Source organism: Aotus nancymaae, unplaced genomic scaffold (genome assembly GCF_030222135.1).
Source record: "Aotus nancymaae isolate 86718 unplaced genomic scaffold, 86718_ANA_hifiasm-v0.15.2.pri h1tg000059l, whole genome shotgun sequence".
Taxonomy (NCBI): Eukaryota; Metazoa; Chordata; class Mammalia; order Primates; family Aotidae; genus Aotus; species Aotus nancymaae.
Window position 1 is genome coordinate 10,783,902 of NW_026988473.1, and position 101,548 is coordinate 10,885,449.

A 101,548-nucleotide genomic window follows, 5' to 3' on the forward strand; every position below is an offset into this window, starting at 1 on the left:
GCTCCGCAAGTAGCTGGGACCACAGGTGCATGCAACCAGACCTGGCTAATTTTTGAATTTTTAGTAGAGACAGGGTTTTGCCATGTTGCCCAGGCTGGTCTCGAACTCCTGGGTTCAAGCAGTCCGCCAGCCTCTGCCTCCCAGAGTTCTGGGATTACAGGTATGAGCCACTGTGCTTGGCCTCAAATTCTGTTTTTTGAATCAAGCAATTGAGTTTTTAATTTGAAGACTTTTGAGAAAACTAATGACAGTGAGCATGCTTTGTCCAAGTTTTTACTGGAAAGTTCAGGTTCAAGGTGGGGATAGGCAAAGTAACCTATGGTCGTGGCGGGGGCTCAGATCAAAGCAAGCACAATTCCTGCCCAGGGGAGGAGGGACCTCACCTTTACTGAGCTCAGCCTCCATGTACAGGGTGCTGAAATAGGAACTCTGGTCATTCTCTGGCTTACACATAAACCATTTTAAGAGGAAAATGTTACAATCATTTTGAAAATGAAGAAAACCTAATTTAAGTATATTTACTTAAGGTCACTTAGCTGGTCTGTTAGTCACAGTGTTGGAATTCAAAGCTGGATTGAGTTTGTGACCTCTACAATCCAGTGCTCTGGGAGAAACTCTGGGTTGGAAGGCAGCTGATAATTATTTTCCTCCTAGATTATATCACATCATACATAAATGCACATTTCCATTTCCAGAGCTAATTAATGTCGATAGCACTATTTCTTTTAAGGCTCTACCTGAAGAAAGGAGCATCCCTGAAATTTAGCCTGCAGGCTCCTTGATTGATCAAGGCCCTCGTGGCTACAAAGTTGGCTCTGATGTCAGGGATGATTTTCTAGCCTGGTTCTTGGGAAGGCCACTTAAGTATTCAAGTCGTTTGCCTGATACCCATTGGCTGGATTCGATATTTAGTTGCAGCAAAGGTTTTTTTCTGGCAAGCTAAGGAATCACTGCAGTAGACCCCTGACATTTGTGAGAGCTGCATCCTGTAATCTTAAATACTACCATGGCATACAGTTTCCTGCATTAGGGACAATCAAATGTAGATGAAACATTTAATCCCTCACTGAATCCTTTATTATTTTTATTTATTATGTTTTTAAGATGGAGGTCTCACTATATTGCCCAGGCTCGTCTTGAACTCCTGGGCTTAAGGGATCCTCTCACCTTGGCCTCCCAAAGTGCTGGGATTACAAGTGTGAGCCTCCGTTCCCAGCCCCTCATTGAGTCCTTTAATGCGACGTGATAAGCTGGGGAAATTGTGACTCAGCAAAATCATAAATTATTACATTTGTCAGAGACCTCTGAATTTGCACAACAATGTTAAACCGATACATTTCAAGAATCTACTTTCAGCAAGATAATTGAGAACCAACCTACAGTATTGTCCTAAAAGTAGGTATAGAAAATATTTGGAATTTATTCATTAGAGTTGTATATTTTGTGCAACTCTTGAGAGAGTTATCAAAATTGAGAACTTGCTTCTAAAAGTTTATAAAACTTATGGTGCACTTTGGGAGGCTGAGGTGGGTGGATCACTTGAGGTCAGGAATTCAAGACCAACCTGGCCAACATGGTGAAAACCCGTCTCTACTAAAAATACAAAAAATTAGCTGGGCATCGTGGCTCATGCCTGTAATCCCAGCTACTCAGGAGGCTGAGCAGGAGAATTGCCTGAACCCAGGAGGCAGAGGTTGTGGTGAGCCAAGATCGCGCCATTGCACTCCAGCCTGGGTAACAAGAATGAAACTCCGCCTCAAAAAAAAAAAAAAAAAAAAAAAAAAGCCACGTAGCTCCTGCCTGCAATCCTAACATTTTGAGAGATCAAGGCAAGAGGATCCCTGGAGTCCAGGAGTTCGAGATCAGCCCGGGTAACATGGTGAGACCGTGGTCTCTGTTTATATTTGGAGTGGGGCGGGGGGGAGCCTGTTTTTTTTTTTTAGATGTAGTCTTGCTCTGTCACCCAGGCTCCCAGGCTGGAGTGCAGTGGTGCTATCTAGGCTCACTGCAATCTGCCCCTTTCTGGTTCAAGCAATTAACCTGCCTCACCCTCCTGAGTAGCTGGGACTACAGGCATGTGCCAACATCACCATGTCTGGCTAATTTCTTAATTTTTAGTAAACACGGGTTTCACCATGTTGGCTAGGCTGGTCTTGAACTCCTGACCTCAGGTGATCAGCCCACCTCAGCCTCCCAACATGCTGGGCCAAGAGCCTGGGTTTTTGTTTTCAACTAGAGAGCTAGTGAAACATTCTTAAGCAGGGTAGAAAATGGTTGAAGAGGGGCCAGGCACAGTGGCTCATGCCTGTAATCCCAGCACTTTGGGAGGCCTAGGCTGGTTGATCACCTGAGGTCAGGAGTTCCACCAGCCTGGCCAACATGGCAAAACCCCGTCTCTACTAAAAATACAAAATTTAGCTGGGCATGGTGGCTCGCGCCTGTAGTCCCAGCTACTGGGGAGGCTGAGGTAGGAAAATCGCTTGAACCCAGGAGCCAGAGGTTGTGGTAAGCTGAGATCATGCCACTCCAGCCTAGTGACAGAGAAAGACTCTGTCTCAAAAAAAAAAAAAAAAAAAAATTAGCCGAGCATGGTGGTGGGCGCCTGTATTCCCAGCTACTTGGGAGGCTGGGGCAAGAGAATTGCTTGAACCCAGGAGGCAGAGTTTGCAGTGAGCGGAGATTGCGCCATTGCACTCCAGCCCATGCTACAGAGAAAGAACCGGTTTCAAAATCAAAACAAAAAAGAGATTGGAGAGGATATGAAGATGAGAAATGGAGGGATTCCAGAAATGATGAAATAGAATGAAAGCATTTCATGGCTTTCCCATAAATGGAGAGCAGAGGGAAGAAGGAATTCTTAGTTTTCTGACTTAGGAAACTTAGATGGAAGGGGGTGGTAACATAAGCAAGTTTAGAAGGAAAGATAGGTTCATTTTTGATATTTTTTAGAGACAGGGTCTCACTCGGTTGCCTAGGTTGGAGTGTAGTGGCATGTTCATGGCTCGCTACAGCCTCCAACTTCCGAGTTCAAGCAGTCCTCCTGCCTCAGCCTCTCTAGTAGCTGGAGGTACAGGTGTGGACTACTACGCCCAGCTAATTTTTATTTTTTTTTAGACGGAGTTTCACTCTTGTTGCCCAGGCTGGTGTGCAATGGCGCAATCTCGGCTCACTGCAACTGCTGCCTTCTGGGTTCAAGCAATTCTCCTGCCTCAGCCTCCTGAGTAGCTGGGATTACAGGCATGCACCACAACACCCAGCTAATTTTGTATTTTTAGTAGAGATGGGGTTTCTCCATGTTGGTCAGGCTGGTCTTGAACTCCTGACCTCAGATGACCAGCCCTAATTTTTTTATTTTTTGTAGAAACAGGGTCTCACCATGTTGCCCCGGATGGTCTCTAGCTCCTGGCCTCAAGCAAATTCTCCCATCTCGGCCTTCCAAAATGCCGGGATTACAGGTGTGAGCCACTGTGCCCAGCAGGTTCATTTTTAGACATGCATTATGGGAGGTGCCTGTTCAGAGGCCATAAGCAATTTTTTAAAATGGGTCTTAACATGTGACAGTGGTATTTTTGTGAGAACTGAGGAATGAGAGTGAGAGAGCTTGCCGTAAAATCAACTGGTCAACTTTAAAAAAACATATAATACCTTGACCCCAAGTGCAGAGATTGTAATTCAGTTACGGGCTAGGGCAATTTTAGACAGTCACACACACACACACACACACACACACACACACACACGGGCTGGGCACGGTGGCTCACACCTATAATTCCAGCACTTTGGGAGGCCAAGGTGGGCAGATCAAGGGATCACCTAAGGTCAGGAATTTGAGATCAGCCTGGCCAACATGGTGAAACCCTGTCTCTACTAAAAATACAAAAATTAGCCGGGCGTAGTGTCAGGCGCCTGCAATCCCAGCTACTAGAGAGGGTGAGGCAAGAGAATTGCTTGAACCCAGGAGGCGGAGGTTGCAGTGAACTGAGATTCTGCCACTGCACTTCAGCCTGGGCAACAGAGCAAGACTCTGCCTCAAAAAAAAAAAAAAAAAAAAAAGAGAGAAAAGAAAAGAAAAAAGAAACCCACAACTGACTTGAGCATAGACAAGTAAGTGACCCAAGAACATAGGCAACTAAGTGACCAGAATAGGACTTAAAGTCACTTTTTGCCATTAATATACCTACCCTATGGCACGCGTATACTATGGTATCAATTTTCCGTAGCTGCATAACTAATTACTATAAACAGTGGCTTAAAACAACACCTGTTCATCCGTTCATGGATCTGCAGATGAGAAGTCCCACATGATGTGACTGGATTCTCTGCTCAGGGTATCACAGGCTGAAATTAAGGAGTTGACCAGCTTGAGTTCTCATCTGGAGGCACTGGGGGAGCATCTGCTTCAAAGCTCATTCTTGATCTTGGCCAACTTAGGTTTCCTGCAGTTGTAGCACTGAAGACCAATTTCCTTGCTGGCTGTCAGCTGAGAACCACCCTCAACTTCTAGAGACTGCCCACGTTTTTGCCACATGGTCCTCTCCATCTTCAAGCTAGCAAGAAAGCATTGCATTAGTCTTCTGTTTTGAGTCTCTGACTCCTTTCTGCAACCAGCTAGAGAAAACCCTCTGCTTTTAAAGGGCTCATGTGATTGGTCAGGCTCATCCAGATAAACAAATATTTGAGTCACCTGTACTACATACTATCACCTAATAACAGGTTATATAAATTAATATGATGGATTTCATAGTCCGAAGGATTATGCATGCAGGGTTTCATGGGGCTGGGAGGGTGTTTTGGGGGCCGTTTTAGAATTTTCCCTACTACAACTACCCAGGGAAGCCAAAAGGGTGAAATTTAAGCTAAACAAATGATAGGCTCTTAAGTCTGAAAAAACTGTAAAGTTACCTAGTTTAGGTGTGGCAGCCACAAACATCTCATTTCAGATGTACTCTTTCCTTAATCTCTCTTGGGAATCACAGTCTGCATTCATCCTCCATTTTAAGTCTATTGTTTATAAATTCTAAACTAAGGTCTATTTTTATTTCTAATTATAATAAGCCCATGCTAGGTCCTTATTTATGAAGCAAGTGAATACAAAGTGTTGAATTATTCCGACAGCCTTATGGAGTTTAAAACATTTTGTTTTCGAGACAGAGTTTTGTTCTTGTTGCCCAGGCTGAAGGGCAATGGCACAATCTCCACTCACTGCAACCTCAGGTGATTCTCCTGCCTCAGACTTCAAGTAGCTGGGATTACAGGCAAGCGCCATCACTCCCTGCTAATTTTGTATTTTTAGTAGACATGGGGTTTCTCCATATTGGTCAGGCTGGTCTCGAACTCCTGACATCAGGTGATCCACCTGCCTTGACCTTCCAAATTGCTGGGATTACAGGCGTGAGCCACCGAGCCTAGCTAAAACATTTTTAAGTGAATAAATGCAAGAGATGGAAATTACGAAATAGGAGGTGGAGGCGGAATAAAATCAGCATATTAGAGATATTATTAAATCACAGCTTGCTTCTTAGAGTTTGAGGGAAGCCTGAGTTAATTCTATTTTTTTGACTATATATATTTAAAAATGAAAAATGCCAAGATGGTATTACAAAAATTGAGATATATTTTTGATACTAGGTTTAGCAAATCCATGCTTTTAACAAATACTGTACAGTGGCTCTATGTTTACCTCATGTGGAGTTAGCATTGAAAGTCGACATTTAGGCTGGGCGCTGTGGCTCATGCCTATAATCCCAGCACTTTGGGAGGCTGAGTCGGGTGGATCACCTGAGGTTCGAAGTTTGAGACCAGCTTGACCAACACAGAGAATCACCGTCTCTACTAAAAATACAAAATTAGCCGGGAGTGGTGGCACATGCCTGTAATCCCAGCTACTTGGGAGGCTGAGGCAGGAGAATCGCTTGAACCTGGGAGGTGGAGGTTGTGGTGAGCCGAGATGGCACCACTGCACTCCAGCCTGGGAAAAAAAGAACGAAACTCCATCTCCAAAAAAAAAAAAAGTCTACATTTGAAGACTTTACAAATGGTCTTCCTTAACTCTTTTACATATCCTGGATTTCAATCTGAAGATATCTACAAAAATCACAATGTTCATATATGTCTACCTTGCAAAATCTGCCTTTGCACAAAAACAACAAATATATTTTAAAAATTTATTGCAGTATTGTGTTAAATAATGAGATACAGAAAAAGGTGAAAAAGTCTATAATTGTCAGTTTGATTACATAGATTATGTTATGACCATACAATCCGATACTGGCGAACGTAGATTAAAAAGCAGATAGCTCTATAAAACTGCTATGAAATAAGTCCATAACATATTTTTCAATGAAAAAAGCAAACTGCAAGGCACTTAAAAAAATGACTGAGAAAAGTGAAGTTATTTATCACTTCTAGTTTGTAAACAAGGGCCTTGCCGTATCACCTTTGTGATATTTGTAAAATGAGTGTCTCTAGCTGAACCCATATGATCATTGTTACCATGGAACAAATACTATTTTCTTTTCTTTTTTTCTTTTTCGACAAAATACTAGAATAACCAGCTTAACTGTTTCCTTATAATTATGTAGAAAAAAAAGAAGAGTTTTTATCAGCCGAAATAGCTCAGTTAGGAGAGCGTTAGACTGAAGATCTAAAGGTCCCTGGTTCGACCCCGGGTTTCGGCAGGGTTTCTGTTTTAGGCGTTAGTCATCACCACATGTGGTTTCTGCAAAGTCAAAGGGGTCAGCACCCTGTGGGATTCTCACTCGCGCTGGGGCAGTTAAGGAAAGACTCAGCGGCACTGTCCTCGCGGAGGGAGGATACTGGGGACGTATGTCCTGGCTTTTAAACTGCCCAGTATGAAGTTATGCTTCTGCCCTGACTTGGGTCCTAGTTTGAGACCAGCTCTCCCGGCACACTGCGCACAGCTCACTTTCTTGAGCCACCCTGTCCCCCAGCACCCTGCCCCTCTTCTTTCGGCTTCCAGGCCGTCGGGGTCAGAGAGGCGGGAGCTCTCAACCTGGGAGGCCTCCGCCTCTGCTTGGTCGTGGGCTCGCCGGGGATGGTGACAGCCTGGGACTCCTCTTGGCCAAAGAAATCCTCCAAAGCGTTAGGAGCACGGGTTTTGTCCAGCTGTTTTAATCATAACAAGACCAGGGTTGGGCGTGATGGCTCACACCTGTAATCTCAGCACTTTGGGAGGCGGAGGTGGACAGATTACTTGAGGTCATGAGTTCGAGACCAGCCTGGTCAACACTGTGAAACCCCGTCTTTAAGAAAGAAAATAACAAGGATCCTAGAACAGCTTTTGGGTGGGGGGCAGGGGACAGGGATTGGAAGCCTTTTCTTGTTTAAGTCTACACTAGGGTTAGGAGACCAAATACTGGATGCCCAATTAGCTTCCTTTCCCTTCCCTTTTTTTTTTTTTTTTTTTTTCCAAATGGAGTCTTGGTCTGTTTCCCTTGTTGCGAGTCCAGTGGCATGATCTCAGCTCACTGTAACCTTTGCCTCCCGGGTTCGAGTGATTTTCCTGCCTCAGCCTCCTGAGTAGCTGGGATTATAGGTGCCTGCCACCATGCCCAACTAATTTTTGTATTTTTAGTAGAGACAGGGTTTCCCCATGTTGACCAGCTAGTCTCGAACTCCTGACCTCAGGCCTCCACCTGCCTCGGCCTCTCTAAGTGTTGGGATTACAGGTGTGAGCCACTGCATCCGGCCAAATTTTGAATTTCAAAGAAACAAAAAATAGTTTTTAGTATAAACATGTCCCAAATATTGCATGAAACATACAAAGTACATATTCGTTGTTTCTGTGAAATTGGATTTAACTGAGCATCCTGTATTTTTATTTGCCAAACTGAAAGTTACTTGTACATCATATACTCTTGTACCTCTGTGCCCCAGCAAAGATATCCAGACACTGTATGCAGGAAGAACTGAATTTCAGAGGACACCATTTGATCTTCAACACCTGGCAGTTTACAAAACGCTTACGTATCCATTGGCTAATTTGTTATTAGCACCAATGGACAAGCTCCTGGCAGAGATCACCAGGAAACACCCCGGGAATCAGCCATCCCACCAGTCCCTAGGCTTCCAGAGTTGTCCACACTGGTCCGTCATGGGGGCAGAGGACAGTGGAACTCCGAGGGTCTGGACTGAATTCCAGTAGAAAGCCTCATTAAGATGATGAGCCAGGCCAGGTGCAGTGGCTCAGGCCTGTAATCCCAGCACTTTGGGAGGCCAAGGAGCACGGATCATGAGATCAGGAGATGGAGACCATCCTGGCCAATATGGTGAAACCCCATCTCTACTAAAAATACAAAAATTAAAAAGAAAAAAAATTAGCTGGGCATGGTGCCCTATGCCTGTAGTCCCAGCTACTCAGGAGGCTGAGGTGGGGGAATTGCTTGAACCTGGGAGGTGGAGGGAGGCGGAGGTTGCAGTGAGCCGAGATCTCGTCACAGAGCAGGTCCAGCCCGGTGACAGAACAAGACCCCATCTCAAAAAAAAAAAAAAAGAAAAAGAAAAAAGATTATGAGCCACCCCACTTAAGGCAAGGCAATGATACAACACTTAGGGAGGGACTTCTTTTTAGCCAGGCTGGACCATGCATGGAGAACCTGACAGCATGCTTCAAAGTGTTACTTACACATAGGTAAGAGTGAAGGATGAGATTGTTACCATTACTCTGAGCAAATGCCAACCACCGTGGGATCAAAAATGGGAGGCATATTCCTAGAAAATGTTGGGCCTAGCCTTTTCCCTAAAAAGGCAAACCTTGTCTAGTTTTCATCCTGAAGTGGAGAAGGGAAGTCCTGGAGAGAAGCATTCGGAATTCAAGCTCAGAGAAGAAGACACAGTATCTCTGGTTGAATTACATTTCCTGCAAGCCTGCACACTCCTACTCACCTTTCAAGGCACAATTCTAATGCCTTTCCCCCCTCACCGTCAGGTGCTGCTCTGCCCTCCTAGTCATTCCTCCAGGTTACCAAAGCTCTTGCATATTTCTCTATTAAAGCATTGATTAAAGGCGATCTCGGCTCACTGCAACGTCTGCCTACTGGGTTCAAGCAATCCTCCCGCCTTAGCCTTTTGAATAGCTGGGACTACAGGCATGCACCACTGCACTCGACTAATTTTTGTGTTTTTTTGGTAGAGACCGGGTTTCACCATGTTGGCCAGGCTAGTCTTGAACTCCTGACCTCAAGTGATTCACCCACCTCGGCCTCCAAAGTGCTGGGATTACAGGAGTGAGCCACTGCCTCCGCCAAGCTGCATTCTCAAAGGTGTAAAGGGTAACAGGATATACCACCCCAAAATATGCCACTCTGGCCTAAGGATTCTTTTGTGCTAAAGGCAATTGGGAAGAAGCTGATTGAAACAAAGCTCCATAGCCTCGCCCTATCTGCCTAAAAGCAGGGTGGGAGACAGGACCAGAGGAATATATTTAACAAGCTTTAGGAACTAGCCTTTATCTACCATTAATTTCCCGTATATTTGCTTTCTTTCCCACAATTTGCTGCCCCTGGAGACTCAAGGTCCTTTTCTTTCTTTCTTCCCCCGACCCTCGCTTTTTTTTTTTTTTTTGAGACGGATTCTCACTGTGTCACCAGGCACCAGGCTGGAATGATGGAGTGCAGTGGCTGATCTCTGCTCACTGCAACCTCCGCCTCCCGGTTCAAGCGATTCTCCTGCCTCAGCCTCCTGAGTAGTTGGGACTACAGGCGCACAGCGCATCACGCTCAGCTATGTATTTTTAGTAGAGATGGAGTTTTACTATGTTGGTCAGGCTTGTCTCGAACTCCTGACCTTGTAATCCACCCGCCACGGCCTTCCAAAGTGCGGGGATTACAGGCATGAGCCACCGCGCCCGGCCTTAAAAAATCCTTTCCCTTTGTGTTGTCACTTCTCCAAAACCATATTGTTCTTTGTTGAAGATGCTGTATAAAATGGAGTTCTCAGCCACAACTTTGGAATTACTCATTCTCTGGGTTTCTCCCATGGTATACATGAAATGTACATGTTAATACACTTCCATTTGTTTTTCTCTTCATTCTGTCTGCTGTTACAGGAGTCCCAGCTGAGAACTCAAAGTGGTAGAGGGAAGATTATTTTTACTTCTCTACAGGCGCTTGAAGGCAACGAGGAGAAAGGAGTTGAAAGGAAGGTGACATTTCAGTTAGCAAAGGGACAGCACGTGAGAGGCCTAGAGGACTGAAAGCTCTTGATGGGATCTGTTATAAGAAAATAGCGGCGTGGGCCCAGCGCGGTGGCTCAATCCTGTATTCCCAGCACTTTGGGAGGCCGAGGCGGGCGGATCAACTGAGGTCAGGAGTTCAAGACCAGCCTGGCCAACGTGGTGAAAACTCGTCTCTATTAAAAATACAAACAAATAGCTGGGCGTGGTGGCGCGCGCCTGTAACGGGAAGGGAGGCTGAGGAAGGAGAAGCGCTTGAACCCGGGAGGCGGAGGTTGCAGTGAGCCGAGATCCCGCCATTGCACTCCAGCCTGGGCGACAGAGCTAAACTTCGTCTCAAAAAAAAGAAAAAAGAAAAAAAAAATAGCGGCGTGTAGCGGGGAGAAGTGGGAGGGGCGGGTCGGCTCCCGAGCGGCGGCGGAGCTGCGCATGCGTGGAGCCCGGGGTCGTGGGGCGGGGTGGGCCCGGGGCGCGCTCCCAGGATCGCCCGCGAGCTGGGGCTCCCACCGGTCGTCTCTTTTCAGCTAATCAGCTTCGCGCTCCTTTTTCTGAGGTGGGCACCTGGGATGGGGGCAAGGAATCATGAAGTGGCGTCTTCTTGGAAGGGGCAGCCGGATGCGCTTTGGTTTCAGGGCCAAGACACGTGTAGCGGTGCAGACAGTTCAATTTGTGGGCGGCTTTTCTCCCCACTGCGCAGTTTTGCAGAACTGAGGGTTCACGTTTGCCAAGCAGTATCTTATATTTAGATGTCTCCTTATATTTAGGAGAGCTTGCTTTATTTAAAATTCTGCATTCAGCTGCCAAAGAACAAGGTAATCACCCTTCCTCCCCATGCCCTACTTCGCCTCCTCCCCGCCCTCGCCCGATTTTGCAGCGGAATTGGATTGGATCACACACAAAGGAGGAGCCCAGGAGCTCGCTCTTCGTTAGACCTATAAGCTCGCGGCATAACGATAACACAGTCTTCATTAATAGAAGCAAAGCCATTTGTGTGAGCCCGGATAGCTCAGTCGGTAGAGCATCAGACTTTTAATCTGAGGGTCCAGGGTTCAAGTCCCTGTTCGGGCGATAGTAGTTATTTTTCAAAAGGAACAAGAACCAATTTTAGGGTCTTGCGTTTGTTAACGTACTGCAAAAGAAGGCAATAAAGTCCTGGATTCTGTAAGCTGCGACCCCAACCGTTTCCCGGAGGATAAGCTCAGGGCCTCTGTGGGCAGAGGCCATTATGCAGAGGTATACTGGAAACTTCCAATCCATCGCTTTGGGGGGCTGAAATAGGCAGATTATTCTGTAGCCAACCCCCGGGCTGCTGTGGCCGCTGTATCCCAACAGCTGATATATAAAAGAATCAGGCCTCCCCCGTAACAATCTCCCTTCACTCCCCTGTGACGGCTCCTGCTGACCCTCCCTCTTGGGTTCCCTCCCACTGAGTGGTTGAGTTCCTGAGGAATACGGCTGGGATCCTGCACCTTCCCAGACTCCTTACTACCTTAGGAAAGAGTTTTCTGTACTATAAAAAAGAAGAGATGATCATCTAGAAAATGAAGCCCCAAACAGAGCCATTCCCCTCTTTAAACCAGGTCAAATCCACCCCTGACTCCCCTCTCAAAAGTGTGATCTTAAGGCAAGAAGAAGTTGAGGTGGAGACAGCAGCTTCTGTTGGTGGGAGAAAAGCGGGTGCAATTATTTTTATTTTTTATTTTATGAATGAGAGGTTCTTATGTTGACCGGACTGGCCTCGAACGCCTAGCCTCTCCTCCTCAAACGCCAGAACAACTGACATGAGCCACCGCAGCTCCCAAGAGGGTGCATATTATGAGAGAGCGTATTCAAGGGACTGAGATGGAAAAAATAAAGGGAAACATCCGGCTCCTGCAGAGGTTTCTAGAAAGTGTAAGGTCACCAAGGTGAACTAATTTACCCTGTGAGGTGAAGGGACTGGTTGCATCCATTGCTTGGCTAATGATGGAGCCTTCGTGGCTTCAGCCCGGCAACAGAAGAAAGTCGGTCTTGATCGCCTCACTGACAGGATGGGGATTTGGGCTGAACGTGTAGGCTGTCCTCCTAGCTGGTGGACTATGGTGCCCAGCCAGTCCTCATTAGCGGGGAAAGGCCAGGATGGAGGTAGCACCCAAGCGTGCGGCAAGGCCTTCACCCTGCCCACAGGAATGCCCCACCGTGGGCCACACAGATCCCAGCGTTACCTACCCCTCTTTAAAGCTCAGCTTCCCCAGGAGAAAGGGAATAATAATAGCTTCCATCTCATAAGCTTGTGATAATTAAATGAGATAACAACGCATGTACCGTGCTTAATAGAGTCAACCTAAAAACAAGCATTCAATACACAGTAGCTATTTTTATTATTGTTTTTATCTTATTTTATTTTTTACTTTATTTTATTTTATTGATTGATTGAGGCAGAGTTTCGCTCTTGTGGCCCAGGCTGGAATACAATGGTGCCATCTCGGCTCACTGCAACCTCCACCTCCTGGGTTCAAGCGATTCTCCTGCCTTAGCCTCCCGAATAGCTGGGATTACAGGTGCCTGCCATCACGCCTGGCTAATTTTTTTGGTATTTTTAGTAAAGACGAGGTTTTCCCATATTGGCCAAGCTGGTCTTGAACTCCTGACCTCAGGTGATCCGCCCGTCTTGGCCTCCCCAAGTGCTGGGATTAGAGGCGTGAGCCACTGCACCCAGCCTGTTTTTATTTTATTTTCCAGTGAAAACCAGAAAACCTGCTAAACAAATTCTAAAAGATCTATAACGCTGTTACCATAATTTTTTTCTTTTTTTTTTTTTGAGACGGAGTCATGCTCTGTTACCCAGGCTGGAGTGCAGTGGCATGATCTCGGCTCACTGCAACCTCTGCTCCCAGGTTCAAGTGATTCTCCTGCCTCAGCCTCCCAAGTAACTGGGACTACAGGTGCGCGCCACCACGCCCAGCTAATTTTTGTATTTTTAGTAGAGATTGGGGGGGTGTTCACCATATTGGCCAGGCTGGTCTCGAACTCCTGACCTCGTGATCTGCCCCAACCCACCCCCCACCCGCCCCGGCCTCCCAAAGTACTGGGATTACAGGCGTGAGCCACCGCACTGGGGATGAAACACCAGATACATATTGTAATAGGAGAAGAACCATAACAAAGAAATATGTGCCCAGTATGCCCATATTCAGGTGACTTGAGCTTATTGGTATGTGCTGGAGGGACAACGATCCTTGCTGCTCCTAGGAAGAGTGGGCTGGGTGGGCGAGGTGAGCTTCTTTCTTGAAAAAAGTAAATCACGAAGCTCAGAAGGCATTCCAGGGAGAGAAACAGGTAAGGACTTGTGTGGCAAACATTCAAATTTTTCTCCTTCTTCCTGAGGGAGTCCCTTCGAAAGTGATCAGTTCCACTTTTGGTGATTTTGAAAAGGGGAACTTCTTTACTACAAACATTTTCTGACTGAGCAAGAACAGACCAGGCTGGGGCGACAGGACAAGGGTGGAGAGCGCTGGGTTCCCGCAGCCTCTCCTTTCCCTCCTCGGGTTCGTTCCCTCTCCAGCCATGGTGTTCAGCCTTTGGTGCTTTGGAGCCTCCCGAATAGTTCTGGATGATTGGTGGCACGTTAGTTACTCATTAAAAAATATGTATATTATTGTATCAATTCAAGGCAGGCGTGGAGGAGGGCGGGGATTGAATGCCACGCTGTAGGTCCCTGCTGCACACGACAGCAGGTTGTTAGAAAGCGGCGGTTCTTACTCTTATTAGGGCCCTGGGAAGAGAGAAAGCATGAGGAAGACAATACACCGTGGCCTGGGACAAGGCAGAACGCGAAACTTTCCGCGCATGAAAAAAATTAATTTTCTCACTTGTTGCTCTCAAAACCTCAGGGCTAAAAATAATACAGTTTGAAATGTGAAATGAAGAACTAAAAGGCTGGAAGTGGGAGGGGAGGAAAAAGGATTTTTTTTTTTTAGACGGAGTTTTGCTCTTTTCGCCCAATGGCACGATCTCGGCTCACTGCAACCCCCGCCTCCCAGGTTCAGGTGATTCTCCTGCCTCAGCCTCCTAAGTAGCTGGAATTACAGGCGCGCGCCACAACGCCCAGCTAATTTTTTTGTAGTTTTAATAGAGACGGGGTTTCCCCGTGTTGGCCAGGCTGGTCTCGAACCCCCTACCTCAGGTGATCCACCCGCCTCAGCCTCCCAAGGTGCTGGCATTTACAGACGTGAGCCACCGCGCCCGGCCTCTTATTTTTTTTTCTTTTCTTTTAAATTTCTCTGACAGGGCGGAACATTCTCGTGTCTTTGCCGAAATAGCTCAGTTGGGAGAGCGTTAGACTGAAGATCTAAAGGTCCTTGGTTCGATCCCGGGTTTCGGCAGGGGGTTTTTTGTTGGTACAATCCCTTGGAATAGACAGAACAGTAGCCCACTTCTTACAAGCCTCTCTGGAGGCTCACCTCCCTCCCCAATCCACTTGCACGTTTGCAACTACGCCATACACACCGAGAGACTGCCGTTCTCCTTGTCTCTTAAGCAGGCACAATCGAATGAAACGATAGTATTTAGTGAGGTGAGGATGCAAAAAGCTTAAGCCTCTCAGAGGAATCAGAAGTCATTAAATGATTTTTTCCCAGTTCCGTAATCACTCTATTTATACTATTGGATGTTAGATGGCAATACTGGGCAGATTTTTTATTGAGATGGCCAACACATCTGTTCTACAGGCTAAACGTCTTGGGTTTGATACCCAGTGTAGTCAGTTCTCTGGGGTTGCACGTTTTTTCATCGGTGACAGATGTGAGGACAGTGTTCAAAAGCATTAGTCTTTACCACTAGAGACACAAGTCAGGGGCCCACCAGAGCGTTAAGAATCTGGTGAAGGACTGTGTCTATCTAGTTGGAGATGTAGAAATCTTGTGTCTTCACGTGTCTTCATTTGCAATATTTCTTGAATCTCAGTTTCCTCACTGTGCTTTTTATAAAAAGTGCCTGAAAACATTCCTCCGTGCAAAAAACTGCACAATTCTTGCCAAGAATATTACTATTGTGACTCTGACAACAGGTGTGTAATGTGTTTATTGATCTGTTTTGAATATAGAATAAATACAATTTAAAAGAAAAAATATCCTAAGACAAAGCAACGTACAAAGGTTGGAAAAGGAAAGCCTGAGGTTGGAAGAGACAGGTTTTTTTGGCACTTTTCTCACCTTGCACTTTTTCCGGCGAAAACCCACTAACAAGTTTTGGCTTTCCTAAAGGAGGGGGCAACCCAAGCGGGTTTTGCCTAACGTTCCTTTTGCTCAGCCTCGTCCAAACCTATTTATATTAGAAACTAAAACGCCATGCGCCCGAACAGGGACTTGAACCCTGGACCCTCAGATTAAAAGTCTGATGCTCTACCGACTGAGCTACCCGGGCTCCTAAAGGAATGCACTCATCTGGTCTACCCACAGTTAAATACGCCACGTGGTCTCATTCTTTCCCTCAGCGATTACAATTTTGAATCTTTTTGCTGATTTCCTGAGAGGCGAACCTGCAAAATTGAGATTGAGCGGGCGTTCAGCAAAATCGAGTCTTCATTTCTCCTTTTCTCCCATCACAGACGATAAATACCCAAAAAAATAACCGCCTGCCTGACCTGCCCCGCGCCCTAAACGGAATTTCCCACGAGGAATCCCCCCAGGTTTAAGACTTCTGAGCGGGCCTCCGGGTAAACAGCAGGATTTCTAATTCCAGTTTTGGTTTTTGAGGAGTCCTAGAGCTTCTTGTAGAAGAAGCAGTGATGAAAAATTAAGTTTCCAATATCGTTTAGACATTTATTGACTGCATACTGCGCTCTCGGAACTAAGCAAGCACTGGGGCCGCAAAGACCTAGTCTCGGCCCTCAGTGGGGCTGGAAGATGCGCAAAACAGAAGCCCCCAGTCACGCGCGTTGCTGGTGGGAGGCCAGCCTTTGCGGACCCGGGAAAACTTGATCGGCACCCGAAGTAAGAACCAAGTTTTCTAGGGGGTTATGATGCCTGAACCGAGCTGTGGATAGCGACTGGCCCCTGAAGACTTGGAAAGAGAATTTCTAGCCAAGGGGACAGCAAAATGGAAAATAACGATGTTTACTAACATTGGGCATCTGACCATTTAGCTGAAGCTTCCACTGAAAGATTTTGATCAGGCAGCTACAGGCTGGATTTTATCTTTTTAGGGAATCTGTTACCTTGGTAGCTGTGTCCCGGACGTACCTAATTAGTCAATTCTATAATTCTCCCTGCTTCTTCATGACTTCTTTGCCGTCCCTATTGAATCCCTTGAAAGAGAGAATTCAGCCCTTGAAAGAGAGAATTCAGCCCTTGAAAGAGAGAATTCAGCCGAGCGCGGTGGCTCACGCCTGTAATCCCAGCACTTTGGGAGGCTGAGGCGGGTGGATCAACTGAGGTAAGGAGTTCCAGATCAGCCTGGTCAACATGGTGAAACCCCGTCTCTACAAAAAATACAAACATTAGCCGAGTGTGGTGGCACACACCTGTAGTCGCAGCTACTCGGGAGGCTGAGGCAGGAGAATAGCCTGTATCCGGGAGGCGGAGGTTGCAGTGCGCCAAGATCCTGCCACTGCACTCCAGCCTCGGCAGCAGAGCTAGAGTCCGTCTCAAAAAAAAAGAGAGAGAGAGAGAGAGAGAGAATCCTGTGAGGTGGAGCCTCACGCCCATTTTCGTTCTCCTTGGGGTTCAGATACAGTCCACTATGTGGGCGAAACGATAAGGTTCTGAATTTTAAATAAGGAGATATATCAAGAAGAGAACAATGGACAGAGATTTAAAAAGAACCATATGGAAAGATGTTAAGAAAAAAAAAACGCAATGTGCCAAACAGTGTATGGCATAATACTTACTTGTGAAGAAATTAAAGGAGTTATGTATGTGAGCGTATATATACATATGTCCTTTAATAACACATATATTTATATATAATTATATATACACATATATAAAATTTTGATCAGGCAGCAGCAGGCTGGATTTTATCTTTTTAGGGAATATATATATATATATATATTTGGTCACCTTGGCTGGAGTGCAATGGTGCGATCTCAGCTCTCTGCAACCTCCACCTCCCCCGTTCAAGCGATTCTCCTGCTTCAGCCTCCTGAGTAGCTGGGATTACAGGCACAAGCCACCATGCCCAGCTTTTATTTATTTATTTATTTATTTATTTATTTTAGTAGAAATGGCGTTTAGCCATATTGGCCAGGCTGGTCTGAAACTCCTGACCTCAGGTGATCTGCCTGCCTCGGCCTCCCAAAGTGCTGGGATTATAGGCGTGAGCCACCGCCCCCAGCCTCATTATTTTCTTTATGTACATCTGTATCCTTGGGTTTCTTTACTTATTATTTTTGCGTGTATGTATTTTTTTTAACTTTCATTTTAAGCCCATGGGTACAAGTGCAGGTTTGTTACATGGGTAAACATGTGTCATGGGGGTTTGTCGGTTGTACAGATTATTTCATCCCCCAAGTATTAAGCCTAGTACCCATTAGTTATTTTTCCTGGCTGTCTTCCTCCTCCCATTCTCCACCCTTCCATGGCCCTATATCATTGGATTTAAAAAGCAAGCACTTAATGCTTTTCCTCTCCTGTGGAAAATGGTAAATAAATAAATAAACAAGCATGTATTACTTTTGCAATAAAACAAATGAAAAAATATGATTCGTTATTAATAAAATATTCCATGCTTCTGGGATGGCATAGGTGGCCCTTCAGATCAAAGCTTTCTTTGAAGCTTTTCTATAAAGAGCCAGCAGAGAAGGGTTAAAGCACACACTTCCTCCTCTGGGGGACTCCCTCCATGCCTCATTATGTTGGAGAGGAGTTGCTGGCATTGAAAAAATTCACAGCTGTGATAGGTATGGTTTTCACAAATGGAGATGTGGATCTCTAGGCATCAGATGGCAAGTCTCAGCTCAAGGAAGAAAACTAAAACCAAGCCCCTGCCTGTGCCTCGTGAGGTCTGTGCCTCATGAGGTCAATCCCAGGGGGTTGTGATCCTTTGACCTGTTTCTCTCCAAACCACCTTCTTCTTTTTTTTTTTTTGACGAGTCTCACTGTGACCCAGTGTTGCCCAGGCTGGAGTGTAGTGGCATGATCTCAGCTCACTGAAACCTCCACCTCCTGCCTCCGCCTCAAGCGATTCTCCTACTCAGCCTCCCAAGTAGCTGGGATTATAGGTGCACGCCATTCCTGGCTAATTTTTGTATTTTTAGTAGAGATGGGGTTTCACCATGCTGGCCAGGCTGGTCTCAAACTCCTGACCTCGTGATCTGCCCGCCTCGGACTCCCAAAGTGCTGGGATTACAGGCATGAGCCACCGTGCCTGGCGAACCTCCACATCTTACAACAGCGCCAGATACACAATGGTTACCGAGTACAGCTTTGAATGAATAAGTGCATGAAGATGCGTTTCCTTTTCTAGGACAGACCAGCTTGATAGGCACCAAACACAGACCAAGTCTCAAACTCTTAGCTGTATCAAGTGTTAATAGTGTGGCAATGGACTGCTTAACACAGGGAAGTGTGCCGGGCGCGGTGGCTCACACCTGTAATCCCGGCACTTTGGGAGGCTGAGGTGGACGAATCCCTTGAGGTCACGAGTTAGAGACAAGCCTGACTATCATGGCGACATCCCCTCTCTACAAAAAATAGAAAATTAGCCGGGCACGGTGGCGCGTGCCTATGTTCCCAGCTACTTGGGAGGCTGAGACAGGAGAATCGCTTGAACCCGGGAGGTGGAGGTTGCAGTGAGTCGAGATCGCGACACTGCACTTCAGCCTCGGCGGCAGAGCAAGACTGTCTCAAAACAAACAAACAAACAACAACATAGGGAGCTGTTTGTATTTCATTTAGCACTCCCTAGTGTTTTTTGTCTGTTTGTTATTTTTGTGTTTTGAAGGTTCTGGCTGATCTTTACAGACAGGATTCAGGAGTTGCCCCAGAGATCCCTGCTTGATCCTTTCCAGACAGGGTTAGGAACTGGGCTCTGAGCCTGTCCTTGCTGCTGTGATTACAGGCGTGAGCCACCGCGCCTGGCGAAGCTCCATTGCTTAAACAACAGTGCCAGGTACTCAGTGGTTACCGAGTACAGCTTTGAATAAATAAGAGCATGAAGTTGCATTTCCTGTTCTAGGACAGACCAGCTTGATAGGCACCAAACACAGCCCACGTGTCAAACTCTTAACTGTATCAAGTGTTAATAGTGTGGCAACGGGCTGCTTAACACAGGGAAGTAGGCCTGGCACGGTGGCCAGTCGCCTTAAGCACCTGTTTAATGAATCTGTTTTTCCTCCTAGAATGTTTCTGCTGTGAGGACACGAACGCTCTGTATATCTGCAATCCCTAGGTCAGTGCCTCACTGAAAACTCTCATAAATTGTCCTCGAATGAAAGAATGGAAAGTTGAATAAGGGTGATTGGTCAGGAAATGCTTTTAGTGAAGGGGGGTCAGAATTAATCCTTGGAAGTTTTAGTTTGGTAGGGAGAGAGGAAGAACATTCTTGTCAAGAAGAATGGTGTTCATAATCAAATGGAATACATTTGTCCTGAAAAAGTTCTATGCTATTCTGTTGGGCTGTCTTGTTTTATTTTCTCTATAGCGCATATCGCTATCTCGAATTCTCCAATTTGTCCACTTGTTTTTATTTATTTATTAATTATTATTGTTATTTATAGAGACAGGGTCTCACTTTCTTGCCCAAGCTGGTTTCAAACCCCTGGCCTCAAGCTGTAAATCCTCCTGCCTTGGCCTCCCAAAGCACTGGGATTGCAGGCATGAGCCACCGCACCTAGCCTGTGTGCTTGTTTTTAAACTGTCTCTTTCTTCTGCCGCTTTGTCACGTAATTGCCACTGGGCAGTGATCCTGATGATAAGGATCTTGTATTTGTTGTTGTTTTTCTTAAAAAAAAATCTGCATAGCCACAACCCGTGTTTAAAACAGTAACTCGGCACATAATAGGATCTCAAGAAGTAACTGTCAACTCAGAGTGAACTTTTTGCAGCACAAGATGCCTCTCGCTCTGTGCTCCCTCACTCCCATGCAGCTGAACTCAGACGTTTTCTTTCTACTTTTCAAACCATAAACTCTGAAGCTGTCGCTATATTTAAGGTGTCTGGCAAAATAATATTAACTAAAGTTATTGTTATCTGGACGCCTAAGATTACAAAATAGATTGCCAAGAATAAGGAAAAAAGGTTTTTGCTTGGAAAGGTAATCACTGTTTACTAGAAGTGGGGTTCAAACCCACGCAGATATGAATACATCGGATCTTAAGTCTAACACCTTAACCACTGGGCCGTTCTGTTAACTAAAAGAACAATGGCTCATTTTAAGGCAACTCGGGTAACACGGCGACTAAAGTTTCAGAACAATTAAAAATTACTTTTATTCCTGATAGAAAAGTGTAATATGGGGAAAAATCTTGGTAACTTTGATCATGTTTCGCTAATTTCTTTATTTTGTCATCAGAAACTGGGGCCACATAAAAGTGAAGGAGAAAAGACTCGATCGAGGAGCGGGATTCCTAGCACCTTCAGGTGAAGGGACATAACCAGGAACTACAATTAACTGCAATTCACATCAGGCTGGAAATTTTAAATGGTAGATATACTTCTTTTCATCTATTTTATCTATTCTCTCCGCCTAACTTTCCGTTTGCCTGCCTTCAAACAAAAAGCGACTCTGGTGGGACTCGAACCCACAACCTTTGAATTCCTCCAACTGTCTAGAAGTCCAATGCGCTATCCATTGCGCCACAGAGCCAGACGTACGCGGTCTCTCCGCACTGAACACATCAGGGGAGACACTTTCTTTCCACGAATGTGGAATCTTAACGTGCTAAGGATGAGCGCGGGTAAGAATTGCGCTGGGAAGTCTGTATTCCTTGTGAAAGTTTCTGTGTGCACGATCGCTGAGCAGTAAATGTTTCGGGCCACGTTGTTAACATGTCTTTATGCAGAATTACTAAATCCAGGCTCATCAACTCTACACGCGGTTCCATAGTGTAGCGGTTATCACGTCTGCTTTACACGCAGAAGGTCCTGGGTTCGAGCCCCAGTGGAACCACAGCGTGATCTACCGTTTTTTTCCCCCTGCTTTAAAAGGTTTGCTGTTAACATTTTGCGAACCCGATCTTGGGTTTTGCTTCAGGAAGCTGGAGACGCGGACGTTTCGACAATGTGTCTGCGCGGTCGTGCTCCTCTGAACACCGGAAAATAAGGAATCCTTTTGAAAATGTTTCCTTGAGCATAGTTGCCAAATGTCAAATATACATAACCATTCCAGGGTGCCAAAATGTCTTTTGGAACAATTATAGAATCCTGGAGGAGCCTGTTGGTCAGGTGAGGTTCCATAGTGTAGCGGTTATCACGTCTGCTTTACACGCAGAAGGTCCTGGGTTCGAGCCCCAGTGGAACCAGGGCGAGTTACTTTCCTTTTTATTAGCCAGGTATTGTGTTTTGCACCAGAAAGCTGGAGACGCACCGGTGTCTCACGGTTTTCTACGGCTTGCTTCCTTCCTGCTGCACTAGCCCGGTTCCTCTTGGCGCCCGCTGCAAAGTCGGCCTCCGAGGCTGCCGCGGTGGTGCGCCTCCCTGGAGGTGCAGACGGCTCTGCCTCTTGGAGGCATCTCACGCCCCTGCGCCTGCGCCTATCCACTGCCTGGCCAGCCGGCTTCTGGGTGCCTGGGTGTTGCTACTTGGCTCAGCTACCTTCTCCTAAGTTTTGCTTGGACCATCTCTTTAAAGTTGCTACCGTCTCTTAAATTTGCTTGGACCATCTCTTAAAAGCCCTACCACCGGAAGGGCGCCCCCTCTTTGCTGATTAACTTCAAGTCCGCTGCCTTCATACTTCATTTAAATTAAAAATACTTTCTGAAAAATTAATTTCATCACAGAATTCAGAATCCCCCATGTATTCCACAGTGACGTTTTTGTCCCATCTTTCAATTGTTACTGGTTTCTTTCTTTCTTTTTTTTTTTTTGATACGGAGTTTCGCTCTTGTTACCCAGGCTGGAGTGCAATGGCGCGATCTCGGCTCACTGCAACCTCCGCCTCCTGGGTTCAAGTAATTCTCCTGCCTCAGCCTCCCGAGTAGCTGAAACTACAGGCACGCGCCACTATGCCCAGCTAATTTTTGTATTTTTAGTAGAGACGGGGTTTCACCTTGTTAACCAGGATGGTCTCGATCTCTTGACCTCGTGATCCACCCTCCTCGGCCTCCCAAAGTGCTGGGATTATAGGCGTGAGCCACCGCGCCCGGCCTTAGCTGTTTCTTTTGTGACCCTTCAGAAATAGTCTATGTATTCACCAGTACACATGTACATTTACTTTATAAGCCACTTCACTCGTTTTGTAGAAAGGTAGCACACATAGGTATTGCTCCCGTATCCTCAACAATATTCTGAAAGTCTTCCCATTTCGTTCATACATCTTCTCTCATCCTTTTACTTCCTGTGTTTGGATATATCACAATTCTTTAGTCTATGCCTTTTGATGAACACTTAAATTGTATCTAGTCTTAGGGACAATGCTGAGTGGATTTCCTTGTTCATTGGTTTTAGGGCAATATGGAGAATAATCACAGCAAAACCTTGAACAGGCACTTACATGTGTAGCTAACTTAATGTTCACAGTGACTCGATTTATCCCGTTTTACAGATGAAGAAGAGGAAGCATAGTGAGATTAAGAAATGGTCCAGGTACACCCCTGGTCAGGAACAGAACATAGTACCAACCCAAGCAAGAAGAATATTGCCTTTGTGTCTTAGAAATTTAATTATTGGCTGGGCATGGTGGCTCACACCTGTAATCCCAGCACTTTGGGAGGCTGAGGTGGGAGGATGGCTTGAGCCCAGGAGTTCGAAACCAACCAGGTCAAAAAAGTGAGACACCCTCTCCAAGGCTGATTCCACCAACCTCCCTGCTCATCCCCACCAACCCCCACATGGCTCCTTTCAGAACAGCTTGTATCAAATTACACTCGCACCAATATGAAAGCCCTTGTTCTTCCTGTCTCTCTCAAATGAAAATAATTGAATTTTGAGTCTTTGCTGAAAATGGTTTATTTTGTGTTTTTTATTGTTTTATTGTGAGTTAGGTTGAATGCTTTTCATGTGCTTAAACGCTTCCTTCCTTCCTGTTTACTTCTTTTGTTCAATTTTCTTTTTTTTTTTATTTTTCTAGTCTAAGGTATTTTGCTATCAATTTTCTTTTCTTTTGTTTTTTTTAGGCAGAGTGTTGCTCTGTCGCTCAAGCTGGAGTGCAGTGGCATGATCTTGGCTCACTGCAACCTCTGCCTCCCGGGTTCAAGCAATTCTCCTGCCTCAGCCTCCGGAGTAGCTGAGACTACAGGCATACATCACCATGCAGGGCTAATTTCTGTATTTTTAGTAGAGATGGGGTTTCATCACATTGGTCAGGCTGGTCTCAAACTCCCGACCTCAGGTGATCCACTCACCTCAGCTTCCCAAATTACTGGGATTACAGGCAATTTTCTAATATATATATATTCTGTTAAATTCTTTTTAAATTGTTTTTTTAGGGGCTCTTTGTAAATTCAGATTTAGGATATATTTTGCAAATGTATCCAAACTTGCCATTTGTCTTTTAACTATATTTTTGACATTCTGTGGGATGCAGAAATTAAAAATTTTTATGAAGTCAATTTCATCTTTTTACCTAGAAAATACTTCCTCACTTTGAGATTATGTTTCAAAAATTATGCTATATTTTCTCCTGATTGTTGTGTAAACATTTTCTAATGTTTCGGCCTTTTGTCAGAGGCCTTGGAAGGAGAGTGACTCCATCTGGAATAAGGGCTGGGTAAAATAGAGCTGAGACCTACTGGGTTGCATTCCCAGGAGGTTAAGGCATTCTAAGTCACAGGATGAGATAGGAGGTTGGTGCAAGATACAGGTCATAACGATCTTTGTGTTAAAACAGGTTGTGGTAAAGAAGCAGGCTGAAACCTACCAAAACCAGGATGGCAAGGAGAGTGACCCCTCTGGTGTCCTCACTGCTCATTATATGCTAATTTTCCTGCATTAACATGTTAAAAGACACTCCCATGAGCGCCAGGACACCTGCGATGGCAATGTCACGAAGTCACTCTACATGGTCTAAAAAGATGAGGAATCCTCAGTTCTGGGAATTGCCCCCCACTTTCCCAGAAAACTCATGAATAATCTACCCCTCATTTAGCATATAATCAGGAAATGACCATAAAAGTGGACAACCAGCAGCCCTAGGGGGCTGCTCTACCTATGGAGTAGTCATTCTTTATTCCTTTTCTTTTTTCTTTTTTTTTTTTTGGAGATGGAGTCTCACTTTGTTGCCCAGGCTGGAGTGCAGTGGTGCAATCTCAACCCACTGCAACCTCCACCTCCTGATTTCAAGCGATTCTCCTGCTTCAGTCTCCCCAGTAGCTGGGACTACAGGTGTGCCACCACATTGGGCTAATTTTTGTATTTTCTTTTCTTTTTTCTTTTTTTGAGACAGAGTCTTGGCTCTGATGCCCAGGCTGGAGTGCAGTGGTGTGATCTCGGCTCACTGCAACTTCCACCTCCTGGGTTCAAGCATTTATCCTGCCTCAGCCTCCCAAGTAGCTGGGATTACAGGTGTCCACCACCATGCCCGGCTGATTTTTGTATTTTTAGTAGAGACGGGGGATTCACCATATTGGCCAGGCTGGTCTTAAACTCCTGACCTTGTGATCTGCCCGCCTTGGCCTCCCAAAGTGCTGGGATTACAGGTGTGAGTCACCGTGCTTGAATTAATTTTTGTATTTTTAATAGTGACGGGTTTCACCATGTTGGCCAGACTGGTCTCGAACTTCTTGACCTCAGGTGATCCACCCACCTTGGCCTCCCAAAGTGCTGGGATTACAGGTGTGAGCCACCATGCCTGGCTTATTCCTTTGCTTTCTTAATAAACTTGCTTTCACTTTATGGACTTGCTCTGAATTCTTTCTTGTGCAAGACCCATGAACCCTCTCTTGGGGTCTGGATGGGGACCCCTTTCTGGTAACGCTTTGATCCATATGAAACTTCTGTAACTGGCATGAGATAGGAAAGATGGACTTCTTTAAATGGATTTTATAAAGCACTCTGGAGAATCTAGGTGTGTATATATAAATTGGTCACCCTGGTAAAATCACAACGATTCCAGAAAATAAGCTGATACTACCTGTAACTTTCCAGAAGTTCTGCTGACCTTGGTTTTCTGCACATGTTCCTTGAGTTCATCAAACTCCCTTTTGCTTTCCTGCGTTCCTTAGGTTGGGTTAGTTCCCTTCTCACAAAGAGCACAGTTTTGGGCAGTGTGGAGTAGACTTCAGAGATTCAACACAGGCAACCCCAGAGCCAAAAAATTGAGGTTCAGTGTTATCTCCTCTTGGTTGTGTGACCTTGGCACAGTACATACCAGCCCGCGCCGTGTGACCTTGGCACAGTACATACCAGCCCGCGCCGTGTGACCTTGGCACAGTATATACCAGACTGCTTTGTGTGACCTTGGGCTAGTTCCTTAACTGCTGTGAGCGAGGTTCCTCCTCTAAAATGGGGACAGTAGTTCACATGATTCTTGAGACGATTTAGACAATTACTATATGTATATATTTTAGATGATCTGTGCATAGTAAGCACAGAGTCAGCGTCATCTACTGTTACTGTATTTATTGGCAGGTAAGTCTGGTTCAATTTGCATAGAATAAAAAGGGCTTTTCCTTGGGGACATTTCTAGAAAATGCTAAGTGCTAAGCATATCAAATCAGTTTGCTCCTTGGCTTGTAAATCATTGTCCTCTGTCTATATCACTTCACATCATCTTCCCTTTATGGGCATCCTGGTATCCAAATTCCCTCTTTTTTTTGAGATGGAGTTTCGCTCTTGTTACCCAGGCTGGAGTGCAATGGCGCAATCTCGGCTCACCGCAACCTGCGCCTCCTGGGTTCAGGCAATTCTCCTGCCTCAGCCTCCTGAGTAGCTGGGATTACAGGCACGCACCACCATGCCCAGCTAATTTTTGTATTTTTAGTAGAGATGAGGTTTCACCTTGTTGACCAGGATGGTCTCGATCTCTTGACCTCGTGATCCACCCGCCTCGGTCTCCCAAAGTGCTGGGATTACAGGCTTGAGCCACCGTCCCCGGCCCCAAATTCCCTCTTTTTGTAAGTATTAAAATGCACACTCTGAATGAAGAGACCCCCCCAAACAGGCTTTGTGTGGGCAACATGGCCCTCTATTCACCCAGGTGTGGGCGGGCTGAGTCCAAAAAGAGAGTCAGCGGAGGGTGGTGGGATAGGAGTTTTGTAGGTTTGGGTTTGGCAGTGGAAAGTTACAGAAGTTACAGTTTAGGGCGGTTCTTGCAAGCTAGGAGGGGGTCATAGGGTCTGGAGTCACGAGGCTGACCACGGTCGTTTACAAAGTCCAATTGCCTTACCAATTGAAGTGGGAATAAGGAGCAATAGAAGAATGTCTCAAGTTACTTAGGCGCCGCAGGGGTTGATCATTCTTCCCCTTTTCATGGTCTTTCAGTTACTTCAGATTTTCTAATTCCGGGAGGCCATCCAGAGGTGTACGTGCAGATCAACGGGGTCCCCATGGCTCCACTTAGGGTATGGCCTATAGTGCAGCCAGTTCAAAGAAGCTTGCAGAAAAGACACCAAATATATTGGATCTGGGCCTACCCCGATGACCACGCTTTACCTTTACCTTTACCTTAACGTTACCTTTGCTTTAACGTTATCTCTGTAAAGCTCCTGTCTCCAAATAAAGTTATGTTCTAAGGTATCGGGGATTGGGACTTAAAAACATATGAATTTTGGGGGACACAATTTAACCCATAGCCTAAGTTGTTAAAACAGAACATACAATTTTCCCCCAAACATAGGCTCTTTCTGTATTTCCCTTCTTGGTGAATGATATCACCACCTACCCAGTACCCTAGCCAGACGCCAAGCGGCTATGTTTTTTCTCCCGCCATGCAGACGGTCACTGGAGCCTGCAGATGCTTTTGTCTGCAACTGAAACCGCCTTTGCAAAATTATGACTGAGACAGTGAAAGAGGTTCAACTTAACTCCATCTTGCCTCTAACCTCCAAGCTGTCCTTGTTCATTTCTGGGCGCAGCCTGAAAAAACTTTGGGAGGAACTTAGTTTATAGTTTAAAAAAAGTAACAGCCCTTTCCCAGAACAAAGTCCCTTCTTGCCTGGGGACTAGACTACTAACATTAGACACAAGATTAGAAATTAGAGTTTAGGCTGGGTGTGGTGGCTCACGCCTATAATCCCAGCATTTTGGGAAGCCCAGGTGGGTGGATCACGAGGTCAGGAGTTTGAGACCAGGCTGGCCAGCATGGTGAAACCCCACCTACTAAAAATACAAAAATTAGTTGGGCATGGTGGCATGCCTGTAGTCCCAGCTACTCAGGAGGCTGAGGCAGGAGAATCACTTGAAACTGGAGGTGGAAGTTGCAGTGAGCCAAGATTGTGCCACTGCACTCCAGCCTGGGTGACAAAGTGAGACTCTATCTCAAAATAAATAAATAAATAAATGGTTTAGGAGTCAAGTAGCTGGAGGCTGCAAGATTCTGACCCTCCCTAAACTGCTTCTAAGATCAGTGCTTGAGATGTTTTGCAGACTCTACCCTTGATGAATTGGGAAACTGGCCCAACTGATCTTGTGTCCCCCACCCAGGAACTGACTCAGCGAAAGAAGACAGGGACGCACCATAATTTCACCTGGGATCCAACCAATCAGCACTCCCCAACTCACTGCCCCTTCCCCTTTTAAAGACACCAAATTGTCTTTAAAAACTTTGATCCCCTAGTGTTCGGGGAGACTGATTTGGGTAGTAACACTCTGGTCTCCCGCTCAGCCGGCTTTGCGTGAATGACTCTTTCTCTATTGCTATCCCCCCGTCTTGAGAAATTGGCTCTGTCTAGGTAGTGGGTAAGGTGAACGCATTGGGTGGTCACACATCTGCTTCTCCACTTTGCTATTAATTCAGGTTTCTTTCATCTCTGCTCGGAATACCAAGGGTGTTCCTGTCTCCAGTCTTGCACACTCCAGTAATGCTTCACACAGCAACCAGAGTGACTTCTCTAAAGTGTAAATGTCATGTCCCACCTCCTCACCCATGAGAGCCCTCTGAGATTTCATCTCCCTCTCCAGCCTGTCTTTTGCTTCATTTCCTCCCTTCCCTGGTGCCCCAGCCCTTGGCATCTTTCTGGTGTCTTCTGCCCTACCCTCATTATTATCTTTAAAACCGGCAGGATGCAGCAGATCACAAGGTCAGGAGATTGAGACCATCCTGGCTAACACGGTGAAATCCCGTCTCTACTAAAAATACAAAAAATTAACAGGGCTTGGTGGCGTGCTCCTGTAATCCCAGCTACTCCGGATCCTGAGGCAGGAGAATTGCTTGAACCCGGGAGGTAGAGGCTGCAGTGAGCCGAGATAGCACCACTGCTCTCCAGCCTCAGCAACAGAGTAAGACTCCGTCTCAAAACAAAACAAAAAAAACCTAACTGCTCCATGTTCTCAACAGTTTGGGTACAATTTCTTCTGCAATGCTTTCTTGACTTTAGCTGCAGCCTCAGTGGGGCTGCTCACCCCTTCCTTCCAGGCCCATTCAGTTTTGTGGTGTGAAGGCAAGGCGAATGAGGTCAGTGCATCTCGCTATTTATTATTTATATTATTTTAGAGACAGGGTCTTGCTCTGCCACCCAGGCTGGACTACAGTGATGCAATCATGGCCCACTGCAGACTCAAACTCCTGGGCTCAAGCCATCCTCCTGCCTTAGCTTCCCGAGCAGCTGGGACTACAGGGGCACATTCCTTATGCCCGGTTAATTTTTTAATTTTTTAATTTTTTTTTTTTTGAGATGGAGTCTTGCTCTGTCGCCCAGGTTGGAGTGCAATGGTGTGATCTCAGCTCACTGCAACCTCTGCCTCCCAGGTTCAAGCAATTCTCCTGCCTCAGCCTCCTGAGTAGCTGGGATTACAGTCACGAGCCACCATGCCCGGCTAAATTTTGTATTTTTAGTAGAGGCGGGGTTTCACCATGTTGGCCAGGCTGGTCTCGAACTCCCTACCTCAGATGATCTGCCTGCCTCCCAAAGTGCTGGGATTACAGACGTGAGCCACCGCACCTGGCCTAACTTAAAAAAAAATTTTACAGAGACAGGGTCTAGCTATGTTGCCCACCGTGGTCTCAAACTTCTGGGATCAGGCAGTCCTCCTGCCTCAACTTCTCAAAGCGCTGGGATTACAGCCAGGAGCCACCACATTTGCTTTGTTATTTATTTTTACATATTTCCTTCTCCTACTCTCAGGTATTCTTAAAAAAAATAATATCACAATAGAAGACACAGATTGGGCTCAACTTCGAATGTGGTAGAGCAGGATTGGGGTGGGGCAGGGTCAATGGATGGTTACTAACAGGAGACGTCAAGGGCAAAGGGATTCTGGCTACCCTGAATTCACAGGATTCTTGCTGAGGGTGGACCAGGGTGATCAGATATCAAGGGTTGGAGGGATTTTTTGATACATTGTTAGCAGGATACTTAATAAAATTGGACTATCTGTAGGCTGAGGCTGGGACTGAGGCCGAAGTTTAGGCCTAGTGGAGAAGAGGGCTCAGAGAAGCCTGATTGCAGTTTGGTCAAGGACAGAATTTGTCAGTACCCAGCCCACCAGTCTGTTTTTTTTTTTTTTTTTTTTTTTTTTTGAGATGGAGTTTCGCTCTCATTGCCCAGGCTGGAGTGCAATGGTACAATCTTGGCTCACTGCACCTTTGCTTCCCCAGTTCAAGAGATTCTCTGGCCTCAACCTCCCAAGTAGCTGGGATTACAGGCATAAGCCACCACACCCAGATAATTTGTTTTTGTATTTTTAGTAGAGATGGGGTTTCTCCATGTTGGTCAGGCTGGTCTTGAACTCCCGACCTCAGGTGATCCACCCACCTTGGCCTCCCAAAGTGCTGGGATTACAGGAGTGAGCCACTGTGCCCAGCCTGGTTCCCAATCTGTAACTGGCACATGGTTCATGCATATCAAATTAAATGTGTTTCTGAGAAAAAGGCCTTTTTAATTTTAAAAATTTGGTCTTCTGATGAAGTAAATTTAATTTAACCTCTTTTGTAATTGCTTTTTTTTGAGACAGAGTCTCGCTCTGTCACCCAGGCTGGAGTGCAATGGCATGCTCTCTGCTCACCGCAACCTCCACCTCCTGGGTTCAAGCAATTCTCATGCCTCAGCCTCCCAAGTAGCTGACATTACAGGCGTGCGCCACCACGCCCGGCTAATTTTTGTATTTGTAAGTAGAGACAGGGTCTCACCATGTTAGTCAGGTTGCTCTCAAACCCCTGACCTCGTGATCCACCTGCCTCAGCCTCCCAAAGTGCTGGGATTACAGGCGTGAGCCACCACACCCGGCTGTAATTGATTTTTACCCTTCAAAGAAAAACAGATCAGCATTTCCTGAAGTGTGTCTTTGAAGATTTTCCTTCTTTTTTTTTTTTTTTTTTTTGTGAGACAGAGACTTGCTCTATTGCCCAGGCTGGAATGCAGTGGCACAACTTTGGCTCACCGCAACATCCACCTCTTGGGTTCAAGCAATTCTCCTTCCTCAGCCTCCTGAGTAGCTGGAATTACAGGTGCACACCACCACGCCCAGCTAATTTTTTCTATTTTTAGTGGAGACGGGGTTTCACCGTGTTAGCCAGGATGGTCTCGATCTCCTGATATCATGATCCGCCCACCTCGGCCTCCCAAAGTGCTAGGATTGCAGGTGAGAGACCCCTCGCCTGGTGGTCTTTGAAGATTTTCAAACACAGCACACACTTTGCAGGGGAATGTCTGGTTAGAGATCACTATCTTTTAAGCTTCAAAAAGGTAGGGTTTATCATAGAGCAAAATGTGAAACTTGAAACTATTAGATATTTCTTCCAGAAGAACATATAGGAGGAAAGCTTTGTAATCAATGGTTGGGCAAAATTTCTTAAGTGAGACACAGTAAGTATGATCCAGAAACTAAACAAAAAAAAATTAATAAATTTGACCTCATCAAAATTAAAACTTTTGCTACTCTAAAGACATTCTAAAGGAAAAGACAAGTCACAGATTGGAAGAAAAAAATTGCAAAAGACTTATCTGGTAAAAGTCTATTATTCAGACTTTTCTTTCTTTCTTTTTTTTTAAAAAAGCTCTTACGAATGTAATAGTAAGAAAAACAACCAAATAAAAAATGGACACAGCTGGGTGTGGTGGCTCACGCCTGTAATCCCAGCACTTTGGGAGGCTAAGGTGGGCAGATCACCTGAGGTCAGGAGTTCAAGACTAGCCTGGCCAACATGGTGAAACCCCGTCTCTACCAAAAATACAAAAAAATTACCAGGCGTGGTGGTGCTACTTGGGAGGTTGAGGCAGGAGAATTGCTTGAACGCAGGAGGTGGAGGTTGCAGTGAGCCTTCATCGCATCATTGCTCTCCAGGCTTGGTGACAGAGCAAGACTCTGTCTCAAAAAAAAAAAAAAAAAAGCACAAATATGGACATTTCACCAAAGAAAATATACAGATGGCAAATAAGAGAGTAAAAAGATAATTAGCATTATTAAATGTTAGGAAAATGCACATGAAAATTATGATAAAACACCACTACACATTTGTTAGAATAGTTAAAACACAAAAATAAAAGCATAAAACTAGGAATACCAAGTGCCAGCAGGGACAAGGAGCAGCTAGAACCCTCATATGCTGCTTCTCGGAACACAAATGGCACAGTCACCTAAGGAAAGTATTTAGGAGTTTCTATAAAAGTGCAAACACTTACTATATGACCTAAAAATTCCACTTTTAGGTATTTACCCAAGAGAAAGGAAAGTATATGTTTACACAGAGACTTATATGTAAATGTTTATGGCAACTCTGTTTATAATCCTTATTTATTATTTATTTATTTTGAGATGGAGTCTTGTTCTGTCACCCAGGCTGGAGTACAGTAGTGTGATCTCAGCTCACTGCAAGCTCCCTCTCCAGGGTTCAAGCAATTCTCCTGCCTCAGCATCCCGAGTAGCTGGGACTACAGGTGCCTGCCACCACGCCTGACTAATTTTTTTTTCTTTTTTACAAATTTTTTTTTTTTTTTTTTAAAGACAGGGTTTCACCATGTTGGCCAGGCTGGTCTTGAACTCCTGACCTCAGGTGATCCACTCACCTGGGCCTTCCAAAGTGCTGGGATTACAGCTGTGACCCACCACACCTGGGCTCTGTCCATAATCTTTAAAAACTAGAAACAAATCACATGTTGTCAGCTGGTGAATAGCCATACAACAATAAAATAAACAGTATTTCTTTTAAAGTATAAGGATTTCTTTTAAAATAAAAATTTTAAAAATAAGTAAAATAGAATTTCTTTTAAAATAATTTTTTTTTTTATTTTTTGTATTTATTTCTTCATTTACAAATAGAACTATAATGTAGAATCAAAAGACAGTCAAAAAGGAATAGATTTCTAACATAGCAAACAAAATAGATGAATTCCAAAAGCATTATGGAAAGTGAAATAAACTGTATGCATGCTACACGGCCATACAAGCTACATGATATACATGTATATACCAGGCTACATGCTCCATGATTGCACTGATATGATTTTCTAAAAAAGGGACAACTATAGGGACAGAAGACAGATCAATAGTTCCATTCTGGAAGCCTGAGAAGGATTTGACATGATGCCTGTATTGGTCGGGGCTCTCCAGAGAGACACGGAACCCATAAAATATATATATTATAAAGAAAAGGCTGGGCATGGTGGCTCATGCCTGTAATCCCAGCACTTTGGGAGGCCAAGGTGGGCAGATCACCTGAGGTCAGGAGTTCAAGACCAGCCTGGCCAACGTGGTAAAACACTGTCTTTACTGAAAAAATACAAAAATTAGCAGGCTGTGGTGGCAGGTTCCTGTAATCCCAGCTGCTCCGGAGGCTGAGGCAGGAGAATCGCTCGAACCTGGGAGGCGGAGGTTGTGGTGAACAGAGATCGTGCCATTGCACTCCAGCCTGGGTGACAAGAGTGAGACTTCATCTCAAAAAAAAAAAAAGAAAGAAAGAAAAAAGATTTGTTATGAGGGATTAACTTACATAATTATGGAAGTTGAGAAGTCTCAGAGCTGTTGTCTGCAAGCGGCAGGCCCAGGAAAAACAGTTGCCTTGGTCTGTTTGGGCTGATACAACAGAAACACCATGGATTGAGGGACCTATAAACAACAGAAATTTGTTTCTCACAGTTCTGGAGGCCGAGAAGTCCCAGAGTAGGGCACTGGCAGATTCATTGTCTATTGACGGCCTGCTTCCTGGTTCTTAGGTGTTTGTCTTCTCACTGTGTCCTCACGTGGTAGAAGAGGCAAGACAGCTACCCCAGTTTTCTTTTATAGGATCAGTAGTCCCATTTATGAGGGTTCCAACCTCAAGACCTAATCACCTGCCAAAGCCCTCACTTTCAAATACCATCACATTGGGGATTAGGTGTCAATATATGAATACTCAACACTCAACATCCAGTCTATAGCACCAGTGGTGTTCACGACTAAACCTGAAGGCCTGGAAACTAGCAGAGCCAATGGAGGAAGTTCTGGTCTGAGTCTGAAAGCCCCCAAACCAGGAGTGCAGTGTCTGAGGGCAGGAGAAGGTGGATGGCCCAGCTCAAGCAGAGGGTAAATTCTCCCTTCCACCATTTTTTTTTCTTTTTTCTTTTTTTTTTTTTTTTTTGCTATTCAGGCCCTCAGTGGATTGGGTGGTACCCATGACATTGGTGAAAGTAATTGACTTTATTGAGTCCACCAGTTTAATACTAATCTCTTCCAGAAACACTCTCACAGACACAGCCAGAAATATTATTTTACCTGCTATCTGGGTAGCCTTTAGCCTAGCCAAGTGGACACATAAAATTAAACATCATAATGCCTCAAGATCCCACATAGCTGAGGACATTTTGCCTGCATGTAAAGAGGGTAGTGTGGGGAGAAAGTATTTACTTCAAACTGGCATGAGGGGATTTTTTTGCGGTGGTGGAAACATTTTATATCTTCATTTTGGTGACTTTACAGTGACTTTATATATTTGTCAAACCTCATAGAACTATATGTCCCAAAAGAATGAATTTTACTGTATATACAATATTTTTATTTATTCATTTTTTTTTGAGATGGAGTCTCACTCTGTCACCCAGGCTGAAGTGCAGTGGTGTGATCTTGGCTCACTGCAACCTCCACCTCCTGGGTTCAAGCAATTCTCCTGCCTGAGCTTCCTGAGTAGCTGGGATTATAGGCATGTACCACCACGCTCAGCTAATTTTTGTATTTAGCTTAGTAGAGATGGGGTTTCATCATACTGCTCAGGCTGGTCTTGAACTCCTGAACTCAAGTGTTCCACCCACCTTGGCCTCCCAAAGTGCTGGGATTACAGGTGTGAGCCACTGCACCAGCTGTATATAAATTATATCTCAATAAACAAACAAAAATTGAAAAGTTTGATAGCACATTTCAGGCTCTCAGCAACAAAAACATGATAAAAATTAGTAAATATATACATAAATGAGTACTTATTAAAGGAATGATAGAATAAAGTGGGGAGCAGATTCCAGGTTAAGATTAATAATAGTTTAAATGAACATAATTTTGTGAATAATTTTTTTGTCTGTTTTTTCTATTCTTGGGGCATGTTTACAGAATTTAAGCTTGATAATGTATCGTGCTAAGTCACAAAAATATCAAGCCTCGAGATGCCCTCTTCTTAGAGAAGATGCCTCTAACCATTGGGTTTAAAGATGCTGAGAATGGGTAGGCACCATGGTTTACTCCTGTAATCCCAGCATTTTGGGAGACTAAGGCAGGTAGATCACTTGAAGCCAGGAGTTTGCGATCAGCATGGCCAACACGGTGAAACCCCATATCTACTAAAATATAAAAATTAGCCAGGCATGATGGCACATGCTTGTAATCCTAGCTACTTGGGAGGCTGAGGCAGGAGAATTGCTTGGACTCGGGAGGTGGAGGTTGCAGTAAGCCAAGATTGCGCCACTGCACTCCAGCCTGTGTGACAGAGTAAGACTCTGTCTCAAAATGAATGAATGAATAAATAAATAAATAATAAATACATATAAAGATGCTGACAAAACTATTTCTTTTATAATTTTTAAGAAGAGAAACAGGCTGGGTGCGGTGGCTCACACCTGTAATCCCAGAACTTTAGGAGGCCAAGGCGGGCGGATCACGAGGTCAAGAGATTGAGACCATCCTGGCCAACATGGTGAAACCCCGTCTCTACTAAAAAATACAAAAAATTAGCTGGGCGTGGTGGCACACATCTGTAGTTCCAGCTACTCGGGAGGCTGAGCAAGAGAATTGCTTGAACCCAGGGGGTGGAGATAGCAGTAAGCCAAGATTACGCCGCTGCACTATGCCTGGCGCCTGGTGACAGAGCAAGACTCTGTCTCAAAAAAAAAAAAAAAAAAAAAAAAAGAGAAGAGAAACAATGACTTTGACGGACATAAGGAGAAGAAATGCATCCAGGGCAACAGAAACTTTGCATCATTCTTCAAAATGTCATGGGAAATTAGACGTCAGAGAGAGACAAGTAAAACTTGTAAGGCAATTTAGTGGCTTCTGAGCCTAAGTTCAAGCCGAGTGGTGTTTGGAAATAGCTCTAGTCTTCTCATTTATCTTGAGAATCAATGGTGAGCCAGGGTGACAATAGGAAGGGTAGAAAGTGTAAGAAACATCATATACAAAGAAAAGATAAGAGAAGGAGTGAGAAGTATATAGACAGAAGCAAAAGATGAAAGAGAAGGAAAAGAAGGGGGAAAGAAGATGAAGGAGAAGAAGAAAATAGATGCCTTATGGTGAAGGGACTTGCCTGTGATGACTTCAGGTGCCTCTTAATAACTTACCCTGTATTACCAACCTGCCGCTAAGCTTTCGATCTTCAGGTATGATCCCATTTTGACAAGTTGTATGTTAAAAAGAATGTAAAAAATAACTTTTTTTTTTTTTTTGAAAAGGAGTCTCCCTCTGTCGCCTAGGCTGGAGTGCAGTGGCGCCTTCTCGGCTCACTGTAACCTCCACCTCCAGGGTTTAAGCAATTCTCCACCTCAGCCTCCCAAATAGCTGGGATTGCAGTGGGATTACAGGTGTGGGCAACCATGCCTTGCTAGTGTGTATGTGTGTGTCTGTGTGTGTGTGTGTGACAGAGTCTCGCTCTGTCGCCCAGGCTGGGCTACAGTGGCGCGATCTCAACTCACTGCAGCCTCCGTCTCCCGGGTTCAAGCGATTCTTTCTCCTGCCTCAGCCTCCTGAGTAACTGGGATAAGGGGAAGGGGCCACCACGCCTGGCTAATTCTGTGTATTTTTATTAGAGACGGGGTTTCACGGTGTTATCCAGGATGGTCTCAATCTCCTGACCTCATGATCCTCCCGCCTCAGCCTCCTAAAGTACTGGGATTACAGGCGTGAGCCACTGCGCCTGGCCTAATTTTTTGTATTTTTAGTAGAGGCAGGGTTTCACCATCTTGGCCAGGCTGATGTTGAACTCCTGACCTCATGATCCACCCGCCTCGGCCTCCCAAAGTGCTAGGATTACAGGCGTGAGTCACCGCACCTGGCTGAAAGTAACTGTTTAAAACGACTTGGTGCAAATCTTCATTTCATTAGCAAAGTTGCATGTTACTTTTGACTTCAGTTCTTTCTCAAAGGCACCTGGTTTTATGATGTGATTTCCTCAGGCCTAGGGGTTGTTTAAACAGGTGGTGCTGATGACAGTGAATGCCTGAAACCACTTGGTCCTTATGAGCTTCACCGTCTCCTAATTTCTTAGATTTGCAGACTTGCTGGAATATCCTGGTTTATTCAGAGAGGTTCACTGATCTTCAGGATCCAGAATGCAGTTTCTTTCAGTGGCTACCACATGTTCCCCGAGTGTTGATATTAGACATTAAAGGGGCCAGAATAGAGCTTGAAGCATACTGTTTCATAGTAATGGGTCTGAGGATCCTGAAACTGATGGCTAGGGGACTTCACAAAGTCCAAGTCAGAGAGGATATCCTAGCTCAGTGGTTTTCAAAGTTGTTTGACTGAGGCACTGTATGAGTCCATTCTCACACTGCTATAAATACCCGAGACTGGGTCATTTATAAAGGAAAAAGGTTTAATTGGCTTATGCGCCCGGTGAATTGTATAATTTTTCTATGGTACCCTAGACTATCCTATTGCATTAAAACAATGCATATCCAGACCTACCAAAGTGAAATCACATCCCTTGGAACGTTAGGGTCTGCAGTTTGAAAAACATTGACCTTGGAACAGTTCTCCAAGTGTGATACACAGGTTGTTGGCCTCAGAATCACAGACGGGGCAGGGGGTGAGCTGGCTAAAAATGTAGATTCCTGGTATCTAGGACAGAACTATTTAATCTCTTGCAGATGGTGAGAGGATTTTGCATTTTTATTAAACCGCCAGGTGATGTAGCAGATTCCAGGTGATGTAGCAGATTCAATGCCGCAGCAGAAGTTTCCAACTCTGATCTATGGGGCCCTAGAGGACTGCACCAGAAGTACCTCAGGGAAATATTTACAGGGCTGCTCCTCTTGATCTGTGTAAGAGTTCATGCGTCCACCTCTAAGAAACAGATCTGAGGGTTTAGAGGGAGAAAACAAATAGGTTCTGACTTTTTGTCTCCTGAAGTAAAAATCTCAAGTTCCTGAACGTCAGCCAAACGGAAAAACACTGAAAATAAATAGCTCCCTCTAGTGGTGAGGAAACATTACAAAAACATTTTATTCCGTAGACACTGCTTCTGATAAAATCCAGAGAAGGTTCTCTAGAAATTCATCTTCCCAATGTGAGAGATGTCGAACAATTTAGCAAAAATTTAAATGACCCTGTATTAGAATATGCAAGTTAAACTTTTTTTTTAATCAAGCAACAATTGTTTGATAGCAATTGCAATTTTATCAATTCTCATTACCTTGAAACACTTTTTTGTTAGTTTTTTGTTTTTGTTTTTTAGAGGGAGTCTTGCTCTTTCGCCAGGCTGGTGTGCAGTGCTGCGCTATCTCGGCTCACTGCAACCTCTGATTTCTGGGTTCAAGCAATTCTTCTGCCTCAGCCTCCTAGGTAGCTGGGACTACAGGCATGTGCCACCACACCTGGCTAATTTTTGTATTTTTAGTAAGGATGAACCCGTTTCACATGTTGGCCAGGATGGTCTCTTATCTTCTCACTTCGTGATCCACCCGCCTGGGCCTTCCAAAGTGGTGGGATTACAGGCGTGAGCCACTGCACCTGGCTGAGGAACACGTTTTTTATGGCAAGTAGATTTTTATGTATATTACTTATTTCCAAAGTACCGTAGTCTTAGGCCGGGCGCAGTGGCTCACACCTGTAATCTCAGCGCTTTGGGCGGCCGAGGTGGGCGGATCACCTGCGGTCGGGAGTTTGAGACCAGCCTGGCCAACATGGCAAAACCCTATCTCTACTAAAAATACAAAAATTAGCTGTGTGTGGTGGTGGGTGCCTATAATCCCAGCTACTCAAGTGGCTGAGGTGGGAGAATCGCTTCAACCCAGGAGGCGGAAGTTGCAGTGAGCCGAGATCGACCACTGCACTCCAGCCTGGGCAACAGTCTCAAAGAAAAACAAAACAAAACTACCATAGTCTTAGGAAACACAGAGTGAGTGTGTGTCCTGGGATAGCGCCAAAGTAAAAAGTGTATGTCTGTGTGCTTGTATTTTAGAATTAAACATATATTATATATTTTTCTTATATTAAGTAGTATATATGTAAACATACATACATACACAGGACACATACATAACACACATTAGAGATATCTCTCTCTCTCTCTAATATGTGTTTGAAACTGAGTAGTCATTTGTGAATTCTCAATTCATTATTTGTCTCTGAAAAGTAAAGCCTAAACATTAAAATAAACTCAGCAAAAAGTATGAGAAAAGTAAGTTTAATTTTTATGAAAAGCATGACTATTTTTTGAGATGAGGTCTCACTGTATTGCCCAGGCTGGTTTCGAACTCCTGGGTGATGGCCCGCCTCAGCTTCCCAAAGCGCTGGGATTACAGGCATGAGCCACCACGTCCATTCTGAAAGGCATGACTTTTTAACAATAAAAATCATTAACAAGAAAGAAAATATTTGCTGCTGTTGATAATATAAGGAACATACTGGATATAGCTGAACATGTTTCTGTACTGTGGTACAAAAAGAAGTTTGAATGGCACCTGCAGTTTTTTCAGTGGGTAATTAGATACAAAATTCAAGAATGATGTCAGATGCGTAATGAATAGTTTAATTTTAGCAGAAATAAAGCAGTCAAAATAAGCAAATGCAGATTTTTTTTTTCTTTTTCATCCTTTTTTTTTCTGAGATGGAGTCTCACTTTGTCACCCAGGCTGGAGTGCAGTGGGGCAATCATTGGCTCACTGCAAACTCTGCCTCCTGGGCTCAAGAGATTCTCATGCCTCAGCCTCCTGAGTAGTTGAGACTACAGGCACTTGCCACCATGCCCGGCTAATTTTTGTATTTTTAGTAGAGATGAGTTTCACATGTTGGCCAGATTGGTATTGAACTGCTGACTTCGAGTGATCCACCCACCTGGGCCTCTCAAATTGCTGGGATTACAGGTGTGAGCCATCGTGCCCAGTCCTGGAAATACAGGTTCTTAAAAGGTATTTTTTTGGCCAGATGTGGTGGCTCATGCCTGTAATCCCAGCACTTCGGAGGCGGCTCACTTCAGACCAGCCTGGGCAATGTGGTGAAACACCATCTTTACAAAAACATACCAAAATTAGCTGTGGTGATAGTGTGCCTGTAGTCCCAGCTACTTGGGAGACTGAGGTGGGAGGATCGTGTGAGTCCAGGAGGTAGAGGTTGCAGCGAGCTGTGATTGTGCCACTGTACTCCAGCCTGGGTGACAGAGCAAGACCCTGCCTCAAATTAATAATATAATAATAATAATAAAATAAAAAATAAAGAGATACTCTAACTTTAGTAAGGCACCCACGTGTCCAGGATCACACATTAGCAAGCGTGAACTTTGTCAGCAGTGTCTGCCTTGCTTTGACTAGGCCACCGTGCTGAAGCATTCCATGCTCTAATTGGGTCCCTCAGGCTACCTTTGACCCTCTGGGCTTAGATTTGTTTCTCTCAGGACCATTCACTGAAGCTTTTCTGTTCTACATCTCCTTTACTCTGGATGACTCCTGGGGCCTTCCATAAGTCACCTAGACCATGTTAGATTAACCCCTTGAGAGGCATTACCCAAAACAGACTTAGACATGCCCTCACCTCTCAAACTTTTGCGGCCACCATGTTTGCTCAGGTTGCTATGACTTTCTGGAACTATATGATTTGTGAAGTTGTGGCACTGTATGTAGCATGGCCTCTGTGAACTGTGTGTAATTTAATGAATCTTTCAAGAGCAGGAATTTCAGCCAGCACTACCAGAGACACAGTGGGCAGTGCTACGCCTGGTTGGGACAGGCCATGCTTTAAGGCAAGTTTTCCTTGCTTGTGTTTCCTCCTCAGTCACACTGTGCAAAAGGCTCTTTATTTCCCTTACGTGGTTCCAGCCACAGGTACCTCAGGGATTGCCTGGGAGGGAAGACTGGGATGTTACAGGTCAATCAACATTTCCAGTCTAAATTTTAGTTTGTTACCAATTTCAACTATTTGCTTCACAAAGAGCTAGGTTTCTAGAAGACCACCTGGAGTCTTGTTTTCTATTCCCTTATATTAAAGAGGAGATGCTAAAGAACAGGCTAGAAAGAGGAATGAGGAGGAATTTGAAATGGGCTGCTTTCTGATCTTCTAGCTAATCAGTCCCTGGATGATGAAAAGTGTTTTCTTAAGCCTTTGCATCTTGCGGACATGTGAATTAGGCATATTTATTTATTTATTTATTTTTGAGATGGAGTCTAGCTCTGTTGCCCAGGCTGGAGTACAGTGGCATGATCTTGGCTCGCTGCAACCTCCGCCTCTCGGGTTCAAGCAATTCTCCTGCCTCAGCCTCCCAAGTAGCTGGGATTACAGACACCCACCACCATGCCTGGCTAATTTTTGTATTTTTTAATAGAGACAGGGTTTCACCATGTTGACCAGGTTGGTCTTGAACTCCTAACCTCAGGTGATCCGCCCACCTCAGCCTCCCAAAGTGTTGGTATTGCAGGCAGGAGCCACCGTGCCTGGTTGAATTAGGCATATTCTAGAGACGCAGGCAGGATAGGGTTTCTTCCTCCCTGGAGGGCTGGCCAGGAACGAATGACTGTAAAATGACATTGAAATTCTTAGAGGGATCTGAAGCCTTGCAATATGTACTATTTGGTCAGGTGAAAAGGATGACCAAGTGCCTCTCATGACACTACAAGAGAGAAGACATTTTTATAAATGAGCTTGTTTCATACTGTATCAAACCCTAGGTCAGATATTACAGATCTAGCTATGCCTCTGCCGTTAATTAGCTAGAAGATTTTTTTTTTGAGACTGGGTCTTGCTCTGTCACCCAGGCAACAATGGTGCAGTGTCATATATTGGCTCAACACAGCCTTTACCTCCTAGTCTCAAGCTATTCTCCCACCTCAGCCTCTCAAGTAGCTGAGACTACAGGCACAGCCACCACACCTGTCTAATTTAAGATCCTTTTTTTTTTGATAGAGACAACGTCTCACTATGTTGCCCAGGCAGGTCTCAAACTCCTGAACTCAAGTCATCCTCCTGCGGTGGCCTCCCAAAGTGCTGGGATTATTGGCATGAGCCACTGTGCCGGGCAATCTTTAATAAAACATGAAAATTCTCAGCTTTGACAAGCGGAATCCAGAGGCTTCCTTAGAAAAATGGAGCTTGAATCATTTAAGATTAGCAATGGAAAACCAACATTTTTTCATAGAGAGAGGTTGCTGGATTTTATAGCCTTGACTCCTGGTCCCTGGAAGTGATTTTACTAATTATTGTCTGGGCAACATATGATACAGCCATAGCTCTAGAATGGAGAAATAATTTCCTTGCAGGCTCCATTTCTTCACCTGTAAAATGAGGTGTTTGGGTGATAGAAGCTTTAGAGTTTCTTTAGGAGCTAACAATGTAGAGATCTGAAACTCTAAGTTGCCAACAACCTCACGGTGAGAAAACCCTAAAGTAGCCATGGACTCAGGAAAGCCTGATCAGAGGACTCTGCTGTAGGACAAAGACCAAACTTTGGCCTCCAAATGGTCTATTGATTGGAGCCTTCTATTGTGTTAGGAGAAAAATGTTTTTCACTTCTGATTTTCCATTCTGGACTTCATAGCATCTCTCCCTTTCCAGAAGGTCCAAGCCTTTTCTTCAGTCTCCTCATGGCCGACTTCATCTCCTGGTTCCTCAGGGTGTAGATCATGGGGTTCAGGACAGGGATAATGACGGTGAAGGTGATGGAGACTGCTCTGTCCATGGGGAGGGCAGTGAAGGGCCGGGCATAGACATAGATGCAGGGCACGAAATGCAGGGTCACCACAGTGATGTGGGAGGTGCAAGTGGAGATGGCTTTCCTCCTGCCTTCCCCACTGTGGGACCTCAGTATCATCAAGATGACTGTGTAGGATGTGAGGAGAAAGATGAACCACAGAGTAGAGATCAAGTCATTATTGGAAATCATTAGGACCTCAAGAGCAAAGGTGTTGGTGCAGGCAAGTTTGAGGACCTGGGGGACATCACAGTAGAAACCATCAACCATATTAGGTCCACAGAAGGGGAGTGGGAGCAACAGAGAAACCTGCACGATGGAGTGGATAAAGCCCCCCACCCAGGAAGCCATGATGAGGCCTGTGCATCGCCCCCTACTCATGATGGTCACATAGTGCAAGGGCTTGGAGATGGCCATATATCTGTCAAATGCCATCACAGAGAGAGAAAAAATGTCAGTCCCACCGAGGAGGTGAAAGAAAAACATCTGTGTCATGCAACCATTAAAGGAGATGGTCTTTCTCCTTGAAAGAAGGTCTGCTAGCACCTTGGGAGCAGTGACGGAGGAGAAGCAGACGTCCAACACGGAGAGATTGCGGAGCAGGAAGTACATGGGGGTGTGAAGGCGAGACTCACAGGTCACCATGACCATGATGAGGAGGTTTCCCAGCACAGTTGCTGAGTACACCAAAAATAAGAAAAGAAATAAGACCAAGCTCAGCTCTCGGGACTGGGTAAGTCCTTGAAAAAGAAATTCCTTCACCCTGGTGTAATTACCCTGCTCCATGGCTTCATGTTTCTTCTTGTTCTTCAACCACCTGAGGAGAGAGACTTTTGTTATAGAAGGCACATTATTCAAAACAAAAGGACTGTGAGTTGTACGCTTTGGGGTTATTTTTTAAGGGTGATTTCCCTTTTGGGCATAGATGCCTACACTTCAGGGCACTGTCTCCAGTGGATGGTGTTTCTTGAGTTTTCTCAGAGCACACTGAAGAGTGAGCTTCCCACAGTATAATTAGTTAAAGTATATATATGTCAGTGTATTCAGATAATTCTTATTAAAACTTTCACTTTGCAAAATGTTATATATTATATGTTCCTCTTGAAAATTTACTAAATTCTGGCTGGGTGCAGTGGCTCATGCCTATAATCCCAGCACTTTGGGAGGCCAAGGCAAGAGGATTGCTTGAGGCTAGGAGTTCGATACCAGCCTGACCAACATGGTGAACCTCTCTCTCTACTAAAAATACAAAAATTAGCGGGGTGTAGTGGCGTGCAGTCTGTGGTCCCAGCTACCTGGGAGGGACCGTATGAGCCCCTGGAGGTTGAGGTTGCAGTTAGTTGAGATTGCACCACTGCACTCCAGTCTGGGTGACAGAGTGAGGCCCCATCTCAAAAAAAAAAAAAAGTATCAATATTTATTCAATTGTTGACTAATAAGGGATATTAATAATAGGGGAAACTGTGGTGTTGGAGGGGAGAACAGGTGTATGAGAACCCTATACTTTCAGTTTAATTTTTCTGTGAATCTAAAACTGCTTTAAGAAATAAAGCCTGGCATGGTGGCTCACGCCTGTAATCCCAGAACTTTGGGAGGCTGGGGCAGTCAGATTGTCTGAGTTCCAGAGTTTGGGACCAGCTTGGGCAACATGGTGAAACCCTGTCTCTACTAAAATACAAAAAATGAGCTGGGTGTAGTGGCACGTGCCTGTAGTTCCAGTTACTCAGGAGGCTGAGGCACAAAAATTTCTTGAACCCAGAAGGCGGAGGTTGCACTGAGCTGAGATTGTGCCACTGCACTCGAGCCTGGGTGATAGAGTGAGATCTTTATCTCAAAAAAAATTAATTTTTAAAGAGTAGAGAAGTCAAAGGATAAAACATTAGGGTACAATGTTAAGAAACACTCTTTTTAACTTTTATTGCCAAACATCACTTCTGGTAAATCCTAGTTTAACTCCTTCCACTTTTCACTCTGTTCTTGAAAAGAACATTTAAAATAAGTACCACTTTGGGTGCTGACAGGCTTCTGGATGTCTTTTGTGTTTTACAAACTGCTTAAAAAGAAATTGCCTCCAGTAGCTTTTTCATTTTTAAAATCAGCTTTGTTGAGGTACAACTTACATACTGTAAACTGCACATATTAATAAGGTACAACTTGATGAGTTTTGACACACACATACTTACACACACACACACACACACACCTGTGAAACTGACACTACCATTAGGCTATGAGTATCTCCATTATCCCCCAAACCTCATGCTCCTGAGAACTGCAGAACTCTCAGCACATAACAACACTGTCCAAACCCCTGAACTAGACCAAACTCTCACATGGCTTTAGCAGCATAAGGCTGTTTCCTTAGAATGACCCCAGTCCTGCATTAAATGCCTGCCTGAGTAAGTTCAACACTGCCAGGAGAATTTATGGTTTGTTTTACCCAAACTCTGATGATAGGCCCCTGACTTCCTTTTCTTAGAGCATTTACAAAAAAGGGCTTATGATTGTGAGCATGTATCTCTTAGAACTCAGAAATGTCTTTCTTAAGGACCTGAGTGCCATTCCTTTGAAATGGAATCATCAAAAAAGATGGAGACTCTGTCTTCCAATCTCTGTGGGAGGGTGGAATCCTATCTTTGATAATTGCCAGCTGGCAGACACAGCTGGCCTTAACTCATTGACACTGATGAATCTTTTGCAATTTTTCACTTCTATGACCCTACTGAGACCTCACATTCACCCATTCTTCATTCATTCTCCTTCTAAAGTGCTTGAATCACCTCTGCACAAATCACAATGGAGCCCAGCTCATTACTCTACTGTTAGTAGTTACTGAATAAAATCTGTTTTTGCTGCTTTAACTAATGTCCTGCTGTGTGTATCTCTGATGTGTCTCTGTACACCTTCCCTCCATGTTCCGCCCATACTGAGGCCAATGTCTGATCCTGCTGTTAACCACTGAGCTCTCTGAATTTCACTGTAATTTACTGTTGGAGTCACCACCTGTGGGGGTCTGTCCTGCAGACCCTGACTCAGAGACGGATGAATCAAGTACACTGACACACAGATATTATGCTTTGCCAGTTCAACTGAGAGCCCGTTACTGCTTACAGACTCCCTGGAGAGTACTGTAAAGAGACAACAGCTGCTGGCCCTCCCCAGCCAGTGAGACTCACATTTATTTAGTAAAGTTTAATTGACAAAGGCTTGAGTCAACACCACTAGAGGTTGAAGATTAAAGACCAGGTTCTGATGCCCAAAGCAAACACCATTAGTGGGTAATATCCCTGGTTGACCTCCCCTGCCAGCACTCTGAGAGGGCCATCAGGCTTACAGTTTAGTATTTTTTTTTTTTTGAGATGGAGTTTCGCTCTTGTTACCCAGGCTGGAGTGCAATGGCGCGATCTCGGCTCACCGCAACCTCTGCCTCCTGGGTTCAGGCAATTCTCCTGCCTCAGCCTCCTGAGTAGCTGGGATTACAGGCACGCTCCACTATGCCCAGCTAATTTTTTTGTATTTTTAGTAGAGACAGGGTTTCACCATGTTGACCAGGATGGTCTCGATCTATTGACCTCGTGATCCACCCGCCTCGGCCTCCCAAAGTGCTGGGATTACAGGCTTGAGCCACCGCGCCTGGCCTTACAGTTTAGTTTTAAGACCACATGAGTAAACAAGTTAGTTAGGGAAACTACCTACTTTCCTTTGTATTTGTGCCCTAATCTCTCTGGCTCCAGCAAAGAGACTCCGGCTGCCTTCAGCCAAGAAATATAGAAAAAACCCTTAGGCCTTCCAAAAGGGTTTGAGACTATATTCTATAACTTTCTCTAATATTTTTCCCTTAATATTTTTGCCACCATCCTGAGTGAATTCCCTTACTTTATCTCTCATTTTTTCATCAGAGCACAACTTCTACTCAGCTAACTTACCTCCTATGATCTTTCCTTTGAAGTTCAAGCAACACTAAGTGAATTTTCTAGTCTGACTCCCAATTAACTATTAATCTATCAATAACTCAGAGAATGTCATCATTTTCAAACATTTTTAGTTTAAAAAGGCCAGGCATTTTTTTCAGAGTAAATATTTAAAAGTATTTTAAAAAATCAGAACACAAGATAATGCATACAAGTTTTTTTTTCTTTTGTTTTGAACTATAATCAGAAGTAATAGGGTTTACAGAAAAAACACCATCTTGGAGGTCACGAGCTTTGAATGCCAACCTTGCTACCTTCATAGAGCAATGATAGAATCTTTATTTTTTCTTTCTTTTTTTTTTTTTCTTTTTGAGACAGAGTTTTACTCTGTCTCCCAGGCTGGAGTGCAGTGACTGTGATCTCAGCTCACTGCAACCTCCGCCTCCTGGGTTCAAGCAGTTCTCCTGCTTCAGCTTCCTGAGTAGCTGGGATTATAGGCTCATGCCACCACACCTGGAATTTTCTATTTTTAGCAGAGATGAGGTTTCACCATGTTGGTCAGGCTGGTCTTGAACTCCTGACCTTGAGATCTGCCCTCCTTGGCCTCCTAAAGTGCTGAGATTACAGGAGTGAGCTAATGTGCCCAGCCTTCTTTCTTTTTCCTTTTTCTTGCTAGTGAAAGCAAGTGGTGCAATCATTAAAGGCATCTAAACTTTACAGCCTTTCATCAATGAAATGGGAGCATTTGCCGCTTCAAGTCCTTTTGAAAGTAGGTAAGGTGGCCGGGCTCAGTGGCTCATGTCTGTAATCCCAGCTACTTGGGAGGCTGAGGCAGAAGAATCTCCTGAGCCTGGGAGGTGGAGGTTGCAGTGATCTGAGATCACACCATTGCACCACTCCAGCCTGGGTGACAGAGCAAGACTCTGTCTCAAAAAAAAAAAAAAAAAAAGAAAGTAGGTAAAGTCTGCACAGCACATAAACAACACTAAATGGACTCATTTATCTAGGTGACTTCTAGGCCTTTGGAGCCTTACTACTTGTTTTCAATAGTATTGCTTTCAGTTACCTTCTGACTATGATAAGGCTGTGTTCTGCCAGTTGCCTACCAACAGCTAACCTTAATCAGGCTTTGTTTCTTGACATTTAATTTTAAGCTGTTTGTTGGTGGCAAGAAAAACTGCTGAGATCAAAAATTTCCATGAGCCATCTAGGGCAGTGGTTAAGGGGATGGGCTTTGCAACCCAAACTGGGCACTTTTATATCTTGGTTTTGCTACTGTCTAGCTGTTTTATCTTTGGTCAGTTATTCAATGTTTGTATGCTTACTTGTGTGACAATGAAGCTAATAATGTGAGGATTAAATGAGATAAGTTATGTAGCGAGCCTAGAAGTGTACTAAATAGTCTTCAGTAAATATTATCTATTTTTACTGTTTTAGGCTGAATTCTGATTATCTGTACTCATGCTCTTCCCTCAGCCCCAGATGGCCTCATCCAATTATATTTATGCCGGTCCTTATTCAATTTTTATTACTTTGAATTGAAATACTAGCAACAGAACAGGAGCAGTGTCTCACGCCTATAACCCCAGAGCTTTGGGAGGCCGAGGTGGGCGGATCACTTGAGTGAGGAGTTCGAGACCAGCTGGCCAATGTGGTGAAACCCCATCTCTACTAAAAATTAGCCAGGTGTGGTAGTGGGCGCCTATGATCCCACCTTCTTGGGAGCCTGAGGCAGGAGAATCGCTTGAACCCAGGAGGCGGAGGTTTCTGTGAGCCAAGATCATGCCACTGCACTGAAGCCTGGGCGACAGAGTGAAATTCCATTTACAACAACAGAAAAATAGAATACCAGAATCAATGAAGGTAAAATAAAACCCAAAACAAGAAGGATATTGATGACTAAGAGGTTGAGGAGTGTCATCAATTCATGGAGTATTTAAGATTATTCAGTTGTCTGGCTGGGCTGGGTGGCTCACCTGTAATCCCAGCACTTTGGGAGGCCAAGGTAGGCAGATCGCTGTGGCCAGGAGTTCGAGACCAGCCTGGCCAACATGGCAAAACCCTGTCTCTACTAAAAAAGTACAAAAATTAGTCAGACATGGTGAGGCTGAGGCAGGTGAATCGTTTGAACCTGGGAGGCGGAGATTGCAGTGAGCTGAGATCATGTCACTGCACTCCAGCCTGGGCAACAGAGTGAGACTGTCTCCCCCAAAAACAAAAGCCTTAAAGTAAGTGATCAAAGGTTTTAATAGATCTCTTAGAAATAAATTAATGTTGGATATTTCCATATTGTTTACACACATATATGTGTGTGTATATATCCTGTAGTTTGACTATATAACAATCATCTCTATATTACTTCATATTATTTGAATATATGTGTACACATACAATCACATCAATAATCATGTGCAATCAGAAAAATATAGTAAAAATCTTAATAAGCAGATTTCTTTTTCTTTGTCTCTTCAAGATGGTTGGCAGTTAAGGGCTATCTAGTCTACATCTGACTCTAGAACGTATTCACTATGCAGTATCCAAACTGCTTCAGACTTATAAAAAGTCTAGATTATTTGCACGACTCCAGTTGTGTTTCTTATACCTCACATAGGCAGGTTTATAAGCTGTTACTGAAAAGACCAATCCATGTGATAAAAAACAATTCAAGGATCAGGGTTAAACTCAGATCCAGAGCATATTTAAGAACCAAGGGGCCAGGCGCGGTGGCTCACACCTGTAATCCTAGCACTTTGGGAGGCAGAGGTGGGTGGATCACCTGAGATCAGGAGTTCAAGACCAGCCTAGCCATCATAGTGGAACCCCATCTTTTTTTAAAAAAAAAAAGAACTAAGGAATGTGTAATTTATCATACTTAGGGTCATCCAAATGCAGGTGGGGAAGGGGAAACAGCACACCCAAATTGAGCTATTTTTCTGGGCTCTTTGCTTGCTGCAGCTCAGCTCATTTAGCTCTGACAGTAATACTTTGAGGTAAATCCTTTGTTTTACAGATAAAGAAACTGAGGCTAGGAAAAGTAAGTTATTTGGCCAAGAGGTATACAGCTGGTAAGTGGTGGAGCCACGCAGATTGGGATGATTCAGAATTCATGTGGGTTTGATTGGAGATCTGCAGAAGAGCTGAACAGAGGCTCTTAGATTTCCTGCAACCTCTGCTTGTGTTAGGTGCTTGGGACAGTCCAAGGGCACTGAAATGGGTCAGGAAAAATTGAAAATGAGAAGTGTTTGATGTTCCTTGGGCTCCACACATGGAAGATTAATAAATTGGGAAGCAGATTAAACTTGCATGGTAGGGCCGGGTGCAGTGGCTCATACCTGTAATCCCAGCACTTTGGGGGACTGAGGTGGACAGAACACTTGAGATCAGGAGATCAAGACCAGCCTGGCCAACATAGCAAAACACTATCTCTACTAAAAATACAAACATTAGCCAGATGTGGTGGTACATGCCTGTAATCCCAGCTACTTGGGAGGCTGAGGCGGGAGAATCGCTTGAGCCCAGGAGATGGAGGTTGCAGTGAGCTGAGATCAGGGCACTGTACTCCAGTATGGATGACAGAGTGAGACTGTCTCAAAAAAAACCAACCAAACAATAACAATGACAACAATGACAAAGGCTTGCATGGTGGGATGTGTGTGGTTCAGTACCTGCAGGTGAAAGAAAAATATGAGGTGGATCTAAAAGTATTCTATCATTGCTTCTTGTCTTAAAAATGGGACCAACGGAATCCACTCATTATGTGAGATTCCGTAAAGAAGTGAAAGTGATCAAATCACTAATTCAGCTGAAAAATGCCAAAATGGTGCTCTTCCGTGCACGAGATTTATGCACAACTAATGGTAAAGGATAGAGAGTGGAAGGATCAGTGGAACACCTGTGAATGCATGTGTCCGCATCAGAAAAGAAGAAAACAGAGAAGTAGAGTTTATGAGTTTTCTCTTGTTTTTGTGTTCGGCAAGAGAACCCTCAGTGTGTTCCTTAGAAACAAGCCCACATAAATCCATTCTAATAAAACAGGCTTATTGAATGTTACAGAGTCCCCAACCTGGAGAACCCCTCAACTCTATTGTCCACAAAGCATATGTTGCTCCGTTTGTTTGAACAAGTTGACCTTTCTATGCACTTCAAGTCACCTTCCTAATATTGAACAACTATTCTGCTGTGCAGCACTACAATTTTTAGCTTTAATGTATGTCATTCTACACCCATCAAGAGCATCATTAGCATTCAATACATTTCTGAATAATCTACAATAATACTTCAAAATTGTCTGCGCATGGGTGCACCTGCGTAGATACACGTTCAGTCATACAAGCACACACCAAAGAGCTCTAACTTAGCACAATGTTCTCATTTAAAGCCCCTACCTCTAATCCCTACCCAAGAAGCAGAACTGGCCATTTGTTCTGATCTTCGGAGCCATTACTTGTCAAGGACTGTTCTTCTTTACGGCAGACCTGCATCTGAGGTTGGTTGGTTCAGTGTCTTCTCCCCTGCAGGCTCCAAGAATCACTTCTGCGTGGCTCCATCACACTGCCCCACAATGGGCCTGCCATGAGTACCAGTCCTTCAGCCTCAGAGCCAAGGAAAGAATGATCAAAAGGAATATATTTTCAGATGTGGTTTTTGAAGTTGAGTGACCAGACTTTCCTATTGGGATGAAGTTCCATTGGGAGTTATTAAGACGTCAGACATGCACTGGTAGGTATGTGCAACACGCACATTTTGCTTTTGCAATTTTCCTAATGTAGGGGATGAGATAAATCCTGCTTTGTGCTTAGAGCCCCAAGTTTTGTCTAAAGAGGTCACAGGGGACCAACAAGAGTCTATCTCCTTAAGGGGTAGGAACTCAGGGAAAATGGATAGAACTCGTAGTTCTATTTATCCCATCCCCCTTTTTTTCTAGGCAGATGATTTTCTTTTCCTTTTTTTTTTTTTTTTTTTTTGAGACAGAGTCTTTCTCTGTTGCCCAGGCTGGAGTACAGCAGTGAGGTTTGAACTCAGCTCACTACAACCTTTGCCTCCCAGGTTCAAGCAGTTATCCTGCCTCAGCCTTCTGAGTAGCTGGGATTACAGGTGCATGCCACCATGCCTGTCTAATTTTTGTATTTTAGTAGAGACGGGGTTTCACCATGTTGGCCAGGCTGGTCTTGAACTCCTGACCTCAGGTAAGTCCACCCACCTCGGCCTTTCAAAGTGCTGGGATTATAGGTGTGAGCTGCTGAACCTGGCTTGCATGTTGTCCTTTTAATGTAGATAATCAGAGCATCATAAAGTCTAGGAAACACATTTTCTCCCTTGTTTTCCACCAAACTTCTCATGTGAAGAGGAAAAATATACAGACACATGATGTGTTGGTACTATTCATTCACCAAATATTTAATTGTGATATATTGTTTGAATACCCATCATGTTCCAGGCCTGAGGGTTCTGAGGTGCTAAAAGCAAATAATTTCATGTTTTTCCCCTCAAAAACTCTTGATCTCAGCTCATCCCTAATGTAATTTTTGAAAACTCATCTCTGAAAACTGAGGTCGGCCTCCAGCAACAGCCACTAGGGACCTGAAGCCCTCAGTCCAACAACTCATAATCCTGGCCCACAGTTGTGTGGGTAAGCTTGGAAATGGATCCTTCTCTAGTTGAATCTTGAGATGAGATGGTAGCCTGTGAGAGACCCCAAAGCCCACAACCTGGCTAAGCTGTGTCGGATTCAGGACCCACAGAAACTGTGCCAAAAAATATGTTGGTTTTTTTGTTTGTTTTAAACCACAAACTTTTGGGGTAATATATAACGCAGCAGTAGATTCCTCATAGAACACTGAAAGAATCTTCTGTTTTATTGAGCAGGATCTATGTTGAAAACATTTTCTTTCAGACTTGAAAAACAAGCAATGCAACAACAGCAAGAAAACTCTGTAGCCCTCTCGAGTAGTGCTTTGTGACCGGAGTTTCGTGGATGCTTACTTGTGGCTCCCGTGGTGCTGACTCTACTAGCATCTTAGAAACTAAGCCAAAGCAACCGGAATCTTCTTTGAACTTCTTAAAGAAGTCCAGAATTTCAGCATCACTCCTAAACCAGGATTACTCCTATGTCAGCTTGAATACATAGATGCATTTATTTGCTTATGAAAAAATGCTGTGGAAATTTAAAAGAAATCTTCCTTATATTAAAAAAAACCCATAAAAGATGGTAGGGCCAAGTATACATGATCTATGTAGGTTAAGCTAGAATCAGTTTAATATTCAATAGTTCCCTAAGAGGCGGCCTCTATCTGAAGCAAAATACAGATTAATCCAAGTAATTATTTGATGTTATATTGAAAGAGAAGTATATTTATCAGAAATATATAACATCAAATAATTACTTAGATTAATCTGTATTTTGCTTCAGGTAGAGTCATCGAGTCATCTTGATGATGCTGAGCTCACCAAAAGAACTTGGTGTTCGGCTGGGCGCGGTGGCTCACACCTGTAATCCCAGCATTGTGGGAGACTGAAGTGGGCAGATCATGAGGTCAAGAGATCAAGACCATCCTGGCCAACATGGTGAAACCCCATCTCTACTAAAAATACAAAAATTAGCTAGGCGTGGTGGTGTGCATCTTTAGTCCAAGCTACTCGGGAGGCTGAGGCAGGAGAATTGCTTGAACCTGGGAGGCGGAGGTTGCAGTGAACCGAGATCGCGCCACTGCACTCCAGCCTGGCGCCTGGTGACAGAGCAAGACTCTGTCTCAAAAAGACCAAAAAATAAAATAAAATAAAATAAAAAATAAAATCATTTAAAAAAAAGAACTTGGTGTTCTTTGGCTTTCTTTTCTGTGAGTTTTTTTTTTTTTTTTGAAATGGAGTCTTGTTCTATCACCCAAGAGTACAGTGGCATGATCTCAGCTCACTGCAACCTCCTGGGTTCAAGCGATTCTCCTGCCTCAGCCTCTCAAGTAGCTGGAGCTACAGGCACCTGTCACCACACCCAGCTAATTTTTGTATTTTTAGTAGAGGCGGGGTTTTACCATGTTGGCCAGGCTGGTCTCAAACTCCTGACCTCAGGTAATCCACCCCTTGGCCTCCCAAAGTGCTGGGATTATAGGTGTGAGCCATCGCGCCCAGCCCAATTGCTTTTCTTCACTGTGTTTTATCAGATTGTTTTGCATGTATTTTTGATACCTTGTTCCTCACCATAGATTTATGGAGACTCTCACTTGGATATATTGCACACTTCCAATTTCAAATGTCTAAAACTGATCTGATCATTGTTATCTAGAGCTGAACCCTTCCTTTCCTGTAGCAGGCTCTATCACTCTCCTTGTCAAAAGGATTCAGTATCTCTGAATTACTCTGACACTCTCCCCACTTCTTCAATGTAGTCTGAAGCAGCTGCATGGGCAGCTTTTGCTGGGTTGCTGTCATTTGTGGGATCCTACATTTAGGAACATAAACTAAGAATGTGTGGACTTTTGGTCAGTTAAAATTTTTCCCAGTCACAAACGTCTTGCTTTAGGTAAAGCCAACAGGGAGGTAGGAGAAAAGATATCATTACAAAAAGCACTAGAGGGTGAGAGGAACAATGATACCAGAACAGGGATGGAGCCAGGCAGGAAACGGTGATTCGATAGCTGCAGCTGGACTCAGCTGAAGACTGATTTGTGTCTTTATTAGCATTTTAATACTTGGGGAAAGATATCCAATTTTGGAAAAAAATTCAGAATATTTTTGAATAGTGGAAATAGAACACAGGAAAGGTCAATCAGCAAAGAAGAAAACATTCATTTCATTTTTGTTTACCTTTTATTTTAGGTTCGGGGGTACATGTGTAGGCTTGTTAGATGAGTAAATTATGTATCGTTGGGGTTTGGTGTACAAATGATTTTGTCTCCCAGGTAGTGAGCATAGTACCTAATAGGTAATTTTTTGACCCTCGCACTCTTCTCACCCTCCTCCCCTCAAGTAGACCCCAGGGTCTACTGTTCCCATCTTTGTGTCCATGTGTAACTCAATGGTCAGCTCTCACCTACAACTGGGAACATGCCATATTTGATTTTTTGTCCCTGCATTAATTTGCTTAGGATAATGGCTTCCAGCTGCATCCGTGTTGCGTAAAGGACATAAATTCATTTTTAAAAATGGCTGCATAATATTCCACAGTGTATAATGTATCACATTTTCTTCATCTAATCCACCACTGATGGGCACCTAGGCTGATTCCGTGTCTTTGCTATTGCGAACATACAGGTGGGTGCATGTGTCTTTTGGGCAGAATAATTTATTTTCTTTTGGGTATACACCCAGTGATGGATTGCTGTGTCAAATGGTAGTTTTGGAAAACATGCATTGCTGAAGGAGCTTCTGCATTAATAAAACTTGTTTACAAGATCTTGAAAAGTATGGGAATAAGGGAGAGTTGCTTTCTATGAGGACTGGCTTCTTGGCCAATCTTCTTTGGTCACTCAGCCCTAACGTTCTATCTCATTGGACCTGCCTTTCTAGTCTACTGTCATCCTGATCCCAGGGTTTACCTTGTTCATTTCCCTCTTCCTTTCAGCTAAGAAAATCTTTCCCCCATCTGCTTCATTTCAGCTTGGTTCTCTGTGTGCTCTAAGGGTCTAGCTTTTTTTCCAGGAAACTTTTTCTTTTTCTTTTGAGACAAGGTCTCATTCTTTTGCCCACGCTGGAGTACACTGGGGCATTCATGGCTTGCTGTAGCCTTGACTTCGGCTCAAGTGATCCTCCCACCTCAACCTCCTGAGTAGCTAGGACTCCAGGTATGTGCCACCACACACTGTTAACTTTTATATATTTTTTGTAGATATGGGGTTTTGCCAAGTTGCCCAGGCTGGTCTCAAACTCCTGAGCTCAAGCAATCCACCCTCCTCAGCCTCCCAAGGTTCTGGGATTACAGGCATGAGTCACTGCACCCAGCTCTGTAGCAAACATTTTTATGTATTAAGCGAATCCCTTTAGAGACAAAGTCTTAATCTTTGTATTGTAATCCAATTGTGATTTCTTTTTTTAAAATATATTTTATTGCATTTTAGGTTTTAAGGTACATGTGAAGAACATGCCAGATTGTTGCATAGGTACATACATGACAGTGTGGTCTGCTGCCTTCCTCCCCATCACCTGTATCTGGCATTTCTCCCCATGTTATCCCTCCCCAACTCCCCACCCCTCCCCCATTGTCCTCTCTCTAGTTCCCCCCACAGACACCAGTGTGTGATGCTCCCCTCCCTGTGTCCATGTGTTCTCATTGTTTAACACCCACCTATGAGTGAGAACATGTGGTGTTTGATTTTCTGTTCTTGTGTCAGTTTGCTGAGAATGATGATTTCCAGGTTCATCCATGTCCCTACAAAGGACACAAACTCATCGTTTTTTATGGTTGTGTAGTATTCCACGGTGTCTATGTGCCACATTTTCCCTGTCCAGTCTATCACCGATGGGCATTTGGGTTGGTTCAAGTCTTTGCTCTTGTAAACAGTGCTGCTGTGAACATTCATGTGCATGTGTCCTTATAATAGAATGATTTATAATCCTTTGGATATATACCCCAATTTGATTTCTTAACAGTGAGTCTTACGTGTGGAAGAGATCAGTAGAGTTCGTTCTTCATATTTTCTTCTTTCTGGGAGCAGAGGTTGATTTCATTCTCCGGACTCCCTTGCAGTTAGGTGAGGCTATGTGACCAAGGGCTGACCGATGAATGTGTTCAGAAGTGGTTCATACCACTTCCAGGATGATCCCATAAAGACACAGCCCTCCCTTTCCCATAATTTTTAATTCTCTCTCCCTTTCTCCATCTGCTGGATGCACGGACAGGGTTCTGAGGGTCAAGAGAATGTGGAGCCTAAGACAAGCATGTACATGTTCAAGTGAGGTGTCTCATGCCTGTAATTCTAGCACTTGGGGAGGCCGAGGTGGAGAGATCACTTGAGCCCAAGAGTTTGAGACCAGCCTGGGCAACTTAGTGAGACCTCATCTCTGCAAATACTAATAGTAATAAAAAATTAACCAGATATGTAGTCCCAGTCATTCGAGAGGCTGAGGCAAGAGAATTGCTTATTCTTAATTCTCTCTCCCTTTCTCCATCTGCTGATCTGCTGGATGCATGGACAGGATTCTGAGGATCTAGAGAATGTGGAGCCCAAGACGGAAGAATCCTGCATTTCTGAATGACAGTGTGGCACTGTGCCCTCTTTCTGCAGACCAGCATTGGCCTGTGGCATGAGCAGGAAGTAAATTTCTGTTGCGGCTAACTACTTAGACTGTGGCTGCTTTTGTTGCAATGGCTGGCCCTCCTGATTGACAAATGGCATGCCAGCTGCTGTGGCTGAGCTTTGTCATCATGGAGAACACAGTACAGTGAAGTCAATAGATCTCAGCGGAATATCGGCTGGATTGTCAGATAAATCTCCTCGCACCATCCCTGTCTCTTTCACAACAGAGACTGGAAAATTCTCAGGTTCACGATTAAACTATCATGCTTTTTATTACCTTTTCTTTACCTTCTAATAGATTGAGTGGCACAGGTAAAGGAGAGGTGAGATCCCTATGCACAGATACAAGGGGAGATTTGGTTCTGGCTAATCCTGCTGTATAAGGGGGAATCAGTTGCTTCCCATGGGAGAGCTTGGTATCTGCCTTTGCTCAATTTTTTCACAAAATCAAAGGAGCTGTCCACAGCTTCATCAGTGATTCTTCTTTATGAACACTCTTACTAACAGCATTATCTCCTTCTCCTGGGAGGAAATTTTGTCTTTGAAGTGAAGCGGGGATCCTCTCTCCTCAACAGAAATCATGGGTTTGCATTGCTCAGGTGGTCACAAATGAAGTTATTCTTTCCAACTTCTTTTAAAGGTCCACTATCAGTATTCACCCCAAAAGTGTATTACGCCATGACTGCACTGAGTTCACAGTTACACAAATGTACCACATTCTTGCCTCCTTCTCTTCCTTTGCACATGCCAGTTGCTTTTTTTCTTTCCCTTTCTTTCTTTCTTTTCTTTCTTTTCTTTCCTTCCTTCCTTCCTTCCTTCCTTCCTTCCTTCCTTTCTTTCTTTCTTTCTTTCTTTCTTTCTTTCTTTCTTTCTTTCTTTCTTTCTTTCTTTCTTTCTTTTCTTCTCTTTCTCTCTTTCTCTCCCTCCTTCCTTCCTTCCCTCCCTCCCTCCTTCCTTCCCTCCTTCCTTCCCTCCTTCCTTCCTTCCTTCTTCTTTTTTGACAGGGTCTTGGTCTGTCACCCAGGCTGGAGTGCAGTGGAGTGAACACAATTCACTGCAGTCTCAAACTCCTGGGCTCAAGTGATTCTCCTGCCTCCGTCTCTCAAATAGCTGGGACTACAGGTGTGCACCATCATGTCTCGCTAATTTATTATTTTTATTATTGTAGAGATGAGGTTTCACTAAGTTTCCCAGGCTGGTCTTGAACTCTTGGGTTCAAGTTCTCTCTCCACCTCAGCCTTCTAAAGTGTTAGGATTACAGGCACGAGACACCTCATGTGGACATGTACATGTTGTTTTCTTTGCTTGGATTGTTCTTTTCTGATCGTTTTGCCCTTGAAAACTGGCCATTAAATGTCTTTGGAAATTCTCATGTAACATTGTGCCTACTGGTTCCCTAGCACATATATATATATATTATATTATTTTATTTTATTTTATTTTTTGAGGTGGAGTTTCGCTCTTGTTGCCCAGGTTGGAGTGCAGTGGTGAGATCTTGGCTCACCGCAACGTCTGCCTCCTGTATTCAAGTGATTCTCCTGCCTCAGCCTCCCAAGTAGCTGGGATTATAGGCATGCGCCACCATGCCTGGCTATTTTTTATTTTTATTTTTTGTAGTTTTAGTAGAGATGGGGTTTCTCCATGTTGGTCAGGCTGGTCTCAAACTCCCAACCTCAGGTGACCCACCCACCTTGGCCTCCCAAAGTGCTGGAATTACAGGTGTGAGCCACCACACCTGGCTTGTTTATATTTTTAAAAAGGTATTTTGGGTTATGCCTCCAGGAAGGTGACTACATTTAATCTTTTTGCAGCAATCTGAATCCCAGTGCTTTCAGGCATATAATATATGTTCTGTAAAAATCTGTGGAATTAATAACTGAAAGTGAGTAGAGAAAGACTTGAACGAGTCTTGCCTTACAGCAGTATCATCCACGTGGTCCCCAGCATATACTACAGGACCAGCTTCTTTCAGGACTTGATGATGGTCTTAGGTATGTCTTTATTTTGTGCATGAACATGCTCTTTTCCCATTTTGAGAAAGTGAAATTTAATGTCTATCTTTAACTATTGGTACTATCTTACCCTTGTTGAATTAAAACCCTTTCTGACTGTCCTAGCTGTTTCTTTAGTTTCCTCATGGCCGACTTCATTTCCTGATTCCTCAGAGTGTAGATCATAGGATTTAGCAAAGGGGAGATGACAGTGAAGGTGACAGAGATGGCCTTATCTGTGGGGAGGGGAGTGAAGGGCCGGGCGTAGACATAGATGCAGGGCACGAAATGCAGGGTCACCACAGTGATGTGGGAGGTGCAGGTGGAGATGGCTTTCCTCCTGCCCTCCCCAGTGTGAGACCGCAGCACCATCAAGATGATTGTGTAAGATATGAGGAGAAAGAAGAATATAAACCAACTGACTAATCCATTATTTGAAATCATCAGGAGCTCCAGAGCGAAGGTGTCAGTGCAGGCGAGTTTGAGGACCTGGGGGACATCGCAGTAGAAAGTGTCAAGAACATTGGGTCCACAGAAGGGGAGTGGGAGCAACAGGGAAATCTGCACGATGGAGTGGACAAAGCCCCCCACCCAGGAAGCTACGATGAGGCCTGTGCATCTCCCCCTACTCATGATGGTCACATAGTGCAGGGGCTTGGAGATGGCCACGTAGCGGTCAAACGCCATCACAGAGAGAGAAAAAACATCTGCTCCCCCCAGAAGGTGGAAGAAGAACATCTGAGTGACACAGCCACTGAAGGAGATGGTTTTTCTCTCTGACAGAAGATCGATCAGGACCTTAGGAGCTGTGATGGAGGAAAAGCAGATGTCAAGTATAGACAGGTTGCGGAGCAGGAAGTACATGGGCGTGTGAAGGTGAGATTCACAGGTGACTGTAACCATGATGAGGAGGTTTCCCATCAGAGTTGTCATGTACACCAAAAACAGGAAGATAAATAAGACCCAGCTCAGTTCTCGGGACTGAGTAATTCCCAGAAAGATAAATTCTTTCACTCTGGTGTAATTTCCCTGATCCATTGAATCACAGATTCTTTATCAGGTTCATCTGTGGAAGAAATATTAGTGCAGTTAAATCATATTAATACGTCCTGACATCTAGTGTTGTCTTTTAAGTTTTGGTTTAGAATCAGGAGGAAGTCCTTTTTTCTATGCACTCACTGTGTCTGCAAGTCAGTATGCCACCACTGGATGAAAGATTACGCAGGCTTTTGATTCAGTTGTTGAAGGAGACAAGGTTCTCTCACTGCCGCTGCTGAAACAGAGGTTGCAAGTCTGTGAACCTATTCAATTGTACTTTCACTATAAAATCTCACACCTAAAATAATAAATAACAGGAAGAAATGGGAATATATTAAGAATTTCTGTTCATAAAGACATCATTATGAGAATTCAAAGGCAACCTGCAAATGGAGCAAGATATTTACATTTATCTGAGAAACAACTCATGTTCAGAATATGTAAAGAGCCTTTACGAATTAGTAAAAAAACTGGATGACGCAACCTCCAAATGGCAAAAGATTGGAACCAATACTTCACTAAAAGGATATCCAAATGCCTATTCAACTTCACTAGTTATAGTAATAAACCACAATATACACACCAGAATGGCTAAATTGAAAAAGATGAAAACTGAAAAGACGGAAAAGTGGAGGTGAAGATGTGGAACAATTAGCACTCTAATACACCTTCTAGTGCGTGTGCAAAATTGGTCTAACCACTTTGCTATTGGATTATCTCTGCTAAGACTATAAATATAGTTTTATGTATACATAGGAGGATATCTGTGTATCTAGATGTATGATGATATATCTGTATATCCTTACCTATATATCTCCTAAGGACATATTTCTCCTTCTAGGAAATATGTGCATATGTTCATGAATGTCCTAGAATATTCATAGCAGCACTGTTATTTTTTATTTTTATTTTTGAGACAGGATCTCACTCTGTCACCCAGGCTGGAGTGCAGTGGTGAGCTTATAGCTCACTGTGGCCCCAAACTGCTGGACTCAAGTAATCTTCCCACCTCAGCCTCCCTAGTTGCTAGGACTTACAGGTGTCTGTCATCTCACCTAAATAATTTTTTAAATTTTTTAATGCCTGAATAATTTTTATTTATTTTTTTATAGAGTTGGGGTCTCCCTATGTTACCCAGGCTGGTCTGAAACTCCTGGCCTCAGGTGATCTTCCTACTTTGGCCTCTTAAGGTGCTCAGATTACAAGCATGAGCCACCACACCTGACCAGCAGCACTGATTATAATTTCTTTAAACCAGAAAATGACTCAGAAACCCATCAACAGTAGAAAAGATAAGTAAAGTGTGTTACATTCACACAATACTATACAGCAATGAGAATGATTTACACTATACTTAATAATATATGTGAGTCATTCTGAGTCTTACAAACATAATGTCCTAAATAACCCGAGGACCAAAGAGTATGCACCCTTCCATTTTATTCATATGTACAAAACTGAAGGGTGCCTAAGGGAGGCTTCTGGTTGCTGGTAATATTCTGTTTCTTGATCTGGGTGCTTGTTTACAACAGTAGATATATTCTACTGGTGTAAAAATTCATTGAGTTGTACACGTATGTGCATTTTTCTGTATGTTAGCATCTTATAATTCAGTATAAAGTTTTAAATAACAAACATGTAATATTGATCATTTATAACACTTTAATCTCATGTTTAAAGAGTGAATTACATTTAAAGCAAAATTTAATGGACCACTAACTTTTGTAACAGTTACTTTTTTCTTTTTAGACAGAGTCTCACACTGTTGCCAGGGCTGGAGTACAATGACGTCATCTTGGCTCACTGTAACTCCCATCTCCCGGGTTTAAGTGATTCTCCTGCATCAACCTCCTGAGTAGCTGGGATTACAGGTGTCTGCCACTATGCCCAGCTAATTTTTTGTATTTTTTTAGTAGAGATGGGGTTTCACTATGTTGGCCTGGTCTTGAACTCCTGGCCTCATGTGATCCGCCCACCTTGGCCTCCCAAAGTGCTGGGATTACAGGCATGAGCCACTGTGCCTGGCCAACAGCTACTTTTGTAGTTACATGGTTATAGTCTTCACCAGCTATCATCTGAGAGTGACCATTTTGTTGTCGTTTTGAGGTCACACTCCTATTGGCCAGGCTGGAGTGCAATGGCTCAGTCGTGACTCACTGCAACCTCTGCTTCCTGGGCTCAATTGATTCTCCTACCTCAGCATCCCCAGTAGCTGGGACTACAGGTTGTACCATCATCCCTGGCTAATTTTTTGTATTCTTACAAAAAGACTGGGTTTCACTATGCTGCTCAGTCTGGTCTCAAACTCCTGGGCTCAAGTGATACACCTGCCTGGACCTCCCAAAGTGCTGGGATTACAAACATGAGCCACTGTGCCCAACCCAAGAATTGTCTTTTTATTATTCACTCACGTATGGATTTTAGGCGTTCTTAAACTTTTGTGTTATGTACGTGACCCTGGTGTCCATAAGTAGGTCTCTCTCTGATTCTGGCTTTAATTTCTCTCTGTATATTTTTTCCCATTTTACTCTTCTAAACTTAGGGGAAAAAAGTCCTTAAAAGACTATGCTTCCCCCAAGCAACACTCTTCCTTTTACTCACACAGAAAACTAAGAGCTCCTTTTCCCATTCCCTTGGTATTTATTCAGATTCTCTCAATCACGTCTTAAGGTGTTTACGTCAACAACATGGGGTGGCAAGAATAAATGTTCAGAATAATCATCACAAATTTCAAGCCTCCAGAATCCTTGAAGGAAGAGCTCCCTACACTGTACTTAGCAGGGCTGGAAAGTGAAGGAATCATCTAAGAAGGCACCTTTGGTTAATCTGGAATGCAGATGTGTATTTTAATAAGTGACAGTGACCCACTCCAGGAACTTTCTTTTGGATATTGCAATGATCAGTCAATGGTTTTCAAATCTTCTGCTCAGGAAACCACTGTGACAAGCCTAAGAGTGTCCCATATCACCTGCCCTCCATTCCCTTCCCTCTTCCTTTCACATGTTCTTTACTTTTTTCTGTATTTCTTATTTCCTTCCTCTATGTATGATTTCCATAACACTAAGGTGGTCTTTTTGAGGGAAAGATAAGTCAAATATAGATTCTTTCCTTAAGAAGTTTACAGTTAAGATAGAAAGAGTGGGCTGGGCAGGGTTGCCCAGGCCTATAATCCTAGCACTTTGGGAAGCTGAGGCAGGCAGATCATCTGAGGTCAGGAATTCGAGACCAACCTGGGCAACATATCGAAACCTGTCTTTACTAAAAATACAAAAATTAGCTGGGTGTGGTGGTGGGCGCCTGTAATCCCAGCTACTTAGGAGGCTGAGGCAGGAGAATTACTTGAACCTGGGGAAAGAAGGTTGCAGTGAACTGAGATCACATCACTTCACTCCAAACTGGGAAAAAGAGTGAGTAAAACCTCGTATCAAAAAAAAAAGAAAGAAAGAAAGAAAGAGTGTTACAAGCACGTGGAATCAGCAGAAAAGAAGATGAGGCTGGACAAAATCATGGTGGCGACATAGGCGAAAAACAGTGCCGTTTGGGCATAGAATGTTTATTAAACCCATGCTGTCCGGGAACTCTGCTGAACAATATCACTTGCATTTTGGATACAAAAGTGTAGATCACCTGGAACATTTATGCGGTTTGGGTTCTACCATTTCCTAGCTGGTGTGACCTTGGACATGTTACTCAAAAATAGTACTGAACTCATGGGAAATGTATGTGAAGTACACAGGACATGACTTAGAGTCAGTTTTCAACATGCACAGTGATGATTTATCCACAACGTGATTAGACCTACCTCATACACGGGGTGTGTGTAAGGAGTAGGCGAGCTTGAGTGCGTATTTCAGAAACTAAACGCAGCTGAGGAAGTGGATTTTACTAGCAACTACGCAGTCCCGCCAGCCTGGGTGAGTGATTTTTCCCTCTGTACATGGCTGTTCAGTCTGCAGGAGCTCGTGTGAGTGTGGATCATAATGCTTTTGACCCTGTTGTCAAAACTCTCTTCCCAACACTTTAAAGCAAGCAGAAAATGCCATCTCTTCCTGAGAATATTTTTGTTTTTTGCTTAAGGATTTGAGCCAAGGCTTAAGTTCAAAATATCAGAGTATTTGTATACACACATATGTTTATAAACATAAATTAGGCCAGGCGCAGTGGCTCATTCCTATAATCCCAGCGCTTTTGGAGGCCAAGGTGGAGGGATCACTTGAGGTCAGGAGTTCAAGACCAGCCTGGCCAACATGGTAAAACCCTGTCTTTACTAAAAATACAAAAATTAGCTGGGCTTGATGGCATGTGCCTGTAATCTCAGCTATTCTGGAGGCTGAGGCAGGAGAATTGCTTGAACCTGGGAAGTAGAGGTTGGAGTGAGCTGAGATCAAGCTACTGCACTCCAGCCTGGATAACAGAGCAAGACTCCATCCCAAAAAAACAAAATGGAACAAAACAAAAATATAAATTAAATCAGTTAATTTTTGTGTGCAGTTATAAATATAGATATTTGTATTATAAACCTATACAGGAAGAATATAAACCATAATCCTCAAAAAAGAAATCCAGTCACCCAGGCATCAAGCCCCGGGGATTCCATACAGTTTTCAAGGTCTCAGCATTATAGAAATGTGGGCGGAACAACGGAGCACTGCTTTGCTAATTTTCGTTTGCTTTTAGAGAACACTTATGGGGGTGATTCTCATGTGTTATACCAACTGCTTCATTTTATTTTATTATTATTATAATTTTGAGACGGAGTCTGTCTTGCTCTTTTCTCCCAGGCTGGAGCGCAGTGGTGTGATCTCAGCTCACTGCAACCTCTATGTCCCGGGTTCAAACGGTTCTCCTGCCTCAGCCTCCCAAGTAGCTCGGATAACAGGCGCCTGCCATCACACCTGGCTAATTTTGTATTTTTAGTAGAGATGAGGTTTCACCATGTTGGCTAGGCTGGTCTGAAACTCCTGACCTCAGGTGATCTGCCCGCTTCAGCCTCCTAAAGTGCTGGGATTACAGGTGTGATCCACCCGCTTCAGCCTCCTAAAGTGCTGGGATTACAGGTGTGATCCACCTCGCCTGGCCTACAACTGCTTCATTGTATCTGTTCCAGAACCTTTAATATTCATGTGAAATAGATATTATTATCCTGGTTTTATAGATGAGGAAACTGAGACACAGAAAGATTAAGTAACTTGCTTAAGGTCTCACAGCTAGTAGAACTTTGTCTCAAATCAAGATTTGCCTTATTTCAAGGACTCATGCTCTTACCTGCTTCAATGATACTGATTTACCTCCTCTTCCTGATATTGATTAGTTCTTCCCAGAAGATGTTGCAAAAGAAAGAGTTTACAAAATTTTTTAGCAAATCAAGTGAAAGTAGCATGAGTGTAAGGTGGAGCTGTTAGAAGCCTGCATATGGCAAGTGAGAGGTGTGGCTGGGTGTGACTTAGCATGAAAGGATGTCAGAAGTGACTTTGAAAAGTAGAGTATGAAGAATCAGACTTTGCAGTATTTAGAGACATTTTCACAAAGAACCTGCATCAACCATATGGCAGGTTCCAATGGCAAGGTACAGAAATGAGTTGTGAGTAACATTATCTCAAAAGCGAGCTCCGCTTGAAAATAATAGTCTAATGCATTTCTATGGATGTTGTGTGTGTGTGGTGTTTGTGTGTGTGTGTGTGTTTAAAACATGGTCTTGCTCTGTCACCGAGGCTAGAGTGCAGTGGCATAATCATGGCTCACTGCAGCCATGAACTCCTGGTATCAAGCAATCCTTCTGCCTCAGCCTCTCAAAATGCTGAGATTACAGGTGTTAGCCACTGTGTCCGCCCAGATGGTATCTTTTACAGAGTAAGAAGCATACTTTGAAAGTATAGAATTATGCACATTGCATTGAAACATATGCACAATAAAGCGTGGGTGGAGGCTGGGTGCTGTGGCTCAAGCTTATAATCCCAGCATTTTGGGAGGTCAAGGCGGGCAGGTCACTTGAGGTCAGGAGTTCGAGACCAGCTTGGCCAACATGGTGAAACCCTGTCTCTACTAAAACACAAAAATTAGCTGGGCATGGTGCCGCATACCTGTAATCTCAGCTACTCAGGAGGCTCAGGCAAAAGAATCACTTGAACCTGGGAGGTGGAAGTGGCAGTGAGCTGAGACTGCACCACTGCACTCCAGCCTGGGTGACATGGAGACTCCGTCTCAAAAAAAAAAATAGAGTGGGTGGGGAAATGAATAAAGAAATACAATTTAATGTGTCTTTGCAAGGTCAGAATAAAGATAATGAGGATTTCTTTAAAAATCACCCCAAAGGGGACCCTTCTTTGGAAATAAGCTTATCAAGTGTCTTGGACAGAGCCTGCAAACTGAGGGATCCCCCCATATCCTAGGATCCCACTGAGCAAATTTTTCCTCATTCTCTACAGTAAGTTCACTTCCTAGGATGCCCCACATATCATGGTTTTCTCTTTTCCAATTTTGAAAATCCCTTACTCTTGATTGAATCCCTAAAACTTCTGTTAGAAGAATTATTCATATTCAGTGGTACGTGAAGGTACAGATAATCTAGTCATTAAAACATCTTACTCAAAGCCTCCAAAATTTCATGCCCAGCCAAGAGGCAAAACTGCGTATACCAAACTCAGGAACTACTGCCTTTAAAAGCTATTTTTTCAAGGTAGTCATTTTCCTGAGAGCTGGTGATGTCAGCACCTTCTCAACTACCTTTAATAAACTTTGAACCTCAGTAGACCAACAAATAAAATACAGCCACGTCTCCTGAAGCCAACTGACCCTCTTCCTATATATTTTTGCAAGCCATACTTTCCCTCTTTCTAACAGTGAAAAACTGCCTCCTTTCTTTGCCTCTTAAGAGTCTTGGCTTCTACAGGAACATTTACACATTTGCAGCATTTCTCAAAATTCAGCGCGAACAGCTTTTCAGTTTCAGTTCATACGCACTAATGCTAACTACTGATTTAATCTTCAAGTGGGAAATTGATCCTCTTATGATGCCCCAGCTGCATTTTACAAGGAGTAGGTACTGGGGAAATTCTCTATTTAATGTAAAGCCTACCTCAAGGTGAGTGATTTTGTTATTATCTTCTTTCTTCAGATGGGAAAAAGCAACCTCAAGTACTTAGAGTATTCTGACTCTTTTCTGCTTATCACGTTTTTGCCACCTGTATTAGTCTCTCAGCCACAAGCCCAATATAGGAATTAGCAAAGGGAATATTGTTAGGTATGAATGTGGAAGCTGAGTGGCCAATACAATACACTACACTACAACTCAGGAGTTCCTGTGGGAGTCATTAACAGGCCACCAGGTACTCTCCCCTCTCATACGTTCTCTCTCCCTCTTTCTCATTTTTTCTCTGTTCTCTCTCATACATACATGCAGAGGCACCAGTGCACTCAGGACGTACCCTTTCCTCTAGAGGAACCACATGAGACAGTGCATTTTCCCCTTTGGCTCAGGAAGAAAATGTTTTGTTAAACCACACCAATGACTGTGCAGTCTTCCTCTTGACCAAAGTCACTTTGCCTGCAATCAGCTAGGAAATGAAACTTAAATAAATAAAAGAGTAACCATGAAAAATTTAAAGCTCTGTGGCTATTGTCAGAGTAGCTCTCAGAGACTGTATAGGTTTATAGGTGTATTTTCTGTTTATTTTAATTAATTAATTAATTAATTAATTGAGACAGTTTTGCTTTGTTGCTCAGCCTGGAGTGCAATGGTGCGATCTTGGCTCACTACAACCTCTGCCTCCTGGGTTCAAGCGATTCTCCTGCCTCAGCCTCCCAAGTGGCTAGGATTACAGGTATTCGCCACCACATCCAGCTAATTTTGTATTTTTGGTAGAGATGGGGTTTCACCATGTTGGCCAGGCTGGTCTCGAACTCCTGACCTCAGGTGATCCGCCAGCCTCAGTCTCCCAAGTGCTAGGATTACAGGCGTGAGCCACTGTGCCAGGCCTAGTTTTTACCAGTTTTTATTGAAGCACAATCTCAACCTTTGCCTCCCGGGTTCAATAGATTCTCCTGCCTCAGCCTCCTGAGTAGCTGGAAATACAGGTGTCCACCACCACGCCCAGCTAATTTCTTTTGCATTTTTAGTAGAAATGGGGTCTCTACTAAAAATGTTGACCAGGCTGGTCTCAAACACCCGACCTCAGGTGATCTACCCACCTTGGGCCCCCAAAGTGCTGGGATTACTGGCATGAACTACTGCACCTGGCCCAAGCTGACTCTTTAAGCCTTATAAATAAGAAGCTGGACATTTTAACATGATGCTTTGAACTCAATATACATTTTCATGTTTTCTACTCAACGGTTTTTATCTAAAAATGAAGAGTATGGGTCATATAGAAGAGTGTGACGGTCCAATGGGGAACAGAAGGTGTGTTAGGCAGAGCAATAAAGGCGATATTAATAATGACATTTATTTTTCATTGGACATTTATTCTCTGCCAGGTGTTATATATTTCACGTATACCACCTCATTTTGTCCTTTACAACAACTTCATGATATGAATTTTATAACAAGAATCTTTATGTAGGTGAATGATGAACTTTGGAGAGAGAGGTGAAGTAACTTGCTGAAGATCACATAGCTGGTGGATGGCAGAGATAGGATTTGTACCTGGGTCTCTATGACTCTGAAGTTAGAGCTTTAATCCACCACACTTCACTGTTTTCCCAGATAATAATACTAGCCTATACTGCCTCTTCGCAAACACTGGAAGTTTGAAAATATAGACCAGGTAGAGTTTTTTTCTTCTTTAACTCTCCCATTCTCTTTCTTTCCAGTGAAAAGAAATGAATTCTCAATGGTGAGTCCAAGCCAAAACTGACCCTTGTAAGGCTGTAACTGGAAAACCAGTCCTTTGATGGTAGAGATAGATTGCTTCATGTGTGTGGTTCCTGAAGTTCTGCCTTTTTTTTTTTACTCAGAGTTTTGCTCTTGTTGCCCAGGCTGGAGTGCAATGGAGCGATCTCAGCTCACCACAACTTTCACCTCCCAGGTTCAAGTGATGCTCCTGTCCAAGTAGCTTGGACTACAAGCATATGCCACCACGCTTGGCTAATTTTGTATTTTTAGTAGAGGCAGGGTTTCTCCATGTTGGTCAGGCTTGTTTTGAACTCCCTACCTCAAGTAATCCACCCGCCTCAGCCTCCCAAAGTGCTGAGATTACAAGTGTGAGCCACGGTGCCCAGCCTAGAGCGTGCTGCCTTTATTCAAACTTATAATGAAAATGTCTGGCATGTCTAGTTCTGCATTAAGATACATGCCTTTAGGCCATAATGAGAAATCTTCCCAAGCTTCATCAATCTTGATAGGAATCCAGGAGGATAACCATTATGTACCTATGAAGTTCTCAGTAGCTCATGAGCCCACTTTAGTTTAACTCAGCAGAGGCAAATTTCTCAATATGTGATAGGCCATACATATCCACATATATGTACTCCAGAGGCATTGATCATAAGATCCTTCTGGAACAGGATTATATTTGGTGTAGATAGGTCCAACCATGTAATAAATTACATTAATGTAGTAGAAAAACAATGGGGTTGGGTATCTGAAGATGTCTCTGTAATTAATATGAGACCTTGAACACATCACTTTATCTCTCTAGGCTTTTATTTCCTTATCTTCTGAAAAAACTGTAGGACTTAATCTCTTATCTGCCTGCCATATTGCTGTCTTGATTGACGTAAGATTACTTGGTCTTTGGAAAAATATCAGCCAGTTCACTTCTATAACACTAGTTACTTCATGCTGCACAGGAGCCTGGATTATCAGTTATTTACTAACTTAAATAGGAAAACAAATTGTTCATAGTCAGTATAGTTGGTTTGTTGACAATATATTTGAGAATGTAAATGTGAATTCATGGGAAAAATAATATAAGGCGTCTTTGGTGATGAAGAGCTGGATTCATTATCTATTCCCTTTCGGAAGGCACGAGCCTTCTCTTCAGTCTTCTCATGGCTGACTTCATTTCCTGGTTCCTCAGAGTGTAGATCAAAGGGTTCAGCAGAGGGGAGATGACAGTGAAGGTGACAGAGATGGCCTTATCTGTGGGGAGGGCCGTGAAGGGCCGGGCGTAGACATAGATGCAGGGCACGAAATGTAGGGTCACCACAGTGATGTGGGAGGTGCATGTGGAGATGGCTTTCCTCCTGGCCTCTCCTGCCTGAGACCTCAGCATCACTAGGATGACTGTGTAGGACACAAGCAGGAAGATAAACCACAGGGTAGTGACCAGGCCATTGTTTGAAATCATCAGGAGCTCAAGAGCAAAAGTGTCAGTGCAGGCGAGTTTGAGGACCTGGGGGACATCGCAGTAGAAAGTGTCAAGAACATTGGGTCCACAGAAGGGGAGAGGCAGCAGCAGGGAGATCTGCACGATGGAGTGGACAAAGCCCCCCACCCAGGAGGCCGTGATGAGGGCAGTGCATCGTCCCCTACCCATGATGGTCACATAGTGCAGGGGCTTGGAGATGGCCATGTAGCGGTCAAACGCCATTACAGAGAGAGAAAAAATGTCTGCCCCACCAAGGAGGTGGAAGAGAAATATCTGTGTCATGCAGCTTGTATAGGATATGGTCTTTTTGTTTGACAAAAGGTCCAGCAAGACTTTAGGAGCAGTTATGGAGGAGAAGCAGATGTCAAGGATGGCTAGATTGCGGAGCAGGAAGTACATGGGAGTGTGAAGGTGAGACTCACAGGTCACAGTGATCATGATGAGGAGGTTTCCCAGCAGAGTCGTCATGTACACAAGACATAAAAAAAGAAACAAGACCAAGCTTAGGTCCTGGGATTGAGTAAGTCCCAGAAATATAAATTCTTTTACTCTGGTGCCATTTCCCAACTCCATTGAATCATGTTTTCTCTTTCTCGAAGATCTTGGAAAAAAAAGTTATTTCAGAAAGTGTTTACTTCCTCTTAATAGGTTCAAGTATTGGGTCTGAAAACTTGTGAGATATTATCACCACATGAATTGCAATTTCAAGGTTATTCCCAATGCATCTAAAATGACATCTTATTATAGAATCATGCATACACTTATGCAAATTACATTTTTAAAAAATGTATAAAAATGCATAAAAATGATGTTCCAGTTATTCAACATACTAAGGACATTATTCAAGATAAACAGAGGGGGATATTAACTATACAGAAAGAGACTATTGTGGCATAGGGAATATAAACATGGGATTCGTTTGTTGTGTGAGTAAGGCAGTGCTTATTTTGTGTGTCTAGAACACCTCGAATTTTACAGGATTTTGGCTTTTTTTCCCCAGACTGGATGCTCCATTTAAATGGTTCTAAGAACTTCTGTCTGCAAAATGTCCCACCCTCCATTAGATTGAATTGTACGTAAGCAGCATTTAAATCATAAACTTAGTTCCATGAAAAATTAGGAAATTTTTAAGCCATAAAATTCGTCTCTATTGTTCTGTTCTTCTTTAAGGGGACTTCTTTCTTTCTTTCTTTAACCTACTTTAGGTACAGAATAGTGCCTCAGCTATGGAAATAAAAATATTACTCAGAGCTTCTCTTCTGTTGTTTCAATTTCATTCTTAAGAAAGAATTTTTGTTGAGCTACCATTGACATATCACAGACTGCACATATTTGAGTTCACACTTCGATAAGTTTTGACATAGTATATACCCGTGACACCATCTCTGTAGTTAAGAGAGTGAATACATCTGTCACCCAGAAAATGTCCTTATGCCCCTGTGTAACCTGTCCCTTCTACCCTTCCTTCTTCAGGCAACCACAGATCTGCTTGCTGTCATTATGCATTGTTTGTATTTTCTACAATATTCTATAAGTGAAATTCTACTGTATGTGTTTTTCTCTTGTCTGCCTTCTTTCAGCCATGAAATTCATCCACTGTTTTGTGTGTACTGCTATTTTGTTCCTTTTTATTGTATGAATATAGCACCGTTTGCTTATCCATTCACTTGTAGGTGAACACTTGGGTTATTTGTGGCTTTTGAATATTAGCCATAAAGCTGCTATGAACATTCATCTTTGGGTCTTTGTGTGGACATATGTTTTCAATTCTCTTGGGTAAGTAGCTAGGAGTAGAATGGCTGTAACTCTTAATATTCAATAATAAGAGAACAAACAACCAAATTAAGCAACAAGGACAAAAAATTAAAAAAAAATGAAGTCACTAAAAGAAGTTAAAAAAAAAGAAGAGAAAAAAGAACAAATTATTTGAACAGACACTTCAGCAAGAAGACACAGAGATAGATAGGAAATGAGCACAGAAAAAGGTTCAACATCATTTATCAGGGAGGAAATATAAATTAAAACAACAGTGCAATTCAAAAATAGTATAAATTAGAATTACTAAAATGAAAAAGACTGATATATCAAGAGTGGACAAAGATGTAGAGGAATGGAACTCCAGTGGGAATATAAAATGGCATAATCACTTTTGAAAACAGTTTGGCTTTTTTTTTTTTTTTTGAGACAAAGTCTTTTCTTTTTTTCTTTCTTTCTTTCTTTTTTTTTTTGAGACAGAGTTTCGCTCTGTCGCCCAGGCTGGAGTGTGGTGGCACGATCTAGGCTCATTCCAACCTCCGCCTCCCAGGTTCAAGTGATTCTCCCACCTCAGCCTCCCAAGTAGCTGGGGTTACGGCACGCAGCACCATGCCTGGCTAATTTTTGTATTTTAAGTAGAAGTGGGATTCACCATGTTGGGCAGGGTGGTCTTGAACTTCTGATCTCAGGTGATCCACCCACCTTGGCCTCCCAGAGTGTTGGGATTACAGGCATGAGCCACTGCACCTGGCCGGCAGTATTATTTAAACTGTTACACATATACTTACCTTATAATTGTTCTGCTTTTGAATTTCTTTCCTTTTTTTTCTGGTAATTCTTTGAAATGGGGCTTATTTTCTTTCTTCCTAGTTTATCTCCTTTTTCTTTCCATAATCAAAAACAAAAGAAGGGCAAAAGTCCTATTCTTCCCATTTTTTGGATGTGTTCTCCAATGCAAATGAAGATATTTCTCACTTACCTCACTTTGACTTCAAGTTTTCTTTTGTCTCTATGCAGTTTTGTCCAAAATCTATGTAATGGGTAAATCTAAATAACAAGCTGCCAAGAAGTATTCTACCTTCGAGGTAGATGCCTGGTGGACTCTGGCACCACACAGCCTGTTCAAAGCCCAGCTGAGTACTTACTGGCTGAGCTAACACGCACAAGTTGCCTCACCCCGTGACCTCATTCTCTGCATCAGTAATTTGGAGACAATAGCTTCTCCTTCATAAGACTTTCGTGAGGGTTAAATACGTTAATCTATGTGGAGCATCCGTACTTAGAGCATTGCCTAATCTGTAATAAGTGTAATTATATGTGTATTACCTTAAAGACAAATGCAGGTTAATAATTCCCACACACAACTTCTTCAATAAATATATTGCCAATACTTATGGACTTTCTTTTAGAGGAGCTGCATGTTTTCCACATGTGTGTCCTCAACCACTTCGTCAAAACGTTAACTATTTTGAAGGAATTAGGAGATACTTGCCTTCCAGTGACCCAGAGGGTGGTGACAGTGTAGGAGAGTAAAAAGAGCACTTGCTTAGTTTGGCTTCTTCTCTGACATCTTATTAGCAGACCAGAGAAATTGTTCAGTGCAAGGGCTCTGGGATCGAGAGTCATCTGGGTTTAAGTCCTGGCTTTGCCACTGTGTGATTTGGGCAAGTACATGACCCCATTGAGACTCTACTTCTCCATCTGTGGCATGGGGATGATAATAATACCCAGTTCACAGGGAAGTTGTGAGGGTTGAAGAATTAACATGTGTAAACTTCTCAGCATATGGGCTGGTTATCTGTCATGATCAGTGCTGTGCTGGGGAACCCTAACAGTGGAGCCTCATCAGTAAATGAAATGTATTGAACTCAACGGTAGATATCAATCCTGATTAGCTTAAAAAGAGAGGAAATGGTCACTAGGAACATCAACTCAGTATAGTGTCTAGAGATGTTGATGAAAACCAATGTAGTTATTAAAGTCTTCAAGGGGACTCCCATGTAAACACCACACTGTTTACACACAAAGAGGTGGAAGGTAGACCATATCCCAGACCCCATGCCAGGCCTATTGGTCAGAAAGAAATAGGTCTCATGTTCACAAACTGCCTTTGGTAATTTAAAGGAAACATCTGCTACTTTTAATCCATCCAATTATTTAGCAACTATTGATGGAATATGGGAAGAGTTCTAGGTTTTTGGAGAGAAAGGCATATAATCTAGATACAGTGTGAAAAGCATTGAAATCTAATATATGGGAGTGGTGGGGACCATCTCAGGACAGATGAAGAGCTGAGTGTGAGTAGAGGATGATTTCCAACTAAGAGGCTCAGCGAAGCTGTATGGAGGAAGTGGCATTTATGTTTGGGACATATAGGAACAGGAAGAAAGGATCTTCTGGCCTTAGGGGACTATTTAAATATATGAAGGTTGCTTATGAGTGGGAAGTTTGGCTGGAAAGTAAGGGTGCAATCATGACAGCATGGAAAGACAGAGAAAAGAAAATCACTGCTATTGTAAAGTCTCAGAAGACAATACCCCATAATGAAGGCCTCAGAAGCAGCCTCCGAAGTACAAGTTTCTCTCTGACCTCCTCCTGCCATCCTGTGTCAGGTCTCTGGCTCTTCGTTCTTCCCCAAGGTTAGCTGTATAAACTATAATACCTCTTCCCTAAGGCGGATCATGGAAAACAGAACCCTTTTTCTCCAAAGCCAGCCATAAAACCTAACGATATTACTCTAACTTCCCCATTACTTTGCCTTTCTGTGTAAGAGTTGGCCATAAATAAATTCTCAGGTCTACTTTGTTTGATCGTAGGTCATAAGAACTCCATTCCAGAGAGAGAGAGAGCAAGCACTACCTCATACCCAGGAGGAATGAATTGCTGCACAGAGAGGCCAAACAGGATCTAAACAGACAGGCCTCTGGGTTTCCCCATTGTCCATTAGCATTAGATCATACCATTTTTTTAAATTTTAAATTTCAATTTTTATGGAGCACTTCATGAATTTGTGTGCCACCCTTGTAAAGGGGCCATGTTAATCTCCGCTGTATTTTCCCAATTTTGGTATATATGTGCTGCCAAAGCAAGTGATCATACCTTGTTTGGCCAATCGTATTTCGACATGGCTATCCATACTTTGTTGGACCTAAACATAGAACGTTTTCCTTGTATCTTTGGGTCTTCATTCTGAAGCCTCCCATGTCATGTAAAGCTATGATCAAATACATTTGTATTTCTTTTCTCCTAATTGTCTGCCTTTTGCCAGCTGATTTTCAGCGAACTTTCAGAGCGTGAAGGGGAAGTTTTCTCCTGTTGCCTACACTATAAACTTCTTATGTTTGTGTTAGATCTAAAGCAGAGTAGACAGGTGTTTGTTGTCTGAGTCATTAAACTTTTGTGAGTGTTCAAAATATTTTATGTATTACTGTATGTTTAAATTCAGGCTAAGAATTACCTCTGCTGATTTCAGCCTGAGAAGATCCATCTATAGAAATGAAGACTGAGAAAAATCTCTTCTCTGTACCATTCAAGAGGTCTCAGAGGGCAAAAGCTGCCTTTCCCCCAATTCCAAACTGACCTCAATTCTGTTTCTCATTTGACAATGTACTCTTTGTTAGTATTTCTAACTTACGTTGTTACTAAAGGAAGGTTCTCCCCAGAATGAAGCATCTTGTACACATATTACATTATTTATATCCACAGTGTGCTTGTAAATCTTAATAATTACACCTAGATTTCAATTTTTCTTATTCTTATTTTTTCACTCTATGCATAAACATCCAGACACTGGCACACGTGCACACACACACACACACACTTTTATTTTTTACCTAAAATCTGCAACCTTCTTCCAAGAACTCCAACATTTTAAATAATGTTCACATGAACCTTGGGAATCATACAACTTCAGAAAACTCTGCTCAACACCCCTCTGAAGACCAGTTATTTCAATGGTGTCTCTTCTATCTTAATGTGGAGAGGACTTGGGAATAATATTTTCTTGGCTCTTTCACACTGATTCACAGTGTCCCGTCATATTTACCAGTTCCTTAATCCCAGAACTAGTGTGAGAATTATCAGAGGGATTTTAGTTGGATGTGGTTGTGGAAAAATTCTGCTGACGGTGAGGTTGTTTCAGGGGGAATAATTAAGAAGTCACTCAGACACATATGCTTAGGAACACACATTTTGCCTAGAGCCTAAAATTTTCCAGAGGCAACTGAAAAGTGAATCTCCTTATCTTCTGGCTCCAAAAGGAAGAAAGGTTATGTTGAAACATGTCAAGCTCTATTCCTAAGAAAACTCCGAAAGTGCTGTTTTTGGTAATCAGAGGGCGTCTTTCCCATGAGTGCACATGGTGCAGAGAAACTTGGAGCTGACAAGGAGATTGGACTCACTGTCTGGTCTTCCATCCTATTCTATTTCCAAGTCTAACAACTTACACAAAGATAATTGGAAATTGAACCTCTAGTAACAGACAGCACAGGGGCATGAAAGTTTGGGAGATGGCTCATGATTTCTCCAGATCTCCCACTTACTTTATTGACTGGGATCCCCAGTTTGGGAAAAGGTTGAAGCAGGCACAGGATAGAGCAGCATGGTTGGCTGTCTATACTTAAAAAAAATAAAGTCAAATGAAACGAGACACCAAGATGGCCACACAGTGAGAAATGTGATTCTATTCAATAGCTAGCCACATTGACCATCTTTATAATCTACAGCCTTAAGCTTCTAGAAATGGAATATTGGCCATACTGGCTCCCATTGTGTCCCTTGTTTTTGATGACCTTGACAGTACTGAAGAGTCCTCGTCAGGTATTTTATGCAACAGGAGTCCACAACTACCAGGCCATGAACCGTTACCAGCTTTTGCCCTGTTAGAAACCAGGCCACACAGCAGGAGGTGAGTGACAGGCGAACCAGTGAGAGAAGCTTATCTGTATTTACAGCCACTCCTCATTGCTAGCATTACTGCCTGAGTTCCACCTCCTGTCAGATCAGCAGGGGCATTAGATTCTTACAGGAGCGGGAACACTACTGTGAACTGTGCATATGAGGGATCTAGGTTGCATGTTCCTTCTGAGACTCTAATGCCTGATGATCTGTCACTGTCTCCCATCTCCCCCAGATGGGACCATCTAGTTGCAAAAAAAGAGGCTCAGGGCTCCCACTGATTCTACATTATGGTGAGTTGTATAATTATTTCATTATATATTACATGTAATAATAATAGAGATAAAGTGTAACGTATTGAATCATCCCAAAACCATCCCCGCCACCTTTGTCTGTGGAAAAGTTCTCTGCAAAACCAGCCCGTGGTGCCAAAAAGGTTGAGCACCGCTGTTACGCAATGTCCTTCAATTTGGCCTATTCTGGTGATTTTCTCGTGGTTAGACATGGGTTGCAGATGTCTGGGAGAAAGACCGCAGATGCCAAATGCCACTCTCATCACATCATATGAAATGGTATGTGTTAGTCCATTTTTGTGCTCCTGATAAACACATACCAGAGACAGGGTACTTATAAAGGGAAGAAGTTTAATTGACTCACAGTTCCACATGGCCAGGAAAACCTCACAATCATGGCAAAAGGCAAGGGGGAGCAAGTCACATCTTACATGGTGGCAGGGAAGAGAGAATGAGAACCAAGCAAAAGGGGAAACCCCTTATAAAACCATCAGATCTCATGAGACTTATTCACTACCATGAGAACAGTATGGGGGAAGCTGCCCCCATGATTCAAATGTTTCCCATCGGATCCCTCCCATAACACATGGTAATTATGGGAGTTACAGTTCAAGATGAGATTTGGATGAGGACGTAGTTAAACCATATCAGGGTACATGCCATTAACATGATTGATCACTGATGACGTTATTTATAACTCATACTTAGAGAGTTGGGGCTGGGTGTGGTGGCTTGTGCCTGTAGTCCCAGCAATTTGGGAGGCCAAGGCAGGAGGATTGCTTGAGTCCAGGAGTTTAAGACTAGTCTGGGAAACATGGTGAAACCCTGTCTCTACTAAAAATACAACAATTAGTCGGGCATGATGGCACCTGCCAATTGTCCCAGCTACTTGCGGGTCTGAGGTGGGAGGATCGCCTGAGCCTAGGAGGTTGAGGCTACAGTAAGCCAAGATGCAGCAACGCCCTCCAGCCTGGGCAAGAGAGTGAGACCACGTCTCAATTAAAAACAAAACAAAAAAAGACTTGGGAGTCATGCTTCACGTCCTTGAGGGTGGAGAATCTACATACATTATTTGGAATTATTCCGCATGAAAGACTTGTCTATTATCTGCCATTTATTTATTTATTCAGTCATTTATTTATATTAGTATAGGCTCACGGATATTTATTTTATATTTTGAGTTGTAACATGACTACATTATGTATTTTGTTGTTCTGACTTTGGCCATTGGGAACTCTTTTGGTTGGCTCCTGTGATCCTTTGACATACCTCCACTGTTTTCTTTTGTAAACATTTCCTTGTTTTTTGGTGCTAAAAGATGCTCCAGGCTTGTATTGTATATTTCCTGTCCCAGTCCTAAAATCAGTCATTTCTCCAAGAAATACTGGTGCCTTTGTTAAAAAAAATAGTATTTATTAAGTGATTTGAAAATATAAAGAAATAGCATGATAAATGGTACCAACCAAAGAAAACAAAACAAAAACCTGACTTTTTATATTATTGATCATTTCCAGGTACATTTGTTCATGAATATAAAAAGTTAATTTTATTTTAATTAATTTATTTTTGCAGCTTTGATTACATGGATGCTTTCAGGGAAGTGTGAGTCCCTAAGAAAATTCCACAGCTATACTGACTCCTACAATGTAACTAAATGAGGTTAACCTTTGGCATCTGCTGGGAAATACGTTTCTCTTCTTGCAGTCCCATGTGTGCAGGATGAGTCTGAAGTGTGACACGTAAGTACTGGAAGGAGATATTGGATTTGAAGGGATCATGTAGGTGAGAATGAAGGAGCTTTCAATGGCCTGATGACCAAATTGGATGATGGAGTTCTCACAGGATACATAGTAGTCAGGAAACCCATGTCACGTTCATCTGCAAATCCTGCTAACTTGACCTTCAAAGTTTTTCAAACTTCTCACCATGACCACCATTACCATTCTAAGTCATGTCTTCATTCTTTCTCTCATGGGGCTATCATAGTAGGTTCTGAATTAGTTCCTGGTTCTTGTTCTTATCCCTCTTCTGTTCCTCAAAGACTTCCAAATGTGTCCGCCCTACTCAGTGTGAAAGCTAAAAGCTTTGCAACTGCCCACAAAGTTGTGATGACCTGGCCCCATCATCTCTCTGAACTCAACTACAGGTACTTCCTCTCTATCTGCTTTCTCTCACTCAGTCCCAATGGCCTCCTTGCTGTTTCTTGGACCCTGTGGACACATCCCCATCTCAGGGCCTTTGCATATCTGATTTGTGAACTGAGATTTGTATACTGACATACACATTTTGCTAGTTTCTTTCTTTCTTTTTTTTTTTTTGAGAGAAAGAAAGAAAGAGAAAGAAAAAGGGGGAGAGAGAAGAGGTTTCTTGCTCTATTGCCCGGGCTGGAATGCAATCTGAAAATAGGTATTAAAAACCTCTTTTACGCCAATAATTGTGCTTAACAACGGACACAGGAAGGAATAAGGGAAGAAAATAACAAACAGCTAACCAATATTTCATTTAAGTCTGTGAAATGCTATGCAAATGCTGAAGAATGATTTACTTCCAATTTTCCAATTATGTGGTCACTTTCAAAATAGGTGTAATGTGATACTGAGAAAAATGTATGTTCTGTGGACCTGGGGTGGAGAATTCTATAAATATTCACTAAGTTTACTTATTTCAGGTCTAAGTTCAAATCATAGATGTCCCTATTAATTTTCTATGTTGTTGATCCGTCAAATATTAACACTGTGGTGTCAAAATCTCCCGCTATTTTTGTGCGGGAGTCCAGGTCTCTTTATAAGTCATTAAGAACTTGTCTTATGTATCTGGGTACTCCTGTATTGGGTTCATATATATTTATAATCATTAACTCCTGTTGTTGCATTGATCCTTTTACCATTATGTAATGTCCTTCTTTGTTTCTTTTAGTCTTTGTTACTATTAAAGTCTATTTTGTAAGAGACAAAAGTTACAACTCCTGTTTTTTTTTTTTTGCTCTCCATTTAATTGGTGAATCTTCCTCCATCTCTTTGTTTTGAGTCTTTGTATGTCATTGCTTGTGAAATAGATCTGGATACAGCGTACAGATGGGTTTTGACTTTTTATTCAATTTACCTGTCTGTGTCTTTGGTTGGGGCATTTAATCCATTTAAATTTAAAATTAATATTAATATTTGTGAGTTCAATATTGTCATTTAATGCTAGCTGGCTATTTTGCCCATTAGTTGATGTAGATCCTTCATTATAAAGATACTCTTTATGTTTTGGTAAGTTTTTGGGATGACTGATACTGGTTGTTCCTTTCTGTTTGTAGTGCTTCTTTCAGAAGCTCTTGTAAAGCAGGCCTGGTGGTGATGAAATCGCTGAGTGCTTGCTTGTTTGTGAAAATTTTTCTTTTTCCTTCACTTATAAAGCTTAGTTTGGTGGGATATGAGATTCTGGGTTGAAAATTCTTTTCTTTGAGGATATTGAATATTGACCCCCACTCTCTTCTAGTTTGTAGGGTTTCTGCTGAGAGATCTGCTGTGAGTCTGATAGGCTTCCCTTTATGGGTAACCTGACCTTTCTCTCTAGCTGCCCTTAGAATTTTCTCCTTTATTTTAACCCTAGTGAATCTAGTGATTATGTGTCTTGGAGTTGCTCTAGTTGAGAAATATCTTTGTGGTGTTCTCTGGATTAGCTGGAGTTGAGTATTGTCCTGCCTTACTAGATTAGGAAAGTTTTCCTGAATAATATTCTGAAGAATATTTTCCAACTTGGATTCATTCTCTTCATGACATTCAGGCATGCATACCTATCAATCGTAAATTAGGTTTTTTCACATAGTCCCATATTTCTTGGAGACTTTGCTCATTCCTTTTTACTCTTTCTTCTCTAATCTTGTCTTCTCGTTTCATTTCATTAAGTTGGTCTTCGACCTCTGATATCCTTTCTTCTGCTTGATCAATTCGACTGTTAAAACCTGTGCATACTTCATGAAGTTCTCGTATTGTATTCTTCAGTTCCATTAATTCACTTATATTCCTCTCTAAATTGTCTATTCTCGTTAGAATTTTGTCAAACCTTTTTTCAAGGTACTTAGTTTCTTTACATTGGGCTAGAACATGTTCTTTTAGTTCACTAAAGTTCCTTATTATCCACTTTCTGAAGCCTAAATCTGTTAATGGAACACACTTGTTCTCCATCAGGCCTTGTTCTCTTGTTGATGAGGAACTGTGATCACCTGTAGAAGGAGAGGCATTCTGATCTCGGGTATTCTCAGCCTTTTTACGCTGGTTTCTTCCCTTCATTGTGAGTTCATCCACCTGTCGTCTTTGTAATTGCCTACTTTCAAATTAGGTCTCTGAGTGGATGTCCAACTTGTTGATTCCCAGTGCCAAAATCTGAGCAACCCACTGCGCTGGCCAAAACAGCGGCATCAAGATTCGTGGTGCTTTTCTGCCCGGGAATCTCCAGTCTGGCTTCCCTCTTGAGTCCCTTCTTCAATCAGGTAAATGGGTGACTCTGCCTTCCCGGAGCTCCAAACATCGATCAGTCCCATTTATGGAAAGCAGGAAAAAGAACGACAAAAAAAAAAAAAAAAAAAAAAAAAAACACCTCTTAATTGTGACTCTGTTGAACAGAATTGAATTTTAATTAAGCAACATGACGGGAGACACCATGCATTTCCGAGCAATTATGGAGCACCACAGGGGGTGCTGTAAAATCTCAGCCTGAAGACTGAGTGGCTTTAGAAGTTTACCAATTCCCACTGAAACATGGAGCCCAGGATGCCTTGTTGCCAACAGGGAGTGTTATTTGTCAATGAAAATAAGAGAGAACCCTGGCGGCAGGACCAAGAGGGTCACCAGAGGGAAAAGTTGGATTCTTTTGTCTGAATCGAATGATCCAGAGCTTTTTCCGTCTGGAGCTGAGAAAAAGCTCCTGATCCCGATCTACGGGTTTTAATGTTTTATCTGCAGTCAGCTCTACCCATGTCAGCACGAAGACCAGCAGCAACAGCAGAGCAGGGCACATGCCAGGAGAGATGCAAGAGCTGGAAAGCGAAGGCTGGCTGTGGCATAGTCAGTTTGCTAACCTACTCTAAAAGTAACCCCTTCCGCACTTTGCTTCTTACTACACATATATCTAACTGCCTGTTTGCTTGAAAATTCCAAAGGCTGGCCGGGTGTGGTGGCTCACACCCGTAATCCTAGCACTTTGGAAGGCTGAGGAGGTGGATCATCTGAGGTCAGGAGTTCGAGACCAGCCTGGCCAACATGGTGAAACAACGTCTCTACCAAAAATACAGAAAATTAGTTGGGTGTGGTGGCGGGTGCCTGTAATCCCAGCTACTCGGGAGGCCGAGGGAGGAGAATCACTTGAACCCGGGAGGCGGAGTTTGCAGTGAGCCGAGATCGCGCCATTGTGCTCCAGCCTGGGCAAGAAGAGCGAAACTCCATTTCAAAATAAGTAAATCAATAAAGAAAAGAAAAGAAAAGAAAATTCCAAAGACCAATCTTAAAACAATCCAGGCATGAAGCAGAAATGGAGGTTGCAATATTCTCCCTTCTGAGAAGAAATCTGTGTGCAGTTAATCCATAACCCAACCCCTGCCGAGATGGTATCAACCAAGCCTCTGGATGGTCCATTACTCAACAGAGCCATCAGGCTGGGCATGATGGCTCACCCCTGTAATCCTAGCATTTTGGGAGGTGGAGGGGAGGGGTGAATCACTTGAGGTCAGGAGTTCGAGACCAGCCTGGCCAACATGACAAAACCCCGTCTCTATTAAAAATACAAAAAAACTAGGCATGGTGATGGGCACGTCCTATGGGGGATTAGGACGTCAACATATGAATTTTAAGGGTACACAAATGAGCCCCTAACAGAGTGGGTATTTTTACTGGCATTCAGCTTACACAAGCCTAAGAGGAAGATCAGTTATGCCACTTGTGTGCACACACATGCCATTCCACAGCCATCAGAAAGTCATCTAAATTAGATTAATATAGAAACTGTATATAGATTAAGTCATCTAAATTAGATTAATGTAGAAACTGTATATAGATTAAGTTATCTACATTAGATTCATATAGAAACTGTGGGCCAGGCATGGAGGCTCACATCTATAATCCCAGCACTTTGGGAGGCTGAGTCGGGTGGATCACTTGAGGTCAGGAGTTCGAGACCAGCCTGGACAATGTGGTGAAACCCCGTCTCTACTAAATATACAAAAATTAGCTAGGGGTGGTGGCACATGCCTGTAATCCCAGCTGCTCAGGAGGCTGAGGTGAGAGAATTGCTTGAGCCCAGGAGGCAGAGTTTGCAGTGAGCTGAGACTGGATCACTGCACTCCAGCCTGGGCGATAGAGCAAGACTCTGTCTCTGAAAACAAACAAACAAAAAAATTAGGCTGGGCACTGTGTGCCAATAATCCCAGCACTTTGGGAGGCCGAGGTAGGCAGGTCACTTGAGGTCAGGAGTTTGAGATCAGTGTGGCCAATATGGTAAAACACTGTCTCTACTAAAAATACAAAAAAATTAGCCAGGCATGGCGGCACAGCTCTGTAATCCCAATTACTTGGGAGGCTGAGGCAGGTGAATTGTTTGAATCCAGGAGGCAGAGGTTACAGTGAGCTGAGGTTTTGTCACGGCACTCTAGCCTGGGTGACAGGTGAGATATCGTGTCAAAAAAAAAAACAAGAAAAAAAAAAAAGAAACTGTGGAAGTTACATATGGCAGTGAGTGATACAGGCAGGAGGATGTACCAGTGTTCTGGACGACTAACCAGAACACTTGAGATTGAGCCCAGCAGTAACACTGATAACCGTGTGAACTTTGACATGTTGATTAGCCTATATGGGATATGTAGTGGGATGGTGGGGGAGAGCCACAAAAGACCAAAAGTCCAATTCAAAGTAGCAGAAAAAGGGATCTTGTTGACCCATGTCACAGAAAAGAAAAACAGGGGTAAATTGAGCTTCATACGTGCCTGGCTCCAAGTTCTTGGGTGGTGTCATTAGAAATGTTTCATCTGTTACCTCTGCTTTTCTTGGTGTTGACTTCATTCTTACATGGGTTCTCTTCAATTGGTTGCCCCTAGAAACCCCAGGCTTAAATATCCCTGAGCTCAATCCAGCCAAGAAGAGAACACCTTCCTTCTCATAGCCCCAGAAGTCGTGAGATTACCTCTAATGCATAGTTTGCATTACACAGTTAACACCTGGAGCTGGAGGTTGTCAGCTTACCTTGAACTTCATGGAGAACCTCTCCGCTTTTTCTTTGGTTCTCTTTGTTCTGTCTACAATTCTTCCCGAGATGATTTCATCTAGTCCCACAGCTTTAAATATCATCTGTATCTTGAAGACTCTCAATACATACCTGTAGCTCTGACCTGTCTCCTGAACTCCAGACTGGTGTATGAAACTGTCTCCTACACAAATTTGTGCTTACATGTCTATTATTCATCTCAAATTTAAATTTTTAAAATAGAATATTTGGTTTGCAGCCCCTAGCCCACTGTTCTCTGAGTCTTCCCCATTTCATTACATGGCACCGCCATCCAGCCAATTGTACAAGGCAAAATCTGAGAGATCATCTTGATGTTTTTCTACCTCTACATTCCAAGTCCAATTCACCAGCAAGTTCTTTTAGCTCCTCCTTCCAAATACATCTTACATCTCACTTTGCAGTATCCTCCCAACTGAGCTCCTGGCTTCCTCTTCTGCTTCCTGCAGTTTCTTCTCCACGCAGTAGCTTGAGTAATCTTTAAAAGATACAAACCTCCCTCCTACTCAAAACCCTCCAGTGGCATGCATGCATTCATTCAGAATAAGATCCAAATTCCAGCTGGGCACAGTGCCTCATACCTATAATCCCAGCAATTTGGGAAGCTGATGTGAGTGGATCACTTGAGGCCAGGAGTTCAAGACCAGCCCAGCCAACACAGTAAAACCTGGTCTCTACTAAAAATACTGAAAATTAGCCAAGTGTGGTAGTGCATGCCTATAATCCTAGCTACTTGGGAGGCTGAGGCATGAGAATCACTTGAACCTGGGAGGCAGAGGTTGCAGTGAGCTGAGATTGAGATCAAACCACTGCATTCCAGTCTGGGTGACAGAGGTAGACTCTGTCCCAAAAGAAAGAAAGAAAAAGAAAGAAAGAAAGAAGAAGGAACGAAAGAAAGAAAAAGAAAGAAAGATATCAGATAAATAGATAGATAGATGATAGATAAAATCTAAATTCCTTTCTGAGACCCACAAGGTCCTACATGATACAGATCCTGCTTTTTTCTCTCTGATGTCATCTTATTCCACTCACCCTTCCTCATTTTCACTCAGCAACACTGATTATCTCGCAATTTCTTGAAAATGCCAAGCTCGCTGCCACCACAGGGACTTCACACGTGCTTTGCTCTCTACTTGGAATGCTCATCCCCAGAGCTATCATATGGCTTGCTTCCTTACTTTATTCAGTTTTCCAAATCAGTGAATTTCCTCAATGAAAGCTCTCCAACACATACTCCTTTTCTCCAGTCTTCCCCAGCCAAATTCTATGCTTTGCCTACTTTCATATTCCTGATTACTTGATCTCTTCCATAAATTATCTATTTGTTTATTTCCTGTCTTCCCCACCATCATGTAGACTCCACAGGGGGCAGGGATCTTGTCTGTCTGGATGATACCGTGTCCCTAATACTGATGATAGTACCAAGCATGTCGCAGGGTCTCCGCAAACATTTGTAGAAGGAAAGACTGAGGATGGGTAGTTATCTTTTGAAAAAAATTATGGTGATTAATTGGAAGAAGGAGAAATGAATATTGGGCAGATACTCATCATACTATATTCCTACATAAAAGTATCTAATAATCAGGTCAACCCATTTCCTGAGAATTCCCAGTTACTAAAAGTTACCACGTATCATAACATACATAAAAGTTCAGGCTTTTCCTCACAGATCCAAAATACTAGGTTTATTCAGTAACTTAAGTTCAGGAAAAACTATTGGGGTTGATTGAGGCTAAGGCTTGGGGTTATATAGACTCTTGGCTAAGAAGTTCAAAAGTGAGCTAGGAGTTTGTGAAGGAGAAAATGGGAGACACCAGGAGCGAAGCTGCCTGCACCACCCTCCATCTTATGTTTCATGTTAGCATCAGAGCATTTGATTGAAAATTTTGAATTTTCCTTTTTTACACAAGTAGAATGATAGGATGGGTATTTAAGACAGTAAAGAGTCTATCATTCTGAATGGGGCTGATTTGATTTCATATATAAAAGTTGAACTACTTAGAATACCTGAACTAGATCATTCTCTTCCTATAAATACAACAGAGCAGCCTAACCTATTTTCAGATTATGTGACACTCTTTTTTTCCTCCTGAAGCTTGCATTGAGTCTGACTTTAGGAGCAGGTGATCAACAGCATGGCCTCATTTGCAATGATGAAAGGCTGACTTTGTTTTTTTGCCAGTTTTCCTTACTGTCTTTCAATCAATTGGCTTGAAATTTTAGAGATATTTTTATTGATTTCCCAGATCTCTCTATCCACCCTTCTATCAATATTGAGTTCAAAGTTACCAGAGGTACCATTTGTCTTATTGATGTAATTCCTCCTACTTTGACTAGAGTAGCTTTAATCAATTTTCTTAATAATACAACTGGAATCTTTCCACACCCTTCCCCTCCCTTGATTCCTAACTACATTTCAACTTTAACTTTCCCCTTAAAATCATTCACTCTTTCTCAGAACATTCTGAAAACCTGTACACTCAAGAATGAACTGTCTCTTGATTATCTCTGAGCTGGGAGTATTCAACTTTCAAAGAGTATTTTTTCTTAACTGCATGGTGTATTTAAGAAGGTACAAGCTTAGGGAGTCTTTATTTCCAGTGTTCACATGTTCTTTTCATTGCATTGGTCCTAAAGTCCAATCTCACTTTATTTATCTTTCTACTATGAGCAATCATTATTTTTATATATTATAAATCCCTTTCTTTGTTATAAGCTTTTTGAAGGTAGATATTGTGTTTTAGCCAGCTTTGAATCTCCCACAGGGCTTAGCAAAAAGACCGATACATAGAAGGCACATGATGATTGTTTGGAGAATGCATGAGTGTGTGGAATTAAGGATTCCATGGAGGCACATGTGTTATTCTCCTATGGATTTTCTAGAATTATTCAAGTGAACGAACTCCATTGGACTAGGCTTCTAAAGAGACTGGGCTTTCTTCATCTGTCTATCCCCAGGGATGAACCAACATAGCTCATGACCAGAATACTAAGGGTTTGTTAAACGAGAGCACAATAACAATACTTTTCTGTACAAGTGCAGGTTTGTTACATAGGTAAACTTGTATCATGGGGGTTTGTTGTACAGATTATGTCATCACCCAGCTATTAAACCCAATACCCATTAGTTATTTTTTCTGATCCTCTCCGTCTTCCCACCCTTTGTCCCAGTGTGTGTTGTTCCTTTCTGTGTGGGATGTTAGACTCTGCTGGGAGGGTAAGCTTGATAAAGAGCACTATTGCAGATTGCATGGCATCCCTCTTCCCAACCAAGTAAGTCCAAGTCCAAATCCATAGAACCTTTAAAGGTACTTTATTTCAAACAGAGAGTCTTTGCAGATATAATTACATTAAGCATTTTGCAATGAAATCATCCAGGATTACCCAGTGGATCCTAAATCCAATGACAGTGTTCTTAAAAGAGATAACAGAAAAGACACAGAGAAGAGAAGAAGGTGCTCTGAACATGGAGGCAGAGATTAGAGTGATGTGGCCACTAGCAAAGGAATGCTGGCAGCCATGAGAAACAGAAGAGAGAAGGATGGGTCCCCTGCCTGGAACCTCCAAAAGAAGCCCAGCACTTCCAGCCTCTCGAACTGTAAGTGAACATGTTTCTGTTGTTGTAAGTTACGAGAATGTGGTAATTTTCTTCAGCAACCTCAGGACTGATATAGGCACGTATAATGAGGTTTTTCATTACACCGAATGCTCTCACCTTTTAATACTGTCATTTTTACAGATGAGGAAAGGGAACTGTATTAGTCTCATAGCTATTCAGCAACAGACCTGAGTTTCAAAACAAGTTCAGCAGGTCTTCTTTGACCACTTCCTTTGCTCCTAGCCCAGGTGAGGCTTCGGAGCTACAGACTCAAATTAAGAACAAACCTAGGTGCCCACCAACCAATGAGTGGATAAAGAAAATGTGGTAATATATACACCATGGAATACTACTCAGCCACAAAAAGGAACAAAATGATGTCTTTTGCAGCAACTTGGATGAAGCCAGAGGCCATTATTCTAAGTGAAGTAATGTAGGAATGGAAAACTAAATATTGTATGTCCTCACTTACAAGAGGGAGTTGAGCTACAAGGATGCAAAGGCATAAGAATGATATTGTGAATTTTGGGGACTCGAGGGGAAGAATGGGAGAGTGATGAGGGATAAAAGACTACCTATCAGGTAGAGTGTGCACTGCTTAGGTGATGGGTGCACTAAAACCTCAGATACTACAGCTAAATAATTTATTCATGTAACCAAGAAACACCAGCACCCCAAAAACTATTGAAACAGAAATACAAATTTGTTTTAAAGCCATGAGATCTACCTTTGATGAGTTTTCAAAGAATGCACCATCTTAGGCCAAAGTGTCAATGATTTCATCCTCACTTCACTTTTCAACTTAGATACCCCACATAACAGCAAACCATCTAGCTTGTCTGCTGAGGATCCTAGATGCATAGAAGAAAGAAGGAGAAAGCCAAACTGCAAGAAAGGGGTAATAAGGAAGTTGCATGGCAACAATGTTGGACATTGGCTTACCTGCCATGCAGATGGATGAGGTATCCACACACCCCACTTATCTAGAAGATATAAAGAGCACAGTTTTGCAGAAAGGAGCTATTTTATTTTAGATATTTGTTATTATTATTATTTTGAGACAGGGTCTCACTCTGTTGCCCAGGCTGGAGTACAGTGGCACGCTGTTAGTTCACTGCAACCTCCACCTACCAGCTTTAAGCAATTCTCCTGACTCAGCCTCCTGAGTAGCTGGGATCACAGGCATATACCACCACGCTTGGCTAATTTCGTATTTTTAGTAGAGAAGGAGTTTCACCATGTTAGCCAGGCTGATCTCAAACTCCTGGCCTCAAGTGATCTGCTCACATCAGCCTCCCAAAGTTCTGGGACTACAGGTGAGCCCCCGTGCCCGGCCAGAAAGGAGCTGTCTTCTTGTTGAATGATCCTCGCTTGTAGAGAAGGCAGACTCAGTTGAGATCTGCTTCTCTCTGACTTTCACCATTGAACCCATTTTGCCCTCTGGAGTGATAGAGATTCTTTTTTAAGTTTCTGACTTCCCAAGGGAGTGCTTCAGATATTTTAAAACAGCAATTATGTCCTACCTATGTGTTCTCTCTTTCGAGTTAAATCTATCATGTGTGCACTGCTTTATAGATTATAAAACACTTTCAACCTATATTAATATGCTTAACCCTTTCCACAGTCAAATGAGATGAGAATACTTTCTCACTTTGTAGGAGAGGAAACAGTTTCATGGAGGTTAGGTGGTTTTCTAGGATAGAGTTTAAATTCAAAGCCAAGAATTTGGAATGAATTTTCTACCACATCTGAAGGAGGCACATGAAAAATTAGGGGCAGAGACACTTTGTATCAGGAGCTGGTAGTTTCCAAGAATCCATTATCTCCTTCTTCTACAACACCAAACCCTCTAAACTTTAGGCAGGCACATGGCCACCTAAAATAAAAACATTTTCTGGCCTTCTTGGCAACCAATTATCGTGTATGACTAAGTTCTAGCAAAGAGACATAAGAAAGTAGTGTCTGATTTCTAGAATAAGTCCATTCATAAAAAAAACCATGCCCTTCTCTTCTCTCTGTCCTTCATACTCCTGGTTGGAATGCTGATAGGTTGGCAGGACCTGAGCAGTCATCAGGGAGGCCATTATTCTAAGTGAAGTAACTCAGGAATGGAAAGCCAAATATTGTATGTTCTCACTTAAAGTGGGAGCTAAACTATGAGGACGCAAAGGCATAAGAATGATATCATGGATTTGGGAAACTAGGGCGGAAAGGATGAGAGTGGGGTGAGAGATAAAAGTCTGCCTCTTGGGTACGGTGAGTAATAGGTAAACACTGTTTTGAAATGGTGGATTAACTAGCTAGGCAGGAACGAGTCCCCAGTGATCATACAACTGCCTTGTCCTCCTTGGATTAAAAATGTTTACATGAGGGAGAAATCAACCTGTATCTATTTCCTTTAATTTAACATTATCTCTCAAGGTATCTTTTTCAGCCAAATATGATTTTAACTGGTATTGTTTCTAAACTTACAAGGAGACCAAACAGTTCCAAATCTTTAGTTTGAAAGGTGCAAATGGTTTGCCAGAGTCTTGTAAATTGCCAAAAACTGCTTCGACTGCTAAAAAACTGTAAAAATGAGGGGATGTTAAAATCAGAGCTCTACTATGCTATGCAGTAGTTATGAAGAGTTGAGATTGTGTTTTTAAAGAATTGCTTACATTGATGCTGCAGCATTTTATTTCTTTTGAGTTTTTCAAAGGTTGAACCATTGCTTATTATAGAGGTCGGTTAGATAATTGAGCTTTGTGTAATCAGTTTATTTAGTAACAGCTTTATTGAGATATAAATCACATACCATTCAATTCACCAATTTAAAATGCACAATTACGTGGTTTTCAGGATAGCCACTGAGTTGTGAAACTATCACCACAATCAATTTTGTAACATTGTTTTAACCCCAAAAAGAAACCCATGTCACTCCCCACTCTTCCATCCCCCTAAGCCCAAAGCAATCATTAATTTACTTTCTATCTCCATGGACTTGCATATTCTGGACATTTAATATAAATGGAATCATGCAGTGTGAACTTTTGTGACTTACTTCTTTCACTTAACATAATAATTTCAAGGTTCATGTATGCTATAGCTTTTATCACTACTTCCTTTTATGACCTAAAAATATTTCATTGTATAAAGACACCACATTTTATTTATCCAACCATCAGCTGATGGACATGTGGGTAGGTTCCAATTTAAGGGCATGATAAATAACTTTCTGTTATGAAGATTCATATATTATTTCACCTTTGAAGATATATATTAATATTACAAAGTTCTTGTTCATAGTAAACCACAGTTTAGCACTAAGTAACAGCTATTGGTTTAATGTCATTTCTTGATAATTATTTTAGGAGACTAAATATGCTCTCATTAGGAAACTGGAGTTGCAGTCATAGTGCCATGAGAAAAAAAGCAACATGTATGTAGGGTCAAAGAATAAAAACAGCAACAAAGATACTAATAACAATAATAACAGCAGCAGTCCGTTGCTGAGATTCTTCTCTGTGTTTATCACTTTCTATTCATTCAGTTGATATACCTTAATGTATTTAATAATTCTCCCATTGCTGGTAGGTTTTGTTTGTTTCCATTATTACATGAAGATAAACATTTCAACAACCATATTCATGCAAGGTTTTTCTTTCTTTCTTTCAGAATTACTTTCTCTGGATAAATTCCCACTACTGGTTTAAAAAAAAAAAAAAAAAAAGGTAAACCCTCTTAAGGACCCTGATGCTAAACTGCCATATTGATTTCTTTTTGGGGTTTTTGTTGTTGTTGTTGGTTTGTTTTGTTTTGTTTTGTTTTGTTTTCAGACATAGTTTCACTCTGTTGCCCAGGCTGGAATGTGGTGGCACCATCTTGGCTCACTGCAACCTCCACCTCCCAGGTTCAAGCAATTCTCCTGTCTCAACTTCCAGAGTAGGTGGGACTACAAGGCGCGTGCCACCACACTAGGCTAATTTTTGCATTTTTAATAGAGACGGTTTCATCATATTGGTCATGCTGGTCTTGAACTCGTGACCTCAGGTGATCTGCCCACCTCAGCCTCCCAAAGTGCTGAGATTACAAGTGTGAGGCACTGTGCCAAGCCTGCCATATTGATTTCTAAAAGCATTTAGAAATGTTAATTTCAACACACTTCACCAGCAGTGGGTGCTAACTTTTAAAATGTTTACAAATACTGTCAGTGAAAAACACTAACTCTTCAATACTATCCTAATTTGCATATCTTCGATTCCAGTGAGAGTAAACCTTTTTTAATTTTTCTTTTTTGTTTTCTTTTTCTTTGCCAATTAAATATCTCAGGAGAGAGTAAACCTTTTTTATTGTTTTCTTGAAGACTAAAGCTGGATTATGTAATAGAGTCTTTTTAAAAAATTGAATTTAAATGAACAAAAACTTAAACTCAATAGCCTCATGTACAACTGACCAAAGGGATGATAATATGTTTGATTTAAAGATGATTACCTGGAGTAAGAGCAAGCCTCAGTGGAATTTCTCAGAAATGGCTGCAAAGCTCAATTCCATTGACTGTTTCATCTTCATTAATGATTTGGGAGGAAAGAGTAAACAGTACTGAAATTAACTTCAAAGATGGCTCTAAACTGAGAGGATTGTAAAAAGCAATGAATAATGAGAATTACATAGGGACCAGAAAGGTGAGAACTAGCAATATATAAAAACCAATCTATCCTGGAAAACAAGGTTGCTGGGGCAGGGAAACAGAGGCTTACATTCAGAGAGGTACCACACTCCCACACCCACCAGACACTCATTCAGCATCTCCTAGGACTTCTAATGCCCCACTCACAACACGCTATCTCATGGACCTGACCACCCACAAATGCTGTTACCTTTGCCTTCAGTTTGCTCCCTATTTATGTATTCAAATGACTCCTTCTGGGGTTCAGTTCTGATGGAATTTACCTCCGCTCGGTACCTTCCTTTACTCCAAGCCAAACCCTCCCTGAATCCCTTTCTCCCCTGACTTTCTCTGCACTTCAGCAGCAGCCTCTGCCTAAGCCATTTTAGCACTTCTCAAACCACATTTTGCAGTCCTAGAAAGACAGCTATTCACCGGGCACGGTGGCTCAAGCCTGTAATCCCAGCACTTTGGGAGGCCGAGGCGGGTGGATCATGAGGTCAAGAGATTGAGACCATCCTGGTTAACATGGTGAAACCCCGTCTCTACTAAAAATACAAAAAATTAGCTGGGCATTGTGGCGCGTGCCTGTAATCCCAGCTACTCAGGAGACTGAGGCAGGAGAATTGCCTGAACCCAGGAGGCAGAGGTTGCGGTGAACCGAGATCGTGCCATTGCACTACAGCCTGGGTAACAAGAGCGAAACTCCATCTCAAAAAAAAAAAAAAAAAAAAGACATACGTATGCATATGTTCATTGCAGCACTATTCATAACAGTAAAGACATGGAATCAACCTAAATAGCCATCAATAACAGACTGGAGAGAGAAAATGTGGTACATACACACCATGAAATACTATGCAGCCATAAAAAAGAACAAGATTAAATGCCATGTTTACCAGGTCTCATATGAGAGTCTGGGGGCCCTCCTCAGCTTTCTTAAGTTTCCTCCTTATATCGGCCACCGACTGGGAAATTAAGTGAGTGGCTAGGACTGTAGCCTCTGCTAAGGAGGCCGGATCCAGCTGGGTATGGAGGATCATAGCATTAGTCAGGCGGTCAAGGAAGGCGGCTGGGTTTTCATCGGGTCCCTGGGCTATTTCCCTTAACCTATCGTAATTGACTACCTTTTGGGCTGCGCTTTGCATGCCCGCCAGGAGGCACTGTAGCATCCGGTCTCGGCGGTGGCAGCCATCCCAACCGTCCTGATAATCCCAGTTAGGGTCGGCCTCGGGGACTGCTGCCGCACCTACTGGCATCTGGTTGTTAGTCAGATGTACCTGATTAGTGTATTCCCGGGCTGCTGTAAAAATCCGGTCACGCTCATCTGGGGTAAGGGTGGAGGATAGGATTACAAATGTGTCATGCCAGGTTAAATCATATGCCCGAGTAAGGTAGCGGATTTCTTTGGTGTAAGCAGTAGGATTGGTGGAGAAAGATCCTAGGCGTTTCTCAATGGCTGACAGATCAGAGAGGGAGAAGGGAACGTGCACTCGGACAATACCCTCTGCTCCGGCCACCTCGCGGAGGGGGCAAAGGAGGGAGGCTTCGTCGCTAGGAGCACTGTGTGAGCGGATGTGTGCACTAACGGGAGAGGCTAGGTTGGAATTAGGAGATGGAGGACGGGGGGGATTGTTGCACCTTCATTATCACCCTTATCATTACTACTGTCATTACTGCAACCTTTATCATCACTACCTTCAGCATTATCACCATTACCATAACCTTCATTATGATCACTACTACTTTCACCATCATCACTATCGCCTCCATCATCACCTACGACATACTACCGCTACCTTCATCATCATTACTACTTTCATTACTACCACCATTATTAACAGTCATCTTTATCTCGAGGGCCTGAGTCGGTTAGTTAAGGTGGCCTTATTCGGTAGGTCCATTGGGGAGGCGACGTGCCTCGAGGGTGGCTGAATCTGTAACTACTGCATAGGCCGCTTTTTGTCGTCCCTCAGCTGTCACTATTGAACTCCCATTTACAAAAAGGCAAGGTCTGGGCTAGAGAGAGAAAGGTTAGAGGCCCTCCCGAGGTGTAACAAATGTATCCATTAGCTTAGGACAGGAATGGGCGGGGGAGGGGGAATGGGATGGAAGAGGAAACAAAGTAGCTGAGTTGAGTAGAGAAGTGAGAGGAAAGCTGACTGAAGGATTTTTAAAGAGAAAGTAAGACTCAGAGGAATGGTAAAGAAGGCATTTTTTTCTTTTCTTTATGGAAAGCCCTAGTTTGGGTAGATTTTGGGCTAGGCATCTTAATGATGACTTGGGGTCTAAGCGGGACTTCTGATTCCCCATAGTTGGCTTTTGTGGGGCAGTCGAAGGTGAGGAAGGGATAGGAACAGTACTACACCCAACACGGGCAGAAGAGTTCCTTCCCGGAGGAGGTGGCTGAGAAAACCTACAGGCTATAATGATTATAACAAGGAAGAAAATAAAAAGAGACAGGGCTAGAGCTATCTGCCACATGGCAAAATTAGAGGTTACAATAAAGACAGTACCACATACAAGACTGACAGACAAAGAGTGGGTGCCCCCCAAATGGGAGACCAGTCTGATGCCTTCCTGGCCACGTTCCTGTGGAAGAACCTCTGTGCTGGCGGGGGCGGGGGTGTGCGGGGTGGCAAAACTGCGACGCCGGCCACAAGAGTCGCTCTGGTGATCCGCGGGGCTCCTCCGCTTGGAATCTTCCGGTCCGTGGGTAACAAAAATTCGTCTGAAAGTGTGGCGTCCTCTCGTTCTGTGCATTTTCTCTGGGAGCTACAATCCCGAGCTGCTAGTGATCAGCCATCTTGGATCTCTCTCCGCATTTTGCTAGTTTCAATAATTTTAAGACATCTAGGATCTACCTCCAGAAATGGGCAAAACAATAAATGAAAGAACAATTCCCAGTAGCTGTGATAACACATTAAGTAAACAAATAAAAACCAACTTGATATATTGAATGTTTTTCACTTTTTTCCAGCTTTTTGAATAAATGTGCACAGTCTGAAGCAACTTCAAAGATTTCAGTCATTTTTAGAAAGTCATGTCTTTAGAGAGTAAAAATGAATTATTTTCTTTTTCTTCATCATCTTTTTTTTTTTTTTTTTTAATTCGAGATGGAGTCTTGCTCTGTCACCCAGGCTGGAGTGCAGTGGCATGATTGTGGCTCACTGCAACCTCTGCCTCCCAGGTTCAAACAATTCTCTGCCTCAGCCTCCTGAGAAGCTAGGATTACAGGCAGCAGCCACCATACCCAGCTAATTTTTGTATTTTTAGTAGAGACAGGGTTTCACCATCTTGACCAGGCTGGTCTTGAACTCCTGACCTGGTGATCCACCCTCCTCGGCCTCCAATGATTTGAATAGCAGAAATGAGTGACAGGCAATGTTCATTATTGAATGTTTTAATTCAGTAATTTTCATTAGTGTTTATTATATTGTACTTGTGCCAGGTGTTGGGGATATGACAATAAATAAAGCATAATCCTACTGGGGGAGATTGGGAGAAAGAGAACAAAGAATTGAAACAGGGCCCCAAGTGTTGTGCTATAGCCAAACACAGGCTGCTGAGGGAATGTCCTGGAGGAGTGGCCAGTAGGCCTTGGGTTCAGAGGAAAATCAGGTTAGAACTGTGCTCAAGGTCACAGAGATCACAATATGTGAGGTCATGTTCTAACTCAAGCCGTGCTGATCCAAGCACCTGCTCTCAGCTACTGGTAGGTAGACTTGAGATTAAAAGACCTAAAGTTGGTATTATTTGATTCATATTATAGAATTGGAGGAGAAACTTAACTGGGATGTGTCTTTTAAAATCAGGATCTGTTGACTTCATGAAAGATCTCATGGAATCCTAATGCCCAAGCTGCATCATATTTCTAATATGTGTTTCAGCTCCCTTCCTGGCAACAACACAGGACTGTAGTGGAAATGTCTGAGTGTATTTTGATTCCATTTCCTTTAGTTTTTCCAAGGCTGTATTGCAAAAATGATACACCTCTCCTGCTAACAATTTTATCCATGTACTTTCTCCTGTGACACAGACCCATCTTTTTACATTATGATGGCCTGCTAATCAGGATGTTTGAAAGTTATGTGTTTCTTATTAGTAGACTAAAAAATGATTAGAAATCAATTAGTAAGTAGATTGTATTTGTGGGGCATGTGTTTTCAAAAGTGGTGAGAAGGAGAGAAGTGCAGGTCTATTTCCTATCAGAAGGTCTGAGTCATCTCTTCAGTCTCCTCATGGCTGACTTCATCTCATGGTTCCTCAGAGTGTAGATCAAGGGGTTGAGCAGAGGGGAGATGACAGTGAAGGTGACAGAGATGGCCTTATCTGTGGGGAGGGGAGTGAAGGGCCGGGCATAGACATAGATGCAGGGCACAAAATGCAGGGTCACCACAGTGATGTGGGAGGTGCATGTGGAGATGGCTTTCCTCCTGCCCTCCCCTGCCTGAGACTTGAGTAATGATAATATGACCATGTAGGACACCAGGAGCAGGAAAAACCACAGTGTGGTGAGCAGTCCATTGTTGGAGATCATTAGTAGTTCAAGTATGAAAATGTCTGTACTGGCGAGTTGGAGAACCTGGGGGACATCACAATAGAAAGTGTCAAGAACATTGAGTCCACAGAAAGGGAGAGGGAGCAACAGGGAAATCTGCACGATGGAGTGGACAAAGCCCCCCACCCAGGCAGCCACTGTTAGCCCAATGCAACGGTCTGTACTCATGATGGTCACATAGTGCAGGGGCTTGGAGATGGCCACATATCGATCCAATGCCATCACTGACAGAGAAAATACATCTACCCCTCCAATAAGATGGAAGAGAAACATCTGAGTGAAGCAACCATTGAAGGATATGGTCTTTGTCTCAGACAGAAGGTCCACCAGAACCCTGGGCACTGTGATGGAGGAGAAGCAGATATCGGCAACAGATAAGTTACGGAGCAAAAAATACATGGGCGTGTGAAGGCGAGATTCACAGGTGACAGTGACCGTGATTAGGAGGTTTCCCAGCAGAGTCGTCACGTACACCAAGAGTAGGAAAAGAAATAGGACCAAGCTAGCTTCCTGATTCTGGGTTAGGCCAAGGAAAATAAATTCTTTTACTCTGGTGCAGTTTTTCATCTCCATTGAATCATCCTCTTTTTTTCTCTGTTGTTTTAAGCCATGTCATATGAAAGCACTGAGATATTTATTTTGTTGTCTTCCTAAGCATCTACAATGCAGTGCAGTAACTTCCCATGTGGTTGTAGTTTTTGCAATTTGTTGCATTGTTCACGTTTTTCAAATTACAGTTAGTTTGGTGATCAAATTATCATATGCAGAGTCATGCAATAAGTCTTCTCCTATACAACTATTTTGGGAAAGAAAATATGTTAAGTAGTGACATAGTGCATTAAAAAAAATCAATTACCCAAGTTTAATTTGATGTTTTTGGTACAAAACTCCCAATGTAATAAATATTTCTTCTCTTTATTCTGCTTTAAGGACATCTTTTCATCTCTTCTTGTCACTTATACTGCTTTGGAGGTCAAAAAGTTCTGGCTTTACCAAAAGATAGAAGTGAAAGTACCATCATCCAGGTTTTTGTTTATGTTGTGGCTGCTCCTGGTTTATGGTCACTATTATTATTATCAGTTATTTTTTTGCCCTTCACAGGAATACATTTTGATAGAAACCAACAGAAGTCTTGAAAATCAGAAAGGTGATTTTTTTTCCCCAAAGGAAGAATTTCCTTGCTGAGAGAGGAAGTGGGATGTAGTGAAGAGAACTCTGGATTGAGAAGACTGGAGCATTGGTTCCATCTGGTTTTGATTCTGCCATCAACTAGCTGTATACCGTGGCTCTGACTTCTCAGCTCTGCCTTGTGTTAGATAGATCCTGCATGGGTAATATCAGTTTGAGTCAGCAGAGAGGCAGGAATCTGATTCAAAGGAAAGATTCACTTGAGAGAATACAAGATTGAGTGAGGCAACATAGGGAGACCCTATCACTACAAAAAATAAAAAAATTAGCCATACCAGGTACACACCTGTGGTCCCAGCTACTTAGGAAGCTGAAGTGGGAGGATCACTTGAGCCCCAGAAGTCCAGGCTGCAGTGAGCTGTGATTGCACCTCGTACTCCAGCCTGGGTGATAGAGTGAGACCCTGTCTTAGAAAACAAAAAAGCAGACTGAGTGAGGGTATAGACCCTGGGATCTGAATGTTGATGCTGAATTTCAGGCTCTGTTGAAAGCTCTGACCTCCTGTCCTGTTTTTCTTCCCCCTTTCCTGTCTTCACCAACAGTAGATCCAACTGCATGTGGGTAGGAAAAAACCAGCCGGAGAGCCTTGATGTCCCTGCAATCCCTATACCCCAAGAGATAAACTGTCTTGTGAATTATTCTGTTATGTATTCCTATAAAGAAGGTTTCTTTAAAAATTTCCCCGTGTAGATAAAGAAATGATCTGTGGGCTCATTTTCTCAAACTCACAGCAGTAGTAAGAGGTGGAACTGGACTTCAGAGATGATTCTGTTTACCTCCAAAGCTTACAACATTGCATGTGTTATAACGTATGATCATTGTTTAAGCATTCAGTTGATCAGTTATTTCTTCTTATTTACTTTAGTGTAAAGGTGGCAGAAAAACAGTCTCAGATGTACTGCTCACTTAAAATTATAAAATTTTCAGGTAAGTTTGGATCAGTATAGGTTCCGCCCAGTGTTCCACATCTCTGCAGCACTTTCAATAAGACTGTGCTGCAGAAGTTGATGTTACTAACATGGAACCTGACTTCTTATTGTTGGATTTGATTACATTCCTGACCCTCCATTTATTAGGCCAGTGAGAAGTCTTTTGTTTAGCCGGTGAATCCTTCAGTCTTTCGGCACACATTTTGTAATCCCTAGAGTGTGGCTAGGATTTTGCTAGTACTAGCAATATACACATGGGCACAGCAAAGGTCTTACTCTGGAGCAATTTCCACTCTGATGGAAAATATAAACATGTAAGTGCATAATCACACATGGGAGATGATGCTGGTACCAATATAATGCTGTGGAAACACACAGTGCTCTAGCTGAGACTAGTGCAGGAAGGCTTCCTAGAGGAGGGGAAACTTTCCCTCAATTTAGATGAATTTCCAGGAAACAGAAGCAGGATGTATCATGCAAAGGAAACAGCTTATAAAACGTCAGTCAGTGGTGAAGATGACATGCTTATATAGAGAACATTGGAAAATTCAGTGTAGTTGGCACAGAAGGAGGAAGTGTGGAATGGAAGGAGAATTTTATTAGTAATAGAAACTTCATTAATAAAAGATTTATTATTACATTCAATGGTGCCTAGGTATTGTTTGGTTAGTGAATACATGGTCTAAGCCTACTGATCTCCTTATTCTCCTAATCAGAATAGGAAAGCCTGAAATGTTCATCCATGGTGGGCGGGGACAATGCCCTTTGATTTCTATACTCTCAACTCCGATCGATGAACTTCTAGTATTACATGCAGTGGGGTGTTCTGGAAAATGGTGATGGAAGGTTATGGATCCTGCTTGAGTGTTGGGGTGAGAAAAAGAGTGACCCCCTTCCGGGAGGCTGCCGATACTGTATCATCACACTTTCTTCTGCTCTATCCCTCTTTGGATCAAAGCTTAGTGGGTGGAGGGGGGTCACACAGCAATGAGAGTCATTGTCATCTTTAGAATAATGCCTATGTTTATCAGCTGTCATCGATCATTTGAAAGAAAATTTATAATTATTATTACTTGCGCCACCTTATACATAACCAGTGGACATTTATTGCAATCTTCAAATGTATACGGATAAGTTGGGCCACATTTCTTAAGTGTTTACAGACCAACAGAAATGGAAGATTTATGCAAATAAGTGAACATGACATATGATTAAAAGTGAGATGTACTGTAAGAGAAGATTTGGGTGACATAGCACATATGGTAGGAGATATGATCATTTCTGGCAGAAACAAAATCTGCTGTTTGAGTCTTTTGTACATGTGCAGTGGTGTAAAAACTTTAATTCTCACCACCACCCATTAGATAAGTCTACACTAGTGTTTTTTTCTTTTTTTTTTTTTTTGCACTAGTGTTAATCTGGTCATTCATATGGAATATAGCATGAATCTTTGTTGGGTGAAGAAAGGATGTATGAAATGGAAGGTATGGAGACAGGATGGAAGATACAATATTTTATTTTTTCCCCAAGTTCAGTCATTATAGGTCAAAACTTTGTATTGCAAAAACATTTGAAAAAGTCTTTCTGAAGGTAAGAATTTGGCAGAAAGTGACTCTGGAAGCCCTTTTTGCATTGACCTTAGGTTGAGATGGCCTCACATATAAGCAACTCAGGGTCACAAGTGAATGCATGATGCCTCCTCTCACACCAAATGGATCACATTTCTGGCATCTCTCTGAATACAATATCAATTTTTCCAATATTTAACACCCACCTTTGTTGTTTCTGTCACTGAGATGATTGTTTTTACTCTGAAGCATTTGATATACCTGGAAAATATTCAAAGTAAAATTAGTCATACATAATCAATAACAACATCTCAATTTCACTATGCATAACCTTAACCTTAGCTAGAAGTTTGTTTTTACCTAGCTCCTTTGATCCTAAAACTCTTAACTACATATTGGATGCTATTAGTTACAGTGCATAACAGAAGACTACTGATATTAATTCTTGAAAATCTTGTCTAAAGGTTAAGCCCTTTGCAGTGCTAAATATCTTAGTGTCTTTGCTCCACTCTTGGAAAGAAAAGTCAGACTCAAGGAATCACATCTTTAAAAGTTCTTCCATTGTGTCCTTGACTTATGTAAAAATATCTGAGGCTCATGCTTAATTTATGAAATGGAAAGAGAATGTTACTGGACAACAGAGTAGAAGTCAAGTGGCTGATTT

General features: G+C 42.9%; 4 protein-coding genes and 9 non-coding genes across 13 annotated transcripts; 5 read left to right on the plus strand and 8 right to left on the minus strand.

Moving 5' to 3' along the window:
• The first annotated feature begins 6,604 nt into the window (after positions 1-6,604).
• On the plus strand, positions 6,605-6,677 carry TRNAF-GAA (transfer RNA phenylalanine (anticodon GAA)). Its single transcript has one exon. It is a non-coding gene; the product is annotated as a tRNA-Phe (tRNA).
• A 4,510-nt stretch (positions 6,678-11,187) lies between these two features.
• TRNAK-UUU (transfer RNA lysine (anticodon UUU)) lies at positions 11,188-11,260 on the plus strand. The gene has a single exon. It is a non-coding gene; the product is annotated as a tRNA-Lys (tRNA).
• Positions 11,261-12,902: 1,642 nt separating this feature from the next.
• On the minus strand, positions 12,903-12,962 carry LOC135270295 (U7 small nuclear RNA). Its single transcript, XR_010338455.1, has one exon. It is a non-coding gene; the product is annotated as a U7 small nuclear RNA (small nuclear RNA).
• A 1,521-nt stretch (positions 12,963-14,483) lies between these two features.
• Positions 14,484-14,556, plus strand: TRNAF-GAA (transfer RNA phenylalanine (anticodon GAA)). The gene has a single exon. It is a non-coding gene; the product is annotated as a tRNA-Phe (tRNA).
• A 966-nt stretch (positions 14,557-15,522) lies between these two features.
• Positions 15,523-15,595, minus strand: TRNAK-UUU (transfer RNA lysine (anticodon UUU)). The gene has a single exon. It is a non-coding gene; the product is annotated as a tRNA-Lys (tRNA).
• Positions 15,596-20,891: 5,296 nt separating this feature from the next.
• Positions 20,892-20,977, minus strand: TRNAR-UCU (transfer RNA arginine (anticodon UCU)). The gene is given in 2 exon segments: positions 20,892-20,927; positions 20,941-20,977. It is a non-coding gene; the product is annotated as a tRNA-Arg (tRNA).
• A 230-nt stretch (positions 20,978-21,207) lies between these two features.
• TRNAV-UAC (transfer RNA valine (anticodon UAC)) lies at positions 21,208-21,280 on the plus strand. Its single transcript has one exon. It is a non-coding gene; the product is annotated as a tRNA-Val (tRNA).
• A 279-nt stretch (positions 21,281-21,559) lies between these two features.
• On the plus strand, positions 21,560-21,632 carry TRNAV-UAC (transfer RNA valine (anticodon UAC)). The gene has a single exon. It is a non-coding gene; the product is annotated as a tRNA-Val (tRNA).
• A 20,924-nt stretch (positions 21,633-42,556) lies between these two features.
• LOC105718529 (olfactory receptor 4D11-like) lies at positions 42,557-101,146 on the minus strand. The gene is made up of 3 exons (XM_064365597.1): positions 101,091-101,146; positions 60,026-60,119; positions 42,557-43,532 (listed from the first exon to the last, which is right to left on the minus strand). Exon 3 carries the CDS (start codon positions 43,499-43,501, stop codon positions 42,557-42,559), a length of 945 nt encoding a protein of 314 aa, XP_064221667.1. The 5' UTR covers positions 43,502-43,532; positions 60,026-60,119; positions 101,091-101,146.
• On the minus strand, positions 58,934-59,884 carry LOC105718556 (olfactory receptor 4D9). Its single transcript, XM_012454291.3, has one exon. The coding sequence runs from the start codon at positions 59,882-59,884 to the stop codon at positions 58,934-58,936; it is 951 nt and encodes a 316-aa protein (XP_012309714.2).
• LOC105718554 (olfactory receptor 4D11) lies at positions 69,829-70,764 on the minus strand. Its single transcript, XM_012454290.2, has one exon. The coding sequence runs from the start codon at positions 70,762-70,764 to the stop codon at positions 69,829-69,831; it is 936 nt and encodes a 311-aa protein (XP_012309713.2).
• On the minus strand, positions 74,931-75,035 carry LOC135270282 (U6 spliceosomal RNA). The gene has a single exon (XR_010338445.1). It is a non-coding gene; the product is annotated as a U6 spliceosomal RNA (small nuclear RNA).
• On the minus strand, positions 96,861-97,929 carry LOC105730303 (olfactory receptor 4D10). The gene has a single exon (XM_012471403.2). It carries the CDS (start codon positions 97,770-97,772, stop codon positions 96,861-96,863), a length of 912 nt encoding a protein of 303 aa, XP_012326826.2. The 5' UTR covers positions 97,773-97,929.
• Positions 101,147-101,548: the final 402 nt, after the last annotated feature.

What these genes read in the sequence shown, in the direction of transcription:
- LOC105718556 (XM_012454291.3), bottom strand. Translation starts at nt 59,884, where the DNA reads ATGGATCAGGGAAATTACACCAGAGTGAAAGAATTTATCTTTCTGGGA.
- LOC105718529 (XM_064365597.1), bottom strand. Translation starts at nt 43,501, where the DNA reads ATGGAGCAGGGTAATTACACCAGGGTGAAGGAATTTCTTTTTCAAGGA.
- LOC105718554 (XM_012454290.2), bottom strand. Translation starts at nt 70,764, where the DNA reads ATGGAGTTGGGAAATGGCACCAGAGTAAAAGAATTTATATTTCTGGGA.
- LOC105730303 (XM_012471403.2), bottom strand. Translation starts at nt 97,772, where the DNA reads ATGGAGATGAAAAACTGCACCAGAGTAAAAGAATTTATTTTCCTTGGC.